Source organism: Amphiprion ocellaris, chromosome 9 (assembly GCF_022539595.1).
Source record: "Amphiprion ocellaris isolate individual 3 ecotype Okinawa chromosome 9, ASM2253959v1, whole genome shotgun sequence".
Classification (NCBI taxonomy): domain Eukaryota; kingdom Metazoa; phylum Chordata; class Actinopteri; family Pomacentridae; genus Amphiprion; species Amphiprion ocellaris.
Genome location: NC_072774.1, coordinates 33,784,844 through 33,904,959, shown reverse-complemented (window position 1 = coordinate 33,904,959; position 120,116 = coordinate 33,784,844). Strand labels below are relative to the sequence as shown.

General features: G+C 40.5%; 8 protein-coding genes across 12 annotated transcripts; 6 read left to right on the top strand and 2 right to left on the bottom strand.

The window, feature by feature from the left end:
* The first annotated feature begins 536 nt into the window (after positions 1-536).
* LOC111569389 (protein LYRIC) lies at positions 537-12,546 on the top strand. 3 transcript variants are annotated; one of them, XM_023271465.3, is made up of 13 exons: positions 538-1,177; positions 1,424-1,543; positions 2,211-2,292; positions 2,675-2,848; positions 3,216-3,266; positions 3,420-3,560; positions 6,933-7,016; positions 7,115-7,183; positions 7,287-7,435; positions 8,051-8,167; positions 8,403-8,576; positions 8,753-8,879; positions 11,579-12,546. In XM_023271465.3, the coding sequence occupies exons 1-13, from the start codon at positions 848-850 to the stop codon at positions 11,641-11,643; spliced, it is 1,683 nt and encodes a 560-aa protein (XP_023127233.2). In that variant the 5' UTR covers positions 538-847; the 3' UTR covers positions 11,644-12,546. The 3 variants fall into 3 exon arrangements, with proteins under 3 accessions (XP_035804637.2, XP_023127233.2, XP_023127234.2); XM_023271466.3 differs by having other exon boundaries at positions 540-1,177; positions 8,466-8,576; XM_035948744.2 differs by lacking the exon at positions 7,115-7,183 and having other exon boundaries at positions 537-1,177.
* A 3,080-nt stretch (positions 12,547-15,626) lies between these two features.
* On the top strand, positions 15,627-29,816 carry LOC111569414 (lysosomal-associated transmembrane protein 4B). The gene is made up of 7 exons (XM_023271505.3): positions 15,627-15,882; positions 16,847-16,958; positions 17,928-18,001; positions 18,907-19,029; positions 19,239-19,337; positions 22,031-22,126; positions 28,635-29,816. Exons 1-7 carry the CDS (start codon positions 15,772-15,774, stop codon positions 28,713-28,715), a joined length of 696 nt encoding a protein of 231 aa, XP_023127273.1. The 5' UTR covers positions 15,627-15,771; the 3' UTR covers positions 28,716-29,816.
* A 1,121-nt stretch (positions 29,817-30,937) lies between these two features.
* On the top strand, positions 30,938-47,652 carry LOC111569399 (matrilin-2). Of its 3 annotated transcripts, none has more exons than XM_035948726.2 (14): positions 30,938-31,126; positions 33,190-33,317; positions 33,402-33,974; positions 34,085-34,207; positions 34,959-35,081; positions 37,263-37,385; positions 37,546-37,668; positions 38,367-38,489; positions 38,910-39,032; positions 40,523-40,645; positions 41,962-42,372; positions 42,480-42,632; positions 44,326-44,418; positions 47,373-47,652. In XM_035948726.2, exons 2-14 carry the CDS (start codon positions 33,191-33,193, stop codon positions 47,426-47,428), a joined length of 2,274 nt encoding a protein of 757 aa, XP_035804619.1. In that variant the 5' UTR covers positions 30,938-31,126; position 33,190; the 3' UTR covers positions 47,429-47,652. The 3 variants fall into 3 exon arrangements, with proteins under 3 accessions (XP_035804619.1, XP_035804620.1, XP_023127253.1); XM_023271485.3 differs by having other exon boundaries at positions 30,939-31,126; positions 33,166-33,317; XM_035948727.2 differs by lacking the exon at positions 34,959-35,081 and having other exon boundaries at positions 33,166-33,317.
* A 297-nt stretch (positions 47,653-47,949) lies between these two features.
* On the top strand, positions 47,950-57,789 carry LOC111569413 (fibrous sheath CABYR-binding protein-like). The gene is made up of 4 exons (XM_035948722.2): positions 47,950-48,324; positions 51,330-52,517; positions 55,362-55,418; positions 56,111-57,789. The coding sequence occupies exons 1-3, from the start codon at positions 48,237-48,239 to the stop codon at positions 55,412-55,414; spliced, it is 1,329 nt and encodes a 442-aa protein (XP_035804615.1). The 5' UTR covers positions 47,950-48,236; the 3' UTR covers positions 55,415-55,418; positions 56,111-57,789.
* An 863-nt stretch (positions 57,790-58,652) lies between these two features.
* Positions 58,653-65,906, bottom strand: LOC111569402 (2-iminobutanoate/2-iminopropanoate deaminase). The gene is made up of 6 exons (XM_023271489.3): positions 65,746-65,906; positions 63,340-63,445; positions 62,867-62,921; positions 62,023-62,091; positions 59,287-59,342; positions 58,653-59,165 (listed from the first exon to the last, which is right to left on the bottom strand). The coding sequence occupies exons 1-6, from the start codon at positions 65,808-65,810 to the stop codon at positions 59,106-59,108; spliced, it is 411 nt and encodes a 136-aa protein (XP_023127257.2). The 5' UTR covers positions 65,811-65,906; the 3' UTR covers positions 58,653-59,105.
* A 225-nt stretch (positions 65,907-66,131) lies between these two features.
* Positions 66,132-78,085, top strand: pop1 (POP1 homolog, ribonuclease P/MRP subunit). The gene is made up of 16 exons (XM_023271490.3): positions 66,132-66,243; positions 66,450-66,579; positions 67,578-67,703; positions 68,077-68,252; positions 68,363-68,623; positions 68,726-68,813; positions 68,944-69,122; positions 69,272-69,546; positions 69,632-69,725; positions 69,808-69,916; positions 70,006-70,125; positions 73,234-73,355; positions 73,519-73,710; positions 74,883-75,037; positions 75,665-75,898; positions 76,565-78,085. Exons 2-16 carry the CDS (start codon positions 66,453-66,455, stop codon positions 77,259-77,261), a joined length of 2,955 nt encoding a protein of 984 aa, XP_023127258.1. The 5' UTR covers positions 66,132-66,243; positions 66,450-66,452; the 3' UTR covers positions 77,262-78,085.
* A 346-nt stretch (positions 78,086-78,431) lies between these two features.
* On the bottom strand, positions 78,432-105,422 carry LOC111569404 (NIPA-like protein 2). The gene is made up of 11 exons (XM_023271491.3): positions 105,205-105,422; positions 94,525-94,593; positions 93,403-93,571; positions 87,247-87,306; positions 85,235-85,356; positions 82,759-82,855; positions 82,347-82,482; positions 81,971-82,059; positions 79,434-79,497; positions 79,243-79,340; positions 78,432-79,040 (listed from the first exon to the last, which is right to left on the bottom strand). The coding sequence occupies exons 1-11, from the start codon at positions 105,298-105,300 to the stop codon at positions 78,934-78,936; spliced, it is 1,107 nt and encodes a 368-aa protein (XP_023127259.1). The 5' UTR covers positions 105,301-105,422; the 3' UTR covers positions 78,432-78,933.
* An 8,156-nt stretch (positions 105,423-113,578) lies between these two features.
* LOC111569410 (potassium voltage-gated channel subfamily S member 2) lies at positions 113,579-116,327 on the top strand. Its single transcript, XM_023271499.3, has 2 exons — positions 113,579-114,199; positions 114,432-116,327. The coding sequence occupies exon 2, from the start codon at positions 114,434-114,436 to the stop codon at positions 115,871-115,873; it is 1,440 nt and encodes a 479-aa protein (XP_023127267.1). The 5' UTR covers positions 113,579-114,199; positions 114,432-114,433; the 3' UTR covers positions 115,874-116,327.
* Positions 116,328-120,116: the final 3,789 nt, after the last annotated feature.

The window sequence follows — 120,116 nt, the reverse complement described above, 5'->3', positions numbered from 1 at the left end:
AAGTGCACAGGATTTGTAATTCTGTTTTAAAGGATTTGGTAAAGTTTATTCAAAACAGGTTTTTTGAACCGAGAGCTTTAACCAATCAGAATGGGAGAAATCACGACCCCGCCCATTTAATTGGAGCTGTCAGGGACCGCTTTGTTGCCTTCGAATGCTTTGGGGGAAACGGAAATGTGACCAGTTAATTTAGCTGGGAAAGTTTATTTAATTGAGAACCAACATTTTGGTTGTTTCATTCATAGAGATAAGTTAACTTGTTAGAAACTAATGAGAAATGTGATATTACATGTGTAGGCATATAATTGTAAAATCAAAGTTTTGTCTCAAGCACAGTTTAAATTTGACACTTAAAAGACACAATAGGTGTAGTATGTTAAAATTAAAGTAGCAATCCAAACTATTTCGTTCAAATTGCTTTTATTTCGGTAGTAATCACAGACCGCTCTAACACGCAGTTGCGATTTACAACGTGGAAGTTCTAGTTTCCAACTGTCTTGAAGGCACCGCGGCTCCTCCAGTCAGACGGAGCCATATGAGGTGAACCTGCTCTACTTGCGGTCACAGTGGACGCATTGTGGTGGTCAGCTAACGGCGGCATATTAACTTATCATGATATCAGCTAGCGTGGTGCCTAGTTAGCTAACTCAGTTTGCCATCGCGGCGCTTACACGACTTAGCTAGCAGACTGGCTGTCTGGTTTGACCGATCCTGCTGGCGGAAGAATTTATTGTATTCCATCATGTCGATATCGTTCCGTTATTTTTAGCTAGCACTGCATGCTAGCGCAGCTCATAGCGGTAGGCAAAGCGTGACTAATCGGTCTGTTGTTTGAAAAACAATACAAATGGAAGAGTGGCAGGACGCAGCCTCTCAGCAGGTCAGGCTGCTTACAAACCGTCTGAATGGACTGTTGTCCAAAGGCCTGGAGTTGCTGCGCTCCGAGCTCGGCGTGGATTTGGGACTGAAGCCTGAGCTTATTCCGCCATGGATGATCCTCTTAGCGGCATGTACCGGGCTGGTGCTGATGGTCGCTCTGTGGGCCTCGCTCTGTCGGGCTCTTTTCAAGAAGCGTCCGGCTGTGAGCTCGGTGGACGACGGAATAGAAGTAAAGCGAAGTGTCAGTAAACCTGCCAAAACCGAGGAACCGAAGAAAAAGAAGAAGAAGGCAGAAAAGGCATGTAAATGAAAAAAAAAGTTCCAACGTTTCGTAGCTGATCTCCGCGCCGTTAGCCAGGCTAGCTGTCTGACGGTGACAGTTGGAGCTCATGTCACCGCAGCTAGCTCCAGGCTAGTGCTCGGCCCGGCTCTGCTAGCCCTGGCTGCTGTCATGTGCTTTGTATTGACTGATTTTAAATAACACAGCTGGGAATTGCTCTGACACTGGTATTTTTTTTTTATCTTTACGTGGTGTCCTTTCCAGAAAGCTCAGCCAAATGGAAGAGCTATTGCTGAAGCACAGGAAGAAGCCATAGTGTCGGAGGAGATAGTGCCACATCAGCAGCCGCCCCCAGCTGAAGTCAAGGCTGAAAAGGTTACTGAGGTAATTTGAAAACGTGCTACAATCTTATACTGTTGTGACTTAAACATCTTAATTTATCCATGTAATGCTGTGGTTCTGTTTGTATAAAATATCGCCCTCATAAGTCACGTCATCATTTATGGCGTCTTCATTGAGAGGCAGCTCAGAGACCACGTTTTCTCCCTGTCACCTTGCAGTAATGAAACCAGCTACCAGTGTTGGGTTACAGTTTTCAGCCTGCAGATGCAGCTAAACCTTAGGGATGCCCCCTGGCTTATGACAGCCCGCAGTGCAGCCTTTCATCAAATGATTTTTTTCTGAAGACCACATATCACTGACGGTTGTCCTGAAGGTCCTGTAGTCGGAAGACATGATTCTGCACACACTAGGAGATGGACATATGCTTCTAAAAAGTACACACAGCACATTTAGATAGTCTTGGAGAGTGGATGTATTTTCACTTATAAATAGACGGGGCCTGAGCCTGCTGATTTGATTTACTGACCGTGGTTCATTCATCATGGGGTTGCTTGCTCAGTCGCTGTTCTTGTTGCTGAAGTCATACCGTGTCTGCTGTGTAGTATCACGTTTCTCCTTCTCCTTAAAAGTCAGTCTTACAATTACATTTATTTTAGTTTCAATAACTGACTTTCTTTTCTACTTAATGCCCCTGTTTCTGTTCTTTCAGACAAAGAAATCCAAGAAGAAGGCCAAACAGGCCATAAAGGAGACCAAGACGGTGACTGCAGATGGGAAAGAACCAGAAGAAGGTAAAATATTATGAATCAGAATTCAGATGTTTTGTTCAGAGTAATAACATGGTGTGATCTGTGACTTAAGATGATCTTGTTTCACTTTATTTGCATACCTTATTTATGCCATCATATCCAGTTAATTATTACATTGAGCCACAAATGTAATAATTAACTTCTGCACTACTTTTGATATGACTTAAAATGTGGCCTGATGTATAAATCAATAAATGATGGAGAATAGGATGGGATTGAGACTTTTCTCAGCAAAATGCATTTAGCTCGTACCAGTCTCTACATCTACCTTCCTAATCCATACCATATTTCCACACTAATCTCATAATGAACCCGCTTTGTATTTCGCAACAAATTCCAATCTGCACTCACTGTTCCTTTACAGGCACATGGGAAACCAAGGTCAGCAACAAAGAGAAACGTGAGCAACGCAAGAAAGATAAGAGTTCCAGCGATGGTTCGGCCAGTCCTGGAGGAGGGGACACACCTGTCAGTGCTCCCTCAGAGCAGCCCAAGGCCTCTGCAGCCCCAGCACCTGCCAACCAGAAGAAGAAAAAAGGTGGCTCTACAAACCATTTTATTTCATTTTATATGATGTTAAAAGCAGAGATGGAAGAGTTTGTTTTTTTCTTGCATTTATCTACACAAAGCACAAAACCCCCTTAACAGTGGAAGAAAAACAGTTACCAGTAATTTGGCATCAGGAGAGAGACAGTTCTGTCTGTTCTTTCTAGAGATGTTATTGCCTTTTGTTGAGTCTCCTGTTGACATGTCTGACTATAAATACAGGCATCATGGGAAATGACTTGAGTCTCGAGTGAGTTATCTCTGAAGTGTTTGTGTGTGCATGTGCTCTCCCTTTAAAAACAGCCTTGTATGGATGGTGCATCTGGCATTTATTGACCTTTTTCCTTCTCTGTTCTCAGGAGAGTCTGCAAAAGTGAAGGCAGAGAAGGTGGAAAATGTTGTGTCTCAAGGTAATATCAGCAGAAAATGCTTCGTCTTTTGAATGATTACTAACTTCGATCTCATCTGTGTGTAGTAGAAAGAACTCACTCCATTCTGTGATGAGTGGCCAGCCTCATTGGTGTTTATTGTGGCTGAGTATCATGTTTTTCTCTTGGTGTTAGGTAACAACAGTGAGGCTGCAGAGGTGGTTACTGCTGTGACTGACATGGCAGTCAAGGTTCCTGCTCACACTGTTGCCCCGAATACAGGCCCCTGGACGGCCAGTAGAGAGCCAGCATCGCTGTGGAGGTCGGGGATTGATGGTAGGAATGTTTTACCAACCCTCTGAACCCCAGACACTTTCTGGCTGTTTTTTGTTCCCGTCATATTTTTGATCACTGTTGGCTAATTTTTCACTGCAGTGTTAAAGTCCTGCACATCTTTGAAAACAGCACAACTATAGCTAGAAATACAGGGATTAAAAAATGTCTTTGGTGCAGCAACACACACTTACAATATAATAAAAAAAAATTATAAGTTATGGTGAATGTCCAAATGTCTTTCCAGTACTGGGAAGAATGGGCCTTAACATGCTGTAGATACTTAATTATTAACTTTTTTAATTTGCTTCCATACTTGTCTCCTCTCTGACAGTTCTTTCTGTTACTGCTCTGATAAATGACGGAATAGTTTTAAAATATAATTTATTTAGTTATTACTTTTAAGAGGTACTATTCCTTTGATCATATTACAAGATCTTCATCAGCAGAAAGCCACCATTTTACATTTATTTTTTAAAATGCTTTTTCCCTTGACTTCATTGGAAAATGTCATTAAGGCAAGAAAAGGTGTAAAGAAGACTTCACGAGGACGTAGAGAAAGACAGCCGCGGTGCTATGAGAGTCTGAGTGCACTTAAACCAGCCTCTGTAATCATGCAACAGTGAATTTTGTCAGGGTAGCGTTACTGTGGATGGTGTATAGCTTTGAATTTTGCTGCCACAAGCAACTGCAGGACAAACTTGTCTCCTTTTCTTCCATAAAGGACAGACCAGTGCATGCCATGCTTAAGAAACGAAGCAGTGAAGTGCCCTTCCCTAGACTTTTGAGAATTCCACCAGCTCTTACGGCTGCCACTTAGGTACTTCCAGGTCATTTCACCCAGTTAGGAATGTTCCTAAGCAGAAAAGACTATTCGACAGCAACCAAAGTCCCTTAAGAGCTTGGGGGGAAGTGAGAATTTGTGCTGCAGCTGGACAAACCTCATCTGCTGACAAAGATTATGCCATATGATTAAAAGCTTCAGAATCGCTACTGAATGGATCTAGTGGTGAGACTGTTTTCTCAACAGTTGAGAATAGGAGTGTACAGCCATGGCCAAAAGTTTTGAGAATTACACTAGTATTGGTTTTTACAAAGTTTGCTGCTTCAGTGTCTTTAGATCTTTTTGTCAGATGTTAATATATTTACTGAAGTATAATTACAAGCATTTCATGAGGGTCAAAGGCTTTTATTGACAATTACAGTAAGTTTATGCAAAGAGTCAATATTTGCAACGTTGACCCTTCTTTTTCAAGACCTCTGCAATTCGCCCTGGCATGCTGTCAATTAACTTCTGGGCCACATCCTGACTGATGGTAGCTCATTCTTGCATAATCAATGCTTGGAGTTTGTCAGAATTTATGGGGCTTTTTTTGTCCACCTGCCTCTTGAGGATTGACCACAAGTTCTCAATGGGATTAAGGTCTGGGGAGTTTCCTGGCCATGGACCCAAAATTTCGATGTGTTGTTCCCGAGCCACGTTGTTATCACTTTGGCCTTATGGCAAGGCACTCCATCATGCTGGAAAAGGCATTGTTCGTCACCAAACTGTTCTTGGATGATTGGGAGAAGTTGCTTTCAGAGGATGTTTTGGTACCATTCTTTATTCATGACTGTGTTCTTAGGCAAAATTGTGAGTGAGCCCAGTCCCTTGGCTGAAAAGCAGCCCCACACATGGATGGTCTCAGGATGCTTTACTGTTGGCATGACACAGGACTGATGGTAACGCTCACCTTTTCTTCTCCGGACAAGCTTTTTTCCAGAAGCCCCAAACAATCGGAAAGGGGATTCATCAGAGAAAATGACTTTACCCCAGTCCTCAGCAGTCCAATCCCTGTACTGTTTGCAGAATATCAGTCTGTCCCTGATGTTTTTCCTGGAGAGAAGTGACTTCTTTGCTGCCCTTCTTCACCAGGCCATCCTCCAAAAGTCTTCGCCTCACTGTGCATGCAGATGCACTCGCACCTACCTGCTGCCATTCCTGAGCAAGCTCTGCACTGGTGGTGCCCCGATCCCGCAGCTGAATCAACTTTAGGAGATGGTCTTGTCGTTTGCTGGACTTTCTTGGGCGCCCTGAAGCCTTCTTCACAACAATTGAACCTATCTTCTTGAAGTTCTTGATGATCCGATAAATGGTTGGTTTAGATGCAATCTTAGTATCAGCAACATCCTTGCCTGTAAAGCCCTTTTTGTACAAAGCAATGATGGCTGCACGTGTTTCCATGTAGGTAACCATGGTTAACAGAGGAAGAACAATGATTTCAAGCACCACCCTCTTTTAAAGCTTCCAGTCTGTTATTCTAACTCAGTCAGCATGACAAAGTGATCTCCACCTTGTCCTTATCAGCACTCTCACCTGTGTTAATGAGACAATCACTGACATGATGTCAGCTGGTCCTTCTGTGGCAGGACTGAAATGCATTGGAAATGTTTTTGGGGGGATTAAGTTCATTTTCATGGCAAAGAGGGACTTTGCAATTAATTGCAATTCATCTGATCACTCTTCATAACATTCTGGAGTACATGCAAATTGCAGACATAAAAAATGAGGCAGTAGGCTTTATAAAAATGAATATTTGTGTGATTCTCAAAACTTTTGACCACAGCTGTAATAGCAGCCCGTTGCCTTTCACATTTAGAGTGCTCCTAATCATTGCCACACAACAGGTAGTAAAAGGAAAATGATGTTGACATATTCCTTATATGTAGGTTTACTAATGTTTTGATTTTTTTCAACAACAAAAAAGGTTTCTTAAATCCAAGTTCACTTTTGAAAAGGTCAGACTTTTTACTAATAAATCTAGATGCCTTTTCTGTCAAGAGAAAGGAGAAGAAAGAAACAGGAAAGAGAGCTGCCTTTTTATTTCTCAGTACCAGATGTATGATCAGAATAACTCCCAGACATCCATTGACTTATCCATGGTTCATATTTCTGCCACTCCCTGGTCTCAGATGACACTTGCTGTCTCTGTTTACCACTTTAACCACAAAGCTGCTTTGCTTTAGTATGTGTAATTTTAATGAAATGTGATACTACTTATTGAATTCTCTAATCTTTTTTCTATGTAAAAAGCAGTTCAGTTGGTGTTTTTCTTTCGTTCCTGAAGTGAAATATCTGACAAAGTGAATCAGATCTATTTGGTGTCTTTTCAAAGCTAATAAATTCCAGCTCATGTTGGAGCTGAATAATTGTTGGTTCTTTAAATATATGCTCTAAATGGTTGATAAGATAAGATAAGATAAGATAAAGTTCTTTATTTCTCCCCACTCCAGGGGAAATTTACATTGTTACAGCAGTTTTATTTACAATATATACAAGTTGTTTAGATTCTGCTGAACAGTGACGTCATTGCATCTGTAAAATGTGTGTTTCAGAGTCGTGGACGGTGATTGACAGAGGGATGCCCCCAACGGAGCTAAATCTGATGTCTTTAAGTGCACTGGGAGTTGGTGCTGCAGGTAGGTTCATGCTACCATGACATGAAAAGTGCCTGTCACCACTAGATGGCGCCTCTTGTGCTGGGTTGGGCGTCTTACGGTCGTGTCTGTCTGTGTAGAGCCTCAGACTGTGAGCGACCTGTCGTGGCTCAGTCAGCCCAGAGTGGACGATGAGTGGTCTGGACTCAGTAAGCATCATTTACTGGTTCTCTTTCACTGCTCTGATCAGCTCTGTAACACCGGAAGTATCTTTTATGGCTGTGTTTTCTGACAGTCTCTTGTATTTCTCAGATGGCAGCTCAGTGGACCCCAGCTCTGACTGGAACGCCCCCTCTGAAGTCTGGGGAAACTATGAAGAGCCCACCGCTGAGCCGCCTCCTGCTGCTCTGGAGCAGCACATCCCTGAGCCAGCAAAGGTTGATCTGCTGATCGCAGCTGCCGTAAGTCTGCCCAATCTTTGGACAAAACAAGACATTATGGAAGTTACCTGAAAGTTTTAAAAATAACAACCCAGTAATTGATGAGTCCTCTGGGCTCAAACCCCACGACAACTGTCCTGGATCCTCCCTCTGACTGTGGCCCTGCTGCTTCTATTAGAGACTCACACAGAGACTGAAGACACACAGGGCTGCTTTGTTGTTATTCTTTAAATAAGAATATTACCCCTACACATTGTTCACTAAGGCATGTTGAGTCCACTATGTGAATGTACGCTGACTGAGCCTAATTCCCAGCCCCTTTTCATGGCTGATTTTTTTTACTTGTCATAACATGAAAAACATGGATATAATCAATAATGAGGAATTATTAACTCAAGTGTAGATTTATTATTGCAGGTTGTCAGTGTTACCACAGGATGCAGGTTAAGTGAGGATTACTAAATCTGACACACTGACTTTAAATATCTAACTCTGCCTTTATGTCATGAGCAGCGGATTTAATGTAGTTTAGAGTCATTCTGGAAATAAAATCTCTTCTGTGATATACTCAATGATCTGATTTTCTGCAGTTTCGTGTTGTTAATCTCTTCCTGTTTTATCCATGTGGGTTTACAGGAGGATGATGAAGATGAGAAGGACAAGAGAGAGACAGCTGCTGATGGAACAGCTAAAACTAAGAAGAAGAAGAAGAAGAAGAAGAAGGCTGCTGAGGAGGGAGGACCAGCTGGCCAGGTAACGGCTACCCGAGAACATACCCAGGAGTGCAGTAGCATTTGGAATATGACATCAAGAAAACTGGGAAGTACTTTTTTTCAGGGAATAAATGGCTATTGATGGGAAGGGCAGATATAATTTAGAGTTCAGTCTTAAAGCACTACATTTATACAGAACATGAGTACCGACTTACAGTAGAAATGAGCGGTATTGTAATAAGCAAGCACATCGATTCTCATTGCTGTCATTGCAGATTTTTTTTACCTTGAATTCACCAGACAGTTCAATGCAAACTCTGCCTCTGTGTTCTGTGGAGGTGGAGGAGCCAGAGAAGGAAACAGCACCTGCAGCCCCAGTGAAGAAGCAGCAGCCACCTGTTCAGGAAAACACTGCAGCCGTCCAGCCTGTCCAAGCAGCTGCCGTAGAGGTCAGTGGGACTAATAGGCAAGAGGCAGAACAAGACAATCTGAAGATCATTCTTCTCGTGAACCAGAGAACTGTTCTGTCACTGTGAACATTACTCTCTTGTTCAGTGGCAGCTAGATTTGTTCATTCTTCTCTCTCTAAGAAAATGAAAACAAATTCCGCTGTTTTTCTCAACAGGCGAGAGTGGAGCAGCCAGTGAAGGACAACAAATCCCAGAAACCCCCTGTCACACAAGTGCCACAGAAGCCGACTGACGGAGAGCCCACTGCCAAGCAGAATAACCATCCTGCTCCAGCACAACAAAGTAAGACCATTAGACTGTCAGACGCAAAGTCCGAAGTTGTTGAGGGTAGTTCTACAATTCTACGGTTTCATTTAGCCGACGATTTTATCCAAAGCAACGTACGTCTGAGAGTAGATACAACACAAGCAAGCATCTAGTCAGGAGAAAACAGCCTGGATAAGTGCCACATTTAGTAAAAACACAAAAATTGCAATTCGTTCTAAGCCGCATACTATAAGTGATAAACATATTCAGCAGAAGAGCCAGATGCTGTTGCTGACAGCTTTGCTCTTCCCAGTGGTTTTTTATATTTATTGCAGTCAGCCAGAGAAAAGTCTGACCTTTACTAGAAACAACCTGACTTACATTTGGTAACGTATCATATTATTGACTCCTTCAGTGTCGCTAGATGTGAGTCTCAAAGATTTGCTGGTTAGTAAGTTGCAGAGGTGGAGAAAATGACTCAAACCTGAGTATTATTGCCAGATGTCAGATCTTTCATTTTTCACTACTCTTCCCATCCTCCAACCAGCTTGTTTCCTGTCATATTTCAAAACCTTTATGCCATGAATGCACTGATGTAAGCACAAACAAAAACACTGGGGAAGATTGCTTACTTGAAGATGAATCCAATAATGTCTGGAAGAGTGGAACTGAACATTTTCACAGTGACTGTGACAGCAGAAGACAGTCAGCTGTGCCCCCTCCCAACAAATGACAGTTAAAATGTGGAAGTTGAAAATTTGTCAGCTTAGACCAACTTCTGTTTGGAAAAACATTCAGTTAATGAGTACAATCAGCAGGGATTACTCGCTGGTTCATTTTATAGTCAAACGGTGATTTCTTGCATGCATCATTAAATAAGAATTTCTGCCAAGCTAGCAAAAGATCTGGCAGCTCAGCCGTTACAAGCAGAATACTGCATCTTTAGTGGCCGCTAGCTGATATTAGTACAGTGTTACTGAGAAATGACATCTTCCTGGTAGAATACATTTCATGGAGCAGCAGAGGCTTGTGACAGAAACACACCAGATGTCTGTTAAAACATCACTATATTTAGTTATTTTTTAAATGAAAGTATCATTTGAAAGACACATCAAGAATCTATTTTAACAATAAGATGCTTTTATGGGATCCCTTTGTCCAAACAATGAGTTACTTTATATGTACATTCCAGTGTTGGATGATGTTACTAGTAGTAGTATAGGGAGGTGCAGTAATAAAAGCTACAATCTGATATTTCCTTTTGCAACGTCTCTTGAGGATTTTCCTTTCAATTGTGGTTGTTGTAACTTTGTTGCTGCAAGTAAGACTGATGCAGAATTTATTTGTTACTCTGCCAAGGAATGTGGTGGAGTTATGTGACCCTCGGCGTACGTTTGTCCGTCTGTTTGCAACATTATTCAAAAACGGACTAACGGATTTGGATGAAATTTTTAGGGAAGATCAGAAATGACACGAGGACCAAGTGATGAGATTTTGGCAGCCTTATAGTCTGGATCCACGGATTTGTTAAAGTTTTCTGTATCATTGTGAGATAGCGGCACGGCATCACTGTAACCATGACAATAAGTGAACACTACATCAGCTGCCTGCTGATGATCACATGATTGTGATCCTACTACAAATCCACTGCTGTGGACTTATCAGGATTTATCCATCAGAAATGATACAAGGAACAACTGATGAAATTGAGGGGGTGTTTCTGAGTCTCATCAATTCCCGCCAGCCGCTACATATTTAGGTCACATGATTCAGTACATAACATACACATGCATAATACACGCATGTGCTCAACACAAGGTCATTTATTAAAGATTTCATCTGTAGAAAATGTTACGACTGAGCAGCCTTGGCAGAGTACTGCGCTCTCTGAGTGCTTTTCTTGTTACGATTTTTGGTGGGAAAAAAAAAATCAACAATTGTTGCTCTAATAAAAGATATGTAGGGTTTTCCAGCAAAACTGTCTTTTAAAAGTGTTTAATTTTTTAATGCATATTGTACCATTTATCTTGAGTTTTATAAACCATCGTGTCCGTTCCAGAGCTGAGGTTCCTCAGATTAAACACTGAGATGCTTTATACATGTGTGTGTGTTTGAAGCTGGAACGATGATATGAGTAGAGAAATGATCAACAGAAAATTAATCGTCAACAAATTTGGACAGTCACTCTGTGCAAGTCATTTATCAAACATCATTGCCAAACAAACGCTGGTACCTTTCAGGTGTTTGTTTTGCTGCTTGTATTGCTCTAATGGTCACACCAAACTATCAGAGAAATACTCAAAGGAATAATTTATTGTCCTGCTTGGGCTCCTTGTCACTTAAATTAATTAACTATGGAAAATGGGTTTGCCTCTTTCTCAAATTAATATCTTCTAACAAACTAAATCTTTGTTTTAACTCACAGTTTTTCTTGCCCACAAAGTAGAATATGAGACTGAATCATCATTTTTGCAATGTTTTTCTTACTTAAGTTCTACCTGATGATTTATTAAAATTTCCAAAACCTGGTTGTGTTTTCCCTGTACAATCCATGAGCCATCATGTTAGATTAACACTTTATGCACAAAAGTCAACAGAAATCTGCTTCTCTACAGTGAAGTAAACCATTATGTGATCATCCTGACTTGGAATTACAGATAGAATGGTTGCGAAACTTGTCAACCCCGTGTTTGGAGTTGTATGACTAATCTCTCTACTGTTTTGTGTTTCCTCAGAAAAACCTGAGGAGAGCCAAGCGCCCAAACCAGCAAAGAAGAAGAAGGCGAGGAGAGAGACATGAGACAGAGTCCACTCTGCAGACCTCTGTATGCAAAAGACTCCATATCCTGTTTATGCAACACCTTTTGTGACAAGAACTTTGAATTAAAGTCTTCATGATGGACTTAACCTTAAAACCTGTCTGGAAAATGAAACAACTTTTGTACACGTGTCAGTTGGCGGATCATTGAAAACTGAAACTAGATGCAGTGCAATCTAATGTAATGCGGTGTTAATGATTTTTAAGTATGCGTTTGATACTCTGATTCTGTCTTCTAATTCCACTGAATCAAATAACGGATGGAAGGAGCTGTACTGTAGTAATTAGACATGTAGAAAATACTGATCATGTTTAGCAACGTGTTGTCGTGGTGGCTTCCGAATGGATGGAGTTTACTGTGTAGAAGAAGAAAAACGGTCAATGTGCATCAGGTCTCACAGCACTGGGCCATAATGGTGAACTGGCCTTTGCTTGGCAGTCTTTTATTTTGCTCTGTCATTTGTGAGCTGCAATGGTACAATTTGCCCCGTTTGGGTGAAAAGAGCAGACATCAAATGTTAATTTCATGTCAGCGGTTGTGACGTAAACGAGCATCAATACACGCAGAAAAGGGAATCATGTTCGCTCTGTATTTTCGCATTGTTACCCGTGATTTGGAACATTTCGTCGAATCTGTCCATCTGATTTGTCCCTTGTCTGATGTTGTGCTGCAGTGTGTGAGTTATTCCTGTCTGTGACTGCTTTGTGGCTGCAGCTGCGTGGGAGCCTTCGATCATAGATGTACCATTTAGTGTCATCAACCTCTTCATGACTTCCCCCCTGTGGGTGATTCAAAGTCTTCAGACCCTTTTGTAAAACTCGTTTGTAATAAAAGAAAAGCTTAAGCCATATGTAAAAAGACTAAATAAAGGCCAGTTTTTCTAAGTTTTTTATGCCTAATTTATGTTACAGTGGAAATGATTGGACACCTGTGCTGTCACTCAAACACTAATATCACAACAGAGCAGTTGTCATGAGCTGTCAGATTGAAGCTGCAGGCTAACCTTTAAACAACACATTATACAACAGAAGGGAGCACACTCCCATGCAGTATCACTCCAATGTCAAATTATTCAGGACTATATCACCTTACAGTAGCTGCATTACTTTTAGGTTAAGCAGAAGCTCTTTATTATTGCCCTTCCTCTCTCAGTTAAACACCCCAAAGGTGTTCTGTTGGAGTCAGGTCAGGGAACACACTTGGCCAGGTCATATTTTTTCTTTCTGTGTGATTATTGACTGTGTGTTTTGGATTATCTTTGTGCTGGAATATTCCTCTTCTGTTAAGCTTTTGGCAGCCATCTTGCCAGCCAGTATTTTGGTATATCCACAGGTATTCATGGTGTTATCTATAAATGTAATCTCCTCTAAACTTTAGTATTTTCCAGCCCCATATCATGCTTCACTGTGATAATTGAGTCTAGACTCACAGCGATAATGCTGGACCCATCTGAGCCAAACAAATCCGTCTTGCCATCTAACCTAAAAAATTGTTCTCAGCGTTCATCAGACTTAGTTTTAAGTTTAATCTTGCAGCTTTGTGTAAATAAAACAAGCGTTGTCTTTTTTCTTTTTCTCTAGGACACTGTACTAAGTGGTTGACTTAATGCAATGTTTTTTTTGCTGACGGTGGAGTTATTTTAGGAAAAAAGCTGCTGCGGCTCTGATTAGTGCTACTATGGCTCATGATTATTGCTGTAGCTGTGTTTAAATTGATTTTTATTTGGGCACCAATCTTTTTTTTTATTCGTTTCTATGTTTCTGTGAGCTGACAGATTTTTTATTTTATTTTTACTTTGAAACTTCTGCTGTTGATAGGCATTTTTTTTCCCAGGTTTTGCAATTAAGCGAAATGAAATTTTTCAGTGAACTCATTTATTTCAATGAAAACAGAAAGGATGCAGTTATTGAGAAGTGATGCAGTTTTCAGTTATATGACATTCAAGTGATATTGCACCGCAGTGAACCCATTTCCGTTAAATTCAAGAGACAGAAATCCGGACTGAAAAAGTTGAAATTAAAAATTGACTCAATTTCCACTTTAAACAAAACAATGGTTCCTGATAAAAGCTGTTATTTCTGGATTTAAGTGTTTAATTTAAGCCTCAGCTCTACAAGTTTCTGGAAATGACAGGTTACATCACAGGATTTGATCCTGTCTGGTCACACGCTCCGTGTTTATCATCAGGACTGGTGCAGCTGCGCCAAAGTAGCAGAGCTGACCGGAAGCAAGAGGATGTACCCTCAAAATAATAGCACAGTGTCAAACTGTTTCTACTGTGGATTGTATTATAGATAGATGAAACTGTCCAAAACTTCTCATCACCACTGAGGTACTGACATGACTTAAAAAATTAATTAAATGCTTTAGCTTTCGTTCATAATCTCAGCTTGGTAGTTCTCTCCTTAAGCATAGACAAGTTTAGCCTTTGATTTTAAATTCATTTTACATTTTGTCTGATTTAAAGACTAGTTAATACGACTGCCAGTAAACTCATCATACCAAACACCTGTAGTAAAGGTATTCATCTATTTATTTTCCTATCATATAAACACCATTTTTACACATTTAAACATCATTTGTGGGTCAAATCACACCCAGTATATATCGATACTTTTGTTGAGCTGTAAATTACGTTAGCCCAGTTTGCTAATTTGTTAAAGTGATGGAAACCTTTTTGCCAATCAGTTTATAGCGGTGTCATGAGGAATAGTTTTTTGTCATAATTAATCAGATGATGAGCAGGTGTGGGAAAAGGAATTACTGAGTCTCAATTTCTTAAGAAAATATGAATGAAAACGGTAGATCTGGGTTTTTGTACTGCCTTTAACTTTACAGTAGACCTCACACTAGATGTAAAAATATTTTCTTTTTTTTGTTAAGTGAGAATGAATGATCCAAATGAAGACAGCAGAATCAGTGGCTGCAGAGATACAGTTTGGACGGTCAGAAACGTGTCAGTCAAGAAGCAGAGCCCTGTTCAGGTAGCACTGTGGAAAAGTATCTCAAATACATTTTATCTGCAATTTTCTTCATGTCAGACTCATTGTTTCAGTCATTTTGAAGCAAAACAATCCAAAAAGATATGTGGACACAACATTTTTAGTATGAGGATTTACTGCTTACCTTTCAGTTACCGGAGCTGAGTAAAGGTTTTAACTAAACCAACAATTTAAAAATGTCAGATTAGGTTCAGAGAAATTGTGATGGTAAATTAAAGAGAATAAATCAATTACCTGATAGAATAATTGGATGATTTCTCAGCCAGTTACAGACGCAGTCCTGATGTAATTTCATTTTGAAGATAAAGTGCAAAGATTCAACTTAAAGAGCATAATATTAAAACAATTACTACTACTACGACTAACAAGGTAAACACTCAGAGAGATCAGTACTCTGCCAAGGCTGCTTAGTCATTGTATGATTTCCAATGGATAAGTCCCGATATGTCCACAAAGGTGGATTTGTAGTATGATCACAATCCTGTGATTGTCAGCAGGCAGCTGACGTAGTGTTCCCTGGTTGTCATGGATACAGTGACGCCGTGACACATCATCGCAATGATACATAAATCTTTAACAAATCCGTGGATCCAGACTATAAGCCGCAGCACTGCCAAAATCTAATCACTTGGTCCTTGTGTCATTTCTGACCTTCCCTGAAAATTTCATCAAAATCTGATAGTCCATTTTTGGGTAATGTTGCTAACAGACAGACAGACAGACAGACAGACAGACAGACAGACAAATGTAAGGTGATCACATAATAATAATAATAATAATAATAATAATAATAATAATAATAATAATAATAATAATAATAATAATAATAATAATAATAATAATAATAATAATAATAATAATAATAATAATATTTAGTCCTTAACACACAAATTCATAACCGCTATTTTACTTTGAAATCGGAAGTGATATTCCCCCTGACGCCAGCTTGACGCTCCGCTCCGTTAAGCTGCTCACGGTCGGTGATTAACGGACAGGTCAGAGGCAGTCGGATCCTGTTCGTCATTCTTCAGTGAGGACCGTCGCTCAGCGGACGTTTGAGAGGACAGCGGGGACTCCCGGTTAGAGAACACCGACACCGATCCGTAAATGCTGCCGGACAAGACGATGATGTCCCCGTGGGACCGCTGGTACTCCGCCAGCTGCTGCCTGTGCTGCCATGTCCGCACAGGAACCATCATCCTGGGGGTCTGGTACATGGTGAGCACCGCCTCCTGTTACTCACTGCATCCATGGAGGCTCCAGCAGGGAAACACCACCTGATCAGAGGTGGTGCACGCAGGAGGCATTTTAGAATGGAGTAGTTTATCCTTCTTCTTATTATTATTAACACACAAATTCTTACTTTCAGAAATGGATTGAATTATTTTCTTTAAAGACCATATTCCAGCATACTTTATCTCTAACTTACTGATATCTGGAGTTGCAGATGTCTATAAAAGAAGAAATCTGCATGTAAATCTGACATTGTTTTGGTCACTTTAACCTCATCTACATTTTTTAAAAACTAAATAATAATTCTTAAATTTGCAGATGAGCAATAACCAATAATGTGGACATTTTAAAGATTATTTGGATGAATTTATGGATGGAAAATCTCCATGTCTTGTGTTTTCTGCTAATGAATTCCTGTGGAGTGTGGATTAAACAGTCGATGCATCAGTGTGTCTGGCTGATGTACAGGAGATACAGGGTTAACTAAACCAAACACGTGGAAAAATCCTCGGTGCCCCCGATGAATAAATTAGCAGCGGGCCTCTTCAGGTAGCAGGTCTTTGTGTCAGGCTGTCTATTGACTGCGGAGAATTTTCCATTACATTCACCTAATCAGTGGGGATGTATGAGTCATCTGCATAATGAGCTGCGCCTGCCAGACCAAAACAAAGACTTATGTGGAGCTTTGACTGTATGTGTGTAATCTAACATGGTTACTCCAGGAGTTGATTTAATGATCATTTTTGGATGTCTGCTGTCACTACTTATAAATAATTAGGGGACATATGAGACACCTCTTGTATTCTGCAGATTACTGATGAATCTGTTATGTCAGGTGACGGGTTTAAGGAGCTTTAAATGCCATTTTCACTCTGAACTGTTCCACTTTGCTCCTGCCCATCTGTCCATATCGTTGCCTTTATCTTCCCATATGTCCTGTGTCCTTAAGCTCATCAATGCTGTGGTGTTGCTCATCCTGCTCACAGCGCTCAGTGATCCTGAGCAGTACCACCTGACCAGCGCCGAGTTGGCTAATGACCTGGATGTCATGGATGATGCCAGTAAGTAGCCCAGAGGGGCCAGTGCTTTATAGTAAATGTCCCATAAATCACCCTGCAGAGCCGTAAAGTAGCACACAGAGGTTGCCACTAACAGCTGAATTGCTATGGATTTTTGTATTCCAGTCTTGTTGCAAATAATTACGCTGTCTCGGGTCAACAGCTTGTTAGCATTTGGTTCTGGACTCTGTGGTGTTCTGCCTGAAACCAAATCTACAGCTGACTGTGACGGATGGCTTTAACTCTCACTAGTGGGATGTGATGCTCTCAGCAGGGCTGTCACCTGACTAATGGAATGATTTATTGTGTTATAATTGTGTTATTAAGGGGACCTGACACATGGAGGTCCAGGTCTAGACAACAGTCGGCACTCCTGTTATGTATTAATCCAACAGCCACAGATGTACAGGCCTAATGTCCATTTGTGGAGCATTGAAAGTTTTCTTAACACACCAGGTGTCGCAGGAACAGTCTGACTGGAGGTGTCCTGCAGCACATGGTAGGCTCTGATTGGGAGTGACTGCAGTGTCCCAGTTCCAGAGGATTAGGGCGTCCTATGATTCATTAGCACAACTTGGACAGGCTGGTGCAGAAACATAAGAGCAAGAAAACTGTAGCGTGGTTCAGTTATTTCAGCAGTTTTTCCAGATCTGACAAACAGCAAGCCATAGGGAAAGTTATTGTGAGTTGTTGTGTGAGTTACTGTGTGACTGTTGGTGTGAAACATTCTGCTAATCCCAGTCAATAACAAATGTAGTAGACTGTTTTCCAGCCAAGCAGCTCTCGTCTGACAAAGTCGTTATCTTTGTCAGACGAAAATTTATGTTCCCCAGATCTACTGAACATGATGCTGTGAACATTTTTAGAAGAGTCTTTGGGAATTGGATGTGATGACACACTGACTGAAATAAACAGTGAAAATTAAAAGACGTGTAGTTTGTATTTCTAATTTGAGTTCTTTTGTTGCTCCAGACATGTGCATTGCCTCAGCGATCTCTCTGCTGATGATTCTCATATGTGGGATGGCAACATATGGTGCATACAAGGTAAAGAAATGCTTCTTCATACTTTATAACCTTCAGGTGTTGATCTCCATACCATAAATGCCTCCAAGCAGTTTACAGAAATGATAATGTTGCTTCTCCACTAACAGTCTACATTTACACTATCATTCAAAAGTTTGGGGTCACTCAGAAATGTCCTTATTTTTGACAGAAAAGCAGTTTTTTTTCAATGAAGATAACATGAAATGAATCAGAAATCCAGTGTAGACATTGTTAATGTGGTAAGTGACTATTCTAGCTGGAAACGGCTGATTTTTAATGGAATATCTCCATAGGGGTACAGAGGAACATTTCCAGCAACCATCACTCCTGTAGGGCACCTGTATAGCTCAACACGTTGAGCAGGCGACCCATGTACAGGGGCTGGTCCCCGACGCAGCTGGCCCGGGTTCGATTCCCGCTCGCGGCCCTTTCCTGCATGTCTTCCCCCGACTCTTCTCCCGTTTCCTGTTTCTCTCTCACTGCACCTGTCCAATAAAGCTGATAAAAGGCCAAAAAAATAACTTTAAAAAAAAAAAAAAAAAAAAAAAAAATCACTCCTGTGTTCTAATGCTACATTGTGTTAGCTAATGGTGTTGAAAGGCTCATTGATGATTAGAAAACCCTTGTGCAGTTATGTTAGCACATGAATAAAAGTGTGAGTTCTCATGGAAAACATGGAATTGTCTGGATGACCCCAAATTTTTGAAAGGTAGTGTATATTTCAAGTCTTTGAAAATCAAAATCCAAAAACCGTGCCTTTTGATTTCTGATTTTAAATGCACCGTAATCTTCCTGTGACCCAGTTTGAGCTCTGATTTATGTGAACAGTGCTTTTTTAAAGAGCTTGATTCTCTGATCTCAGATGATATGTCAGCCTAGTCATAATACCTGTGTTTTTGTTTCAGCTGCGTGCTGCCTGGATCATCCCCTTTTTCTGCTACCAAATATTCGACTTTGCTCTCAACACCCTGGTGGCTGTTAGCATTGTAGTTTACCCCAACACAATACAGGACTACCTGCAGCAACTGGTAAGAAACCTCTAGGGTTTTCCTCTCAGTGACACGCATTGGCAGAACTTCTTTGTGGTTCAGAAAGGCCTCTTCAAGCATTTGACTTGATGGTTTCCCATGTCAGTGTAGATGTCACAGCCACAGCTGCCTCTACTAATGAGTGATGCTCCTGTAACCTCACATCATCTCTCTGCTGCTTATTGACTGTTTTTCTGACTCCTGTGCAGCCTGAAAACTTCCCCTACAGAGAGGAGGTCGCTGCTCTCAGTAACGTGTGCTTGGTCCTCATTGTGCTGCTCTTCATCGGCTGTATTCTTGCCTTCAAGGTAACATTTTCTGTCATGTTAAATTACCTTTAGGGTTCTTTTTTGCAAGAATCCTTTTCACAGCAGACATTTTTGGCTTTTGACAGAAGGAAAGCTCAAATGTTGAGTTACATCACATGGCCACCACTAACAAAGGCTCTGTTCTATCAGGTTAGCCATGATACACATTAGCAGGGTCGCAAAATAACTAAATGGAATTGAGACGTTGTTTGTTTTATTTTTTATATGTCAAAGTCATGTAGCTGAATAATTTCTGACTTGCTCATAGTGTAATAGCAGAATAACTGTAAGAGTATTTTGCTTTTTCTGTTTCCTGGAAAGCTATAAATTTACTGTGGCAAGTTTCTTCTTGGGGCTGCACAGTGGCTCGGTGGTTAGCACCGTCACCTCACAGCTAGAAGATCCCCAGTTCGCAGCCTGGGCCTGGGATCGTTATGTGTGCAGTTTGCATGTTTTCTCTGGGTTCTCCAGCTTCCTTACACAGTCCAAAAACATGCTGAGGTTAATTGGTGATTCTAAATTGTCTGTAGATGTGAATGTAAGTGTGATTGTTTGCCTCTATATGTAGTCCTGTCCAGGTGTCCTCTGTCTTCACCCTCAGTCAGCTGGGATAGACTCCAGCCCCCCATGACCCTAATGAGGATTGAGTGGTTTATAGATAATGGATGGATGGAAATTTCTTCTTGCCACTACTCATTCATTTGTATTTTTTCTTTTTTCTTTGCCACATCAGCACCAATAATGATAATAATGGTGATAATGTCGGCTGGGCAACTCAAATCTCAACTACTAAGTGTCTATGGTTTTTGCAGGAACACATTTATGTTTCCTAGATAGTTGGACACTGCAGAACTGTGCTATGCAAAGTCTTTTTCATTTACAGGAATTACAAGAGGTCTTTATTAATCCAAGTGTGTCCCACTGAGCCCTGATATCCCTCTGGTTGTTTGGAGTTTTAACCGTCACTTGGGCACTGTGGCAATTACTGGAAATACACAACACAAGTAGGCACAACAAATCCCAAGGACTTTGCCGATTCCCAGCATCTACTTCTAGTACCAACACAAGTTTAATTTGTCCAGGACTTTGCTCATAACCAGATACCAGCAAAACTCATTGCAATCCCACCAGACACAGATGTATTTGTATTTTGTACTCATTATCAAGGGTCACCATGCTAAACACTACCTTGAAATGGCATATTTAACAATAATGACATCAACAATCTCAATAATCTAGCACTTTTCAAAAGCAAGTTACACAGAATTGAATACAGGTAGACATAATACAGAAAAAAATCTCAGCACACTGGTTAGCATGTAATCAGCAGCTTGTTTGAATGGAGTTTGCATTGTACCTGCAGGAGATCCAGTAAACCTGTCAGATGCTCTGATGCAACTCTACCAACAACCAAAAACATTTGTCTTCTGTAATAACCAAGCTGAAGTCGGACATTTAAGTTTGGGACTCAAAGGGACTTTTTAGATTGCAAACACCATGAGGTGCACATAATCTCTATTTTTTATCTTCACTGGAGTCATTTTGAAGTGATGAAATAATTTGCTTTGCACAATCAGCATCATTATTGCTCTGTCAGTATCATTTTTCAGTTAGACTGTGAAGTAAATAGAGTGATCTCTGTTGCAGGAAATAGATCTGTGCAAATTCCTATGGAGATGGTTAATATAGCCAGGCTGTCAGAGCATTACAGTAGCTTCTTAATTGGATTATTATAGAAGTTAGAGAGCTCCGTCTGGCTTTGGCTCCTGCTAGTGGATGGATGCAGCAGATGGTGTTGTGTTTGGCCGTAGTGTTCCAGGAGCAAACTGCCTGCTGAGAGCCAGATGATTCCAGGATAACAGGGAACAACAGGAACTTGTTTTTTCGCTACTATAAAGTGATGTGCAACCATCAGATCAAACCTGTAAATAGAGTCTGGAGTCAAAAAAAGGGACAATTTCTTTAAATACCACAATTTTATTATAGCCTTTAATGGACTTTGTTTCCAGGATACGATCTGAGTGTGCAGAAAACACACATACAGCCCAGCTTCTCTGGGGATGGAAAGTCCTAATTAGATTTTGGGACACCTTTTGAACATCATTTTGCACAGTAATGAGGAAAGGCTGGTTGTCCTGCAGCAGCACTGCTTAAAAACTTGACAGCTTCATGTACTATAATGAGCCTAAGAGTCTATTCTGGGAGACTGTACTTACTGTAGGCACAGTTCAAAGTGGCAGCACTAACATGCTTTTTAGCACTTATGCTTCAGATTTTTTGTTTTATCTGTTAGGATGCTAAGCTCAAAACACAAAATATAACTTAGGTGAATGGTTGTGCCATTAATTTTGTGACTAACAAATATTTTTGATCTAATCATGGCACTGGCTGAAAATGAAAGGAAATCAGGACGATTAATCTTAAGAGGGGCTTTCGTTTGTTGTTCATGTTTTCATGGCAGCTCATCTAATAGTTGTTGAGATATTTGAGCCAAAGTGGGGGATCGACCAACGCTGCCATCCACTGATCCGTGCTGCTACTGTGGACAACAACTATTTGTGTGGAAACAAATGTGCTTACTTGAAATTATTAACTATCATTTATGAGTTACAATAAACCTAAGAGAGGACGGTCTTTAAAGTAATCATCAATGCTTCTAATTTGCGTTTTTTTCTCTTCCTGTCTGACATCAGGCCTACCTGATAGCCTGCGTGTGGAACTGCTACAGATATGTGAGCGGTCACAGTGGTTCTGAAATCCTGCTCTATGTTACAACCAATGACACCACGGTAAGTTACCTCCGGTCATCTGTATTTTGTCATTAAGCTCATATCACAATGACGATGTCATAATCCAATATCAGGGTTTGAAGGATAAGACTGAAAAATATACTCTTAATACTTCCCCTTAGAGTGAATGAACTTAGGGCCACAGGTGTGCTTTCTGAGGAACTTACAACCAAGCTCATCTATTTGTAGTGGGTCATTTCAGAAGTGGAGGACATTTGGGCTTCAACATTTTTGAAAAATAAACCTTGTCTGCTCTATATTCATCAATAATAGGTAATAAACTATCAAAGGCTTGATTAACTCAGCTTACACATCAATGGCATCATTTTTATTCCATGTTTTCTGTGTTGTTTGCTAACCCTACTCTAATCCATGCTAATGTGATCTTTTTCTCAGCAGTAGAAGCTAGATATTTAGCTAGCTGTTACTGCTGACCAAGAGGACAAACTGACTGATGGAAAACAGTCCAAAGAATTAGTCTGATAATATGAGGTAGAGTGAGACATTCAGTCAAGGCTGACGATGTTATGAAAATATGAAAACTAGAAGAGAGGACATAGCTTTGCTCTACCCATTCTTTAGGAAAACTGTTTGATGATGTTAATCCCAGAGTTTCATGTGATTCACTGTTTTCTTCTTCTACCATCTAAAAAGGTTGAGCTGACAGGGTTGTTGGGGGACACACGTTCCATGAATAATAATTATTATTTTTAAAATAATATTTGGATTAAAAAAAATGTTGCCACAATTACAAGAGACATCAATGAAAAAAAAATACCAAAAAAGGAGATTTAAATTTCAGTTTAACTGTTTTATTTGAGATTTAATTTCATCATCAGGAGGGTGGGACAAAAGAAAAATGGCATTTTAGGGGGACTCCAGACTGATTTGGTATTTAAAAATATTTTCAAACATTCTTTGCTCCTTTTTTTTTTTAGATTTTGTCTCAGGACAAGAACATTTACACAACAACTGCATGTTTTAGCATTTTGTACGTGGATTATTTGAAATTTGATGGGTGGGACGTAAAATGTCCTCCAGTTCTGGAATGACCCAGAGGCAAAAAAATGTGTTTTAAAAGGTCTAATTAATTTCTGAAATCAACTGGTGCTGTAGTTTTTAGCAAATTTTATTCAAACAGGAGTATTAGGGCATTTGTTAGGAAGTATTTTTAGCTGAGACTTAATAAACTTTTTAGTACAACACTGAGGATTCACAGCAGCAGCAGCACACTGTACGTGGGACTGAGCTAAAATAAAGTACAGTGTGGCTGTTAAATGGTAATTAGGATCATCCAGCACAACAACGAGGCTCACTGACAAGGCACAGCAGAATAAAACACATCAGGCTCTGACTACACAGACAATACTTAGCATCAGTTGATGGTTGACTTTGGTCTTTTCATTGAATTTGTTGACAGTAAAACAGAGTTAGAATATCGGCAGACTTATTGTCTACAGAGAACATGGAAGAACATTAACACTGGGCTGTACCACGCTTTCTATATTGGTTCATTTTTCGGGAAGTCACAAAAGAATTACACAAAAAAACTGCAAAAAAGTGATTTTCTACTGGCGTGTTTTCCGCTGTCAGACCACTTGTGTGAATGTTAATCACATTTTCCAATGAGCTGTTACAAACGTCTGCATACTCTCACTTCAACATCAATAATACAGACATTCCTCATGTGCAGTCTACAGCTGTGCAAATACTTCTGTCAGCATTAACTGTAAGAGGCAGATATCCACAACAGATTAAAATGTCCAACAGGAAAAACAAGTGATTTACAGGTCAGAAGATATCAATGAAATATATGAAAAACAAGTCTCAAAGTGTTGCACGCACACATAATTTATGTCGACATCATCATGTAGAGATCTAACATGAAACGATATCTGATCTTGAGTTTCTTCTTTCTTCCACTTCCAAAAGCAACAAAACAACTTCTGGGGGAAAATGATTACCTTATTCAATCCAGACCGCTGGTCACGTTTTTATCGTCTGCGTAGGTTTCCTCTGCTCAGGCCAGTCTGGCAGCCGTAAAGTCATCATGCTGATGGGAGGAAGGAAGTATAAAACTGGGCTGTCGTAGCAGCTAGTTTTACAAAGACTACTGTTGCATGGGTGGATGAACAGACTTGGATGGAGAGATGAGGCTCTCTGCTGGCAAAGCCATTAGGATGGTGGCTGAGGCTTAGTGCTGGTACAGTAAGTGAGCTCTGTCGGGGTGTTTCTGGGCCTCCTGCTGGTGTCCTGTTGCCCAGATCTGGCCCCCTGACCGCTGCTAACTCACTGCCCACACACCTATTAGAACTGCTTACACTTTGACAGATGGAAGGAAAAAAAAGAGATTTTTGCAACACTAATGACTGTTTGGACTATTGTAAAATGTGGTTTTCTGGCTCCATTAAGACTGATATTTGACCTTTTAGCATGTTGAGTTTCACAGGTATTTTGTGCAGCTGAAGACTCCTCTGAGTGTAGCATTCCACACAGTTTGAAGCAGCTTTATGCACCGTGTGGCTGTATGTGATGTTTTGCTCTGCTGATGTGTAAAACACCTGAGCTGTAAAGAGAGAAACAGGAGGCCAGTCTCCAGCTCGCTGACATCATGAGTGAAAAGAGCCAGATAAAAAGCAGACTGAGCCTTTATTTCCTAACATCAGCCTCACCTCCGCAGGTATGCTTTTCCAATTTAGAGCCAGGCGTGTTCAATTAAAGCTCCCGGTAGGTTTGTGGCTTTTGGTTAGCAGCTCGCATGGCTGTTCATCACTTACACAGTGGTTCGGTCAAAGGTCCACTGATGGAAGCCATATGAGCAGAATGGCATACAGAAAAGTGATTCACACTCACACAATCAGGTGCATTATTTGGCATTAAAGGAGCAATCAGTAACACTTGACATGTTTCACAGAAGAAAATGAGCATAGTGATGTGAATGATGCTATAACTGTTTGTGTCCTTGTAGATATGGTCCCTGTGCTTGTCCATCACAGTACACAATGAAGTCTACAGTGATAACAGTTGTACATTTAACTTTCTGTTTAATTTTTAAAACATCAGCCTAAAAATAAATGAGAGTTGTGCAAACAGATTTTCAACTGTATCTAAATCAGGAAAGCTCATGCTAATGCTAACTTTCCATAAGACGCATGAAAACTGTCCAGTTGACTATTTAGTGTTTACATCTGACTCTTATAAATCCAAAGCCTACTAACTATGCACATGCAGCCTATATAACACTGAAAGACTAAAGCTAAAGCTACCCCACCCCGGTAAAAAACCATCATCCTCACCATCTGATGAATCATAGAAAACAGAAATAAACATTAACCCTTGGATGGATTGGATGCTGACAGTCATCCTTGGATAAGAAATACAGTGTTTAGATTCATGCTTCAAATAAAATCTGTCACTTTTACAGAACTAAAGAGTCTGAAGATGAGGAATCATTAATGAATCTGGAAAAACTACAGCTTGTTCAGTACTGGAATTATGGGGCTGATGATGGCAATACCAGTTTTTAGAGAGCAAAAATTTCTTATATTTATTTCATGGCCGTTATAGTTTATGTGTATGCAAACAGTATGATAGGATTATTCTGAAATAGAAAATGAGGGGCTATTTTTTATAAAATTTCCAGCAATTTACTGAACAAACTAGTTGTAACTTACTGTGAAGACACTGCTTTACTCACACCACCACCTGCTTAGGTGTATATACTCTGCTACATGTGCTGCAGACAGTAAACAGAGAATTGTAAACAATGTAGTTGGAGCTGCTCTGCTGGACAAACTATGCAATGACACTATCTTAATTACCCCAATGACAGGGCTTGTTGTGAAGGCAAGAAAAGCAAATGATAAAGAGGTTTAATTATAAGAGTATTTTATCATTCATGTCTAAACAGTGTAATTTTATTTATTTAAGTCAACTACAAGAAACCACAGTTCAATTCGGCAATGATCTACATGGAGGCTGTCTAGTCCCCAGTACACACCAAAGGAGAGTTTTATCACTTAATTCCTTAATTATTTAATACCTTCCTTTAAAGGTCAGTAGAGTTTATTGTCACAAAGTCCAAACTGCCCTGCCTGTTTGACTGAAGCCCTCAATGGCTCATTGTTTAAAACGTGGGACACACAGGTCAGACACCTGGTGTTTTTGTATATGAAATCCAGTGAACCATGGAGGGAACCTATATTTCTGTTTGCCCTGCTGTCAGCAGCAAAACCAGGATGAGTGCCGAGTCACACCTAAGATGTTCTGACTCCACACAGCTTCTCTGCTGAAGAGATGAGCAGAAAGGGAGCTTAGTTTTACACATTTTAGAACGAAAAAGGCCTGTAAATATGTTAGAACAGGTTTAACACAGCAAACCTGGTAAGACCAACAGGCGCTGAATGAAATATGACAAACATCTGTTCTTAAACATTGCAGATCTTATATAATATATAGAATACGCTGTCTGGTATATTATTTAGTTTCCTCATGGTAAATTCTATATCTGTCAAGTCTGCTCTGAGCAGAGACATCCGTCCAACTCAAACTGTGACTTCTGTGATGCAGACAGCCATTAGGCAAATTTAGGCAAACTCACCACTAAGCCTACTTTTACTTCAGCGTGAGGGATGAATAATAGAAGACAAATAAACAGATGTGCCCAGTCTAGTTGGTGGCATACGGCTTTGAAACTAAATCTGGACGCTCACATCTGTTTTCCTTTTTGACTTGACATACTGTCCTGGATCTTGTCCATCACCCACGTTATTCAGGACATTGCTTTAGTGTACTACGCTGCCTTCCCATCTTTTAAACAGTCGAACACATTCACACTATATGGCTGAAGACCAAAATACATTTCTGATCAAACACTCCATCATACTGGACTACTTTTTTTTTATTGTTACTGGAACCAGAGTGTTGGCCCATTACAGTGGTGAGGACTGAAATAAGGATTGAAATAAAGAAGCATGGATTCCTATGAAATTTTGCACTCACATTCATGGTTGGCAGAGGATGGACCCTACTGACACTGGTGATCTCACAACTTTTTCATGTAGTGCCACCCTGAAGTGTGTATTTTTATTGAGATGTCTGAGCAGCTTTTTGATGGGTGTGCCAATACATTTATTTTTTACATTCAAGATGAATTTCAGTAGGTTTGGTGGTCCCCTGACACTTCATTTAGCACTGTCACCAGGTCAGATAGTCAGTTTGTTACATACGTTGTGTTTTGGGAAACATTCAACCTTGCAATATGCCTCAATGTACAATGAATAAAATCAGCAAAATACTTGATAAACAATACATATGGAATTATGTTGTAAACAAAAAAGTGTTAATTTTCAGTATTAATCTACAATGTAGAAAATAATACAAATAAATAAAAAGCATTGAATGAGAAGGCGTGTCCAAACTTTTGACTGATAGTGTAACTGTTGGGTAGGAAAGTATAATAATGTCTACTAATAAAAGCATATGTTTTATGCATAAATCTATAGCTGTCAAACAAATGCAATAGAATTTTAAAAGGGATATATTTCCCCTCAGAAATGTGTAGAGTAGAATTATACAGATCAGCCGCAACATTACAACCACTTTAGTAATATTGTGTAGGTCCCCTTTGTGCCGCTATGATAGCACAGATCCGTTGGCTGGTCATGTAGTGTCTGGAAACAGGACATTGGCAGTGGATCTTGCAGGTTCTGCAGGTTGTGGGGTGGGGCATCCAATTAAGGACTGAAGCATTCTGTAGATGCTCAATCAGATTGGCATCTAGGGGAGGAGAGGGACTTGAATGGACTTGAACTCAGAAGCTAAATGTTGTAAACACACCTGCTGAACATCAGCATGGTAAAATTGTCAGGTAGCATGTTAGCATATAGCTCAAAGTCCTCCTGTGCCGTAGTACAGCCATCTGCTAGCATGGCTGTTAACTCCAGTAAATCTACTCAACATAACCTTTATTGGCATTTTATCTGTAGTATTTATTCTGATGTTTTAGTCCAACATGCTTCCTGCCAGACACTCCTTACATACTTTCATTTTACATATTGCATAATCATATTTAGCTGTAATCCTGCAGTCTAGCCTTTTTATTCGGAACATATTGGTTTCTGTGCCATTTCTTCCCTCTGAGTTTCCAAATATTTCACTTAATCCAAAGTACAGGTTTTGGAGTTTAATTCTTCACTTTGAAATAACACCAGAACTGATGGAATATTATGCAACTTCATCAAAACATGCTCATACACTGAGAGAGATTTGACATTGTGTTGGTTTTTATGGAGGGCTGCACAGTGACGTGGTGGTTAGCACTGTCGCCTTGCAGCTAGAAGATCAACAGTTCGCATCTCGGCCTTCCTGGGATCTTTCTGCATGGAGTTTCCATGTTTTCCCTGCACATGTGTGGGTTTTCTCCAGGTGCTCCTTCTTCCTCCCACAGTCCAAAAACATGCAGAGGTTGCTGAGGAAACCATTTTTCCCTTTTCTTTCTTATCTTCAGGTGCTGCTGCCTCCGTATGATGACAGTGTCAGTGTCCTTCCTAAGCAGGCCCCTCCGCCCTACACTACTGCGACAGCCTGAAAACACTCCCAGGATCATCCTCACTGGACCCTGCTGTTAATATGACCCCAGCAAACTTTATGCACCACACTGCCTCTCCAGTGTACAGTATATCCATGGATATATTGTAGCTAAACACACATTACAGTACACCCATGCATGCACATGTACATAAGCACTGAGCACACATGCACACACACCAGTATCACCACCGTGACCTCTCATCCCTTCCTGCTGAAGTCCTGTTTCTCCTGTAGCTCTTCTTCTGTCTCTCATAGTATCCAGACATGATGTGCATTTTAATGCATTTGAATCTGGGCGAAAGCACTAGAAAGTTTGATAGATGATCTATATTTTTTATGAACTGTCTTTATGCTGTCTGTGTATCTGTAATAGTATTCTGTGAGCCCTACCTTTGATAGATCTATTTATCTTATGCACAAATGCAAACCAATGAGTGAAGAGTCATCTAGTGTTACCTGTTTGTCTTGTCTCTGCTCATGATCAGGGTTGGATTGCCTTCATTCATAACTTTCTCTCTGACCGGGAGCACTTTATAGACCCATGTGTGAAGTGTCACCTTGACTGGAAGTTTCCCAAAGAAATGCATCTGCCTGTATTCTGACATGATCAAAGAGCAACCTAGTCTATATCGAACATATCACCTTGTTTTACTGTTTTATTCAACTGCAGACAGAACTGTCTTGTATCAGGAGTGTTGAATTGTGCTGACTGGCTATTTATAACTTTTAAATGTAATTGTGTGTTTCTACTGATTGACGAGAAATGTCTCGGGCTGCTATTTATCTATTTTGACAGCACAGAAGAAGCACTGATCTGGAATCAGTTTGCTCTTTGAGGAAACTATGAATGAGTTGCTCGAGGAGAACCTGGAGCTTAATAAATATGGACCCTGGTTGTGTTTTTTCAATTAAACCAATGGGAGCTTCTGCTCTGTGTAAACACTGTACGAGTTCGTTCCACCAGATGCAGTAATTGGCAAGCTGCTCCCTGGACACAAAATGTCCTGCAAGGACACGGAAGTCAAACCTGAGGACCACTGCTGTATGAAAAATAAAGATGTGACATTTATTTGCCTATTAAAAATACATTTCAGCGGTACATGTGCGTTTTATTTTGACAGTGAAGCTTCCACTACCATTCAAAAATTTGAAGTCACCCAGATGATTCCATGTTTTCCATGAAAACTCACACTTTTATTCATGTGCTAACATAACTGCACAAGGGTTTTCTAATCATCAATGAGCCTTTCAACACCATTAGCTAACACAATGTAGCATTAGAACACAGGAGTGATGGTTGCTGGAAATGTTCCTCTGTACCCCTATGGAGATATTCCATTAAAAATCAGCCGTTTCCAGCTAGAATAGTCATTTACCACATTAACAATGTCTGCACTGGATTTATCATTCATTTTATGCTATCTTCATTAGAAAAACTGCTTTTCTTTCTTGACATTTCTAAGTGACCAAACTTTTGAATGGTAGTGTATATAAAGCTATACATTACCTTATGTTTCAAGGATGAGATATATTATTACAGCTATATTCAAAGCAAGTCATTATCAAGTAACTAACTAGAATGAATAAGTCTCTGATTGTTTCTGTGATTAACAGTGACTCTTCATCTTCAGTGGCAGATGTGCCCCTGGAAACTATTTGCAGTGAGAGGTGACTGTGTATAAATGTGTTCATTGTGTGGCAGACAGGTAACCCCAGAGTGGTTGGAAGTGTGATGTCTCCACTTACAAAGTCTTTCCATAAACTACTGCTCAACTGGGGATGTGGAGAGTTCATCCAAGCATCACTTGTAAAATTACAACACACCTCTTTCACAGTGTGAGAGTGTCAGCCCTTAGAAACTGCATTAGACTTCAAATTTGTCAGCTCCCTGACATCCTGGCTTCATTACAGCTTATTTACTAGATTATTTGACTTATACGTGTCTTAATATAGATGCAGAGTTGGCAGGATGCTAAAATACACTTTTAATGAAGTTCTTAAGCCCTTGAAAGAAAGAAGTGTATCACTTTTCTACTTTAATTTAAAATGTTGAAAGAGCTATCAACATATAAAATTATTGGCTTTGTTCCATTTATCTGGAATAAATATGAGTAAAAAGATGTGAATGTGAATGAAACACTTACTTATTGTTTTAGCAGCAGACTGAGCTGAACAAGAGGTGTCTCCAAAGTTGGAGTCAGAGGGGGAGTATACAGAAAAACAGAGTGGATGGAGTAAAGGGGCTAAGCAATGCAAGAGTCTGCACAGATACAGAAAGACAGGTCTGGAATATATGTTAATTTTAAACGTGGAGCCACAAGATTGACGCATATTTCCTTTTGACTCATTGCTGGGATTTCCTGGGAAACTTCGTTTGCAGAGTTGAAAATTGTCATTTTTGATTATAAGGTAAGTAGATTTCAGTTTGCTGTTCTGAAAGTGAAAACAGATTTTTACTCTAGGATACTGCAGACTTTGTTTGCATGCTTGCAATGCCTTTTTTAAACAACTGAAATCTTTCTTTGGCTTTTTGAATGGACGGTTAAAAGAGGAATCACCATCAGTCAGCTGTTATGTATTTACTTAGGCCGGAATACGTGTTAGTTTCTTTCACCTGCATCATGAAAAGCCATCAAAGACAGGGAATGTCCAAAACAGACATGCCATAAATGATGTTCAGTACACACTGTTTTTGTGTTACATAGTAAACAACCTTGGCTTTAACTCATGAGGAAATATGAGAAGAGCTCCTCTGTACCAGAAAAACACAAGGGAAGCCACAGAGGCACTTTAAGAAAATACTATAATAAAAAATGTATTTTACTGAAAATCTAAAAGAAATTTTTTGATCACTTGTTTGTCTTTAATTCATCATGTTTTTTATCATCTGCTGACACATGATGGAACATTTAAGGCTACCATGGAGCAGGATGTACATCTATAGCAAATAAAAAGATTGTACATTTGTTACTTTGACTGATAGCTGATGAAGAAAAAACTGTCAGGACTGCTGCAGAGAGACATCAAACAGATGTGAGTTCAGAGGTCCACCTCCCCATGCGGGATGCAACATGGATATGTGACCCCTGTAGGTCTCAGGTCAGCAGCTACCGTATACATATCTGTGTGGGACCGTTCATCTGCCTGAGCTGAGAACAGACTGAGCCTGAGTCAGTGTCATCGCCCTGAGAGAGCTGTTCAGAACTCCATTTAGAAATCTCTCCATTCTAGCAGCTATGTATTGCCTTAGAGCTAAGATTTGTCCTGTATGACAAATGTCACATCATACTGTTTGTGAATGTGGATGTATTTTTTATTTCTACAGCAGCACAGCCTGTAGTCAGAATATGACAGGTGATGAAAGGCTCTCCTGGGGACTGGATAGAGAAACAGCCTGTGGTACTTTTCAGTCTCTCTTAAATCACTTCAAACCATCCTATGCTGCAAAGCATCCGAAAGCTCATTCATATGGAGTTGGTCAACTTCATATGGTGGTAAATGGGGAAACATGACCCTCCAGTGGAGCCCACACTTGTTCAGGAAATACAGTCCAGTGTAGACTGCTGCCATCAATCAATAGATCAATATCTTAAACTTAGAAACTAATTCTGAAATTTAAAATGTGTTATTCCCTTTGCAAAACTAAGTGCTTTACAACTATACACACTAAAATGTGAAATGTGAAGCCGGGCAGGTCAAATATGCAGGAGGTGAAAGTTCTCCCTATTTATATCTTTCTCATCATTAACTTAAATGTAGCACTAACTAGTTACCTAAGTGACACAGAGTCATTATATTAGTTTACGCCACCATACAGGACATGGTTGTTAGTGCTCTGGTTAGCAGGATATCTAAAAAAAAAAAAACAATCAGGAAACTCAGATGGAAGAATTTGTCATGTTGTGTGAATAGATGCAGTGATTTGTAACCCATATTACATATAAACATTAGGTACAGAAGCAAAATAGTTTTATTGCCAGATTCTCTGTTTTTAGAGGAATGCTTCTTTCCTACGTTATAAGATTGCTCTTTTCAGTTCCTACAAATTTCATCCAAACTTTACTAAAGTTACTATAGAAAAAATTAGTTTTTTTGATCCAGAGGTTTAGGTCAAATATTTGAATTCTTTGCAATGCAGTATTCATGATATTTTAGAGTCTTTCAGGTCATTGTTTTGGATGTATGTAAGGTTTTATCAGTCTGTGTATAAAACCTTAATAATCTCAATCATTACCAACCATAATCAGCCACTCAGCTGTTTGGTGTGTCGTTGTGTTTAAGATGCCCATATGATTTCTGGATTTCCAAATATAAATATAAATAACACATGTCCTCTTTTTGGAAGTTCCATTCGTCTCTGCTCTCTCCATGCAGACCTGTTCTCTGCTTGCATGGCGTTGTGAGAGTGTTTCTACTGTATCAGCTCTTGTTTTTGTGTCACTGTCAAGGCTACAGTTGTTGTCATTCATCAGAATGAGGTCCTTGGCCCTCGGCTTCTTCTACCTGTTGTGCTGTGATGCAGTGCGACTGGACAGACGTCGTCCCAAACCCATCACAGCCAGAGCACTAAATGAGACAACTGTCCAAACCAAAGTCATGGGTAAGTGATTAATTGTCTGTTTTGCTAGCTTTGCCAGAATTCATCCAAACTCTTCTCAAATTTCTTCCATGTTTTTGCTTACAGAGAACTCGTGTAAGGCCATCCCACTGGATTTCGTCTTTGTAATCGACAGCTCCAGAAGCATCCGTCCCAACGACTACGAGAAGGTCAAGACTTTCATCATCAACCTGCTTCAGTTCCTCGAGGTCGGCAGTGATGCAACACGAATTGGTCTGCTCCAGTATGGCAGCGTGGTCCAGCCTGAGTTCTCCCTCAACACCTACACCACCAAGGCTGAGGTGGAGCAGGCGGTGAGGAACATGAAGCACCTCGCCTCAGGAACCATGACTGGTCTGGCCATCCAGTACACCATGGAGACAGCCTTCACTGAGGAACAGGGAGCCCGGCCAAAGAGCCTGCACATCCCACGTATTGCCATGATTGTGACTGATGGGAGACCTCAGGACACGGTGGAGGAGATAGCAGCTGAGACGAGAGAGGCTGGCATCCAGATCTTTGCTATTGGAGTGGGCAGGGTGGACATGAACACCCTGAAGACCATTGGGAGTGAGCCACACTTGGAGCATGTGCACCTGGTGGCCAACTTCAGCCAGATAGAAACCCTGATCTCAGTGTTCCAGTCCAAACTGTGTGGAGGTGATGAATCCCATACTTTTTTTTATTCCTCTGTGTGTCTCTTATTTTGAATGCATGTGTGTTTGCAAACCTGTACTTGAGCGTGTCTGTGGATGTTTTGCATACATTAGAAGCAGAGAAGTGTGATGTGGTGGACCATCAGTGTCAGCACATCTGTGTGAGCAGCCCTGCCTCATACAGGTGCAAGTGCAGAAAAGGCTTCACCCTCAACCCTGACGGCAAGACGTGTAAAGGTGAAAGACCTCTTTTTTTAATCTGTTTTTTGTAGAAGTTCTTTTCCAGCTTTCACATGTGCTCAGTTTTCATATCTTTTTTCCACAAAACAGCTTAACTGTCTCTCAGACGACACTTTGAATTTATTAATATAAGGCAGGTGATATTGGAGGCCGTCTGCTAGTACACTGAAGAGGCTATAGTCAATGTTTTAATATCGATAGTGGATCGCATGACCACTTGTACGTGAAGGATTTACTCTTACAGATGGATTCACAAAGAATGAAATCTTGACTGTGCAGTCTGCAACACTTCTGTGACACATTTTAGAGTCTTTCAGGTCATTGTTTTGGATGTATGTCCACCAATATCCTGTTTTACTTCATTTTTACATTGTGGCTGCAGAGAAAAAAAGCAAAAGAATCCCTGAAAATCCCTTAGCCCTTCACTGGGAAGCACAGTGGAGAGTTTAGCTACTAAAGAACAAACTAGTTCCCCAAAGAGTTGGTACAGACCAAAGCATAGTTAAAGGGAGTGTGAATTTCACACTTAAAGACATTACATAGATTAATACTCAACTCCAAATTAAAGTAATATTGCTCAGTCTCTTTAACACTTAACTGTTTACTCACATATTTGACATTTGAGCTTCATCTCACTGTCCTACAGCTCGTCTCTGTTATCTCCAAATGGCCCAGAACAACCAGTTAGGGCAGGTTTTCTTCTGGACATTGAACTGTAGATGTTTTTCTCCATGCTGTCCCTCTGTAGCCGAGGATACATGTGCGGTGGTGGATCATGGTTGCCAACACATCTGTGCTAACCTGCCTGATGGCTACGAGTGTCGCTGCCGTTCAGGGTATCAGCTCACCATAGACAACAAGACATGCAACCGTAATAATACGTATCTTACTCATCTCTTTCTGTTCTGTCAGTGGTCCCAACTTCTTCCTCCATTTCCTCTTTTTTATCTCTTAAAAGAAAAAACAACATTGTTACTGCTTTATGGTGCAGGTTGTTTTTTCTTTTTCTTTCTTTTTACAAAAAAAAAATATCTTGCCTTGATCAGGGTGGCATCAGTTTATCTTTTATCTGAACTCAGACCAAGACTAAGGCCTTGTCCACACGTAGCAGGGTTTTTGTAAAACCGAATAGCCTGTCCCCTCCGTCTAGAAAAAAACTTACGTACACACCACCTCGTTTTTAGAAAAAAACTTCATCCACACCTAACCACATAAGTGCGTTTTTAAGCACATTCATAAGCATGCCGGACCTTTAGGTGGCAGTAGTTCCCCAAATCCTAGCAAGGTGGTGGAGAATAAGCGTCCTTAACGTCGTCCTTCGCCTGTGTTGTTGAATGTGGAGCAGTATCTGGGCTTGTAAAAACAAGCAAGTAAAAAGCGCCTGTACAAGAAACAGCGCCCAAAACCTTGTGAGAGCATCCATACTGTTACCGAATGTAAACACAGGTCGCATATGTGACGTAAGAACATATTTTGTCGCAGGCGTTGACGTTTCGAAATGCAAAACCCCGGTTACTGATGTCCACATGCAGATGCATAAAACGGAGACTTCGCAAATCTTCACTTTGGTCGGAGTTTTTAAAAAGAATCATTTTTGATGACGTAAATCTGCGTTTTCGTGTGGATGATAGGCCGAATCATAGAAAAATATCTTCGTTTTGTGAGATACCCGGCTACGTGTGGACAAGGGCTGAGACTTTGAGGGGGTTGAGATCAAGTCAGGAGTATGGGTGCAACCAAGTGTATAAATGGGAAAGGATTGTCACATGCTTATATTTTCCCAAACAAACAGAAATAAAACAGAAATACTGACAGATCAGGGATCAACTTCTTCATAGAATGTGTGGTTACACCAAACATCAGGAGCAAGATGAAGGCAGGTCTAGACAAAGTTAAGACGATGACCAGATCGGTTTCTGTCCCACGCTGCATGCCACACAATAAAGAAAATGATACGCCAAAATATTCAACATCTAAACCATTGAATTGCACTACTGAAACTTGTACCCTGAAGCACAAGTTAAATCCACAGGTAACAAACGTGTTAGCTAAAACTAAATCTTCTTAGGTGACTTACTAAATCTAAACTAAATCTTAGGTGAGAGCAAAAACTGTACTTATACAGTCAGGAGCAGCAACAATAAAACAGTAAAATGTCTGAAATTAGTCGAGTTATTGGTTGTATTTGAAGATTGAAGCTTTATATCCAGTCACAATAATGAGTTTTTTAAAAAGTTTTTTAATGAGATCCCCACGGCTGTGGTTTTGATCTCTTCTTTTTCTTCGTCTTTGAGGCCAAGACAAGACCAAGCAAACATGTGGTCAGTTTCAAGACAAGACCTTCAAAAAGTTGTCTTGAGGCCAAGTTTGAATACTATAAAAGTTACTATGATTCACAGTTTAAAAAATGATTATAGTTGTTGCAGCAGAGGTACAGATAAGTCTTGTACCTCAGAGCATGTGTCTATGTACATACATAAAATCACTGGAGTTCCCCTTAAATCAGCATAAATGCATTTTGATGAAATACAGTATTTAATAGATCATGGACTTCAGTCTGATACAGCCAAGATAACCATATGGCGTGGTTATTGCAAACAGTGGTTGCGCAAAATGTGTCATTTTGACAGAGCTCCATTTCAAATGAGAGCCAGCATCCACTGATGTCTGTCCACCCACTGCTGGAAGACGTCCCTTCTGCTCCTCTGGTGGATGTTAACAGAAAGTAAAGTGGGGGAGATTTCCTGGAGGAAGTGTGCTTTTGCAGTCATCAGAGCAGCTGCCGAAATGCAGAGGTGTATCCTGGCTGTCATAGTATCACCCAGTCAAAACAAGAATGACTGATCCTTCTTAAGCTCAATCTGCACCAGAGAATACTGAGTTAAGGAATTATAGAGTTCTGCATGCATGCTTTGGTTCTGCTTTGTTGTTGAGTGCTGTGTTTATGTATTGATCTGAACATTTTTTTCCTAGAAAAAATGATTGATATTGTTATTTGCAGCAACAATACTAGTGGTACAGCTATGACATTAATAAGAGTCACGATCCTCAGAAATAGACTACTGTGACCTGGGGAACCATGGCTGTGAACACAACTGTGTCAGCGTTCCAGAGTCCTACATCTGCAGGTGTAACAAAGGCTACATCCTCAATCTGGATGGAAAAACCTGCAGCAGTACGTGCTTTTTATCATTCTGCAACCAGATGAAAGAAATGAAAATGCAAACTAAACATATCCAGAAGAATGTGACACATGACAAAATCAAATGAACACACAGCAGGTTATATGAAGCAAAATGCAGTGATGTCTATGCTCTTTTCTGTTTTCATCCCAGAGATTGATCACTGTGCTGATGGCACCCATGGGTGTGAACAGGAATTCATGAACACAGCAGACTCCTGTTTATGCAAATGTAGAAAAGGCTACACACTCAGACCAGATGGAAAAACATGCAAGAGTAAGTAAGAGCTTTTTAACCTACTTTTATATATCAAACAAAAGTTCTATATTTTCATTATATTTGTCTAGCATGAAAATGTTATAATGCTGCACACCATCATATCAATTGTCCAGGTGTATAGCAAAAAAAGCCTGATTATATTCTCTGAAGAAAATGTGTCACATTGAAGTCTGGAGTTAAATTTCTTCTGTTTGTGCTCAAAGAAACAATGTGACAAACACAGGACAGATTTAGATATTTGCATTTGAAAATCTTCAACAACATTCATCCATCCATCCATCCATCCATCATCTATAAACCGCTTAATCCTCATTAGGGTCATGGGGAGCTGGAGTCTATCCCAGCTGACTGAGGGTGAAGGCAGGGGACACCTGGACAGGTCATCAGTCAATCACAGGACTACATATAGAGACAATCACACTCACATTCACACCTACAGACAATTTAGAATCATCAATTAACCTCAGCATGTTTTTGGACTGTGGGAGGAAGCTGGAGAACCTGGAGAAAACCCACACATGCACAAGGAGAACATGGAAACTCCATGCAGAAAGATCCCAGGTTGGGACGCAAATCTGGGACCCTCTAGCTGCAAGGCGACAGTGCTGACCACTGTGCAGCCTTCATCAACATCAGATCAACAAAAATTACATCAGATTTTAGTTCTATCTGTACTGATTCACTATTTCTTGCAGAGATTGATCACTGTGCTGATGGCACCCATGGGTGTGAACAGGAGTTTATGAACACAGAGGACAGTTGTGTATGTAAATGCAGAAAAGGCTACACTCTCAGACCTGATGGGAAAACATGCAAGAGTAAGAGTTTTTTTGTTATTCTTTTATTTATCTAATGAAAGTAGTTGTAGATTTTCTTTATATTTGTATAACATAAAGTCAGTGATGTGTTACTGATTAAATGTACAGGAAGAAGCCTTGTTAGACTGATAAAACGTGTGTCACATTGAAGTGTAGGACTCGTGATCTGTTAGATATCTGCAGTTAGATTTCTTCTGTTTGTGCTCATAGAGGCAATATGGAGAGCACAGGGCAGCTTGAGGAGGTCTTTTTGTTGTAACTGTAAATGTGTCTCGTGATTTCAAAATAATCGGTTTTGAGATTTAGATATTTGTGCTGCACAGATGAAAATCTTCAACAACATCAAATTAAAATTATTCAGAAGAACAACAATTACCTCAGATTTTAGTCCTATCGGTACTGATTCACTATTTTCTGCAGAGATTGATCACTGTTCTGATGGCACCCATGGGTGCGAACAGGAGTTTATGAACACAGAGGACAGTTGTGTGTGTAAATGCAGAAAAGGCTACACACTCAGACCTGATGGGAAAACATGCAAGAGTAAGTACACAATGAATGTTTATCTATTTGTTTTTCTGCAATGTATTTAGCAAAGAAATTAATATTTTTCTCATAATTCTAGAGTCTGGAAGCACTTCTTTCACAGTGATGTCTTACTGATTTGCATCATTTGTAAAACTGTATGAACACCGATGTTTACTAGATGTCTTTCAGTCTTTGCCAACAGGTTATTTAAAGAGCCACAAGAACCTTGATAATTAGTAATAATTACTGGTCGTGAATAGAAGGCTTATCATGCTTCAGATTGTTGATGACTCAGAACTTCAATCAAACAGCTGTCAGCTTCAACATCATCGAGCTGTCTGGGGTTAGATAGCTTTATTTTCTCATCACTGAGCCACTTGAACAGTATATTAAAGAAACATCAAACTCACTACTAGTTAAAATGTTAAGCAGAGGAATGAACACATCTTTAGGTGTAATAGTATAAGGTTCAGTCAGTAGGATGAACCCCCTGGTGGCAGTAAGTATACACAACAAATTCTATGGCAATCCAGGCATAATGTACCCGATGTATACTACTGTTCAAAAGTTTGGAGTCTCTTAGAAATGTTCTTATGTTTGAAAGAAAACCCACTTTTTTTCAATGAAGATAACATTAAATGAATGATAAATCCAGTCTAGACATTGTTAATGTGGTAAATGACTATTGTAGCTGGAAACAGCTGATTTTTAATGGAATATCTCCATAGGGGTACAGAGGAACATTTCCAGCAACCATCACTCCTGTGTTCTAATGCTACGTTGTGTTAGCTAATGGTGTTGAAAGGCTCATTGATGATTAGAAAACCCTTGTGCAGTTATGTTAGCACATGAATGAAAGTGGGAGTTTTCATGGAAAACATGGAATTGCTTGAGTGACCCCAAATTTTTGAACGGCAGTGTATACAGCTGCTTGCAACAAAACATAGCCTGCACATGGTCCTGCAAGGTTATTCACAGATTCTCTTCTCTGTGCATTATTTTTGATAAATGTTATACACTGTGCCCATGAAATGTATTTATTCCTATCAGATAATTATTACTTGAGACTACAGGAAATGTCAGGAGGTCATCAAAAACAGTCTTCAGCAAGGATGAGTGGACAGTTGCTTTTGAGATATTTGCCTGACCGAAGTTTGGGATGAACAGACAGATCCAGTGGACAGAGCTGCCATAAGCAGACGTAAAAGAGTGATGGATGTGATTGTAATTACAAAAGATGCGATACTTAATTATATGCATGAATTTTGTTGTTCATAAGTTCTCATATATTCAGTGTCACAAGATCGTTCTCTGCAAAAGATGATTTAATGGAGAGGTTGGCTCCTATGTGAACAGTGTGTGTGTGTGTGTGTGTGTGTGTGTGTGTGTGTGTGTGTGTGTGTGTGTGTGTGTGTGTCTGTCTGTCTGTCTGTCTGTCTGTCTGAGTGGTATTTATCTGTTATCTTACCAGTGTTTATAAGATACATCTATTTAATCTCCTGCAGATATGGATCATTGTGCTGACGGGAAACATGGCTGTGAGCAGGAGTTCATGAGCACAGAAGATTCATGTGTGTGCAAATGCAGGCCAGGATTCACGTTGCATCCTGATGGAAAAACATGTCAGAGTGAGTCCAAGCTCATTCATCGTAAGAACTATTCAGCCAACTCCAGATAACAAAAATGATACTGGATGTTCAAACTTGCTGATTCAGTGGGATTTTAGAGAGAGAACTGCTTTTGATTAAATGCCCAGTCAGGAATATGAGCTGTGCAATAGAGATTCTTGCTGCTTTAGTGTGGAGGCTTCTGATTCTCATATTTTCATTTTAACTCATGTTAAGCTGTAGACATTTGATGCCAGGATAAAAGGATAGCAGAACAGTCTTTTTTTTTTTTTGAGGCAAAGTAAGCCAAATTCAAAACCCAATCCAATCCTCCATCAACATGTTTCCAAATGCTTCTATGATATTTTTTCTTCCCTATTCCGGTATTTACGTGTTACATAATTTTGATCGAGTCTTGAACCATTTGTGAGGTCAGTGTTAATCCCAACGCTCACTCAAAATCCTATTTTTTGCCCATCCTCTGGATTAAGGGGAATATTCAGTGTGTATGTTTACCACCACAGCGCATTCGTATTTCAGAAAGTTATTAGTCTTTTCCTTTTGGACCAGAAACCACTTGGTTAATAATGTTGATAGCCATAATGGATGACATCTTAGTGCCTCTCAGAATATATCACATAGATATGAATTCTTTAAAACGCCACAGTAACATCAAAATATATATATATTTTTTTAACTAAATTTAAACCCATAGGTCTGGATCTTTATCAGACAGCTATGACTATATTATATTACTATTATATACACTGCCCGTCCAAAAAAATGTCACACACTAATGTTTCATTGGGCTGCTTTTAGCTCTGAGAACGACTACTTTCACTGTGGCATCATTTCAATTCGCTTCTGCAATGTCACAACATTTATTTATATTTATTTTATAGATGCATTCATTCTTCACCAAGATCTTGTATTGATAACCGGATTTTAGTAGTTTTAGAAATCTCCTTAGTTATTTTCTTTGCTTGATGCAGGCCAATAATTTGACCCTTCTGAGACAGATCGACATCCTTTCCATGACCACAGGATATGTCTTCCAACATGGTTGTTTCAGAAATGAGAAGCTTATCACTGCATCAGCTAGGGTTAAATAAGTTGTTGCAGCTGAAACGTATTCATCACTGCAGTAATTATCCAATGGAAAGCTCTGACCTTTTTAATTAGTTAAATCCAGATGAGTTTTTTTTGGACAGGCAGTGTAGCTTATATACTATATTTTGAGGAATTTTGTGTTCTAAGGCCATGTTCTCAGTTGTCTTTGATATAGCAGTAACTAAACATACATCAGACCTGTGTTTTTAATGTCTTGTTCCCAACAGAGAAACACTGCAGCGATGGCATCATGGATCTAGTTTTTGTGATCGATGGCTCCAAGAGTCTGGGTCCAGCCAACTTTGAGCTTGTCAAACAGTTTGTAAATGGCATCGTGGACTCACTGAACATTTCCAGGATGGGAACACATGTGGGCCTTCTTCAGTACTCCACCAAGGTGCGCACAGAGTTTACCTTGAACCAGTACAGCACTGCACGAGACATCAAGCAGGCAGTGACCCGGATGCAGTACATGGGGAGAGGCTCCATGACTGGCTCAGCTCTACGTCACATGTACGAGTTCAGCTTTTCAGCCAAAGAAGGTGCCAGACCGAACACCCCACGAGTCAGCATCGTGTTCACTGATGGAAGATCACAGGATGATGTTTCTGAATGGGCCACCAAAGCAAAGAACTCTGGTACACACATAATCTCGTCTCACCATCCTAATGTACTACAGTTTCTCAATCAAAGTATCTTCTTTCTACTAGTTTCATATCATAATTCTGTTTTGTTGTACTTTCAGGGGTCACAATATACACCTTGGGTGTTGGCAAAGCTATTGAACAGGAGCTGAGAGAAATTGCATCAGAACCTGATGAGAAGCATCTGTATTATGCTGAGGATTTTGAGAAAATGGGAGAAATTACAAAGAAACTCAAGTCCAGGATATGTACAGGTACTCTACATGAAGCTAAAATACATTGTCAAACAATGACCAAACAGGGCCTCAAAAACACTAAACTAGAGATGTCCGATATTGGCTTTTTTGACAAAAACTGATATGCCGATATTGTCCAACTCTCAATTTCCGATTCCAATATCAACCGATACCGATATATGTGGACTCGGAAATAATTCCAAACCACAGACATACTGTTAGTCAGGCACAGCAAGCTTGTTACTGCAGCCACACTTGCAGGGCTTAAAGTGAAAAATATTCCAAAATCTGAGCTTTTTTGCTTTTGGGTGGGGGTCGGGGTACAAGCTAGCTAACTAATAAAAAAATTAAGATATCTGCATTCAGAAACTCAGAATGCAGGGCGCCCGGATAGTTCAATCGGTTAAGCGGGCGACCCACGTACAGGGTCTGGTCCCCGATGCAGTGGCCTGGGTTCGATTCCTGCTTGCGGCCCTTTGCTGCATGTCTTCCCCCCATTCTTCTTCTTCCTTTCCTGTCTGTCTTCATTGCACCTATATAATAAAGGCAAAAAGGCCAAAAAAAATTACTTTAAAAAAAATAAATAAATAAAAAAAAGAAACTCAGAATGCAAATTATAGCAACGCTGAAAAGGTCAGTAGGTGGTGGTAGGTACTCCATCTAACTACAACATGGTGCACATATATTATTTAGCAACTAATCAGTAAAAAACATGGAATAGGACATTGATTCACCAGTTAACAACATGTGCACTATTTATTCTATAATACATCTATGTAAACAGCTACAGTGCAAAAAATAAAAATAATTATAAATATAGTTTATAACAGCAAACTATATTTCAGTTCAAATAATAACAACAAAAACGTTAAAGTGCTCTAAGAACTGGTAACTAAAATAATCAGACATAAATAAGAAAATAGAAAATAAACAAATACAGTTTACTACAGACAGCTACAGTTCAATTTTTAAAAAAAACATTTACTGTGCTACAAGAACTGATAAGCTATCTGTTTCTTCTTTCTTTCTCACATCTTTTACTTCTTCCATAAATGTCGAGGCTTGAATGTTCACTTTTCTGTTCGCCAGATGTTGAGTTACTCTGGCCGCATCATCATAAAAAAATGAACAAGCACATGAAGCATTATGTCCATGCTCTGTCTAGTGGCTTCTTCGAATTCCAATGAAAACACACATTTTTTAATGTTTACACATAAATTAATGTTTACACGCTTCATGATGCAGTTTGATGACGTGATCCAGACATTATTTTATTGGTTTTCATGATAGGCAAAAAAAAAAGCGATAACGATATTGACCGATAACACATTTTTATGCCAATATTGGGTGGATAATATCAGTGGGCCGATATTATGGGACATCCCTACACTAAACCTAAATGAATGTCAGGTTAATACTCTGTTCCGTGCTGTTTAGGGTAAAGTGTAGTTTCCTGAAGGATAATTTGCTGAAAATGTTCGGTTAAAAGCTTCCCTCCATCATAGTGGTGCATCACTGCCACCTGCTGCTGCCATAATAATCTCTGACGTATCAGCAGCACAGCAGCAGTCCTTTATCTCTTTATCTCAGCAGTCACACACACACTTAACTGTGTCTCACTCACATTCTCTACAGACAGACAGGACAGAAAACATGCGGTGGATGATAAAAAGAAAACGACTTTTCTCACCTCATTAATTTCCCCCCACAGATAAACCATCTGATGACAGCATGTGCCAGTGTGAGAACGTGATAATGTTTCAGAACCAAGTCACTGAGAAGCTGAAGAACCTGCTTCAGAATAATATCCTTCCCTGCTACAGTTTTATCTGAGCTTGCAAAACCATCCTACAGAGGTCATAACCAACTGACATTAACTATCTGTCTTTGCACATTTTTAAAAAGAGAAGAACATAACATGAACATGCTTCATCTCTCTGTAGTTTATTCTGACTATTTGTCTCTAAGGTTTCTTTCTAGAGCAGACAGTGCATTGCTTATTAAACTGTCACAAGTAGTCAAATGATTTAACAGTCTATACCCCGTAGTGGATTATTATAATTTTTAGATGTAGACTAAGAAGGGATGAGACACTGACAAATATCCTAATGATGTTGTCAAATGATTTCAAAAGCAATTGTTGTTGAGACGTGTCAGAAAGTCTTCATTTTGAAACATGTATGCACTACTGTTCAAAAGTTTGGGGTGACCCACACAATTTCATATTTTCCATGAAAACTCACACTTTTATCCATGTGCTAACATAACTGCACAAGGGTTTTCTAACCATCAATGAGTCTTTCAACACCATTAGCTAACACAATGTAGCATTAGAACACAGGAGTGATGGTTGCTGGAAATGTTCCTCTGCACCCCTATGGAGATATTCCATTAAAAACCAGCCATTTCCAGCTACAATAGTCATTTACCACATTAACAATGTCTACACAGGATTTATCATTCATTTAATGTTGTCTACAATCACACAAACATCTTTTCTTTCAAAAATAAGAACATTTCAAAGTGACCCCAAACTTTTGAACTGTAGTGTATATACCATATTTTTTTTATTTAACAGATAATACGGGCAATCGGAATCAGATTGTCATAATAGTAAAACTATTATAAGCTGAGTGATTATTTAAAGGTCCCATACACTGGCTCTTTTCAGTACATTACATGTCCCTGTAATGCGTCCTATAATTTTCAGCTCGAAAGATTTTTACCATGACTGTATAATCACTGTTTTTAGCCCTGTTCTAAATGGACTGTTTTAGCGTCTGACAGTGTAAGTAGAGCTGAGCTGCTGCTGTCGACCCCTCTTCAGAAACAGTGCTAACAACACAGCAGCTGCAGATGTGAATGTGTGTAATATTAGATTTCTATCGCGTTTAAGTTTCTCTCTGAGTGATTCGAGAAATATCACCAAATTCACAGCACAGGTGCTATTTTTAACACGTGTACGATGAGTTTATCAGACCACAGTTATTAAAATATGTATTTTAGTGGTGCAGATCCAGAGCTTGGACATGGCTATAAAGGAACTGCGCTTCAGTCACTATTTTATACTTATTTCATTGTCTGACAACAGAAACAAAAAATATGTAAATGAGAACAGCTGTATTGGGAAATCTGCTGTATTACATCGCAGTATAGAGCAAAAAAGATGATTTTAAGTTGCACTGAATTATAACAGGCAATATTAAAACACATTAAACCACACCCACTTCTTGTTGATAGGTTTTTACATTGCTCATAAAGTTTTCACCCTATTTTAATGTCTCTCAGCATTACATTTTCCACAGAGCTCTGACCTGTGAGGATGTGATCAAAACAAATATTAACAGTGGCTGCAGTAGTTATACAGCACACTAATTTCAGGATCCTCCTATTGCTGTGTGGACATGGCCATCAGTAATGAAAATAAAGCTGTACTTCAGTAGTCCGTGCATGGTAGCTGTGTTGTAAATGTGATTAACGTTACGCTGTCACATTCATTTTCCTTTAAAACTGTGTGGACAACATTTTTCTGTCAGGTTACTCAAAACTGGAAATGCTGGTAAGGGCTAAAGAAAAATGAGTCTTAGGACATGAAAATGTCTCAATAAGTCAATGTGTTGGACAGTTTTATAGACAAAGTAAAAACAACAAGAAAAAAAACAGATCTGCTGCATATATGATAACAGGCAAAACAAGTGCAGCAATGCCCCATGCAGCCTTTCTGGTCACATCAGTTACTGCCCTTCACAACTACCTCTGGATACAAAATGCAAAGTGCTCAATAATGAAAATAATCCACTTTCAGTTCCTCAAGTGCTGGGTGTGCATGAACACTCTTTTGTTCACTCTTGCAGTCAACACGGGTTTTACTCATCCCTAAAACATGTTAAAGTAAGCAAAAGCAGCAAAAGGAAACCTACAAACTTCTAACAACCACAATACACAATTAAAGATGGATTTTCACTAAATGCAGCTTTTAACTGGAAGTTCTCTTTCACATCGGAAAGGAATTTGTAGATTTACTGCAAACTCATTATCAGGAGCAGGACGAGGTGTCAGGAAACAATAGCAAACAAGAAAAGCTCTCAGAGAGCGCAGTACTCCACCAAGGCTGCTCAGCTGTATGATTTCCAAAGGAAAGTCCCGATAAGTCCACAGCAGTGGATTTGTAGTAGGATCACAATCATGTGATGGTCAGCAGGCAACTGATGTAGTGTTCACTTGTTGTCATGGTTACAGTGACGCCGTGCCGCTATCTGGCAGTGATACGGAAACCTTTACAAATCCGTGGATCCAGGCTATAAGCTGCATCACTGCCAACATCTAATCAGTTGATCCTTGTGTCATTTCTGACCTTCTCTGAAAATTTCATCCAAATCCTTTAGTCCATTTTTGAGTAATATTGTGCACATATAAACAGACAAACAGACAGACAAACGTACGCAAGTCATCACATAACTCCACCACGTTCCTTGGTAATAAATACCAGGTGTGACTATAAACTTCCTTTTCACAGTGGTAAAAATACTCTTAAGTAACTTTTATGTGGTGTTGAGGGCGTTGGGCGTGTTGACATTCTGTCTTTTAAAATATTTATCCAGTATTTATTAGCTCTTCCTGCTCCTGGTGAAGGTTTAAAAGGAAAATATGTCTTTGTCTTCTTTTCTCTAACTCTTGTTTAATATGTTTGGCTGTCTGGTTTCTAGGTCTTGTGACATCACTTTGATTTCTTTTCTAAAATTTCCTTAACATACCCACTTGAAGCCATGTCAAAGAGGCTGGAGACTCTCGAGAATCAACTTGTGCATAAATGAAAGGCTGAAACCTGCCCGTCCCTCCACTAACCTGCAGCGTGGCATGCACGGGATCCTGCTCAACAAGCTGCGCTGAACAATATGCAAATAAAATGCTTTCTACTGAAGATATTTATACACTTTTCTAACAACACAATGCATTATTGTTTTAAATATTCTTTAATACCAAATCACATAAATATCTCTTTGTACAGCAGACTGACAAATAAACATTTTAAACCTCATATTTCTGGTATTCATTTTTCACTGATGGGGAAATTTAAACAGTCTGTTAATGTTCAATAGTACTTAACTATCTGTCAGAACAAACAAAAATAATTGAAGTTCAGTATATTCTGAATCAAAAACAATACAGACATAAAGCTAAGCTGAACAGTAATGTGTTTATTGTGGATGTGCTAATATAAACATTGCCGCTAGGTGGTGGATCTCTTCCAGAGGGGACTGTCTTGTAAAGGGGAGGGTACACACTTTGTGCTCGTTTGCCTCCTCCTCCTGTATGAATAGTGTGTCTGTGAGCAGGAGGCAGTCAGGAAACATTCAGAAAGACTGCCTGCATTGCTTAGCTGCATGCTCATAGCAGATGGTTGTGTGGGGCAGGAGGGCAGCAGGCCATGCATGAACGCACAGACAGACAAGGGGAGATAATGGTGCCCAGCTTCTCTTAGGAACTGGACAGAGTTTAGCTGTTCATGTTTTCACCACCAGACAGTCTCAGTCTTAGAAAGTAGACATCACTGAGACTTGTGTGTTCCTGCTCCTATAATAGTTTCCAAGTTTTTGATCCATCTCAACTCTTTTTCCAAACATGGGGTGCTCCTCATCCAGTGCACAGACTGTTGATCAAGAGAAGAGACCAGGCACAAAGCCTGAGGAGAGCAATGGGGACACAGTGGGTGAGTAATGATCATCTGTGCAGAGTTTAAAAAGTGTCTTTTCTGCTTGTATTTCATATTTCTGTGTTTTTAACTGTTGAATATGGAGTATTAGATATACATTTAGTGTAGTTGCTCTTAGTCTGCTGCTTCCACTGAGTTGATTCCTCCTGGGAGGTGTGTGAGTGCTGCCGGCTGGTCTGGTACACTGTGTGCTTTCTCACTCACACTCGGCTGCACAGCATATTTTAGTTCCTCATGGGTATTTTAATTATTCATGTTAAGTCATTTTTTTCTTCAGTGTCCAGAAGGAGCTGCTATTTGTGTTTAGCCAGTTATTTTTAGCTTCATGAACACTTAAAGTGTGTTGACAAAAACTGTCATCTCACGTTTTAATGGTTCAACAAGACCTGAGATTGCACAGATTTGAATCATCTTGCTGAAATCTCAACTTCAATCCATAAAACTAAGTGAGCATTTATACCGGCAGAACCGATCCAGGGTTGCATGCAGCTTCTATAATACAGTAGCACCGTGTAAATGCCATCTGGGAGTGTTTAGCAGTCTATTTGCAGCCTGAGGCAAGACTTGCAACCTAACCTGTTTGCTACCAGTCTTTGCAGTGGCTTTAGAGAGTTTTCAGCAGCAGAATTAAAAAAAATTTAACAAAAAAGATCGAACAGATATGATCCAAAAGATACCGTGCATCTGCTCATGTTTTTAAAGTTTGAATGCAGTGGGTATCCTCAAAAAGTGGCTTGCAGAGATTGTTATCTGTCAATCTGTGCTAAGGAGTGTTTGATGTTCTCTCTAGCTCTCACACACAATGGATGCACAGGAGAAAGACGAGAAACTTGGAAACTGATGCCCCTTAGAGAAGAGCTTAAATGTTTTCAGGCTATTCTGAAATTCCTCTGCATGGGACAGCAGTATGTTACCATGCAGTCATCATCTTGGCTTGTCTTCCTTTGCATACATGTGCTCTGTGTTTAAGCCTGTGCAGACGCCCACCAAAAGGCTTCACACAGCCCATGATTGTCTATTCATGGCTCCACACAGCTCACTGGCACATGGCTATGTCATGCCAGACACAGCTGCATGTACATTTTGTTCTCACTGCATCTCCCCACATGCAAACGTCATTACAGTCCCAGCCCTTGTTAGAAACTCTGACTGTTTACGTGCAGCTTCAGATGCTTATGGTTTAATGATGAAAAGATGTAACTCTACATTTTTGGGCATGTCGCCTAAGTAAGTGTAATGCACTTATTCTGCCTGCCATGGCTCTTCTGTGTTCACGTACAGCATGTTCCATTTCCCCTATGTCACTTTATGATGCTTATGTCAGGGCATTGTTTCTCCAGCCAGCTTTAGTCACCTGGAGAAGCTCCCTTTCCAGGCTCTTACATCATCCCAGCAAGAAAACCAGTTATTGTACTCTTTGCCCAGGCAGCCTTCTCTAAATGTGGCTGCAATGGGTGGAGGTTTTAAATCATACAGTGTACAGTCTGTCTAACAAACCAGCTGTACGCCATCCAAGCCACCACTGGTCCCATCCCCAGTCCATGCCTCTAGCCTGTGCCTCCCCCCTCCCTCCCCTTAGTTCTGGCTGGCCATAGTACTGTTTTGACTGGGATCTCTGTCATCTTTGGCTGCTAAATCATGTTGACACGCGGGTCATCCATGCCTGGAGCATCTGTCTCGACCCGAACACACACATTCACACTTTTCAACACCAGTTCTGGGCCACTCTTCGAACAACAACTTTCTATTCTCTCTATTAGTGGGTATAAAATGTGGATTTCTGTTGAATGAAAAATAACTGATGGTTTGAAATCTATGAAACACATAAAGGAAATGCATTAAGACAAAAAGTCATTTGAAGTATTTTAAAACATCTATTTTACAATTCTGCACTCCTATTTCAGAAGTGATGTTAGTAGAAATATTTTTGCTTGACTTAAACACTTCTCGGTGTTTCGTGTTCTTCCACTGGCTCATTTTCATGTAAGTTGCCACGCCGTCACATTCCCTTCCACTCATCACTCTCAGCTCTTTTTACTGCTTCTGACAGACAAATAAAATCAGGAAGCTGCAGTGTCCAAACTATCCACCCATTCAGCTAAACTGAACCCTTCTGGTTTGTCTCATTTGTGAACAATGTTAACCTCGTGGACACATCAGAAGCATCTGTTGGGCTTCCGTGATTCCTGTAACTGAGAGGTGAGTTGAAGTTCCTGATATTTCAGTTCAAGAATCCGAGCCCATTGTTCTTCCTTTACTAAATTTTCACCTGAGGGTGGATGGCTGGTTCGCACCCACAGTGACAGTAAAAGAGCAAGGAAAGAGAATAAAGGTGCAGGCCTCTCTCAATATGCTGCCATCATCACGTGTATTTCCTCTGAGAGTGCGTGTCCTCGTGGCTTTAGACGAACACTGGCTTCAATAAATCATATTTTCAGCTACGGAAATGAAAGGATGCTTTCCTCTGCACACATTCTTTGTGCTCCTTTCTGCTCATTTTCTATCTGCTTCTTTCAATTTTGAGTTAAACTACACATTTGCCATGCTTGTAGGTTTTGTTTTTTGTTCTGTTTTTAGTGACTAAAATGATCTACACTCATGTTCACAAACACATAATTATATTACATAGAATACATTTTCTATAATACATGATTAAGTTTAGATCAAATTTGAACATTTTAAAGTGCACGATGATTTTCCACCAGTTTAGAGATAAATGAAGTGTATTTATACCACTATATTATATCTATATAAGTGTTCTCCTCACAAATGTGGTCATTTATTAACAAACCTTTAATTTCATAGACTAGCTCAAGGACAAATGAACTTGCCCCCCACCAATTGTCCAGAACCTTCCTTCAAATGTTTTTTGTTGTCATGTATTCAGTGCTACACATTAACGGAACATCATTAGCTGAAAGGATTGATGACTGATGAGAGCAGGCTGCTTGCTAGCTGTGAATCCTAACTGAGTTTCTCTTTTGTCATCCCTTTATTGACAGTCGTCAGAAACGGCATCGTCCCAGAAGATGCACAAACCATCGAGGACCAGATGCAGCTGCCTGTGCAGACTGCCTTACCAGATGATCTTCAACCGGGTACTGAGGATGAGGCTGTGTTAGTGGCCCTGGAGGCCCAGGAGGATCTAGGATCTGGGAAGGACCTTCTAGCTGTTCCTGAGCCACAGCCAGAACCTGCTGTCCAGCCAGAACCTGCTGTCCAGCCTGAACCTGCTGTCCAGCCAGAATCTGCTGTCCAGCCTGAACCTGCTGTCCAGCCTGAACCTGCTGTCCAGCCAGAACCTGCTGTCCAGCCTGAACCTGCTGTCCAGCCTGAACCTGCTGTCCAGCCAGAACCTGCTGTCCAGCCTGAACCTGCTGTTCCTGAAGAGCCAGCTCCAGAGGTTGCAGTTTCTGCTCCAGCAGAAGAGTCTCCAGAGCCTGAGGCTGCTGTACAAGTGGTGGAGGCACTACCCCTAGTGGAGGAAGCAGCCCCTGTAGACACTGTAGTGGCAGAGGCCCCTCCTAAGGTTGAAGCCCCTGTTGAGGCTACAGAGGAGGCCCTTGCTGTTGTTGAAGCTGTGCAAGCTGAGGCTCCGGCTGTTGTTGAGGAGGTGATTGCTGTACCAGTTGTTGAACCTGCTGTATCTGAGCCAGCAGACTCTCCAGTGGTTGTGGAAGAGGCTGTTGCTGAGGCTCCAGCTGAAGTGGTCGCACCCATGGAGGCTCCAGCTGACAGTTCTGCACCAGAGACTGCCTCAGCAACACCGAGTGAAGCTGTTGTACCAGATGAAGCTCCAGCACCAAGTGAGGTTTCAGTACCAAGTGAGCCCGCAGCACCAGCCGAACCCTTGTTGCAGATAATAAACACAGATATTGCTACAGCAACTATTCCAGAGATGCCTCCATTGTCTCAGCCTGCTTCTGAGGAGGCAAAAGAACCTCCTACGGTCCCCGTGGAGACTGCTCCACCAGCAGAGGCACCCTGCCCTACAGAGGCCACGCCTGCTTTGGCTTCAGAGGCTGAATCTGCTGCTGCTGAGGTTCCAACACCCATGCCTGCTGTTTCAGAAACCCCTGCAGAAGTAGCCCCAGCAGAGGCCCCTGTGGTTGAGCCCATGGCAGCAGCATCTGAAGCACCCTCAGCACCATCCCCTGCTGCTGATCCAGCTCCTGAACCTTCACCAGATGGTATGAAACACTAACATCTCCAGATTAATCTTATCTTATTCGAAATCTTGTTGTTCCGGTTGACATGCTCAGACAAAAAAACATCTCCTTGCCGCAATGTTAAAGAGATGCTAAAAAGATTCTCAGAACAGAAGTTATTTTTAGATAATAGGTAGATTTAGATAATTTAGGTAATAGCCACTTAAAGCACATACTCATCATGTTCTAAATGTGACAGCTAATGCACTGCAATGTGGTGTGGCCACATTTTCCTTCAGAGTAGAACTATTAACATCCAAAAGATGATGACAATAGCTCCTTGTTTGTTTACTACAATCTTGCTGGTGACAGGTTTTCTTGCTCAGTGATTTAATTGATCAAACGTGGAATTGTTTGTCTGACAGACCTGCTGTGTTAACTTTAACTCATAATTCAGGAGGCTGTTTTTGGGTGGAGGTCACAAAACTGCAGTGTTGCCCCTGGCTTAAATAACTGGGAAATTAGCTTGGTGAACAGCGTGTACGAACAGGTAGAAAAAGGTGAGGGGGAGGTAGAGGTGAGCTAAAAGAGAGACTCAGTGAAGTGCAATAAATGGACAAGAAGTGTTGTTTACATGCAGGTAAAGAATGAATGGTCCAACCAGCAATCCATCTTCTTACCACACATATGAACAACAGTGGAAAGACAGGTTATGGTAACTAAACAGGTATCCAACACACGTACAGCTAGCAACTCCAAACTCTTAGTGAACCATTCAGCTGTTCTTGAAATAATTAATCCTTCCTGTAGCTTCCTGTGTGTACTCCTGATTGCTTGGAGCTGGCAGGATGACTGGGAGATTGTTGGGCCTTAAGGCTGAACAGATAACACAGTGTGAGAAACAGAAAGCAGCCACACACTCTCAGAGGGAGAAATGAAGGCTTTATCGTGTCGATTATTGCACGAGCACGTTGTCAGCACAACAGTTCCAGTCAGGCAACTCTTGCTCATTGTGCTCTGTTGTGAGCTGCTTACAGACTAATCATGCTACGCTGCTTCCAATTACATCCGACAATGTAAATACTCTACAAGCCTGAATGGATTTTAGTCATCGTGCAAAAATGTATAAAACTGCATTCAGGGCTTAACTTGAATAATATATAGTCACCGTGTGTGTTGTAGAATTGTTACCACGGTGCTGACGTTAATTTAGGTCCTTGGCTTCAGTATGTGGAATTTTACACCTTTGGATTATCAAGCACAAAGTTTGCACAATTATTGAACTGTTTGGGGGGGAAAAGGACCACTACAACCATTTAAAATCAGAGCACCAATTCTTCATATTAACTCATTATGTACATCTCCAGTAGTTAGATGCACTGTGTAAGGCAGAGCTCATGGTTTAGGTGAGGCCTACACCCCACTCTTTACTCCCAAAGAACATGTTGTACTTTTAAGGCAGACGCCCCTCCATGCAGCACGTGTAGAACACTGGTCTGGTGTGGAAGACATGCTGTATTGCATAAGTTTTACAAGACTTTCCCTCTGGAGGCTATGTGTGTGCGTGTGCCTTGTGTATGTGTGTTAAGGTAGATCACTAGTGAACCAGTTCAGGCAAACCACTATGAGACATCCTGTCTCAGAGTGATGCAGAAAAACTAGTCCATGCATTTGTTACTTCTAGGCTTGACTACTGTAATTCCTTATTATCAGGTTGTCCCAATAGCTCTCTGAAACATCTACAGCTGATCCAAAACGCTGCAGCCAGAGTACTGACAGGAGTTAGCAAGAGAGATCATATTTCTCCTATATTGGTTTCTCTTCATTGGCTCCCTGTTAAATCTAGAATAGAATTCAAAATCCTTCTTCTGACATATAAAGCTCTTAACAACCAATCTCCATCATATCTTAAAGACCTGATAGTACCATATTACCCTAGCAGAACTCTTCGCTCTCAGACTGCAGGCTTACTTGTTGTTCCTAGAATCTCTAAAAGTAGAATGGGAGGCAGAGCCTTCAGTTATCAGGCACCTCTCCTGTGGAACCAGCTCCCAGTTTGGGTTCGGGAGGCGGACACCCTCTCTATTTTTAAGACCAGGCTTAAAACCTTCCTTTTCGACAAAGCTTATAGTTAGGGCTGACTGGGTGACCCTGACGGGGTGAGCTGGTGTTTTCATTTGCACAACTGACTTCCCCTCTTGACGTCCCTTTAGTTTGCCCCTAGTTATGCTGCTATAGGCCTAGGCTGCTGGGGAACCTCTCTGGATGCACTGAGCCCTTCTGTAACTACCTATGTATTTACTATATATACCATTATTGCATTACATTCACTCTGTTTCTTTCTGTGTCCTTTCTCCGAGTGTCCCTGGTCCCAGAGCTGGATGCTGGATGCTTCAGATGTGTGGCTGTGTTTTATGGTCCTTGTGTCCCCCCCCCCCACCTCTCTATCTCTACCCCTCTATCTGTATCCCTCTATCTCTATCTCTACCCCTCTATCCCTCTCAACCCGCCCGGCCAGCAGGCAGATGGGTCCCCCCACATTAGAGCCGGGTTCTGCTCGAGGTTTTTTTCCCTGTTAAAAGGGTGTTTTCCTTGCCACTGTCGCCTTTTGGCTTGCTCTGGGGGTCAGGCATATGGGTTCTGTAAAGCGTCTCGAGACAATTTGACTGTAATTGGCGCTATATAAATAAAATTGAATTGAATTGAATTGAAACCAGATGTGGTGAAGGAGGAATGATAGGGCCTCACTTATACTCTGAGGGCTGCTGTGACAGTGGTGATTGTAAGACCACGTCAAACAAGCTCAAATGCATGGACCTAATTTCCTTTTGATGTGTTTGTTTGTGTGTGCGTGTGTCTATGTGTGTGTGTGTGTGTGTGTGGCAGTGGCGTCTGCAAATGAGGCCTCAGAGAGTGAGAAAGCCAAAAAGCAGGATTGAGTAGGTAAGAGCACAATCACAAACCACACATTTACCTAAAGCAAACACTGCAGGATCAGACTCACTTTGCTGTTTGAAGGATGCCATTACTTTCCAAGGCACCCAGCAGAATTATATAAACTGTATGCAGTGAGGAGGTTTTCCAAAAACTGGGTGCATAGAACTGAGAAGTGAATTTTGATGCAAAAATGTACACTACCATTTAAAAGTTTGGGGTCTCTTAGAAATGTCCTCATTTTTGAAAGAAAAGCAGTTTTTTTCAATGAAGATAACATAAAATAAATGATAAATCCAGTCTAGACATTGTTTATGTGGTAAATGACTATTGTAGCTGGAAACGGCTGATTTTTAATGGAATATCTCCATAGGGATACAGAGGAACATTTCCAGCAACCATCACTCCTGTGTTCTAATGCTACATTGTGTTAGCTAATGGTGTTGAAAGACTCACTGATGATTAGAAAACCCTTGTACAGTTATGTTAGCACATGAATAAAAGTGTGAGCTTTCATGGAAAACATGAAATTGCCTGGGTGACCCCAAGTATTTGAATGGTAGTGTAAATATATGACAATTAAATTAATTAAAATACATTTACTAGCTCACACAAACCTAAAGTAATGAAAACAGTGAATATTAATAGTGTAAGTATTTGTCATACACTTTAGTATTGTCTCACTATTCCTTTTCTTTCAGAGAGGAGATTCTCCAAAGAATTTAAACCCCCAAAGCAACAAGACAAAGATAAAGCAAAAGAAAAACTCACTAAATTCTCAGTTTTGTCTCATCAACACTCACCAAACTGTACAGCAAGTACGTTAATATTCACTGTGCCTTAACAACTTTTCATTTGGGAAAGATCAGGATTTTTCCTACATTGTTGTATATAAATTTTGTAGAGGTGGAAGAGGAGGAGCTTTTCTATGGGACATCAAGTGCCTGGAGCCACATTCTACACGTGTAGGCCTTTATACCAAAAGTGCTTTGAAAACACGTAGGACAGGTAACGTGACAAGAGCGTGCAATACCCTGTGAAATCTGTGAACTCTTGTTGTAGAGACTGTTAACTCTTTAGAGACTCTAGTGTGTTGAAATGTAGGGAAAGATGCTCGCTTTGACTCTTTTTAACAATAGCTGCATCTGAGGAAAACAAGCCAAACATGACTGTGAATAAAATTATGCAAAAACCTGACAGGAACATACAACTGGAAGGCTGAATAACACACTGGCTAGGGGCACACTGCTAGCTCTGTTGTATGTTTTCCTATGTACATGACCGTTCAAAAGATTGGGGTCATTTAGAAATGTCTTTATTTTTGAAATGAAAGCAGTTTTTTCAATGAGGATAGCATTAAACTAATTAGAAATCCAGTGTAGACATTATTAATGTGGTAAATGACTATTCTAGCTGGAAACAGCTGATTTTTGATGGAATATCTCCATAGGGGTACAGAGGAATGTTTCCAGCAACCATCACTCCTGTGTTCTAATGCTACATTGTGTTAGCTAATGGTGTTGAAAGGCTCATTGATGATTAGAAAACCCTTGTGCAGTTATGTTAGCACATGGATAAAAGTGTGAGCTTCCATGGAAAACATGGAATTGTCTGGGTGACCCTAAACTTTTGAACAGTAGTATATGAGATGATTTCTAAAGATCATGTTTTCACACATGGAATTTTAAGTTAAAATGTAAATTCTGTGATAAAACCGCATTGTTGTTTACACATTATTTAATTGCAGTCTTTCTAATAAGGCTCCTTTGATTAATAGGAATGACAGTACTAAATGATGAGTAATGCAGTGAAATACTTTTTAAAAAGTGGATATCATTCTCTTTGGTTTCCATGTGAAAAAAACAACATAAACATTATTTTGTGTGAAACAGAAAACCGTGGATGATCAGATGCATATGCAAAAGATTAGAGCCAACAAAATAAATGTTTGCCAGGTTGAGGATATAGATGATCCAAGTACTGATGTGTCATCTTGCTGTTTCATGAAGCCATTTTGTACAGATGTACTGTAGCTGGCACAAGTTGCAAAAAAATGTCTTCCTGAAAATTAAGGTCTTCCCAACTATAACTATAAAGCCATGGTGGGTTAGCGCTGATGTCATTTGCTTGTAGGTTTTAGTTTAAGCGCATTACAAATGTGTAGCACAGTCAGCAATTAGTTCTACATGCTGTGTTGAAAACGTAATGGATTTAGAAAGTTATTTTAATTGCATAAGATGTGATAGACGCCATGGGAACAAATTTGCTTTGCTTTACCTTTTTCACCTGTTTTTTTCCCCTCTGTAATATATTCATTCTCTGAACTTTGTCTATGATTCTGTTAACCTTTTAGTGTACAGAATAAAGTTTTACTCACTAATGGGCTGCATGTGCTTATTGTGACTGAAGCCAACTGTCTTTTAGTATATGGCAACCACTGTGTTGTAAATATATCAGAGCTTAAAGAAGTATACATCCTCAAAACAATGCAAACTGAAGACACCTTAGCAGGTCCTACAGCACTCAGTGACAGCAGCAGGGACTGACTTTTGAAACAAGTTGTTTTTCATCATCGATTCAGAAACTTGGAAACTAGTTGCTGCCTGGTAATTCAAATTAGCACAGACGTTATGTGCATAAAACATGCTCTGGCTCAACTACATGCAACACACTGAAGCATGACTCAGCTCTACCATAAATATGATGACGTGTGCCAGCTTGGAGAACCAGAGTAAGTAGTTTTAAAATGTACAGGCAAACATTGAGCCGCGTAGAGCCGACAGCCTCCAGGTTTTTCATTTAACCCAAAATGACACCAAATGATCACACAGATCGTATCACACACATGTTGATCTAGACAGGAAGAGATTAGCACTGAGATGCTGCAATGGAATGTATGTCTGCAGATGTGCAGCCTTCCATGGCATGTGCTAACTTATCCTTGGTATACAAACTTGGCTCAACAACTGATAAAACACTGATGAAGACTTTTTATAGGGATGTGATGTTTTTGTGATTTTCTATTTTCTGTAGAGATTTCTTCAGAGTCAAATGACAAAATGCCTTCTAAGCTTCAGTAATGTATTTTAAACCAGGTTCTGCAGCATAAACATACAGTCCTCATGTGCAACCCTGGCATCATCAACAGATATCCATTATATAAGAACTGAGAAAGAAAGGGTGAGTCTGCAGTGATCATCTGCAAGTTTTTGTTGTTGTTAATACCAAGGAAACAAATCACCATTTAGGAAAATTAAAACCATTTATTATTAAACTATAAGTACTGATGACTCCATAATGAAAGAGGCCACTCTGTCATAGGTATAGCTGCTATCAGCACAGGCTACTGATGTAATTCAATCCAACAAACTACCATAGATACTTTCCAGCTGTGGTAAGCGAAATGTGAGCAGCGAGAATTTAAAATGCAGTGTTGACTCCAAACACGTCCCATCAAAGTTAATGAGAGAGGAGAAAGTGCTCTAAGCCTGAATGCTGTTAGTCTGAAGGCTGACATGTTTATGACGGAGCTAAACTGCTTAATGGCCTCCCAAATACAGCCATAGTAAACTACTGTAGAATCTGCAGTGATTTTATTGTTTTTTATGAAGCCCCTCAAGTCCTGGAAGGTAAAAAAAAATCACCTTTTGGGATTTTAGAGGCTTCAAACGTTTTATTGGTCGATAGATGCACTTGTTAAGAAGCATCAGTCAGAGGACCCAGAATAGCAACTGCTTCGATCTCAACCAGTCCACCCTGGGGAGAGATTAGGAGAGAGAAGAAGCATTGAGGAGACAGTAAAGATAATGGCTTTCAGGTTGGTTGAAATTATTACACAATCAATAAAAAAGTGCAAAAGGCTTTGTCAAGTACTCACTCTGGGAAGAGCGGCAACTTGATAGGCAGCTCTGGCTGGGTAGTTGGTGCTGAAGACTACAGAAAGCAGCTGAATTAGTGCAATAGCACACACAAATCTAAACGTACAGATACTAAATTAACCAAACACACTGTAGACAAACGTTTGATAAGTGAGAAATACATTCTGACACAACAGACAGCTCATCTTGTCCTGGTCTTTAACCAAAAAAATGGTTTGCATTCATCGACTAATGTAGAAAACAAAAGAAAAAGCTTTTTGACAGCAGACATTTCGACTGTTGCAGCAGGATAAGTGCAGATGTGATGAGTAACATGAATTAGGGCTCTGCTTTATTATCCAGCGGGTCTGTACAAGAAGTCCTCCCTCCTGTGATGTTTCAGCCTCCTGTGAAAACGTCACTTATGCAAACTATATCCCCTTAATGAGAGCTGCTGTGTTTGTTTTTCTAAATATGATGTTTTAGGAGAGAAAAATTACCCTGCTAATCACACTGGTAACTACATGTTTGGGGCAACACTAACAGCGTGGGTGAGGAGAGAAGCAAAAATATATTATTAAATCTTTGGGAACAGTTTTCTTCTTGTTCTTTTAAAGTTCCTGGTGAAAATTAAATTGGTGTTTTTTATATCCTAGAAGACATATGAGCTTAAATAAGCAGTCAGTGCCATAGCTAAGCATTTCCACCTTGAATCAGCAGCGTACTGATGACCATCAGAGATTCAGATCTGTGGCTTTTATACTACCAAACCTGAGGAACCAACCGTGCCAAACATCACTGTTCTTCTATAGAATCAGTTTTCAATGCTGACATGCACAGCTAAATTACTTTAATATTACAACTTGCTATTGTGTAAGTAGATTTACAGTGTTTGAGCAGAGTTGTAGGGGAGCTGGTGTGCTGAAGTGCAGTGAATAGAGATAAGTGGGTGCAGAAGAAGCAGGGGCTTATAGATCTGCACATTCTTGTGGAAGCATGAGTTACATCTGAGACATTTAAAGCAGGAAGTGCTTATTTTTATGAAAAAAACTATTAATATGCAACTTTGATACAGAGAGATGAGCTTTTAGAGGTTTAATCAACAACTGAGACGGGATTTTATTTGATAGATACAGTAGAGAAACAAAAGGAAATACAAGGAAAAAAAGTGTAGGAGGTCAGTGGCAGTAATGGTCTGACTGGAAGCTGGAAAAACAGGGACTATACTCAGAGTATTTGCACCCATGTGGTATCCATCTGAACCACTTGGCTATCCAGTCATTTTGTTTAGTGAATTTTAACTGGAAAACTCTGACTTACTATATGTTATATCATATATAACCAAAATATATAGCATTGTATGCATGTAGTAGATAGCTGGAATTGGGACCAAAGCACCCACAAGAACTTAAATATGACAATACAAAACACAAAACGACCACATTATGAGAAACACAATGGCTAAAGTATTGCAATAAAGTCACAGTAATTCTATAAGGTAATGGGTGTGTACAGTCTATGCACGACTGACATGTCTGATCCTCTTAGTTCGGCTGGAGAAATTCTACTGGTATCATTGTTATTGGTTTATGAAGTGTGGCAACGCCATAAAATTCCAGCTCCACCCAATTTCAAGCATAACAAAAGTCTAATCAGCTGGAATAAGTGCAAACACCTGTGACTGTGTGCAAGATCTTTAAAGCCAAGGTGGAGGGAAAGAAAAAAAGGGGATTATACCTCTTTTCACTGTATTGATTTAATAACTGATGATGCACTGTTCATAATATATAGTGACATCCTAAACAGCCTCACACCAACTGTTTAGCATTTGTATTATCAGTGTAGTGCTGCCTGGTTTGCACCTCCAGTCACATTTAAGTGTAGTGCTAATTCATATATAATATGCTGCAGTTAAAAAGTTAGATTTTTCCTTTTTTCAAACTATCAACTGACAGATACCATGAAGGAGTAAAATGGGCTGATATACACAAGCGTATTTTAATTTGGTAGTTCAGTTTTATTTAAAGCTATTTATTCTTAACTGTCCTCCTCAGTGTCTGAAGCCAGATTTTTTATGAAACATCCAATCAATCAAAGGGCACCAGAGGATTTAATGGGCAGTAGAAATATTCCTTAATACCAGTGAAATGGATAGGAGAGCTTTTCTTGGATTATCTCTGCCATCTTTGGAGAATCAGATGTGGCACATTGTCTGACATTTACATTAAGCTTAATCCAGCCCAGCAACAGCTCAAGTTTCACTCTGCAAAGTGACTCAGCGAATGCAAACAGTCCCTGTGAAAGTGTTTTGATACTGCCACTGGGTTTCTGAACATTAGTTTCATACTTGTACTTGCTCTGGACTTCTCTTAGAATATTTAGAGTATTAAAAGGCAAATTCAAAAACAAAGTTTATCTTAAAACTGTGCCTAGACAAACACAGTGCAAAGAGTGATTGACTTTATGCAAAGAAATTCACAATGAATGCATAAATGAACAAAGACCTTAAAAAACTGTCATCATGAAGAGGAAGATATGTACAAAAGAAATGACCACTGACCAGGCAGAGTTCTGTGTATACAGCCAACCAAGTGAAATATCATCTGATGCAAGTTGCTGGGGTTGTGCTGACACCCAGTGGCTACGTTTGTATTGCAAGATGGACGTGACGAGCCTTTGTTTGAGTTGTCAGGTGATGTGATGCTGTATCACAAACAGCGACAGAAAACTGCAAAGACTAAATATGATATACTTACATTGCTTGTATACGTCATTGACATTGGTGAAGTCGTTCATGTCGGCTAAGAGCACAGTGGTTTTGACAACTACAATAAATAAGAAGAAAATGTATGATTTGGACCACAGTAAAGGGTAAAAGAATTTAACTACACATTGTACGTGCAGTGATGTAAAGCAATTTAACTATATTCTACTTTGACCCCACTTTATTAGAAGGGAAATACTGCACTTTATACCACACTATAGTTACCTAACTAGCTAAAACAGAACAAACTAAAACAGGACATATTTGCTGCTGCTGTTACATTGTAAATTTCCCCGCTGTGGGATCAATAAAGGTTTAATCTATCTATCTATCTATCTATCTATCTATCTATCTATCTATCTATCTATCTATCTATCTATCTATCTATCTATCTATCTATCTATCTATCTATCTATCTATCTATCTATCTATCTATCTATCTATCTATCTCTGATGTAAAATAGAATAAATTATCTCAATTTCTCTGCTGCCTGGTAGTATATAAAACAAGACCAAATGAGTTCTGCCTCTGTCTACTATTACACCCTAGTTGCATGTTATTGCATCACTAACATTAACACAGCCCATTCTGTTGTATAAATAAGACTTTTGCTTTAATACTTTAAGTCAATTTTGTTGATAACAGTTACATACTTTTACTTAAGTAAAGTTTTCCATGTAGTTCTTTTACTTGTGAGAAAAGATTTTTAAATTATGATATTGCTGCTTGTATTTAGGTAAAACTTCTTAGTATTTTTTCCACTATGGCAAAAATGTCAACTTCAACTGCCATCTGCTAAAAATGTTACATTTAAAGTAAGTAAAGTTTTTCTCACCATTCTCATAGCCACACCCAGCAGCTTTAAGGATTTCACCCATATTCACAAGAGCCTGAGAAAAGAGTTACAGTCAGTGTCAATGTCAAGCAGAGTGCAGATTTATTGAGTCAACTATTATAGTACACAGAGTACAGCAACATATGGTCCCCAGAGTTTTCTGTTTTTCCCTGTTTACTGCTCTTTGTATAAAGTTGATTAAAAGTACTGTGGAAAGCATCCTAATTTGCTTTTATTGCTTCAATGCTTTGCACACATTTCCTTTATTTAGACTTTGATTTACTGTTGAATACATTTAAGTTATATCCTGCAATTATTCATTCATGTAGCAGCCTCTTCTTGGCTCAAATATAAGAAACAGACATTAACAGTGAGAAAGAATAAAGACAATGAGCGACATCTAGTGACATTTTGGTTGGTTTCCAGGCTGCTTCATGTTTATGAATGAATAAAAGATTCCTGTGGGGTGTCACCTGTTTGGTCTGAGCCTGAACACCACCTTCCACCAGCTGTTCACTGGCAGGATCCATCCCCAGCTGTCCTGAGATATACATGGTCCGATCCACCACCACTGCTTGGCTGGAGACACAAACAGAAAACAAGAATCAGCACCCCTGGACTTAAGGCTGGGTTTACCTCTGTTAATTAGAGCATGACATCATGCTGTCCTTCTAGTGTTCTTTGATGCTGTAAAAAGACAGTTTAAAGAAATCTGGATACCTTATTTCTAAAGTGAGGCAAGGCAAGGCAAGTTTTTTTGCATAGCATAATTCATACACAAAGCAATTCAAGGTGCTTTACAAAGGCAAAGAAATACATTCAGAAAAATGATTTAAAGGTAGACATAAATTCAAATACAGAAATAAAACATAAAAGTAGACATTAAGATCATAAAAGTGCATTAAAAGACAAGAAAACAGATTGAGCATCTAAGAGAAAGCTGCAGTAAACAATATGGTTTTCAGGCCTGATTTAAAAGAGCCGACAGTTTGAGCAGACCTCAGGTGTTCAGGAAGTTTGTTCCTGAACAGATGAGGAGCATCATAGCTGAATGCTGCTTCACTATTCTTGGTTCTGATTCTGGGAACACACACTAAACCTGTCCCTGATGACCCAAGGGCTCTGGATGCTTCATATGAAGATAATAAGTCCAGGATGGATTTTGGCCCAAGACCATTCAGTGTTTTGTAGACCAGGAGTAAGATTTGAACCCTATCCTTTGACTGACAGGAAGCCAGTGTAGTGATTTGAGGACCAGTGTAATAAGGTCCGGTTTCTGGGTGTTAGTTGGGACTCTGGCAGCAGCGTTCTGGATCAGCTGCAGCTGCTTCATTGATTTCTTGCTATCGATCTGACAAAGTAGAAACTGGGGTTGAAATAAGCTGTACGTCTGCTTGACCTTACAGGGACTTGTTTTCCCCTCATCAGCTCCTTGATTTCATGTAGATTATGTTGCAAATCTATGTGTCAAACTGTTGGACTATAAAGATCCCCCCAGGCATGTTCATTCATATAAAATATATTCATATTACAGTTCTCTATTTTGAATAATAACTGTTTATGCTGAGATTTTTTTTCATTAGTTGCATTGCTGGGCCAGAAATTCATAAAATGACACCCATGCCTGCTCCATCACTCAAAAATCTAGAATCCATGAATATACAAATATCTTTCATTTCTAAAGTTTATTTACTAGATACCAGACGTTTCCTACATCACTGACTGACCTTTCTCCTTGGATGTGCAATGCAAGCTTCAAGTTTCCAGCACTGCAGACATGACAAATTAAAAGAACTGACATGCAGTGTCTTAGTAAAACGCTGGGCCTCTACGTCTTGGCACTGATGTTCCAAGTCTCTGAAACTGTACTGGACAGAATGGCAAAAACATTCTTCCAAATGATATTCCCTCATTTGATGTTTTGATGATGGCAGTGGATAGTGCTGTCTAACACGTTGGTCCAAAGTCTCCCATGGGCGTTCAGTTGGCCATAACATATGATTCACATCACATTCATACTCATGAAACCATTCAAGGACTCCTCTTACCCTACTGATGCAGGGATTGTGATCCTGGCAGAGATCACTCTCATCAATATAGAAAGGTTTGATCACAGGATAAAGGTGATCACTCAGAACAACAACTTTGTATTGATTTGCAGTCACTCTCTCCCTCTAACTGGACCAATGGACCCAAACAATGTCAGCAAACTCATGTTTTCCTTTAATTTGTCACCTATCTGGAGTTGTGATGAAACAAATCCTGTCAGCAGGTACATGTCTCAAACTCTGAGGAAACCTCCCACTTTGAAAAAAAATAAATCGATACATGCACAGGAAAGGTCACGCATCAAGAGTAGTAGCAGTAAATTTGAGTGATACGGAGACTTTACGTTTGTAATGAATAATATGGCCAAGATACGCCTCCTGAATGGTTTATTACTAACTATGCTGAATGTGAAGTAGCCTACAATCAAATATGGTCAGCCAGTGATCACACAGAAACTGTGAATTTCACCCAATATAACCTCCAGAGACGACTGTTTTCAGAAAGCTTCAAACAGAATCATAAGCAGTTTGCTGCTGATCTTAATAGTTCAACCCTTCAATAGTTTACAGAGTTTAAAGTGCAAAATCCAAAAGCATGCACTTTGCTCCTACAAGCACATCTCAGAGGGACTGCATCAACTACTGGAGGAAACAGTGGAATTCCCACTGTAGCTCCTCTGTACGATCAGATTAAAGACAAAAATCAGTGGTCTCTCAACATTTTACCAAGTGGTTGCTTTCAACAAGTGCTTCTGTCGTTTGGTTCTCGGTCAGCTGTGCCAGCTGTAAGCCAGCTTTGACTTCATGGTTGGACTTTACAGCTCTCCTCACCTGTATGGGCCGATAGCAGCAGGAGCTTTAGTTGTGCTGATGATCCTCCTGATGAGCGAAGCCATTACACTGGAGTCTCTCAAAGAAATGGAATAAAACAGGAAGCTGTTCAGCAGAGATCTTCAAAGAGAAGAGAAAGAGGACCAGAGGACACATGGACGTCAGAGCTGCGGTACCGTAAATCATAGTTTAGACACGCAAGAAGGTTTTCTTATGTATTATTTTGGTGTTAAGGCAAGAAAACAGTAATATTTTATACTCATATATAACAAATAAGTGAGAGATTAGGCCATAACTTTAGGAAAAAGCTTACCGGCTATCGTTATAGCTTTTTTGGTGCGCCAATACACTACAAATCCCATGAACACCACATACCCGGAAGCAAACAAGACTCCAGCATGAGGAGCAGAACTCACATGTTAGCTAACAGTTACAGAGAGGACGCTTACACTGCAGTAGAAGTTTCTGACATACACTCTCATACTGGGGAATACCGAGGTAACCATGTGATAATTAATTCCTGTGCAGCATTTCTGAGTAGACGTGTTTTATCTGTAGTTTTGGTGGGCAACAGTAAAACAACTTTACGTGTGATAACGCCGCTAGCAAGCTAACGTTAGCTTCTAGTCCTGTGGCTGTGGAGTGTCAGCTCGTCATTTATCAAACAGCTGAGGTCTCAAACGGACTTTCCTTGTTTCCTACAGAAAATGTCTGCGGCTAAAGTTAAAATGCGGGAGAAGAAGATGAGAAATCAGCCTGCCAGTGTGCAGTATTCAACTTCTACATTAAATGAGGACAGAAACGCTCAGAACGGAGGAGACACGTCTGTCACCGGTAAGCTGTCTGTCTGTTAGCTGGTGTGAAAGATTATACAGGCAATGTGACGAATTAAAGGAAAACCCTGAACCATTCACACCTACAGTAAGGGTCTAGTGTGTTTTGTTGCCTTTGTTTACATCCACTTATCCCCCTAAAATGAAGGGTCACAGAAAATCCATACAATTTTGTTTTCTGACTGATCATCTTTATGCATTGATGAAACACTGTAGCCTGGGAGTGGTCTCTTCCAGGATGACAAGTCTCCATCCAAAGAGGCTTCAGTGAATAGTTAGAGTATGAAAATGATGTGAAGCTCATGTTATGGACTTAACATCACCATATCTCAACCCAGCTGAACATCTGTAGGAGATTTTGAGATGATATGGTAGTCAGCAATCTTCACCTACATCATCAAACCACTAAATGTGGCGATGTTCCTCCTGCCAGTAAATCTGGAGAATCAAGACCAAGGCATGTTTAATCTGCTCTGATGGCACACTGTGACCAAACCTCTTACTAAGAAGCTTTATTTGGTGTTTACATTAATATGTGACTTGTGTGTATCTGTTACTCTGTTCCTGTGATGCTTTGTGCCCACCTCACTGCTCCGCTTTCATCCCATGACCTCATCTCCTGTCACTGCTGCAAAGTCAGCAGCTTTAAGTCTGCATCCTGCCTGACTCTGATATTTGAAAGACTAAATATATGCAGTGTAGGAGTCCCTATGAACTTAAAGAATACTGTGCATCTTTATATCAAGACTGTCCCATGCAAGAAGGACTAACAAGAGTTCATCTGAAAGGGATAACAATGTTTTATGCAACAGAAGGCTGGAGAAAAAATATGCTACTTGGACTAGAACTAACAAACTGGAGTACCCAAACATAGGCTTTCTGTGTGTGAAGTGTTTGGAAAAAATTTAACCAAACACAAATTTGTGGAGGAAATGCAGCGATAGACCGATTCTCGTTTATTCTTGGTACTAAAATGACCAAACTGTGATTTTCCTAAAGGTGGTCCGTCTGATGGGCAAACCTCTGCAGAAAGGCAGAAGAAGCCTCCTCATCGAAGTGGATGGGTCCGAGGACATCATAAAGATGGTGGAGGATACGCCAAGGACATGCCCAAGTACATCACTGGTGAAGACATAATCCTACTCCCACAAAGACACACTGTACTGCCAAATAGTGCATATAATTAGATGTCTTTTTGGAAGGCACAATGACTTCACTTCCCCGGGTATTTGTCCAGTGTGAGAGCTTGATTGCTATTGAGATTCAATTCATTTTTTTGAACTACAGGTCGCAGAAAATGATCAGTTTACTGCTTAAATTTTTAGATCCACTTTTTGCATGTGAAAGTGTTTTTTTCCTGATTTTGCTCGACTATGCTCAACTTAAAAGTGATAAAATGGAACAAATTAATCATTAAGTTGCTCTTGCATTGCAAATGCAGACTTTCCGTCAGGTTAATAATCATTTTAATCCCTTCATCTTTCTCTTCCCTATCCAGCTGGACTTTTTGCCAGGGCCAGGTCTGCAGAGGTGAAAGCTATGCTGAAAGCCGTCACCAAGACAACAGGCAGCAGCCATGTGTTTGGAGCTCTGCCCAAACACATGAGGAGACGAGCCATGAGCCACAACACCAAGCGGCTCCCTCGCAGACTGAGAGACGTAGCTAACAGAATGGTAAAGTTCAGGACATGGATTACCCGTAATGCCTCCTCTTATTCATCCACAAACCTTACGTCTTTGGGTTACTCTGACAAAGTGACATTTGTTTTTCGTTCCTCCACCAGCGGGAGAAGAGTCTTCAGGCCGGCTCAAAGAAGAAGAAGGAACAGGCGAAGAACAAGAGCCGCAAGGCCCGCCGTCGGCACGGAAACCTGCTGCTGGAGTTCAACCGCCGTCAGCGGAAGAACATTTGGTTGGAGACGCACATTTGGCATGCAAAGCGTTTCCACATGGTTAAAAAGTGGGGTTACTGCCTTGGGGATAGACCCACATACAAATGCTACAGGCCCTGCTACAGAGCCATGAGCAGCCACTGCCTCCTGCAGGTAGCCACACATAAGTAGAGTGTTTTGTGCTTTATTTACAGTACGTAAAGGAATACCACGGCCAGGAAAATTTGCTCAACTTCCTTGTTTCTGTGTTCGCAGGATCTTTCTTATTACTGCTGCATAGAACTACAGGGAGAGGAAGACAAGCTGCTGGCTGCTCTGTCACAGATGACTAGCAAGCAGGCCGGTAAGAACAAAGAAGTTTTATTTTAACCTGTAACTTTACCTGCTTTCCAATTGCGGGCTTTGTCTGTGTATGTAGTTTTTCTGAGATTAGGTTTAGTCTTGGTGGAAAATGCTTTGGTTTTTGCTTCCAGGTCCTACATTTGCTGCAGCACTGTGTCTGTCAGGGTGCAGACAGGGCAGTGTTACAGTTTACAGGGCAGGACAGTTCCCTTCACAGCCCCTCGGCCCTGTCACCTTCCTGTGGAGACCCCGAACACAAGACTCAACTCATAGGCAGCTGTGGATCTGGGCTCATCCCACACTTAAGCCGGTATAATGGGGATTAGATCTCTAATTAGTTGTACGTTAGTTAATATTCATTAATGTTATGGTGGAAGTTTTGAATATTAGTAGATATGAGTCCATATAGAAACAGCCTCAACAAGACTGGTAATTCCAGAGGCTGTATCCTCTTTCCAGGACCTTCTCCCTGAATTACAAGCTGTGTGCCAGTGTTGTGAAGCTGTACTGCCCCCAGTCGTACCAGTGGTTACACCCGCAGAGGCTAATCCCATCCTAGAGCCAGAGTCAAGGCCTGAAAACCCACCTGAGGCAAAGCCAATACCTGGAACCAAGAGAAAGCGAAGCTCTAAGGATGCTGGTGGACCTCCTGCAAAGAAGATCCTGGGAGATGGGACCAGATTACCGACCACACCGGTCACCTGGAAGTCCAGCTCAACTGGAATAGTTATAAAGTTAGTGTAGTTATCAAGTTTGATTCAGAAACAGTAAATTCTTTGAGTATTATTTTATTCACATTTTTTTGTGCATCTCTTGCAGTGATCTCACAATGGAGATGGTACGCTATCGCCTGATTGGACCACAGTCCCATTCTGTGTTGGCAGAAACTTTGGAAGCAGCTACAGCCTGTGATGTAAGGATTATGGTACTATCAACTTGAGCAGCCTCTGAAATTCACACCAAACATCTGAACTCATTGGTTGTTTGTTTTTAAGGAAGTGGATAAATCCCAGACCTCCACCCTCTGGTGGCCTCAGCACTGCAAAGATGAGAGCAACATGAGTCTGCATCAACAACAGTCGGATGTTTTTCACATACTAAAAGGTTTTTTTTCTCCTCTCGTTTCTTATTTTGCCAGCAGGTTGTGTGTGTGTATGCTTTTCTGTCTAACCACCACTGTGTAATCCATCCAGGCATCTATTCCACCGGAGAGCTGCCTTCAGGCACAGTACTGGGTCTGACTGTAGATGACCCCAGGCTGACTTTACCAACAAAGAAGGTTAAGGCTTTGCCCTCTGTAAAGCAGGCACAAGGTAAACTCCGGGCTTTTGGAAAGACAATGAAGGATGGGGAATTTAGAATGAAGTACTTGTGCTGTACATGTAAACAATACAGTATATACAGTGGGTACATAAAGCTAAAACAGTCTTGTTAAAATGAAAATGTTTGAGTTAAAAATAATGAAACCAAGGTTCATCTTTCCAGAATTTTTGCTGTAAAATTTCAACTTCTACAAAGAAGGTGGAAACAAATCAGAAAACATTCAGGAAAAAAAGAAATACACAAAAATCGGAATGGTTAAGTGTGCAGACCTATTTATGATTTAAGATGTGACTGTGTTCAGAAAAGGGCTGCACAATTAAATGCATTTTCATCCTAATCACAATTTTATCTTTTCAGTCACAGTTAACTGTGCAATCGACTGTAATGTTGACATTTAACATTCATGCTCTGCTCATAGAAATCAATTCAAGTGCTTTCTAAACTAACAGCCAGCCACCAGGGAGTGATCAAGATGTTCTGGCTTCACTTTTGGAGAGGCGTCATGCCACTGAGCACTCACCCCTGCAGTGGCAGCAGTCCAGAGTAGGAGAGTAATATTGAAGATGGAAAAAATAAAAATCAAATCTCTAGAGCACAAGCTGAAGAGCTAGCCCCTGGAATTGGATCAGTGTCTGGTGTTTGGAAGTATTTTCGATTTAGGAAACATGATTTTAAGCAAGAAAGATTTGCAGAAATTATAGTATAATGAATGCATCAAGCCAAGAAAAATGTCCCTCGTATTACCTCACAGAGTTTAGCATCAACTCGTATCCAAAACAGCAAAAACTAATGAGACGGACTTTCTAGAAGCTTCTGGTTGCGCCCGACATGCAGCCGCAGTCTCCTGTATCTTCATATGTGTGAACTGTGGGATAGGATTGTACGATTAACACATTCTTTCAAGAAAGACACACAAACCTCCCAATACTATGTGAAGAAATGTGTTATGGCTGGAAGAGACCAAAGGTAGACTTTTTGGCCATAATTTCAAAAGGTATGTTTGCTGCAAAAACAATGCAGCACATAACCTAAAGAGACTCATTCCACGATGAAGCATGGTGGTGGCAGCATCATGCTTTAGGGCTGTTCTATTTTCAGCCTTAGTTAAGGTGCGGGGATTCATAAATACCTTGAAATACCTCTCAATTTTGAAGCAAACCTTCAGGTGTTTACAACAAAGATCCCAAAGAATTTCCTGTTCCACCATGACAACGATTAAAAGCATGACTTTAAATCAAAAATGGAATGGCTTCTTCACAAAAAGATCATTCTGAAATGGACCAGTGCTTTGAAATGAAAATCTCTTGGGTGACCTGATGAGGGCAGAGCAGAGTAGAAACCCTCACAGTTTGACACATCTTAACCCTTTGATGCATAATATGGGTCAAAAGTGACCCAAATCCAATGGAAAATGGGTATCTCCTGATGTGGTCTACGCATCAAAAGGTTAAACATTTGTCCAAGGGAGAGTGGGACAGTATTGCCAATTTACACAAAATGACAATATAATGATAAATTCAAAAGGTGCTTAAACATAGTGTTAGCGTAGTGGCATGCACACTTATGCAACTCAGATTTTTTAAATGTATTTTTCTCTTCCCCTGAATTATTTGGTTGTTTTCCCTTTTTTGTATAGGTTGCAATTTCACAACAGAAGTGAAAAAAATCTGTTCTTCATGGTTTAATTGTGTTTACATCACAAATGACTTACATCAGAGCTGTTCAGACTTTTTAATATCTACTACAGACAGCCAGCAAAGCTCCTCATTCCAACAGAAAGCTGATTACTAAATAAGACATATCTGTAGCTCAGTAGTGAATCAGTCTGTCTGTGGTCCTGAGGTTGTTTCAGTGAGTACACATCTGGTTCTGGGCTCCGGGGGGGCCTCTGCCTGGCCATGCAGATGTTCCAGGTTCGAATCCTGGCAGGACCCTGTACTCCAAACACACCCTCAGTGACTGACAACAGCTGATTATGAGGACATACTTGAAAGGTTTACTTTTAACTAGGAACCTTATTTTGCAGAGTTTTACTACCATAATGATCATTTCAGATGGAAACGTCATTTTCAGCATTTTGCTTTACATACATAAGAGGTCAAAGAAAATCAAGCTGAGCCTAAAATGCAACGATCTATTATAACTATGCTGTTGTCATGGCTCAGGTAGGCCCCTGTTTATTTTGCTAATATTTTTCTCACATAGATCTTAGGGGTTTAGGGTAGAGGAACAGACAATTACAAATAGAAAGTAAGCCATTAATAAACAAGATATTTTAGTTTAGCGATGAGAAACACTCTTTGGCAATCTCCATCATCTTAAATTCATGTGTTTGTGCTGCACCCAGGAAAAAGTAAGCATTATAAGCCATAATGGTCATGACAAGGAGACCTGGTTTCAGAATAACCAGGAACATTCTGTTATCACTGGAAGTTGGAAAACGGTTCTGAAACACGGCCAAAGCTGATTCGTTTCTCTCAAAAAGTTACTCAGATCAGAGTAGTTAGTGATAGATTTAACAGTTGACAGGCAATTGTTACAGCTCTATAACTTTACAGCTTAAACCAACAGCAACCATTATTTTTACGTTAGACATATTTATTTCCATGTGGATGGACTTCCACAAGCTATCTGGCTGATTTTGCTCAGTAGAACTTGAACCAGATTTTATTATTATAAACCAGATTTCTCGAATAATTGGCCCATAACAAGAATGTGTTCGTAGCAATTTTGTAATTTTATTTTATTTATAGGCAAATCATTCTGCTCTTACCTTAATGAATTTGAATTAAATTTTCATGGACACCACAGAAGCTCTAAATAATAAAAAAAAGATTTTTTTCCCCCTAAAACTTACATTTTCAAATACAAGAAACGTTGTTCCTCATTTACCAAACTAGTGAATAGGTGTCCTCACACCTGCATGAATGAACATATCGGCGACATAAATGAGGGACTGTTGAATTAATTTGCTTCCTTATTCAGCGATAGATTCACTACTTACTCAAATTTTTGGTAATAAATTTAAAGCTGTATTTCTCTCCTGACACTAGTAATGATGGTTATACAGGAGCATGCTATGTATCTGTGTCTTTCAGAGGTGGAGGAGGAGAAGAGGGAGGAGCTGATGTTGGGAGGAGTACCAGCACACTGCTGTCAGAGTTTTTTGTGGGAACAGTCTGTCCGCGACAACGTCACTGATAATAAGATATCTGAGCAGGTAGCTTATCACATCCTCTTACCTTCCACCAGGAATTTCATACAGTAATAGCAGTTTGTGGTGTTTGATTTTCATCATAATTAGTCTCTCCATTTCTAAAAGTATATAGATAAAAGCTTGGATATTGCTCTGACATACAGCTTTTTTTGCGCACTGCCTGTAGGAGTTGAACCGTATGAGGAGTGAGGTGCTGGTGCCGGGTTCCAGGCTGAGCCCGACTCCCCTGCAGGGCAGAGTCCCAATTCTGCTGGTTCATCAGCCTGGCAAGCAGGTGGGACATGAGATGAACTCCTGGGGGGCTGGATTCGATCTGCTGCTCCCTAAAGGCTGGGGCATGGCCTTCTGGGTGCCACTGGTAGGTACCATGGGCAGCACGTTTATTGGATTTAGTTAACTTTTTACCAAAAGTTTTGGAAAATAATAGTTTTTCTCACAGTAGTACTGAAGGCTAGGGTGCTTTCCCATAGTTTGGTTTGGTCACTTTGGTCTGGTTATCGTGATGTGTTTGGATTGGGAATAAGGTAAAAACTGTGGATGGAAGTGTGGTGCAAACCAAACAGTTGCAGGTAGCTTCAGATGTTGAATCTTGGGTTCCACTTGACACTGGTTTGGTCTAAAAAAAAAAAGAAACTCAGACATTAGCAACAGCTGCTACTTGATATATTTTAAACTTTGACGGGTGACATTGAAACGAGATAATCATCATTATTCACTTCACCTGTCAGAGGTTTTAGTGTTATCTCTGATGAAGCAAACTGTGGAGAAAGCCATCTGCTGGTTGTGAACTGTTCAGAAAGCAACCTTATAATCAGTCTGTATAAGCAGTTTAGATATTTATGTCAATAATTTAGTAACCATGGTAGAAAGAGTGCAGGGATTTTTCCTGACATACCGCCAAAAACTGGTCTTTTGTGCTCGTAAAATACTCGGTGTACTTTGACAATTCATTAAGTTTGTTAAATAGTGTGTAATATAGCAAATCTTCAGAAATCCCTGGTGTAATGCTGCTATAGAAACATTTTTTCATCCTCTCTCCATCTCTTTCATCATTTCCATCAGGGTGATTTGCAGTCTACTAACTCTAATAATACTTATAATAATACTTGTTTTTTCTTCTTAAGCTCTTTGTGACCCCAGAAAACATAAATTTACACATTAGAAGAATTAAAGTAGGTTATTAAAAAGGTTTGGAATTTGATTGATCAGTTGCCCAGAAAACACCACCTAATAGCTTGTAGAGGTATAAATGTCATTTGGCTGGACTTTCACTTTTTGTTTTAAATAAGATGAGCATGCATGTACACAGTGGATGTTTGTATGGGAAACTCTGAAAAACGGTAAAAGATGTTTTCAATTATGAGGTTGTCTCATTCTTGTTTTCGAGCAGTTTCATTTTGTTTGGACAAACACTGTGAAACTGTTAAATGTACCTTGAAATTTAAAAGCAGGCTAGAAGCCCTCAGGTTCGTTTTATTTGCCAAGTCCAAAAAATCCAACCGTTTCCTGCCTTGCTTCTCCGTCCTCCAGGTGTACAGAGGAGTTCGCATAGGTGGGCTGAACATGAGCCTGAAGCACTCTCAAAATAAAGCGGCGCCCCACTTTCCCCACGATTATCCAGACTGCCCTGCAGGTGTTCGTTTGCAGGAGGAGCAGGAGGCTGAGCTCCTGGACAAGTTCAAAAGGTCAGCTGAAGCAAAACAGTAATGATGTGTGTGATTAGGATTATCAGAGACACACTGAGAACTGTTTTCAGCTGGGATATCTTGGCTGCCAAAGCTTTTGTGTATCATGTAATATTATTCTGCCATATAACTGGTATGTCAAGCTGCAGATAGAAAACAGAGTGTTAGGAAGTTGCCCAGAACGTAAAAGTCTGTTTTACTGATGGTGGTGTTTTTCTATATTTTAATTATCTGTTGACAAACTTAACATTCCCCGTTTAAGTGCGGGCAAGATTTTTTCAGTTAAATAATTAGGGTGATAATGAGACTATATTAGAATGAAAAATGCTTCATCGTGTTTTGTTAGTGTGTGATTGTACAATCATCTTCAAGGAGAAGATAATATTCCCTAATCAACAGGCATAGCAAGTGGTGTGATTGTCAGTAGATTAGAGGTTTTGATAGGGGGAAGCACTCCAAGCTCTGACCTCAGTTAATTTGAATAATGCATGTCTTTCCCACAATGCAGATGAGATGGTAATAAGGCTGCTCATCCTCTCCCATCCACAGTAGTCACGATGTCTTAACAAATCGCCAGGGTTGCCCCAACAGTCTGACAAGAGTTTGACCTTTCAACCTCTTTCGCAGGCATCCGCCCGCCAAAAGGACCAATTACATTAAACACGGCTGTCTGGCTCCTTTCTGTTGCCCATGGCAACAGCTGGCAGAGGAGTGGGAGCTCATTATGAGAGATGGAGGAGAGGAGAGGAAAGAAGACAGCCAGATCCAAACCACAACACAGACTGACAGCGTGATGGAGGAGAAGATGACATCACAAGACATCACTGTGACAAGGCCTCCGAGCCGTTTCACTATACTGAGGTAAGTGTTTGGCTTCACCTCGTTTATATTCTTGTTTGCGATTCATCCCTTTTTTATTCTCCCTTGTCTTATTGAGAAAATAAACTTTTATCAGCATTGACTCAAAGCACCCACCCACTGCAGGTTTACTCCAGGGTCCCTTCATCCTACACATCTAAATCACACTTCCAACAATATTAAAGAAGCTGACTTTTAAAGGTCCCTTGAGCAGCAATGTATGAAAGCACTGTTTTTGGAGCCTCAGGCTCCAATTCATCACTTACTTCTTTCCTCTTTTTATTAAGAGAGACCAGCTCAGCTTTTGAGAGACTTGATACATGCCGTGTCTCCAGTCTGCTCCCTCTCATCATAATGTCTCTGATGAGAATCCCCAAAGTGCATCCAGCTTTAAATTGCAGCAATACATCACAGATATTAGTGGAGGGGAAGAGTTGCATCTATCCTCATAAAACCATCACATAAGCTTTGAGTAATGACAGACTTTATGAGAAAAAAATTGGATTGATTTTCACCGTCGATTGGCTGCCTTTTGTTTTCAGCATTTGGAATCAGAAAATGTTCAACAAAATTTTATGTGTCTCAGGGTGCTTAATGGGCCCAATGACAGTGTGAGTTTTCCTTACAGTATTAATCATTTGGTCTAAATGGTTATTTTTTGCTTCCTAGGGACAGAAAGTCTCTGAGGCTGCTTTCTGGTTGGTGCAGACCCACGACATCCAAAGGTCAGAGGCCGGTTCGTGTCGGGGAGGTGCCGCCTCTCAGCCGCTCAGCCGCGATGTCGTTTCTTGCAGCCCATGGGATGAGTCTGGTGTGGGTGCGTCTATCACTGTTTTCAAAAGGCAAACCGGCGTTCCATGCCATGCTGTGTGTGCCAACTGCAGAGGACCTGAAGCTGCTGGGCAAAAAGCAAGGAAACGGTGGCCCCCAGGAGCCCCTGCACAGAGACCATTTTAAAAGCAGAATTAAATGCCGGAAGAAGGACCCCAAAAAAGCTGCCACATCGTCTGTATCCTCTACAAAGCCTGAGTGTAAAGGCTCAGACTTCCCCTCTGCTTCTGACCCTGATCCCACCACATCTGAAGACCCTCAGTCATCCTCCCAGGCTTCCTCAGACCTCATCCTAGGGTTGTGGCCGGATCCTCTGCCCAGTGTCACCTCTCACTGCTCCCGGGTGACTCTCGGCTGGGCCACTCAGGGTGATTTCTCCCTGTCGTCAGGCTGTGGGGAGGCTCTTGGGTTTGTTAGTGTTGCCGGTCTCTTAAGTACCCTCCTCAACCAGCCGCTAGAACACAGAGGAAAGCTGCTGCTGCGCAACCCCAACTCCCTGCATTATCGCTTTGCTAAGATCAACATAGAGGTTTGATTGAAACATCCTAACACGTGCAGAACTTTATCCCAAAAAGCTGTCAATTCTAGGTTTAATGAAGTAAGTTGATGCCAAGACTTTTGCAATTAGATCTTCAAGTAATCTGACAGAGACCCTGTGCCTTGGCCAAAGATATGCATGGGGCATGACTCCCCGCTACCTGGTGACATCGTTCAGTTGTGTATTTTGTACTTTAGGAAGAGACGTCCTCATTGTTTCAGGTGAGAGTTGCTTGTTTTTGTTTTCATATCAGTGTCTTTGTAAGAGGGATGCTCCACCAAGGGATCAGCTGATTATTGGAAATGAATGAAAGCCTTGTTTTTTTAGTTAGATTATTTAGGCCTTTTATCAATTGTATTAACAAAAGAAATTCATTTTACGTCACTCTATATTCATTTCACATCACGATGCTGAGAGTATTTATGTTCATCATGACATTTGGTTGTTTGACAAGGCAAATTAATTGGTTTGAATTTCTGACATGTCTGTCTAAAAATACCACAGCACTGAAGAGGTTTTGGTTGAACATAAGTTAATAAAATACCTATCCTGTGCTTGACAGACTACGTCGGTGGAAAATGACTGGCACCGTTAACTTGTGAAAAACCGCGGAAGTGTTTTAGCACACTTTACAGTTTCACCAGAGGTACACATTAAGGCCTGGCTCTTATAAAGTAAATGCATTGAGCAGCTGATACTTCAACTTTCTTTCTTATTATAGCTACACAGGCACGAACAGCGGTTTCCCACACATCCCATAATGTGTAGGAGGCAGATAAGAGTTTTGTTGCTTGGTAACATTAAAGTTTGGTAGCAGTTGAGTATGTAGTCTGAGGTTTATTTGAGGTGAAGATGGGCAATCAGGATGTGCATTAGTGCGTTTAAAGACCAGTTATATTACGACTTAGAGGAAACAGGTTTCAGAGTGATGGCTCTAGTGTATTTCAGAAACTAAACACTAAATTGCCAACATGAACCACTTTAACTATTGTGGCAAAAGATCAGAAAATGACTACTACAGCACCTGTGTCACTGTGAATAAAGTAAATTTATGTCGCATCATGTCAACTCGACATGTACAAAGCTGCCTGGTTGTCTGTGAGACCCGCCCCCACCATTAGAGGGCAGTAGTACACTTGTTTTGGATGGCATGAAATCCTCGGACTGTTGAGATGTGCTTTGTCCTTGTTTATTGACAATTGAAAACACACAGATCAATTTATTCAGCTGATAAACTTAATTTTTCTGATATTTTGAAAAGCATTTATCACAGTGGCCTCCTGTACCTTTTTTTTGGGTCTTACTGCCACTACTCTTCACAAATAGAAGTTGCTGCTAATGAGGCATCGGATATTTAACTTTCATCCTGAGGTGTTTCATCTCATCTTAGTCATGAGGTATTACTGATAATTGTGTTGAATTTAGTACTAACACACAACCAGATTTATTTCCATGAATAAATAGAGCTGTTCAATGGAGACACTCGACACTTTGGACACAAAATCTTAACATGTATATGGCCACCAATACTGGTGCTCAGCTGGCACTGGTTTAAATCGATGCCTTTCATTTCTTTCTATAAATACAGATTTTATTGAAGAACCCAGGAAGAGGCAGTCACACGCGCACAAATTCACAAAAATGACAGTCCCAACAGATGGAGCAGGTCCTATGACTCGTCTGTTTGGCCAGCTCTGTTGCACATGAGTTTGGCTGCCAGTGATCCGTATGTTGGAGTCTTTGCCTCAGGCTGCACTTTGTCTGTGTGCCTTCTCCCTGTGAACACGGACAGCACAGCTCATTAGATGGACCCTGCTGCCAGCGCTGCAGACATTAGCAGGCAGATGAATTTAGGGTCACTGCTGCTGGAGTCATTGTCACTACATGCTAATCAATGGCCCATAGTCAATACAAACAGTTCATTAGGCCATGTATTGTATTGTGGAGAGAGCTGATTAAAAGCTGCTAAACAACATACCAGGGATCCTATCCATTGCGATAAAATTGCGATCTTGTTGCTTTATCTTTGGCCTGTTTCGGGCTATCAGGAAAACTCCAAGAAAGGATAGTAAACAACTGGAAAAGAGTTTCAGAGATGATTGACACCAGCTTACAGTAAATGTCACATTTTGATCGTCTGCATTGACTGGAGAGGTTCTGAATACTTACCCAAATAAGAACATAAAAATGTTTAGTAAAGCCAAGCCTTCAAATTCCTGGTAAAACACTATCCCTGAAAAATGAAAAAGCACATTAAAATTCATTTCACTTGTGAGGGAGTAACAGAACATGGAGATTATCTCAAGTGCTTAGTTTGTGAAACACAGCCCTGAAAATCCTGAGCACATATTACACTGGGATAATAGAAGTAGAGAATTTTATTATGAATTGAAAGGGGCAGTTTTTATAGATGAGCAGCAGGACAAACACTGTTCAGGATCGCTGATGCTGAAAGTATCCAATACAACACATTTTCCTCTTATTAGACCTTTATATAAGCCAAGGTTGGCACGGAACAGACCATATTTTCACTGCTCCTGTGCTTACTTCAATGTCTATTGCTGCGACCATCTCTGGGTTAGGACCAAAACAGTAATTTTCTTCAATGTGGAACTAAACTAATCTTAAAGGAGAAGTCCACCCCCGGATGTTCTCACACCGCTAGATGTAATACATCAGCAATTTGTTGTTCACTGCAGTCAATTGGTGGTTATTTGTGTAGGCGGAAAGAGCAATAGTAATACCAAGAGCAATATCAGAGCTAGAAATTTTCTGAAAAGGTGAGAGTAAATTACAGCACCACACATCTCGTAGCTCTGACTCCTCTATGACTGATACCTCCACGTATGTCTGTGCAAAATAGTGGAAAAAGGTTGTTCTGAGAGACCTGACGCCAAAAGATGATGTTTTGGACTGCTGGGATACTCGGGGCTTTGGTGCTATTACACTCTGCTGGAACGACACTGGAAATAACTTAAAATGATGTCATGTCAGCACCGGTTAGGCAACTTATCCAGTAGAAGAAGAGCAAACAAGAAAATGGATTTAGCACAGTGGAGTCCATTGACAAAAGTAGTTTTAAATTGTGATAAAGTGTTCTAGAGTGTGTTTTCCCTTGGAGAACAAAATGCTTTTGCTTGGCTGACAAGATAACAAAAACTTGACCTGGCAGCACACACGCTAGAAATACTTTGAAGCTTTTGTTGAATGAGGACTCCTAAAGTGGTTAAGAGGAGTGAATCACCACCTTCATCATCTATTGTGTGTATGTTAAACTGTGTTGCATCATCACTTGATTTCAGTCATTGCAAGTTTTGCAGCAAAACTTCATCAGAAAAACACTTTGTTTAAACTGAAAAGTTAGCTTTGGGATGAAATATGATCGGCATACAAATCAGGCTTCAGATGTTCTTTTTTTTAAAAAAAATAATGTAACAGTACTTTCTGACTTGCCTATCCAGTTTGTGGCATTCAGCCCATTAGCTACCACTGAAGATGAGAATGTGACTTTCCCAATAATTTCATAGAAGTTTAAAGGAAAGTCAGTAATAAGTGACAAATGACCGAGAAAACAGGCATGCATTTGGATAAGAAATCTTTTTTTGCACGCTCATTTGACCTGACTTGAAGATAACAATTCATTTAAATGCATACATTAATTGTAGGCTACCTTGTTGAAGACCATATACTTCCTGTGATGATTACCAAATTGCACAGTTCTTTTGAGAAAACCTAATTGAAATTGTTAATATTTAAACAATAGCAGATGCTATACTATGCTAGACATAGAAGCGTGGTTTATAATGAAATACCTGTAAAAGTAATCCTATTCCGATCAGCCTCGGCTGTAGTTAGTGCTTAAGCATGCTACACAAAGATGGTCAACATTTAAATGCTAACATTAGCATTAAGAACTGTAGCATAGCTGCAAACTTGTTGAAAAAAAGCTCAGTAATTTCCAAAAACAACTGGCACTATAGTTTCAGCAATTCAGCATGAATAAATTATGCATTTGTTGGAAACTTTTGGCCACAGATTAATACATACTGGGCTTGCTGGTGAGTATTTGTGGTACTAGGACAATGTATGTGGGATTAACTCAAAATGAACAGGCAGTGTTAAAGGCAATAAAAGAACATGTCGCATAGTACAACAGTGTGGCTACATGACGTGTTTTAAGAATGTTTGTATCACAGTGGCTAAGGCACAGAGGGATCATTTCTGAGCAAAAAATAAGCATTTTTGGATCAGATCAGGGCTGCACAGTGGCTCAGTGGTTAGCAATGTCGCCTTGCAGCTAGAAGATCTGCATGAAGTTTGCATTCTCCCTGTACGTGTGGGTTTTCTCCAGGTTCTCCAGCTTCCTTCCACAGTCCAAAAACATGCTGAGGTTAATTGGTGATTCTGAATTGTCCATAAGTGTGAATGTGAGTGTGATTGTTTGTCTCTATATGTAGTCCTGTGATAGACTGGTGACCTGTCCAGGTGTCCCCTGTCTTCACCCTCAGTCAGCTGGGATAGACTCTAGCCCCCCCATGACCCTGATGAGGATTAAACGATGTATAGATAATGGATGGATGGATCAGGTCATTGTTTTGGTCTTTTCATAAATTTATTGACTAAGAAAAATACAGAATATCACTTGAGTCATCTTTTGTACAGGAAGGTTAAACCCATAAAGACTGACAGCTTTATGTTAGGCATACCTGCAACAATTGCACTTGCAGTGAAAAAAACAAAGTTGATAGGAACCACCTCTGTGGCATCAAACATTTTCATTGCCTGATTAAGAAACCTGTGAAAAGAGAAGAAAACAAGATTTGAGAGGTGCAGTGAATACAATGGCCTTGGTTGCAGAGACACAAAGCAGCAGCCTATTTATCCATCATAATATTGAGGTGTGCTGCAGGTACAGTGTCACCGTGTCCAATATGTAATTTTCTTCAGTTTGTTCAGGAGCTGCAGAACCACAATTGCATGCAGCCTGTGGCGAACGCGAGGGATTTGAGCAACAAAATGAGAAGCTGATTGAGAAAAAAAAAAAAAGAAGTGCACAGAAGTAGAGAGAAAACCTTGACTAACTTGATCTGGAAGGCACAGGAGGCGACCATGACGACAAGCATGACATAGAAGATGGGGTAGATGAGCTGCAGCTGGCCTTTCATCGACTCGGTGATCATCCCTGACACAGCTTTGACTGAGATGACTGTCAGAGAGGCTGCAGCAGCACAGAAGCAACAGATCACTTTAGTATTTAGCTGCACAACTTGTGGCATTCAAGAACTTTCGCACTGGTTCGTGTTGTTTTTTGGAGGTGGTTAATTTGAGTTACCATTATTTTCTTTCACTCATCTTTGCTCAGATCTTTACAGCAATGACTACAGATCATAGGTACATTTTTTGGTAGCCAGGCAACAAAGCAACCTCTGACCACCTACAGTGGCTTACTCCACAATCTTTCCCCCTCAATTAGACGGCTTCCAATTGTTCCTACCGAGCAGGGCCACCAGGAGAATCACAATGACGATGTGCTTCACATTCCTCCTCTTATACAGATAGAGCAGGATGCAGAAGATGATGACCTCTATAAACTGTCCAGAAAGAGCAGGAGAGCAAAATCATTAATGCAGATTTCCTCACACTTTGCACAAAAAAAAAAAAAAAAATCTGAATTGCATTTAAATTGTACTTTCAGACGCTGTCTTATCTGTGTGGCAAAGTGCCGTATGCAGCTACTGAGCAGCACACTTTAATTGAAACAAATGGCTGTGGTAGAAAAATGTAATGAATTGCTGGTCTTTAATGAGAAGAGCCTGGGGCTGTCCTTGAGTCCAATAGCATTCAGCTGTTCAAGGACCTCTGATAACGCCACACAGCTCTAATGGACAGAGAGTAAGAAAGGAGTACAATAGCAGAATTGAGGGAAAAGGGCAAGCTGACCTTTAAATGCCTCTCAATATCATCCCGATGTCGCAGAATATATGTTAAATAAAGAGCATATTTTAAAATGTAATTATTCTTTCTTTTTTTCTTAAATGGATTAACAAGGACTCAGACCATTTGTGGCACATGACACTGACACCAGACAGTCCCTCCAGATGAAACTAATGATAATAGTGTGACCTCTGGGAATGATGAGAATTTAGCAATGAGCATTTCATTTCCTCTGATTAATCACCAGCTACAGTTAATCTCAGACTTGTTGGAGGCTGTTCCTCTGCAGGCTGATGAGTACCCACAAATGCACAACCTGAAATGGAAAAGCAACTACACCTATACACACCATTAATCACTGCAGCCACAGGCAGCAGGACGGTCTCCGTTTAAAAACACCTGTCTTTCTATCCATCCATACTCGCCTAACATCTGCATTAACACTTCTCCTTTTTGTTTTACTTGCAGTAGCTGTTTTTGTATTTTTGTGTGCACTGGCTTGGGAAATAGGACCAGATTCAAGAGTGGGATCTGGAATATGGTTGAGTGAAATGCTGTGCCCTCAGTAATGATGGCTCTGCTACCAGAGGCACATATTCACTGTTTACACTGCTGGCTAGCACCTCTGAAGCAATGATAGCTGTTATAATTTTAGATTCATCTCTGCTTGGTGTGATGGATTATGTGCAGATAAGTAGCAAACAGTAAATAGTATTCAGAATTTGTAGTCTTAATAAAAGTTTATAACAAAAAACGATGGATGTAAAATGTAGTACAGAATGTAAAAATAGAAAAATAGAAAATAGAATTGGCTGCAGAGCCTAGAAGCACCTAGAACCAATGAGGGATAACTGGTCTCACGCTTTTAAGTAAAAAATAGTAAAAAGTATTAATATAATAGTAATAATAGTAATAGTAATAGTAATAGTAATAATAATAATAATAATATAATAGTAAAAAATATTTCACCTCGATCTTGAATTACCCCAAGTGTTGTATTTCTATGGGAGAGGTTTAATCTAAAAGGTGGAAAACACAGGGCATTGGAGAGCTGGCATCATCAGAGAAGCAGAAGGATTCGACCTCCTGCTGCAGGAGTGCTGCTTTAAAAACACCTGAGGAGTACACCAAGACTGGTGTAACATTTTGAGCCAACATTTACATTCCCATGACGAGTAGGTCCTTTTCTTCAGATTGGAACATGGCAATCTGTGGCATAAACATGGCAACAGCTATGTTTATGCCACTGCTGCTTGAGGCGAAACAGTACTGGGAGCGTAAATGGGTTAGTGTTGATACACTAGAAGATCATGAGATGGAGAAAATGTTGTTGTTTTTTTTTTTTTTTTAAATATTACTGAGTAGAAAAACATAGGAAATATAAGCTTTAACGGACTCACTTCAAAATTTTCCTGAAAGACAACAGAGAAGTGACACAAAAGAACAAGAAGAGAAGCTCTTCCGTGACTGCTCGGATAAATTACACGATTCTCTGAGGTCACATTCTGCATCAACTTTACTGCAACTCTTTGACAGAAGAACAATAAAAAATCAATGCCTCAGTTAACCCTGAAGAGTAGTCCTTGTCTTGCTTGTCTCCACAGGGAGGTGGAAGGTTGGGATAAGCTAACTACCAGCAGGGCAGGAACTGGTGTGTTTACACTGTTTGAGGACAATGTTGAGCTGCTACAAATAAATGATAATACAGTAACCAGTAGATCCAAAGAAACAGATATACAGAATTTCTATCATACTGTACTATCAGAGAGGCATTTGACTGGCACCAAATTCATCCGGCAGAAGAACATTAAACCCAAACACAGAAGCCAGAAGACATCAAGCTACCTTCAACAACACGAACAACAAGGACTCCTGCAGCTGATCTCAAAGTCACAGCATCAGTCTGGAATTCCAGAAGCTTTTTCTCTCAGTTTATGTCCCTTTGAATGGAGTTAATTAATAAATAAGAAACTATTTGTGGCATTATTTTTACAATTAGCATTACTTGACTCAGGAAAGTGTTGAAGCGTACGCACAAGGTAAAGCAGAAAGTGCCAGCTGACGGCGTAGTACTGGACCAGATGGGCTGTGATGTGTGTGGAGGTGTGGGGGGCAAAGGTGACCAGGAGGTATGTTCCTGTTATTGCCAGTGTGCCACCTATGAAAGGAAAAAAAGCAGAGTGGTGAGATTGCTGTGAAATGTTTTTTTTCCATGTTGGTTTGACAGATGAACTAAATTAATTGCTAACTCACAAGACTGCGGAAACTACTGGACATAATTGCAACTTGCAGCAACTGTTTCTAACTTTCTAAATTTATGGACAACCGCGAACATACAGCTGTACATAGAGAAGTGATATCAGCTGCAAAATTTAAATTCTTTTCTGCACTGAAAATGTATTTTTAGAAGTTAATGAATACACAGTTAAGGCTGGTTGTGTTTTTCCTTCTGAAAAACACAACCCATAAGAGTCTTTTCTTTGTTTTAACATATTTGTGTTTTTTAATAGAAAAAATATCTGCAAACTAGGGCTGTCACATTATCACGTATTTACCGGACGATTTTCCAAAATATTTCTAGATAACATCGAGTCTATAGAAATAATTTTTTTGATAAATAAAATAATAACTATAAACATTAATATTATTGTGTTTTAAATTACAGTGGTAATTAGAAAATTATAAGTCCGCCAAAACAAAAATATGGAGGACATTTTGAAGCTAAAAAAGGGTAAGTTTAATGAAATGAACTAAATAAAATGCAAATTGGATAAAGAAATCTCATTTATGTTGGGTGTTATGAAGAAGAAAATTAAAAACGAGTGGTAAGTTTTTGTGTCTCTCTCTTTCGATTTCTTATTCCGTTTCATAATCCTTTCAAAAAACAACTAAGAATTGAGAAAGAAAACAAAATCATCTTTGGAAGAAGTAAATTTTTTTTCCCTTTAATAGACTATCCACTACAGTTATCTAAAATAATGGTATTTTCTGACACTTCTGACACTGAAACAGTTAGAAAATAATACTTTTTCTTCTTGACTGTGATGTTATCATATACTTCATTCCTTTATCTGAAACCACTCCTATAGTACAGAAATATTTAATTCTTGGGGTCAGATCTGCTCCTAAAAAGATAAACTGCCGTTTTAATAGTATGAACATTTCTTTCTCTAATAAAGCCATTTTCTAAAACATATCTACTTATCTTGTCAGGCTCCTTCAGATCAAAATACTTTGTACCGCATTTATACAGTCTGTGTTCAGAAATTCTAACACAAAAATGAACTAACCTTGACAAAAAATAAGATTACAGTTGCTTTGTACTGTACTCAAAGAACAACCTTCACAATTTGCTTACTTTATCTACACATTACTACAAGCCGTGGTACTTTGTTTTTGTCATTCTAGTGATTATTTTTTCCATTTTATTCTTTGGTTTTGGCAGGTTTAACCCTCAGCACACAGAGTACTGCTGAACAGAGCGTGCTCCCAGTGACTTCCCCCTTTATAAACAACAAAAAAAAAATCATACTGTTAAATGTTTTCAGTCTGTGGCTGATTATGCAATCCAGCAATTACAAGAGAGGAACAACAATGGTTAAAAAAAAAAAAAAACTGTAGCAGATTTTTAGAGAAAACTAACAATACACAAAGCTGTGTGGTGCTGATATGAATTTCCAATGCAGCAGTTGTAATAGTCGTCATTGTGACGGCCATCACAATCATGCCATTTAGCGGCAGACTAAACAAATTGTTATGTCAAACAATAGTTTTTCATAAAACACTACAATAGGATAGGTCTGGGCAGAGTGCATATTTTCTTTCCAATCCCAGAAAAACAACACAATTAGAATTTTTAGCTCGTAGATCAAATTTTAAACTAGAAAACAGCATGTTTCCTCTGTCATAGGACATGTCTCTATCTTCACTGGGTTATATGTGAAGTCAGTTTGATATTTATGAACTGTGAGATGTTTGTCTCTAATCAAATCAGCAGTCTCAGAGGACACCCATGTCCTCAAGTGATCTGAGCTGAGTGTTTGCTTACCAACAATGTCAGAGGGACGCACCGTCTCCTTGAGGAAAACCACAGATATGATAGCGCTGGCTGAGAGGTGAAAATACATTTAGTTAGTTTAACCGCCACTCAAAACACATTGCCTGCTTGAATAAATCTGAACTCTAACACTTCCATATTGCCACACTGTATATTGGACAGCACATTTAACACAGTCAAGACACAACATAAGAAAATAAAAACAACGCTCTCAGAATAACTTCACAGTCAACACTTGTCTCCTGAAAACAAACACATAATTAGTGTTCAGTAATTTTCTGTGGCCTCTTATGCTGGATTGATTTACTTTTTGATGCAACATGCCAGTTTAATCACAAGCGAGGTCAGACACTTGACTGAATATTGACTTGATAAAAATGACATCAATAGTGTTGCACAGCTGACTACTAACATTCAGCTAGATAAGGAGTAATCAGTTTTCCATGCAGCATGCACTGTAGAAATATCAGCTAATTTCTCAGTTAAGTGGCATATTTACACAAATTATATGCAATTAGATATACACAAGCAATAAGTCATGCACGTATGCACACACTGATGATATGCAATCACTGCATGTCCACATAAAACATTCACAATGCTTAACATGTTGTTATTGATCAGCATGATAAAAAAAATCTGTTAGCTCGCTTTGATAAATGGAACTCATTAGCACTTCATAACACCAGCATCAAATTACGCCAAAATGCTATTCCATGGCACATTTTGCATGAAGTCATTCATCAATATCATTGTCAAAGACTGAGACGCCGAAAAGCAATCAGTTTCACATGAGCTAAGCCTCAGATTAGTCTTCTTAATGTTTCCCCGGGATATGCACCGAACCGATGGGAGATGAATAAACACACAGCATTTGGCTGTCACAGAGACGAATACCGAGGCAGGCAGATATGCATGCAGAGACACAGACATGCCAATAAACAGGCAGACACACAGATGGATAGCCACACAAGGCAGACTAACTGCCTGAGACAGCAATGCAAACTACAAGACAAACAGGCAGCGGACAGCGAGGCAAATAGATTTGCAAGTGACAGCCGCCTGTCACAGCCAGGAGGGCAGTTTACACAACACGCAGCGGCTGCTGTGTTGGAGGTCTTCAACACTCAACAACACCACCAAAAAGCTCATTCTGCATCATTTGGTGGAGTTATGTTGTTAGATATTTCATTGATATCATAGTGCTGCCAGCTGTGGCTGTGTTTGCTGGAAGACGTTGGACAGCTACTAACTGCCAGCCACACAGATGGGGGAGCAGGTGATGGCATGCAGACAGAGATGAGCAAACTGAACAGAGAAATTACTGGAAAATGCTGAAAAACATCCAGACAGGCCATTTGAGTTTGTGCACAGGCTCTGCCATCATAAGGAGATTATCTACAGAGCATAAACAGCTCAATATGTCAGAGATACTCAGCGTGGCACACATGGGATCACTGTAGTGCTGTGGTATGACAGACAGGTTATTCTCATGGATATTAAACACAGACACAGTTGTAGTTTTATTTGTGAATGCTCTCAACAGTGTTAAATTTTAATTAACACTAAACCTGAACCTTACCAAGCTTCAGACTAAACAAAAACAGATTTAAAGATGACGATTTCACTCAAGGGCTGCACAGTGTCTTGGTGGTTAGTACTATCACCTTGCAGCTAGAAGATCCCTGGTTCCCATTCTGGTCTGACCCTGGGATCTTTCTGCATGGAGTTTACATGTTCTCCCTGTGCAGGTGTGGGCTTTTCTCTGATACTCCAGCTTCTTCCCATAGTCCCAAAACATGCTGAGATTAACTGGTGATTCTAAACTGTCTGTAGGTGTGAGTGTGATTGTTTGTCTCTATGTGTATTCCTGTGATAGACTGTTACCTGTCCAGGTGTCCCCTACCTTCACCCTAAGTCAGCTGGGATAGACTCCAGCCCCCCATGACGCTGATGAGGATTAAACAGTGTATAGATAATGGATGGATGGATTTCATGCAAAATTTCCTCCATACACTACCAGTCAACAGTTTGGACACACCTTCTCTTTCAATGGTTTTTATGTAATTATTTCATATATTGTAGATTAATACTGAAGACATTAAAAATATAAAAGAATACATACGGATTTATGTTGTAAACAAAAAAGTGTTAATCTTCAGTATTAATCTACAATGTAGAAAATAATACAAATAAATAAAACGCATTGACTGAGAAGGTGTGTCCTAACTTTTGACTGATAGTGTATGTTCAGTGAATCTAACTATAAAGATTCTGATCAGGTTCACACATGTCCTCTGAAAGGACAAAGCATAGTGTGCGTAATGTTGCAAGGACACTACTATCAACTTGAAAGTTTATAAAGACTCTCCTTAATGTTCTGATGAAAGCTAGTTGTTAAATATTTCATACTGTGAGCATGTTCGCACACACATTTAGGACTCGTCTTTCGCCTCTGGGACCAGCTGGATCTAACAAGTAACCATAGCAACTCCATACAAAGTGAGATTCACACGGCTTGATAAAATGAGAAATGTGGCAACAGGAACCTCTGGGGTACACAGTTCTGTCACTGCTCCTGTGCGTTTGTGGAGGTTTGTGTGAGTGTGTGTGTGTACATCAGATCAGATCAGTGCCGACTCTATGCATGTTCCCTCAGATGTGTAGTAATGAAAACCTCCCTGTGGGGAAACACACCGTGTCAAACATTTATTCACAACACAAATGTGATACAAACACACGAAAGCAGCCAAAGTCTCGCTGTCATCTCCCAGAGCAGCTCTGATGTAAGCACTGTGCACGTAGATCTATGCACAGGTGACAAATTAAAGGAAAACCTGGTTAAATGAGTGGAGAATAACATCAAATGTAGATTCTTCCACATAGCTGCATTACTACAGGGTGCCACAGTTAAAGAATAGAATGCTGAGCAAGCCCAGCTGTTTCTTGCTTTGTATCAAGATGGCAAGAGGAAAAGATATAGGTGATTCTGAAAGAAGAGTCATTGTTGGGTCATTGATGGCAGGAGCTTCAGTCCCAAAAACTGGCAGGAGTCTCAGTTAGAGCAGTGACTAAAGTGACATTTGCTTTTAGATCTATGGTAAAGACATGAGTAAATAGGGTTGGAAATTGTGGTTTCCAGGGTAAAAAACAGAAGATCAACTCTTCCTCAGGTGACTGAACATGTCAGTGCAAGACGTGATCAGAATGTCAGCAGGAGCAGTATGTTGACATTGGAGAGGGATATTATAGTAGGGCTGCAGTGTATAAACACCCTCAATGCAAAGATGAAGCTGCAACTCAGAGTTCAGTGGTGCAAAAACACAGCAATGTGGAAAAAAAAGATGAGATGAATGACCTTTCACCATATTCTTGACAAACAGATGAGTGCATGTGTGGCGACCACCAATGGTACAGGCCTGAATGCTTGACCTTTACAGTGAGGGGATCTGGTGGCTCTGTTACTCTGCAGAGGGCATTTTGCTGCCATGGCATGGGTCAAGATATCTCCTTAGAGGGAAAGATTACAAAAAAATCAATAAAGCTGTTGTGAATGATCACCTGTATCCTATAATGAAACGGTTCCATCCTAATGCCAGTGGCCTCTTCCAGGATGACAATGATCCCATCTGCAGGATCACTGAGTGGTTTAATGAGTATGAAAATGATATGAACCTTTAATTCTTTCCTATTATTCTGATGCTGCAAATCAGATTTCTGTTAATTTCCAGCCTCCCTCCTCTTTTGCATTGGTTGACATGGTATCTAACAGAGACAGCCCATGCTCTGCTCCATACAGCAGCTTATGGGATGATGCTGTCATTCCTAATAGAGAGTGCTGGTCTCTGTCGACGAGGACAGTAGTAATTGCTCTCCACGGAGCATCAGAATGCCAGTGTGACATGCAGGGACAGGCGGATGACAGCAGCATCATCAGCTCTCCCCATCCTGTCCCATTCCCCCTCAGCTCCTCCACATATCTCGGCCTGTTGTCTTATTCTATTCGCAAACTTACCCTGTCTTCTCCTTTCTGCTATATTTTCTTCCTCTCACTTCACCCCTCATCCCCTTTCAGCATCAAGCCTCCTCACTGTGTCCTCTTCTACCCAGCCAGCCACTCAGCTCCCTCTTGTTTACTCAGTGAAGGCATCCCACTGTCTGTACCTCCCTCTGAGCCTTCACACAGCTCTTGGAAAACAGACACAACAGCACAGCAAGAGGAGTGTGTGTGTGTGTGTGTGTGTGTGTGTGTGTGTGCGTGCGTGCGTGCGTGCGTGCGTGCGTGCGTGCGTGCGTGCGTGCGTGCGTGCGTGCGTGTGTTAGCCAAAGGAGCATCTCCGGTGGACTAAATCCACTAGACCAGAGTGGTTTTACACACCAGTCATGCTCAAATTGTGTGTGTGTGTGTTTGCTCATTTGCATAGCGTGAGTGAGTGGAGGGTGAGAGGTGGAGTCACGACGAGAGACGGCACCCTGCTCATCCTCCACTTGTTAGCTCTGATGAGGATAGACTGTGTCACGGCTGCAGACACCTTCCTCTCCTTTCACTTCCTTTCACCTCCCCTTCTCTTGCACAGTAATTCTTGAAGATTCTCTTTGAAAACCCACTTCAGCTACATTATATTCATACACTCTTCAATGAATCACTAGCACCTGGCACTCATTGTTTTTCATAAGGATAATAGTGGTAATAGTAAAATTGTAATGAGCACAGTCATTGTTGATACCTGCAGTTTAAAGAAAAAAGCCCATGTCAGATTTATAAACAATGACAGAGCATTAAAATGTTGCTGCTTTCAATAGAGCACAGTGCTGAAGTTGTGTTATTGTTGTAAAAAGCCTTTTTGCAGTAATTACCCACTGAGGTAAATACAGTGCCACCCAAAATTACAATGAACAAAAGGTGCAGCCATCTTAACAAGATTTGTGGGTTCGTTTAGTGCCTTATTCAAACCATTCATCCACTTACAAGACGTGACTATAGGAAAATCATTCGAAGCACTGGGGTAATAACTGTCATTAATATCCATGACTCACCACCACCTCCAGCGCACTGAGTGATGGGTGGCAGGAGGAAAGAAGTGAACCTGTTCAATATTTAACCTGTGTTTAGAGTGTTTGCACTAAGCAGCTGCCAGCTGTAGCAACCGGGCAGGCCTTGTTTTGACTGGCTAATGAATCTGGCTCAGTTCATAACATCTTTCGTTCATAGTGTGGGCTGTAAAAAAATGATTATTTCTGGAGCGAGCTGTTAAATTTATAATGTCAGGAGGAATTGGACTTCCTGAGTCACCTAGACAATCTGAAGAGTGGAAGCGTACAGATTAATCTTGTGGGTCCAGTGCTGCAAATAAGCTAAAAATTGAAAGAACACTACATGCACCTACACGCCGACCTGTAGTGAAGTTCTTGGCCTGTTCTCTAGTTTGTTAAATTTATTCTCACAGCAAAAGCAAAATGCAACAGTTAGGAGTTTTTTTTTTTAAAGCATGTTTCTGTAATCCTGAGAAACTCTGAATGAGGTGAAGACCTATCAGCCTTGTCAGTGCAGGTAAATGTGTAGCATAGATACACAGGACAGAAATAGGACTGATGCCATGGATACAGAACTTTACTGATGCAGTTCATTTTCATGTCTTGCTATTCGAATGAGGTGTCAAGTTTTGCTGTTGTCTACGTCTATAAACCAGGAGATGCAATATTTAAAAAGAGTAGAGTGGAAGCTAATACTATCTATTCCTTGCTATAACCATCATTCTGTAATTATGGTTGAGCAGGTCACCAATAAACAGTGGCTACAGTCCCCGATGCAGTGGTCATGGCTTCCAATCCAGTCCATTTCCATTTACTGTATGTCGTTCCCCCACTCTGCTACCCATGTTTCCTGTCTCTCTTTCTCCACTATCCCATATAATTAAGGCCAAAAAATAACTTTAAAGAATTCTGGATTTATTTTTCAGATACCACACTATAAATAAAAGCTGCCAGTGTCTCTGCACATACAGTAAAAGCTGAAGAGGCCAATGTTTGACAGGGTAAAGCCCACTTCATTCTGCAACACTGATACAACGCTGCTCCCCAAGGAAGCAACATTTGCTCCTGCTATCACACATGGATAATGAATGAGAGGAAAAAGGTCACACTTACCTATAACAGACACACAGCCCAGTGGGGCTATGAGCGATGCCGGGGCAAAGCCATACGCAGCAAAGTTCCCCAGTTCCCCGACGCCCATGAGAACCACACCGCACCACCACATGACTGAGGTGTAGTAGGGCTTGGAGCCACGCTGAGACTGACGGACATGGGCATATTTCTGTCAGGAAGAGAATGAACAAGAACCGAAGGAAGATTATTTGGAGAGCTGCACAAACTTTAACACCACACAGATAATTACTTCACAGCCAAAACACAGCCAAATACACAAAGCAATTTAAGAAGTAACACAGCTTTACAGTCAGCTGTCACCCAACTCTAATAAACTCTGCTGATTAGCATTCCATCTCAGAAGAGGCATGACACCAATCAAGCAAATCGATGAAGTGGGAAGCTGGATAATCCTCATGCAAATGTACAGTATACTTCATAATCATTAACGGTTCCAACTCTGGAAACTTGCACTGACTAATAAGCAGTGGTGACTAGCTTTTTCCAGTGCTGTTTCACATCTAATGGAAGCTGTCATGGCCTCTCAGTCTGTCTTTCATACCTTGCATGCTGCTGCCATAAACACCCCATTTGTGCACCTGCACAGCTAAACAGAGGTATAATATGGGCATTGTCAGATTCACACAGCAGAAAACAACTGATCATTTAAGATGAGTAATGTTTTTAGACTAGTCTCCAAACCCTCTCACTTTGGTAAATGCTAGAGGACGTACGCTTGTCATTTACTCATGAAATGACAGATTATTTAACATCATGCAGCTCAAAAAAGAGCAAACACTTCACTTGAAATTGTGTTGATAAAACATCAGGGGTGCATTATTAATACTGCAATCAGGCCCACACTTAATTGAAAAATGTATTGCTGGTCACAATATCAAATTGAAATTAAATTCTAAAGCTGAAACACTCACTTCTGTTCATTTTAACTCAAACAGGCTTTGCTACCAAGAAATACAGTCACTTGTGCTGCACTGAGAGTTTGCTGTGAGGAGAAAATCAGTCTAACAGTACTTAGAGAGTGGAAAAATGAGCCTTAACAGGCATTACGTCCCCGCTGTGTGCCGAATATGTGTCGTACAGCTGGATTCCAGTGTTTCCTACCTGTATGTTGAGTGAGATGCTGATGAGGACATTCCCACATATGGAGATGATGATTCCCAGGAGATAGGTCTGTGCAAACAAACAGTAAACAGGCAGGAGATTAGGTGACGCTCTACTACCCACACAACAAGTCCAAACACCCCATGATACTCAACGCAAGTTTACCCTCCAGCTGTCACATCTGTCATTTCCATGACAACCATGGAGGGCCTTGTTCTGCTGGTGTTTTGTTCTAAGGCAGGGGTCCCCAAACTTTTTCCTGTGAGGGCCACATAATTTCTCCCTTCTCTGATGGGGGACCGGGGTCAGTTTGTAACAGAAAAAGTGTGACAATCGCAGGGGTGCCTAAACGTAAACATTTATTGTTTTCCAGAAAGCCACACATAACCAAATATTAATAACCCTTTCCGGGATCTTTACAGAAAAAAAGTCAGGAAATAAATAATAACACTATTAATGAAATACATAACACTATTTATGAAATAAATAATAACCAAATAACCCTCTCTGGGTTCTTCACAGAAAAAATAAAGTCAGGAAATATATAATAACACTATTTCTGAAATAAATAATAACCAAATAACCCTCTCTGGGTTCTTCACAGAAAAAAAGTCCATGGAACATTAACTTTCTGTTGTGCCGTGCACAATCTTAACAGGTAAAAGTTCAGCTTAGTTGTCAGAGCAGAATCTCTTACTTAAATGATTCATATGAGCAGTCTCCACGAATAAAAAATGAGCAGCTGCGCTGTGTCCTGCACGTCCGTGCTCTCATCCAGTGCTAATGAAAAAAAGTCAAATTCTTTCGTCTTCTGCTGCAGCTGGGCATATACATTACCCCCGATTTCTTCAATGCGTCTGGTGATTGTACTCGCCGACAGACTCACGGCATTAAAGACATCTTTCTTCTCGGGACACACCTCCTCTACGACAGCATTCAAACATTTCTTGACAAATTCTCCATCAGTGAAAGGTTTACCGCTGCTTGCTATCAGTTGAGCAACCCGAAAGGTGGCCCGAACGGATGACTGGTTCAGCTGAGCTTGGCGTACAAATGTATTCTGCTGAGCTAACAGTCCACTTTTTAGCTTTGAGAGTTTGTCTGCTCGCATTTGGCCTTGCAAGCGATCATACTTGTCTTTGTGACGGGATTCATAGTGTCGGCGCAGATTGTATTCTTTGAATACTGCCCGCCTCTTGACAGATGAGACAAACAGCCTTTTCTTTGCATTGAACAAAAAAATAATCGTTTGTCCACTGCAGGTTAAATACCCTGCATTCTGAATCAGTTTTTCTCTTACCTAACCTTGTCGCCATTATTCCGTTTTATTTGACAGGGGCGAGTCTAGACTGCAGAAGAGTGGAATAGAATGTCACGTTCTGTGTGTATTAGTCTCGATCGCGTGGCCAGACTGAAAAAAAATCATAATGCGTCTCTGGTATTGTTCAGGGGGCCGGGCCAAATGTGGAGGCGGGCCGTGTCCGGCCCGCGGGCCGTAGTTTGGGGACCACTGTTCTAAGGCAAAAGTGTTTGTGTGTGCTTCTGCTGAACAGAGGCTTCAGAGGTTTCATAATATTAAATCTCTATTCTCACACACTCGCGTGCAGTTAAAAGCAACAAACACAAACATTCTCTCACCCTCATAATTCTCCCACGATACCCGACACCTCACAAAATCTGGATGCTGGTTGGCACACACCTTTAGACACACACACACCCTGGTAGTGACACAAATGCAAGGTTATGGGAATAACACGCTCAACTGCAAATAGCAAAAATGCTGATGTCCTGCAACTGCAGTTATCATGTTCACCATCTTTAATGTGTTTACATACTAATATGCTCACAACTGCTGCCAAACCGTCCTGTTAAGAAAGACAGAAAAAGAAGACCTCTAAAAGTGCCTTGTATTGAAATGTTGTGGATGTCTAGTGGTAGCCAATTTTATAATTAGTGTATAACTGATGGCAGAAGAAACGGGATACATCAACTTTCAGTGTTTGGAGAATACATTGGGCAGTTTTCTCCATATTTCTGGAAAAATATTGCCAAAGGAGGAAATTTAATTTTAGGTCATAAACATATTGCTGGCTGTGGGTGGACAAAGTTTATAGAGGATTGAATGCATACAGTGTGGGTGGAATGTGAATGATGAACACCTAAAGAAGGAAACTCTATCACGGTAAAAGAAATACCAGCAGCCACCTGAAAGCGCATTATGAGAGAGGTGGAGGTTGGAGAGAAAGAGGGTTTACAGTGATGGGAGTTAAAACAAAGGGATAAGAGGCTAAGCAGGAAAGAGAGGAGCGAGGTGGAGAACGGTGCCGTAAGAGTTTAAACAGAACAGATGCAGCAGCACTAGATTAAAAAATGAAGGAGGAGAGAGTGTGAATGTTCAGGTTCAGTGGGTCATTCTGCCAGATAAGACAGGGAATGGGTTATCTTCAACGTTATCCATCTGTTATTGTTAAAAAAAGGTGATAACAGGCAGTCAAAGGGTACTAGAATGAATGGAGTGTGAATTAATTCCTGAAATGTACAAATACAACAGCTGATCACTATCACACAATCCAGAGGTCCACTATCAGTCTGTAAAAACACATTATCAGAAATCCTAGTTAAATATGAAACACCGCTTTGCAACTCTGAGGGTGAAGAGCTGCAATGAGCATTTACTTTTAAAGCAAAAACCATCCTCTGAACAAGGAAAACCAAGCCTCAGAAAGCACAATGAAGCGCACACAACAAGGTGATGATAGTTCACTTCCATAAAATGCAGTTTCATAGTATGCCTTTTAATGAGATCAGTGGTATAGCAGGGCGTCAAGTTCTTCATTACAAAGGAGAAATATGAGGTTGATGGAGAAGTGCAGGAGAGAGAGTGAGCTTTACAAAAAATCATTAAACACCACTAAGGTCCCTTTACTGCCTAACTGAGGTATCTACGCAAACAACAAGTCTGAACATTACTAAATTAATTCCCTACATAAATTGATTTCCTGTCAAAATAGAAGTGCAACCATAAAAAAATGAAAGTGTACTAAAAACATTAAGTGGACTCACTAAGAGTACATTTTGAAATCGTTATTGAAGGTCAAGGTTATTATCTCCAGTAATGAAACAGTCTCAGTTCCTTAGAGAGATATTTAACAATTAAGAGAAAGCAAATGAGCAACAACACAACATTACTACACAATGAACACAAACAAGCCGGGAGATGTTCACTCACTAGATGAGATGCAGTTTAAGGTGTTAAATGGGTTTACATTGTGTTTAATTGTGGTTTCTGGGTGAGAATTACGTGTTCTGCTGCTGTGTCTTCAGTTTAAACAGCAACCTGTGATTTGCTGTGTCATACAGAAATCACCTTAAGTCCTGTCACTGCTGTCACAGGCAAGCATAACATTACAAAGTTGTTAATTAATGCGTTGCCACATATACATCAGGTGCAAAGAGGACACGTGGTCAGTCTGCCAAAGATGTATAAGTCTTGGTGTGAATTAAAACAGTACATTTGACAAAATTAATGCTGCAAGAGGTTGAAAAGAAGCATAAAGGTTCTGCAATATTATGAACATTTGACTGAATTATGGCAATTGTCAGCTGTCAGAATTCCAATGATATGAACTAACACACGTTGTGTCAAGATGACGTTTTCAGACATAAAATAAACTTAGCAGAGATTCTCAGTTCCTCAAGGTGATTCGCCTGCCTCAATTCTCTGTCGGTGTTGCAAGAATGACATTCTCATTAACTGTGCATCATAATTACGTCCTAATCATTGACTTGTACTGACTAATTGAACAGTGCTGTGGAAATGAGAACATCATCGGGACACTGCAGAGCACAACAGATCATAATAACACCAGGAATGGCACAGATAACATCACAATCAAAGCAGTAATTTCTCGCCCAACAGCATTCTAATAAAACATGAGACATTCGAAGTCCCAATGCGCTACATGATGATGAGGCTCTCTGACAGATTTGCACTGGTTAGCACACACACACGCACGCACGCACGCACACACACAAACACACACACACACACACACACACACACACACACACACACACACACACACACACACACACACACACCTACACCTACACACACACACACACACACACACACACACACACACACACACACACACACACACACAAACACAAACACAAACAAACACACACGCGCACACACACACCTACACACACACGCGCACACACACACCTACACACACACACACACATGCACACACGCACACAGAGTTTAGCTGCTGTTCAGATGAACCAGTGCTCGTTTCAACACAGCAGTCAGGTCCAATTTAATACGCAGCTGTGGTTTCAACTTAATTTTAAATTTTCTAGTCAGATGCTAAGCGACAGAACACCAGCTCTAGGTTCAGAGTGTTAGGTAGTGTTTACTTAGTAGAGCTAAACACAAAGTTGATCAGAGAATGTCTTTGGTTTTGAAGCTATCTGGACCTGGCAATGGTACTTGAAGGAAAGTCACAAAGTTATCACAGTTTATCCGAACAGGGCATTAATGTCTGAACCAAATTTCATAGCAATCAATCCAAGAGTTTTTGAAACATTTCAATAAAAATCACAAATGTTAGCCTCACAGTGCACAAAAGGAAAAGTTAAGGAGGTTAAGGTTTGTCCTCTAGTGACCATGAATGTCTGCAGAAAATGTGACAGCAATCCATTCAGTAATTGACAATATAATTCAATCTGGACCAAGGTCATGGACAATGGAACAACCGACTAACATTCCTGGAGCCACGCCACTAAATATCAAAATGGAAAAAGTCTCATACAACATTAAATCCAGCCAGGGCTACCCAATATTGTACAATAATATCCAGAAAATTACTCTGACAATGACTCAGCCCCACATTTCGATCACAATTTTTATGTTTGATTAGGGTCTAATTTTAATCATTCCTGACTGACAAAACACATTTTATCAGAGAACACTAGGTACATGATATATAAATCCAAACCGATACCACAGGTCAGTTAAAACAAAAATCCCTTAACTTACAAAAAGTCCCAACTGCTTGTCTACAAATGAAGGAAAAAAGTCCTATTTTCACTTCTGAGTACATGCTGGAAGAGAATACAGATTTTGCTGCTGCTCTCCCTAAAAACTGCAGCTCAGCTTCAATTAGTTCTGACTTATCAGCTCATCGACCAACAGCTCACTATGAAGTAAAACCACTAGACTTTAATGCATAACACAACTTGTCATCTCCCTGCCAGGCTGATAAAGAATTTAAGCTGAGTGGATTTCTATTTAATTTTAAATTCAAAACCACCACCTACAGTCTGGACTTTCTTCTCTGCCTCTAACTTCTTTTCACCCTCTTCTCTTTGTCTTTGACACCAAGTCTGATAAGTCCACTGACCTGGACGAAACCTACAATAAGGCGGACACCACACCAGAGCTAGGATTTACACTTGTGTATGTGTGTGTGATCATTGCAAAACAAATAGGATTTGCAGCGATCGCCTCCATCCTTGAATACTGAAGTACACAGACAGACAGAGTGCAGTGATGGGAGGACTGTGTTAGAGACGACTGTGACTTTGTGGCAATTTATGATCAGACAGACGGAATCATCCATCAGACCAGCTGTGCTTTGTTCGCTAAACCGAGATCAATAACCATGTCGGCTTTCATAGCAGAGAGTGTAAGTGGCCCACTGCTCTGGTGTTACAGGAGGCTGCTGGTTAATTCTGAGAGAGAGGCCAGAGGGCAGGAGGAAGTGTTTGACTGTAAGTGTGAAAGAGAAAAAGTGAGTTAAAAAGTACAAGGTGCTGCATGTACAGCCTGAGGAAAGCTCATTCCACACAGCTCACACAGGAGATAGCAATTTGAAGTGTGAGAGAGGACTCATCATCTCTTCTTTTCTTGGATTCATTCACATCAGACTAAGCTTCCCAGCAAGTGAACTGAACCTAATTGCAATAAATTATTCTTTTTTCATTGGTTTGTTCTTGTCAGTGTTAGTGGGTGTGCATTTGCAGTATGGCTGGTCAGAATTAAACACCTCCACAGCAGGAGCCTAATGCTGGAGTCACTGAAGTACAAATTCATATGAGAAGAGAGACTGAGAAGGAGGAAGCAGGAGAGAGAGAGAGGGAGATAAAGGGAGAGAGTTTTCCTGTCACAGGAAGAGCAAACAAAGCAGTTGAGGCAGGAGAGGTGGGTACACTGGGAGTGCCTTTGGCTTGTCAGCTTGCTTAGCAAACACTGCACACTTTACCCAAGGAACACAAGAGACTTCACACCACAAAGCTCCCTCTGTTGTACTGTACTGGTGTGTTAACTGGTTAGGTTTAATTGAGTTTGGCTTTTTGAAGTGATTAATCTCCACCATAGCTGCATAACAAAAGGGAAATAGTTCAAGAAGAGGTAACACACCAGTCAGCCACAGCATTAAAACCACTGACAGGTACAGTGTTTAGCATTGATCATCTTGTTACAACGCAATGTTTTGCAGGAAGAATCTGGATCTTGCATGTCCTCCATGGCAACAGCACTTCTTGACAGCAGCGGCCTCTCCCAGCAAAACAGTGAACCTTCCCACACTTAGAGTCCAATGCATTGAACCAGCCTCCAAGCATCCAATCAATCAACTGTTTGATACACTGGAACAAGCCAAATGCACAGTGGCTTCACCCAGCAACTCACCATAAGCAAACAGATCCACAGCCAATGTCCCGGTGCCAGACGCAACGAGACATCCCCAGAGGTCCCACGTCTAGCTCCTGACAGGTCAAAGCTGTTTTGGAGGCATGAGGGGAACCGACATAATATCAAGCAGATGGTTTTAATGTTGTGGCTTTTCCTTGTTCAGTGCAGGACTTTCACTTTGTAAAGAGTATTTATCCATTTAGCTAGAGTGACTTTCATTTAAGGGCCTCTATGTTACCCATATCCAGTTGTTTTAGGGAAGACTGTTATTTAGCCCTCCAGTTCTTGCTCTTGCCTTTGATGAGGTCATCTGTAATTGTTGGGTTGTGTCAGGGCAGCTACATGAGAACGGTGATTACACTCCAGTGTTTTTATTTTTTTAGCTGTGGCAAAATGTAATTAATTTGTTACAAAGGAGGGATTGAATTGCACTAAATGCCACAAGAGAACAAATGACACTGAAGAACTGACAGCTTAACTGGAAAACAACACAATGATACCGACTGCAAATAGCATAGTTGATTTTTAATGCTGCTGCCTGAGTCTTAACAAGCAACAGTAGAATTACTGTGAGAATCAAGGAAGGAAATTGGATTCTTTAATCTGACATTGATACTGACTGTGAGGAAACTTTAGGCAACGCATCAAATAAAGATCCTTCCATTCTTTCACAGAACGCTAAATAGTCACTGTGACAAATTCAAGCATGAGCACATCCATCACCACAGCACAGTCAGGGACACGTCAGAGTCTTTTCACAACAGCGTTTCTAAATCTACTGTCCTGTGGAGGATGTACTGCAGCTCTGTGTCTTCAGAATTAATTTGCAGCCAGTGTATTGTTTGAATTCTATTATATAAATGTCAGAAATAAAGTCAGTTTTAGTTTCTGGTAAGTTCTTACCTGGATGTTTCTCACCCGCAAGGTACAGACTTTGCATAAGACATCCACCAATGAACATAGTGCTCTCGCGCATGCACACACACACACACACACACACACACACACACACACACACACACACACACACACACACACACACACACACACACACACACACACACACACACACACACGCACACACACGCACACACACACACACACACACACACACACACAAACACACGCACACAAAACTTTATATTTTACGTTGACTACAATTCAAACTCTGACTATTATCTTGACCTGGTAGCCTACATCTGTCCTTGTGAAGAGTTATATCATCCTCATAAAAGCGCTCAAGAAAACTCATGCACACACAGACACACAGTCTTCTGATCATTTTTGGCATGTGTGTTTGCAAAGCAACCTGGTTTACTGAGCACTACATCCCATTTGCAAACCATGTTTAGTGGTTCCCATATAAAAGTCTGAATCTGAAGCTGAATGGGCTTGAATGCTGATGAAGGAACTGACAGCACTGATCCTCCTCCTCCTCACTAGGACACTGACCAACAGACAGACAGACAGACAGACAGACAGCGTGGCCCTTTGTGTCCACTGACAATAGGGATCTGTCCCTCCCTGGGATGGGCTGATATGTGGATGAAGCCCTTCAGTTTCTGCTCTGAGGTGGTGGGTACAGAAGAGGCGAGAGTAGTGTCAAATCAGTGACAAAGATGGGCGAGAAAGACAAAGAGAGAAGGATGGAGATATGTCAAGATAATTTCTGGTTATGCTGAGATTCTAAATTTATTGGAGTTTTTTTATGTTGAGCTATGGAGAATAATATTAACTAATAATTCAGTCAGATTTATTTATGAAGCACATTTAAAAAGAAGAGCTGAACCAAAGTGCTCCGCAGTTAAAATAGTTGGACATAAATTGCCATAAAATACAATGGATGAAAGACAAATGTGAATAAATGAAGACTATAAAACAAGAGCAATAAAAAAGCTGCAATACAATAAGGAATGTCAAAGTTGGAGCGTCAAGCTCTACTTGAATCGAATGCCAACAAGAAAATGTGGCTTTATAGCAGCTCTTAGATGAAAAAGAAAAATGTTGCACAGATTAGAAGCAGCCATTATATCTCGCAACATCCCAGAGCATGTGGTTGGTCGGCCTCAGAGATAAATGCTCAAGAGTTCTGCTAAATTAAGTAGTGCCCACTAATTGGAAAACCTTACAAACAAAGAATTCTTAAAACAAATCCTAAAATGGACAAGAAGCCAGAGGAGGGATACATGCAATAATCCTCCATGGGACCACAGACACTGATAACATTTAACCTTACACTACAGATTTACTAAGTAAGGCCTTGATCAAGATCAAGACATCAAGCCAATACCAGGAAAAATAAGCTGAAAGGACAATTAACATACTTAACTATTCTTAGAACCTTACAAGTATTAGAGCTAAGAACCAGTGCAGGAATATGATCGCTGAAATCTTTTCTTTTACTACTCTGGGGGGAAAATGTACAAAGTACATGACAAAATGCAAGACATACAAGATATAATTTCAGCTTAATGATCGCACTGTAGAATCAGGTGGCTGACAGATGAAATGTTAACTGTGTACAGAGACACAGCCAAGTTTGTGCCAGAGGCATTTCTCCCATCACCCTCCTCCTTCACCTCCTACAAACTGGCAGCAAGTGGTTGTCCCGCTGCAACTGATGCACAAATTTAACCTGTGTTTTACATAAAAGGCTTGATTACATGCTCCACTGACAGCCTTAACCATTTAACTGAAGCATCCAAGGGGACAACCTGTCCAGAACTTTACTGTGACTTTTACAGTAGCACATTTGCAACACTGACGGCAGCTCAAGAGCAAGACAGGCAGATATTGTCCCCTGGATGTCGGGATGTTCTCTGGGATGGTGGGTAGCTTCGGACGGAGGGGGAGCTGGGAGCATTAGCCAGCTGTTCAGGACTCTTACAGTAGATCTATTCTCTCTCAGCCCACCCATGGGCCATTACTCATTACTCACGCCTCTCACTCCTCCTCTGCTACTCTCTCTCTGTCTCTCTGTCTCTCTGTCTCTGGGCCCCACTGGTAATGTCACCCAAAGGAAACACGGCAAAAAGAGATAAACGCACTGACAGGGGGGAGAATGAGCATGAGGAGAATGTGTCTCTGATACGAGTAGGAGGGCAGAGGACTGACACACACTTTACAGCACATTTGCAAACACACTCAGTGAAAGAAACATCTTTACATTATCATACAGCAATAGAAGTGCACACGCTGCACAGTCAACTTAATGGACAGATTAATAAAGCCCACTTGACAAAGTTAAAAGTTCAAAAAGAAAGTGAAAGCCTTTCACCACAACGATTTAGTCATGATCACTTTAGGAAATAGGTTTGAAAGGTGCCAACATCGATAGATCTCTGCCCCGTCTGGCTTCCTCATCCACACTGAGTGCTCATTACCCAAAGAGCTTGAGAGAATGAAATTATATATTGACTTTCAAAGATTTTTTTTTTTAGAGACTATAACTTAATCTGATTTTGGATTTTAGAGCTGGAGTTTCGAGAGAGAAGTTCCTGAAAATAAAAAAATAAAAAAATAAAAAATGTAAGCTTTGGCCTTATCTCTGCAGTGCTGGCAGTGAAGCCTAACAGCTCTGGAACAGGTTCAACATGATTTATATCAACACAGCTCCAGGCTGAGAGAATGTTGTGACAATACTGGGACATTTGTTAAAAAAAATAAGGGTGACACTTTTTTTTCTATTATTATGATATTTTCAGAAACCACAAGCCTATATTCTTAAAAAGATGTTTTACATGTTTTGCCAAATTGTTAAAATTCTACCTGTTTTCTTAAAATGTATACCTTATTATAAGAATTTACATCTAAAATAACTTACCTTCAGGTGGAAAAGGCTCAGAAAATACATGTTTTCTATGATCAGAGGAGTGAAGTTTATCTTAGCAGGTACAGGCTTACATGCTCTCATCAATAACAGGCATTAAATTACATTCATGTTCTCTGTGTAAACTTCATTCCAGGACCAAACTTACCTGCAGCGGATTTTCCATAATCTCAGCGCGGTGAGCCTGAACGGATGTCAGAGGAGGAGTCGCATGAGCAGAGCTTGAATTCGTCATGTTTTCCATCTCATGTAATAAAGAAATATTCTCATATCACAGCTTCAACTCTCTGCACATCTCTGGCCGCTGTCCTCATCCCATCCCAAACAACCCACGTCCCCGTGGCTCTGCTGGGAACTCGGAAAGAAAACTTCTACAACCGGATCAGGAGTTTGTGATGGCTTTAAATGCAGTCGGGGAAATGGACACTCAAATGAAAAGCAGTCGTAAATGGAGTTGAAATTATGTTTTTATGTTTTATATGTAGCGTTTGCTATTTTATTTTGAAAGAGCCAACTTGATTAAAGGGATTTTTAATTAACTGCAGCATCAGAGGAAAAGAAGTGCTAGTACCCACCGGTCTAAAATTCATTGGCAACTTGAAGTTCTGATTTACGACATCACGATGTGCACTTGAAAGTATCATAAACCGACAGGTGCGGTTCCTGTTACGCATAAGAAATGCGCTCAGGTGGTGGACTGGACGCAGAGAAGGAGCACATCTACGTATTCCTTTGATGCAAAACTATACTTTGACGTCAGATAATCGATCACACAATGCGGAATAGAAATAAACAGAAAGCAGTTAATAGAAGAGCTGGAGTCATATCTCACCTAATCAGATTCCTTCATGTTTGTGCTTCCTGCTTGTAAATTCTATTTCAAGGTCGGAGGAAATAGCCACATAGCCAAAAGATTTATAGTGTTTGGGTTGAAATGGAACGTGGATTTCATTTTCTGCTTGGCAGTGGTATTGAATCTCCGGGGTCTTTGATAGGCTACCCTGAAATGAAAATTTAACGAATACAAACACCAAGGCTTTTTCATTCACTTTGGTTTAAAGCGTAAAAATGTGTGTTAAAGGTGGATCACAAGTGATGGAAAGAGCTAAATCTATTATTTGAAATATCCTTTAGTCGAAACTAAATAAAAACGTGATTTGTCAGCGCTCCAGTGGATTTTGAACCTAATGCCACCTGCTGGGCGCATTCAGGAAGGCACAAAGATTTGAGTGACAATCGCATCCCATTTAGTAGAGCCACATGATGCCCACTTGCTGTGAGATCGGCACTGCTCTCACCTACAGGCAGCAGGTGTGCCATTGTGTATAAATTTGCGAATTTATTCATATCTGCTTTTCATCTTTCGCTTTTGGAAACCTCATCAGCACCTCAAAGGAAGACAAAAAACCGAATCATCATAGAAAAAAACGATGATGCAGAACAAGGCCGGCTACATCAGGAGGACAGTATCTGATCTCCACTGAGTGTGGGTCCAGCTGTGGGACCCACTCAAAGGAATGAACTGAGATGCATTGCTGTGTTGTCTTTTATGGGAGCTCACTCATCCAGCATCCTTTCTGCAAATAGAGAAATGATGAATAAAGGCTGGTTTGTTCTGCTGTGTTGTCAGCATAAACAAAATTATCTTGTGCAGATGGGGCCGCCGCTTTCTTTCAGATACAAATGGCCTTTACTATCACACACACACACGCACACACACACACACACACTTTGGTGTGATGGCTTTTCACCCACATTTGTATTCATATCACAGAATTACATTTCATATTCCACACAAACTGGGATAATAATCTCCAAATAAGATGCAAAATCCTCAGGTTGACTGCACGTATTGATACACTGTTAATGGGAAAAGAGTTTTCGGCAATTTGGATAAGCACCTGGACTACTATTATTGGATTTTTGGATACAGGGATGGGTTTTTGAAGCATTCAAAAATGTGTTAAAACTCTCATACAACAACCACATTCTTGGCAACTATAAACTCATTATTAATAGTTCTATACTTTCAGTGTAATAAAGGAATGCCAAACAAACAACTTCAAAAATAGGAAATCACACGAAAAGAATAATGGCTGCAATCTGCATCTTCAAATAGCCTAAAAATGATAAGCCACCCCCAGCCTCCCCTCTCTTCCTACGTAGAAACAGGCTCAACAAAACAGTGTCTTTGTTTCTTTGGTCATTTTGCATCTCCTTGAGGCTGATTTTATCAATGTATGGTTGCTTTGTGTCCTAAAGTTTTGCATGTCTTAGTGAATGTTATGGCTCTTTTCATTCATCTTTTGACATTTTGTGGTTAGTTGATTTGACTTTCCAACAAGAAAACAGTCACGTCATTCAGAAATTCTGAAACTAACAAGCCAAAAACCTTCTCACGATCTGGTATTGAGGCACATCTGAGGGTGGGAAAGTGCAGTTTATTGAAAGTGTGCAGCAGCTGGATAACCCTGAGTGACATTACTGATTCAGATTTAAATTACCAAAATGAAAAGAGAGGCCCTCAATGTCTCTATATCAAAAGTCCCTTCAGCCTCGGAGAGTAGAGGACAGTCCGTACTTTAGCAGAGTGTTTGAAACTGAAGGACATCGTGGAGCAGCTCCCACCTCACTCGCAAACTAGATGAAGCTGAAGCAAACTAATTAATTTGTCAGTAGCAATGCAGGGCCATTTCCTTGTGTGGGCAGACCTCTAGCTTTTGCATAAGATCTTATTGTTCCAATTACTGTCGTGGAGCTGCTTCTGTATTTAGGTCACCCAGATGCTGCTGTCGCACATTAATAGCTACCATCAGAGCCAATTAGTGCACATCATGCCAAGCACAGAGACTCCAGTCAGGTGGACACTTGATAATGTGTTAATTTCTTATGTGTTTTGTTACAGTGCAGAAACTCAGACTCTCCAGAGCTGAAAGCTGGAGAATCAGTGTCTCAAGTTTCCATCTGTATTCACCCTGCTCCTTCTCTGTCTGCACTCTCTCCTGAGTCAGCCAGCTTCCTCTGCCATAATAATCAAGACCCATTGGATGTGATTACTGTGGCGTGAAGTGGAAGATGGAAGACAATTGAAAGCACATTTTATTTCACATGTCGGAATAACATGACTAAATAGATTCCCCCCCTCTTTTTTTACTGTTTCCATAAATCTCTTAGGACCCTGCTGGTTTATCCATCAGCATCGGCAGGGATTCTGGGTGAGCTTTGAATGACAACATTTGTCACGAACAGAGGGCCTTGGCATTTTCCCCAGTGCTTATGGATTCCCCCTGGCAAGGCGTCAGATGACACCATGATGTTTTCAGTCAAGGATGAGGTCAACACATTGTTGAACCGTGACCTCTAATGGAGAAAGACGTTGGAGGACTGATGTGAGGAAACACGAGTGAAGAATAAAATATATATGTGACGGGGGGAAAGGGAGATATAAAATGTTGAGAGAGACACATAAAGACAGTGAGGGAGTGGAAAACAAAACCTAGGAAGGAGAGAGAGATGAAGGCAGCAGAGCAAAAGATAGGGAGCAGCAGATTTAGTCAACACACAAAAAAAACTCCTACACATTCTCACTTGAGCCTGCACCTCATGCTTCTGAGGAAAGAAGAGACAGAGATGACAGCATCCATACTTTCTTTTTCCTTTCTTCTCTCTCATTCTCATTCAGTCCTCTCCATGCTCTCTCTTTAACTCCCCCTGCCTTTATCTCCTTCCCACTTACTAAAAGTGTGAAGAAAATGGCTCTCTTTAGGGATAAATGGGCTATCTCCGCTTGACCATATGGCTATAATTACTAAATATGAGTTTGAAAATGAAGGCTTGAAATTGACAGAATGATTAAAAACTCTGTAACTGATTTGTCCCTCAGGGCTCAGAGTATTTTCTCATTGTTAGACCTTCACCTCATATCCTAGTCTCAACACACACAATATATATTGTCTCAAAAGTTCCTCTGGAAATCAGTTTGATGTAAATTTACTGGCTCCAGAGTTTTGCCTTCTGCTGCTTTTTAAATATCAATCAGTTGAAAATATACATTATTTTATTCAAAATTAATTACATCCTGAATGCACTTAATATTTTATTACACATGATTTAAGGTCAGATCCTGAAATTGAAGCAATTGATCATTTTCATGCTGAAGACATATTTCTTTTTCTCTTCAGTCGTCAGTGTTGAGACACAACGATAAACCTAATATTTTATGTTTGAATTTATAGTAGGTTCTTCAAAAGGCTCCATCAAAAGATATGAGATGTGAATGAAAGCTTGCCAAGAGTGTGCAGAATGTAAATGCTAGTGATTGAAAATGCAGGAGGCATTTTATTGAAACGGAAAATGGCTCTGAATACACAGATTTTTCTTTCAGTTTTTGCAGCCATGTAGGATTGTAAAGCCCCCCTCATCATTCAAGTTAGGAGATGACGAACTGCTGCTAAATATATCCATGAGGTAGAGCGCAAAATTTTTGTATGCAGTATTGGAAAGTAGATTTATTTACATATTGTTCTTAAGTACAATTATAATGTCCTTGCACATTTTTAGGTATTTCAATTTCCTGCAGTTTTCTGGTTCTACTTCATTCCATCTCTAAACTTTATTTAACAGCTTTAAATAATTAGTTTAGTTGAAGATTCTATATGAGAACAAACAAACATCCATCCATCCATCCATCCATCCATCCATCCATCCATCCATCCATCCATCCATCCATCCATCCATCCATCCATCCATCCATCCATCCATCCATCCATCCATTCATCCATCCATGCATCCACCCATCCATCCATCCATCCATTCATCCATCCATGCATCCATCCATCCATCCATCCATTCATGCATCCATCCATCCATCCATCCATCCATTCATCCATTCATCCATTATCTACACCTACACACCCAGCTGACTTAAGGTGAAGTCAGGGGACACCTGGACAGGTCACCAGTCTATCACAGGACTACATATAGAGACAAACAATCACACTCACATTCACAGCTACGGACAATTTAGAATCACCAGTTAACCTCAGCATTTTTTTGGACTGTGGGAGGAAGCTGGAGAACCTGGAGAAAACCCATATATGTACAGGGAGAACATGCAAACTCCATGCAGAAAGATCCCAGGAAGGCCGGGTTGTGAACTGGAGATGTTCTAGCTGTAAGGTGAAAATGCTAACCACCACTCCACTGTGCATCCCACAATAAGCTTACGACAAACAATTAATTTTTCAAATTAATCCAGTGGCTTCCACTATGGATTTTTTTCCTCTTACAAAAAAGTACTGGCTGGGCCTCTTGGTAATATCTCAGATGTTAGGTTCGAACCAGAGACAATTCTCCTCTTACTTTCTCAGGTGGTTTCAAAAAAATGCTCCTGACTTACAAAGGCAAATATATTTCATGGAAAGCAGAACAATTATGGCAAAGTCCAATAACAGAATAGATGTAAGTCTCAGAAAGATGCTTTGTCTTCTTATCACTGCCGTTAATCACCTCACATCCCCTCAGGTTTAATCTTGAGATCCTTTGAACCCCTGAACCTACTTTTAGGGAAGCTCCACCTAGATCTGCTGTGACGGTAAAATGTTGCTTAACTGTGCATCACCACTAATGTTCTGTTAATGTCTAACTAGGCGAGTCATGTTTCTATAGCAACAAGTACTACACGTTATTATTTTGCTGATAATATTTTTGCTAAAGAATATGCATGTATTCTGCTTGTAATGTAGTAATTTAACATTGATATGCTGAAACTCAATACTTGTTCTACTGGAGCCGTTTCAATAGTGGAACAAAGCAAGCTTGCAATGATAAAGTGAAACTGAAGGTTTGCTTTGAAAAGCAAGGCCTGCTATCACAACGAAAGCAGATCTAAAGAGACTTGTTGAGGAATAAGCTATGAGGAATAGTTCCACCTCCGCAAAGCAGCACATGAAACTCAATCATGTGGGAAAGAAGAATGAATCAAAAGCAGGCCGCTTCAATGAAAAGCAGAAAGTGAATAATATGCAGAGGACAGTCTTTTAGCACAAATAATTTAGTGCAAACCACCTCAGTAATCGTGAACAAAGTCTTGATGACGTGCTGTGACAAACATCAAGCTTCTTTGCCCACGCTAATGAAATCTGAGGAGGTGTACGTGTGCCATCAGAGATACCATTCAGGACTGATGGAGCCTTCAGACCTAGAAGATGCCTATTATTTACACCTAATTCCGATATTCTACACAGAAAATGAACCAGCAGGTAAACTTTAAATGCTCACTGCTGCCTAATCCTAAGATGCTGACATGTGAAAGCCATCCAAATGCTGTGGTAAAGACATGTTGTTGAATACACAGGCATTAAATGACACTCCTGCACACTGAAAGAAGGTATGATGAGAAATAATTAAAGCATATGGATCACAAACATGAAGGACTCACAGTGAGCAGAGGATGACACAGAGGCAGTTAATAAGACCCTCCTGGATGAGGATAATGACTGAATAAATAGGATTATAATCACAGCACAACATTCCCATATAACCGCAGATGGTTCCCACAAGTGAGAAGCATTAATAGGAAAAATCTGTGATTTCACATTATTGCAATCAACAGAGTGGTTGTGTGTGTGTTTTCAAAGCTGTTGTTAAGCTTCTACAATCCCACAAAGCTGTGTGTGAGGGTGTTGAGGATCTGGGATGATCTATAATGCCATATTATTGGGGAGTACCTGAAGAGCATAGATTTGAGTTTTCATTAACCCCCATAAAATCATCCAGAATGAGGAAGCCGTGCGTGAATACAACTGTAAAGACCCAATCTGCTCAGGCAGTCTCATGGGCTTACATGTTAAGCTCCAATTGTTGGAAGAGAGGAGGGAAAAAAAATGTGATGAAATATTAATGTGCTGGCTGCCTGGGAGTAAAAAATCTGGGAGTGAAAGATGTTATTTAGGCGTAAACAGTTCCAGTGCTGCCTACAGCCTGTGGTCATATTTCCAAACAAGAAGTGCAATACAATACAGCAAGAAGGAAATTGCTTCCAGTGATCCTAAATGTATTTTCAAATGAAACTCAGGCCTGGTGTTTTAAACAGGATGGCCACTAAATGACACTGGAAAGAGGAGACGCTGAAATGATCACAGTGGCACAGTCTGAGGGCGCAGCTGCCATTAAAGTCTTTAAGTGGTAGTGCTGCAACCCGTATCTGTGATTCCTTAAGAGTTGGGGCAGAAAATGGGCCACATGTGTATTCTTCAACACTAAAACACCACAAACTGAGAGGACTCTAATGTGTTTCTTGTGTATTGACTGGACAGCTTAGACTGGCTATAAATGACACAAACAATTGACCTGCATCGGGCCTTTCTTGTGCACAAAATGCCTCCCGACTAAGACCTAACTAATAGTATATGAATAAGCATCCACCAAAGAGAATTTGTGTGAGGCTGCCTTTGTCTGCAGGCGCTATCACCTTCATTAGACACACTGGGATCTGTGAGACAAAAACCTTCAGCGCTTAATCAATAAGAACAAGGCTGCCCTTTAACACTGGCTTTATGTCCTGCCAGACAGGCCTGTTAATGATGTCACCACTGAACTGATAGAAGCAGATTCAGGTGGAAGTGGTCAGAGTTGAAAGCTAGTATGTGTTGTTGTTTTTTCTTGGATCAAACATCATAGTTAGACTCCGTCATGACAATTAGTTAACATCATTTTGAATGGAGGGACACTGGCCTGGGCTGAATGACATAATTCTATTGATCCAGGTTGCAGGAGAGTTTGATAAACGACCAGCAATCAGTTGATCCTCATATGTAACAAACATCTTTACTGTAAAACCTTTGAGGCATTCAGGCGACATGGAAAGTTTGTCTGACATCCAACAGTGTTCGCTATGTTTCAGTGTAATATCAAAGGGCACTTATGTGATTTTAGAAATGCAGTTCATGTGAGTCATCATGAGGATTTCTTCTCAGCCTGTTAGTTGTATAAATATCGTCTTTGGCTCTGGGGAAGCTTTTGGAACGTGAGGAGGTTGCAGGCTTATGGCAGTTTCAGCTTGGAGATTTTGATCATGAATCCTTCGTTCTAAGTCAGATTCAAGGTGTATCCTATGCAAAGAAAACACACAAATGAGTTCCGTGATGAGAAATGTTGGCTCCCACAGTTTTGGAGCTTCTAGAGACATAAAATTTAGGATATTGCCACCTCCTGCTGCACACATTCATTTTTAAAATCTGTCTCGTGTGTGTCATTCAGTTGAAGTGCAACACTGATTCACTGCAGTAGCAGGGTGGCTATTAGAATAAATCTTTTTCATAACGTGTTTATAAAAAACGATCTGGCATTTGTGTAACATTATGAGAGCAGATTACAAGTTTGTCTCTCTGTGTGTATTTATCCCCATCACAGTGATAATGTCACGCCAATATGGCCCCGGAGTGGCCGCAAGAAGCCACTTTACAGTGACTGTAGCCTAAACGCACCACAGTTGATGTTGTCATTACAAGCTTTCTGTCTGGAGGGTTGTTTTTTTTTTTTTTTTTTAAACGTGTTTGTTAGTTGGTGACTCCCTGTCCTCTCCTGGGGCGCCTCGCCGAGCTGCGCCTCGCCCCTCAGCACCGTGATGCCGCTTTTACTCCTGGAGGGCGGTGCGCAGGGACAGCTACGTGTTGCTGCGCAGCAACAGATAGAAAGAAGAGAAAGAAAGAGAGAGAGGAATTCCCTCGCACAAACAAAAGCCGCTGCCAGGGCGTGTATCCGTTTCTATGGCTCCCAGAATTTACTGTAATGAACGTGGCGGATACCTGGAACTGATGAGGCGTAAAAACCTGCTGGATGTCAGGATGTAAGAGCGAGCGGCTACATCAAGCCTCCGGGTATATTTGAGGAAGGAACGTCACTTAAATCTCTGTCTGGAGGCAGCATTACATTTGACATCGCGCCGACACCCTTTGGAATCATCTTCCTCCTCTTCTGCTCAGAAACCTGACAGAGACGCGCCTGTCTGGAAATAAGAGGACAAAGGTCTCTGCTTTTATTGCAGGTCCACAGGTTGCCTATAAAACTGCACTGTGCCATCAATGGAGCTGAAATGCAGAGTCTCCTTGTGGGTGGATTCGGTTAACTAAACGCGCTTTAAAGTAAGTTCTTACATGTCATCATTGTTAATTTATTTAAAATGTAGAAAACACGTGGTTCAGACAAATAATTCTCAGGGTAAAACCTGTCAGTTCAAAAAACTTCTCTCTGATTGTGCGTCTCTCTGTGTCTCTTTCTATCTGCCCGCCTTTTTGTGTCTTTGTGATTTGTTCTGTCGCCTTTTCTTTCTTTCATTCATTCTTTTTGTTCGTCTCTCTGTGTGCCTCTCTACAGACATGACAGGTCAGGTCTTGGGGGAACCGGGCAGCGTCGCTCACATGGATGACAACGCCGACATTCGCATCAACGTGGGCGGCTTCAAGAAGCGTCTCCAGTCGGACACACTCTCCCGGTTCCCCGAGACGAGGCTTGCGCGTCTGCTCCACTGCCAGTCCAAAGAGTCCATCCTGGAGCTGTGCGATGACTACGATGACACCGAGAAAGAGTTTTACTTCGACAGGAATCCTGCGCTCTTCCCCTACGTGTTGAATTTCTACAATACGGGGCGACTGCACGTCATGGCCGAGCTGTGCATCTTCTCCTTCAGCCAGGAGATCGAGTACTGGGGCATCAACGAGTTCTTCATTGACTCCTGCTGCAGCAGCGCCTACCACTGTAGGAAGATGGACCAGGATCGGGAGGACTGGGATGACAGGAGCGATGAGGGAAGCACCACATCATCCTTTGACGAGCTGTTGGAGTTTTACAACGACGCCACCAAGTTTGACAAACAGCTGCTGGGGAGCGCACGGAGACGCGTGTGGTTGATGCTGGATAACCCCGGCTACTCCGTGGCCAGCCGCATCATCAGCATCCTCTCCATCCTGGTGGTGCTCGGCTCCATCGCCACTATGTGCATGAACAGCATGAGTGAGTTCAGCCTTTTGGACAGTGAGGGCCAACCCACCGAGGACCCACGTTTTGAGACTGTGGAACACTTTGGCATCGGTTGGTTCACTCTGGAGCTGGTTGCCAGGTTCGTGGTGGCTCCAGACCTGCTGCACTTCTTCGACCATCCATTAAATGTAATAGACCTGGTGTCCATACTTCCCTTTTACCTGACACTGCTCATAAACCTGGTGGCGGAAAGCAGCCCGGCGCTGGCCAACCTGGGACGCGTTGCGCAAGTGCTGAGGCTGATGAGGATTTTCCGGATCCTGAAGTTGGCCCGTCACTCCACGGGGTTGCGCTCCCTCGGGGCCACACTCAGGAACAGCTACAAAGAAGTGGGCCTGCTGCTTCTTTACCTGGCCGTCGGTGTGTCTTTTTTCTCCGTCATGGCCTACACGGTGGAGAAAGAGGACAGCGAGGATCTCTCTACTATCCCGGCATGTTGGTGGTGGGCCACCGTCAGCATGACCACGGTGGGGTACGGAGACGTGGTGCCGGTGTCCATAGCGGGCAAGCTCACCGCTTCGGCCTGCATCCTGGCCGGGATCTTAGTAGTTGTGCTTCCGATCACGCTCATATTCAATAAATTCTCCCTCTTCTACAAGAGACAGAAGCAGCTAGAAATCGCGATGAGGAGCTGCGATTTTGACGAGGGGATAAAAGAGGTGCCCTCGGTTAACCTGAGGAACTATTACGCACACAAAGTGAAATCCCTCATGGCGAGCCTGTCAAACATGAGTCGCAGTTCACCCAGTGAACAGAGTCTGAATGAGTCCATTCACTGAAACAGTCTGATGCAGGACGCTGTGAGGAGCTGTCCAGGGTGCTGAAACCTCTGGAGCACAAGTCCACTTCCTTCCACTGCTGTCTGACCGTTTGCCTCTCTGTAGCTCAGTGCAATGATGTGTTAATCTGTGTGTCCCTGACAAAGTAAGCAAATGTACAGGACAGCCTGAATATGATATCTCACTGTGCACCCTTACGGCCCCATATTGAACCAGGCAAAGAAATCTGACCACATCAGATGAAAAAGACAGAGAATGCTGTAGTTGTTTACAGTCTTAGACAGCGTCACACTGTAGTCCACCTTCGAGCTGTACTTGTCGTGATCAAATATGTCTGGAGTAACTCCAGCTGTACCTTTTTTGGAAGAATCTTGATGTGTAATTGTGGTGTTGCAACGATACTTCAGATGTGTGGTTAAAGCAAAATGTATTAAACTAAAAAGTACAGAACATACTTGCTTGTTTTTAATGTGTAGAGTTCAAGTTTGACTCGTGTGTCCTACTGATTGAGATAACACATGTAAGCCTGAAGGGGTAAATAGGGATTTATAGTCGTGACTGACACAGCATCTTAAACAGCTTGACAGGCAGAGCAACAACCATTCAGAACTGACATGCTGAATAAATGTATTGTGGTGGGATTTGATTTTCTTTTTTTTGTTGCATCACTGTCTCCAAAAAGACACTTATTTGATTTTAATAATGCATTTTATTAATAGCCCGTCTGTAAAAAATACCACTATAACAGCAGTTGGACCACGTCACAGCAGAATTGAAGATTAAATGCTTCGTATGCAGTTGCTAAGGCACCACTGCCTATAGAGAATACACATAAAAGCCTTTTCTCAGTGTTACAGTTCAATTTAACCTTTTACTGTACAGTCAGTTTCTCTCCCTGACCACAGTCTGGAAAAGTAGAAGATGAATGGATGACAGAGACAAACCTGCATATTTCTCCTTTTTACTACCAAGGTGTCTGGATGAAACAAGTTTTGTTATTCCACTGGAGGTAAAGGTTTTGTTAATTCTTCCTTCACTCTGGTCAAACTTGCAGTAAACAGTTTTCTTATGGGACGCAGTAGCAGCTGCAGACATCCAACCAAGTCTCACTTAGTGACATTGATCTCAGTTAAAAGGATAAAACGCCATTTGATACAAGAGGGCTCTAGCGCCAAAGAGTCGATTTTAAAGACATCTCATACTACAGTCTGGTTAGCTGAATTGATTTCAGATTTATATTTAAAGAGCATTTTATTTTAAAACCGGTTCTTAAAATGAGAAATGGCCACTATTATGTCAAGCTGAATCTTTTTGTCAATATGCTTCGGAGTGACAAAATAATCACTGCAGCACCATCATTGCTCAATCTTCAGTTTCTGTTATAATTCTAATACTAATAAATGATCTAATAATTCATACATTTATGCACATTTCACTGATTTGAGTAGTCAAACTAATCTGCTGAATTGCTTGAGGGAAAATTTGATTCACTGTCTCCAGATTATTAGGTATTAAACATATTGGTGCTCACAGCTAATTAGTCTCAACGTATAAAACTACAGATTGCAGCCTGTGCCTGCATCACAGCAACCTCCAGAGGACTCCTCGAGACAAAAATAAAATGAGTCTAATGTCACTTTTTGATTTTATGAAAAGAAAACAAATTGCTATATAGTACTGGAACAAAGAATTTTGATTCATTCATTCATTCCTGAATGACATAAGACTGAGTTGCACTTAGGTCATTTCAATGCACTTCAGCAACAAGGTTGAGCTCATTTGTAAAATCCTATTGAGAAATCTACGTATTTCCACCATCTCTTTGCGGGTATTTCTGGGGCGCTCATTTGAAATAATATTTACCCTCAGAGTCCAATTATATCAGTCTTCTTTTGTTTACTCCTAAACTTTTAAAGACTTCTCCTGCGGGAGTGAATCCAACACACCATGGATGCACCAAACTCATATGGAAAAACCTGTAAATGAGTTCACAGAGACAGCGGGTGACATTTTCACATATCAACAAAGACTTAGTGAAAAGAGAAAAAAAAGGAACAATTGCTAATCTTCTCTATCTTAGGGAGAAAAAGTAATTATAGAACTTAGGAGAAGATTGAAATGTACTTCAGGACTGTAGGCATTGGAGAAATAGTAATAAGATTAGTAGATTTCGTCAATGTCATCCAAGTCCAGAAGCCGTGTGTGTGTGTGTGTGTGTGTGTGTGTGTGTGTGTGTGTGTGTGTGTGTGTGTGTGTGTGTGTGTGTGTGTGTGTGTGTGTGTGTGTGTGTGTGTGTGTGTGTAGGTCAGTGTGGCTCTTGAGGAAGAAGATGGAGATGTCTGGCCCCTGAACTGCCTCCCCTTGGCTCGCCTGTATCATTACCCTGTGACTGTGGTGATAGATGTAAGGAAGGCCCAGGGCCTGCCTGGCGCACAGCTGAGTACAGACGGCAGCTCAGGTCATTAGAGGACAGATATGGGGGGGAAAAAATCTGCTTTCCTCCTCACCAGTAACCAGCAGAGCTTAAATATCTACTCAAACCATCCTCAAGACTGAAATCTACGACTCATCATGCAAAATAGGAAAGTTATTTGGTTTGTGTTAATTTCTCCCACATGTACTCATCATAGCTTTTAGAAGTGCACTCAATAATCAGGCTTGCTTCATTAATTTATTTGAAAGATTAGTTTTTAAAACTCCCCTTTGATCAAATGTTTCCTGATTTAAAAAGAACTTCCTTCAAAGTTAAATGTGTCTGGGTTTATTTGGTTCCTTTCACTTTGGCTGAGAACAAAGACGAGAGGAAGAGCATAAAAGGATGAAAATGCAAAAACGTTGAGCTTATTAATGTAGCACTGACAGGGAATACGAACTCAGCCATGTGTGTGTGTGTGTGTGTGTGTGTGTGTGTGTGTGTGTGTGTGTGTGTGTGTGTGTGTGTGTGTGTGTGTGTGTGTGTGTGTGTGTGTGTGAGCATATTGTACACAAACATACTAGATCGTGTGTCTAATGGGGAACTTATTGAAGCTGGCAGTGCGAGCGTCATCTCCAGTCTGCTCTGTATTGGTGATATAAAACTCTGTTACTAAGCAGGCGTTCCGTGTTGTTGCACATTACCATCTGCTACTATCCCTCTCGCTTTAAACAGTGTGGGAAGATTGGATCTTTTCAGTGTGCTTGTTTCTTTCTCTCCCCGCACATTCTACGTCTTCCCACTATGTCTGATCTGTGAACATTTCCAAAAATAATCTCTCATTACATGGATCATGGCATGGCTAATTATCACATGCACATCTCACACAAACAAAGGCTCCAGGTAATGCTGAAGGCTGATCAGATTGCTTTGTAACAGCCCTAGAGAAGCTAAATTAAAGATAATCAGGGCATTTTTGTTTATATTTACCATCCTGACATTTTTATTTTGAGTTCATGCATCAGTTTTAACTCATGACTTGGACTTATTGCTGATTTGCCACAACAAAAACTGCAAGAATTATTATGTTGAACATCTCATAGAACAAGACTTGAGAGCAATCAGACTTTGAGCTTCAGACCAATGCTAACATGGAAAAATCCCCACAAGCACAATCCTACCATGCTAATGTTTAGCACATATAATGTCTACCATTTTCAACATCATACTTTAATGTGCTATCCTGTCAGTATTTTCTAATTTGCACCAAGGCTTAGTAAAAGTTGAAGCAAATGGACAAATCATGCAACTGCTAAAGGGCCCCAGACCTACAGGGGTCCTAAAATGCAAATGCTCATGTCATTTGTGCTTACAGTCTCCATCATTTTACTTATTGCGCTTAATTATATTATTCCAACATAGATTTACTTTAAAAGTTGCAACCACAAATATTTTCATTACAGTTATATGTCTGTATGTTTCTTTATTAATCAATTAATAGTTTTTTTATTGTAAAATGTCAGAAAATATTTTTAAATGCCTACTAATATTTCTGATTTCAGATTTTTTCCTGTCCAATGGTCAAAAACTCAAATATGATAAGTTTACTACTACAGATAATTACAAAAACTAACAAATATTCACATTTATGAAGCTGATTCCAATGATTTTACTGACAATTGCTTCAATCTTTACTTATTTTTTTTGTGAATCACCTAGCAGATGAGTCATCTGAAGATTTTTAACTGACATTTTTATTAATCACTTTAGAATGTCAGGAAGTATTGAAAAAGCATCCATTATTATCACACCTACAGCAAGATTAATTAC

Excerpts from the sequence above, each read along its gene's own strand:
- LOC111569389 (XM_023271465.3), top strand. The coding sequence starts at position 848 with ATGGAAGAGTGGCAGGACGCAGCCTCTCAGCAGGTCAGGCTGCTTACA. Across the intron at positions 1,178-1,423 it reads AGAAGAAGAAGGCAGAAAAG|AAAGCTCAGCCAAATGGAAG; the intron begins GCATGTAAATGA and ends TGTCCTTTCCAG. Across the intron at positions 2,849-3,215 it reads CAACCAGAAGAAGAAAAAAG|GAGAGTCTGCAAAAGTGAAG; the intron begins GTGGCTCTACAA and ends CTCTGTTCTCAG.
- LOC111569414 (XM_023271505.3), top strand. The coding sequence starts at position 15,772 with ATGCTGCCGGACAAGACGATGATGTCCCCGTGGGACCGCTGGTACTCC. Across the intron at positions 18,002-18,906 it reads CAACATATGGTGCATACAAG|CTGCGTGCTGCCTGGATCAT; the intron begins GTAAAGAAATGC and ends TTTTTGTTTCAG. Across the intron at positions 19,030-19,238 it reads AGGACTACCTGCAGCAACTG|CCTGAAAACTTCCCCTACAG; the intron begins GTAAGAAACCTC and ends ACTCCTGTGCAG.
- LOC111569399 (XM_035948726.2), top strand. The coding sequence starts at position 33,191 with ATGAGGTCCTTGGCCCTCGGCTTCTTCTACCTGTTGTGCTGTGATGCA. Across the intron at positions 40,646-41,961 it reads TGATGGAAAAACATGTCAGA|AGAAACACTGCAGCGATGGC; the intron begins GTGAGTCCAAGC and ends TGTTCCCAACAG. Across the intron at positions 44,419-47,372 it reads GAAGAACCTGCTTCAGAATA|TTGAAGCCATGTCAAAGAGG; the intron begins ATATCCTTCCCT and ends TAACATACCCAC.
- LOC111569413 (XM_035948722.2), top strand. The coding sequence starts at position 48,237 with ATGGGGTGCTCCTCATCCAGTGCACAGACTGTTGATCAAGAGAAGAGA. Across the intron at positions 48,325-51,329 it reads GAGCAATGGGGACACAGTGG|TCGTCAGAAACGGCATCGTC; the intron begins GTGAGTAATGAT and ends CTTTATTGACAG. Across the intron at positions 52,518-55,361 it reads TCCTGAACCTTCACCAGATG|TGGCGTCTGCAAATGAGGCC; the intron begins GTATGAAACACT and ends TGTGTGTGGCAG.
- LOC111569402 (XM_023271489.3), bottom strand. The coding sequence starts at position 65,810 with ATGGCTTCGCTCATCAGGAGGATCATCAGCACAACTAAAGCTCCTGCT. Across the intron at positions 63,446-65,745 it reads GCTGCTATCGGCCCATACAG|CCAAGCAGTGGTGGTGGATC; the intron begins GTGAGGAGAGCT and ends TTGTGTCTCCAG. Across the intron at positions 62,922-63,339 it reads TTCAGGCTCAGACCAAACAG|GCTCTTGTGAATATGGGTGA; the intron begins GTGACACCCCAC and ends CTCTTTTCTCAG.
- pop1 (XM_023271490.3), top strand. The coding sequence starts at position 66,453 with ATGTCTGCGGCTAAAGTTAAAATGCGGGAGAAGAAGATGAGAAATCAG. Across the intron at positions 67,704-68,076 it reads CATGCCCAAGTACATCACTG|CTGGACTTTTTGCCAGGGCC; the intron begins GTGAAGACATAA and ends TTCCCTATCCAG. Across the intron at positions 73,356-73,518 it reads ATAATAAGATATCTGAGCAG|GAGTTGAACCGTATGAGGAG; the intron begins GTAGCTTATCAC and ends CACTGCCTGTAG.
- LOC111569404 (XM_023271491.3), bottom strand. The coding sequence starts at position 105,300 with ATGGAAAACATGACGAATTCAAGCTCTGCTCATGCGACTCCTCCTCTG. Across the intron at positions 85,357-87,246 it reads GCGTCCCTCTGACATTGTTG|GTGGCACACTGGCAATAACA; the intron begins GTAAGCAAACAC and ends TTCCTTTCATAG. Across the intron at positions 82,856-85,234 it reads GGCACTTTCTGCTTTACCTT|TTTATAGAGGTCATCATCTT; the intron begins GTGCGTACGCTT and ends CTTTCTGGACAG.
- LOC111569410 (XM_023271499.3), top strand. The coding sequence starts at position 114,434 with ATGACAGGTCAGGTCTTGGGGGAACCGGGCAGCGTCGCTCACATGGAT.